Source organism: Taurulus bubalis, assembly GCF_910589615.1.
Source record: "Taurulus bubalis genome assembly, chromosome: 11".
Classification (NCBI taxonomy): domain Eukaryota; kingdom Metazoa; phylum Chordata; class Actinopteri; order Perciformes; family Cottidae; genus Taurulus; species Taurulus bubalis.
Window position 1 is genome coordinate 25,018,853 of NC_136599.1, and position 101,268 is coordinate 25,120,120.

Below are 101,268 nucleotides of genomic sequence, written 5' to 3' on the forward strand. Positions count from 1 at the left end.
GCATCTAGTCAGGATGCCTCCTGGACGCCTCCATTAGAGGTTTTCCAGGCACCTCCAACTGGTAGGAGACCCCGGGGAAGACCGAGGACACGCTGGAGGGATTATATCTCCCGGCTGGCCTTGGAACGCCTCGGGATCCCCCAGAATGAGCTGGAAAGTGTTGCGGGTGAGAGGGAAGCCTGGGTCGGCCTGCTGGACCTGCTGCCACCGCGACCCGACCCCGGATAAGCGGCTGATAATGGATGGATGGATGGATGGAACGAGAGGCCACGGCCTTCCCTGTGCAGTTCCTAACCGGACAGAACACATCAGATGAGGCCAAACTAATTAAACTATCCCCAAGCATGTACTTTAATGCAAGGCGGTACTCTGCAGATATCCCTTTTGCAAATGACCTGATTCCTATTCAGAAACACACGTCAACTGTGATGTAAACCGATCAGTGGAGATGACCACAACATTTTCAGCAAGATGCTGCAAGATAAACGAGAGGTGGAGAAGCTGATAAGAAATAAAGGCCCAACACACTTCATGCAACCTATGATCTAAGTGCTATGGTCAGGCAGGTAGACAACAGGTAATAACGGCTTAAAAACGAGACTATACTGGAATGCAAAATGTGACATTTCTCGCGATCCCCTGTAATGTGAATGTTAGAGAACAGATTTGATGTTCCAAGCTCGTGGAAGCACTTACTTTGAGTCAAAGATGCACCTGGGCTTTGAGGTGATCTGGAAGATCATGGGTCCAGGTGTATTGAATCAAACATGCCAGATGCCTGACATGACGTGGCCACTAAAAATGTGTTTGCTTAATTTGGTTTTCATGCAGACTGATGATGAAACACTTAAAATGAGCAGGTTACAGGCCAGGACGCAAGATATGTTGATGTCAGTATTACCAGAAAAATAAACAGAGAGGTCTGAAACACATAAAGTTCTATGTTTGGCTTAATGTGCTTCACAGTGCAGGACTCTCTGCCACACATTTCCCCATTTGTGACGTGAAAGAAAGAAGTGTGTAGGGAAACCTGCAATTATCAGGTATCAGAAAAGAGAAAAGTTCCAGACAGATCAAATGATGACCTGGAGAACAATAATTACCCAACATATGAGCAGTAGTACAAAATGGTAAGTAGGGCTTTGCAGTGCTAGCCATGGCTGAAGTTAACAGGAGAGGGTTTGAAGAACATGGCAAATAAATCCAGTTGGCCCTGGAACAGATTCAACAGCAATGCCCAATTCTCAATGTGTGGAACACTTTTGCAGCGGTAGTTGAAATGGATCGTTGTAAGTGCGTCACCCAGCAAAAGTCATAAAGCCCAACGAGTTGAACCTGGACTTTGTCAAAACGTTGTACCAAAGACGCAATAAAATGCAAGCTTACATATTTTACACTGAGCGTGAATTGGATTCATGGACGTGTCTGTTTGTTCGCAGACACGTCCATGCCCTGGTAAGACAGCTTTCAGCATGTCTGGATAAAACCTTGCTCTCCATTCTTAAACGTACCAGGAATATGAAACCACCAAATCAAGGACTTGTACCGGATGAGAGCAGCATCAAATCCTCGTAAAAACTGATGAAGCCGTTAGTCAGAATTTGTTCAAATGTTCGGAGCTTTGAGTAAAAACCACATAACCAACAATTAATTCATAGCATAATTTCAAAGGAAGGTTTCCATTCCATTTTCCGAACCGCTTGTTCTATTCAGGATCACGGGGAGCTGGAGCCGATCCCAGCTGACATTGGGTGAAGTCAGGGCTCACCTGGACAGTTTATCCAGTTTATCTCAGGGCTCATATAGAGACAGACAACCTTTCACGCTCACATTCACACCTATACGGGTCATTTAGAGTCCAATTAACCTGAGCTGCATGTCTGTGGACTGTGGGAGGAAGCCGGAGAACCAGGAGGGAACCCACGCTGCCACGGGGAGAACGAGAACACTCCACACAGAAGGACAGCCCGGGATTGGGCTGTGACGTGCAGCCCACGTGCAGCGCTGAAAAGCGAGCTTTTCAAATTGAATGGCTCCGGTGCACCAGGGGAGCATCAATTGACGGGCGTCAAATGAGGTCACAGCAGGTCAACAGGTTCTAAGTAGGGCAAACTCAAACATAAATCTTCAGTTCAAACGCATAACTCTTTCTCAACCTTTTCTTTTTCACAGTGCATTGCACACTGAAGGTAACCGAAGACAGTTCTCACTGTAGCTGTAATGACACAGGAGGTGAAATAGAGTAGTGTGTGTGTGTGTGTGTGTGTGTGTGTGTGTGTGTGTGTGTGAATGTAGACAGCCTGGGGCAGGGCGATAGAGTGGGTAAAGTGGGAGTATCACAAGGTCAACAGCTGCTGGTGTGACCAGTAACAGGTGCTCCAAGGTAAACCAGAGGTACACCCGTCAGACACACAGGCCATCGGAGTGACACACATTTAGTCAGATATCTCTTTGTTGATACTTTCACCTATATATATATATATATATATATATATATATATATATATATATATATATATATATATATATATATATACTTAAAATGAACTTTATCGCTGCAGTAGTTGTTTTGTAAGGACCTACAATATATATATATATATATATATATGGTCAAGTAGGAAAAAGTTTGGTTTATATCTTTGCATGAACTTGAAGTATTATTGACAATATATATATATGTATATATATATATATATATATATATATATATATACATATATTGTAGGTCGCTGCAGTTGTTGTTTTTATAATATATATATATATATATATATATATATTGTAGGTCCCTAAAAAATAACTACTGCAGCAATAAAGTTCATTTTAAGTTGGCGGTCTGTAAAGCATCAAACATTTTAACACCGGAAAGTATGCAGATAAATAAAAACGAATAGTCAGGGTGACGGGACAGATGTTTCCCAAGTAGACCGTCAGGTGGGGAGACAGAAACATAGAAGGGCCGACTGGCCAAAGGGCTACCATGATAGCGTGGCTGGCAACAGGGGACGGAGACATTTATTTATAGCAGCATTACAAGTTTCCGTGATAGTTTCCACCACGCAGGCCAGAGACCCTGGAAACACATCTATCGCAGCTGTCAACCGCTGCGCTTATCGTCACGCAAGTGCCAAAGCTGCCCTGTCTGCAGCAGCTTACGAAACACTGCATGGACCACCGCCCTCCATCACGCCTGACCTGGGACATTCACAAGGGGGCTGACCTCATTCTCCATCCTGAATACAAAGGCCAACACTTTAGGGGGATTATGCAATTCATGTAATGTACATTTAAATTACTGAGGGTAAATACATCAAAATCTTCCATATTCCCCCGATAGCTTTATTAACAGCTTGTGTGTTCCTGATGTCCCTCCCATGGCGTGCCGTAAACAGCATTGACATTGAGCCTATTTTAAAACTCTGTATAATATATTTATCGTGCTGGTGTGGAGCACTGGAGCAACAATCCACCAATGACACATTATTATGGAGTTGGACCCTGTATACGTTATTTCATATTTCATGAAGTTTGAAGTGCAATACATCTAACTTAAGGCTGAGATACCTCGGTTTTTGGTTTAAACATTCTTAAAACTCCACACTCCCAGTTTGTAAGGCAGGCTTTCTTTAAAAAAAAACGTTTTTAACTTAACTAAGCCCGAGCTGAGATAACCATGATGAGATCATCAGTTATTTAATCAAACTTGACAGAGCTGCTTTTAGAGCCAGAAACTATATTAAATAACTGTTTCCAGAGTGCAGTTCTTCTTGTGACGAAGTAAACTGCTCTATCCGTGAAAGTGGAGCGTCCCTTTGACATCCACTTTCCTTTTACAGTTATTTTATTGTGTTATTTAATGGTATAACCCGTATAAGGCATACATAAACTCCTAATCAGCTTGTTCCAGCTCTTTAAAGAAGCTAATTGATGGGTATGCAGACTGAAATACTCAAAAACCAGGCCCCGTGTTTACATTTCCACAAAATGTTCACCTGATTTAGAAACGTTGGGTCATGAACACAGTATTCTGTATAGTTTTGTGTTTTCTCACGAAAAAAAGGTGAAAATTCCGTTTGTGGGGTTATTTCCAGCTGTGGATAACATTTGGTGGTTTAAAGGTGGAACATTTTAAATTCTCAGCATCAATAGCAGCAAACAACTATTTGCTCTGTGAAGACGTAGCAAGGTAGATGATTGTGTCGTGGCCAAAGCGTAGAGCACCGTTAGCACTGTTTGCTGCCGGCTGTACCAGCGCCACGTTGAGAGCCATGTGGAGGCAATGCCTGAAATGCTCGGAATTTGGAATTTAGCACCTTTAAGGAGCGTTTGCAGCACCAAGATGGTGCACGCGTGGCTCAAAATAAACTACGGCGCCCACGGTGGAACAGTTCACCTCGTGTGACGATGTCGCTCATTGACGTGTTTAAGGTTATCACATTACAGTGGGGAAACGTTGTGTGGACGTTATCTCAGCCAAGCACATGCATTAGCGGGTGGTTGTACTGTGTATATATATATATGTGTATTACAGACCTGCAGTATTGCAGTCCATTTCAGACATGTACCAACAATCACTATATATATATCCATATGGATATCCATATATCCATGGCTGTGTGAGCCTTGGCATATTTAGCACCTCATTAATCCCTCCATTGCAGACATGTACCAACAATATATATATATATATATATATATATATATATATATATATATATATATATATATATATATATATCATAATCATATATATATATATTTATATATATATATATATATATATATATATATATATATTGTTGGTACATGTCTGTATCATAATCATATATATATATAATCATATATATATATATATATATATATATATACATATATATATATATATATATATATATATATATTGTTGGTACATGTCTGTATCATAATCATATATATATATAATCATATATATATATATATATATATATATATACATATATATATATATATATATATATATATATATATATATATTGTTGGTACATGTCTGCAATGGAGGGATTAATGAGGTGCTAAATATGCCAAGGCTCACACAGCCATGGAGCCAAAGAAACAGCACAAAACACATACTGTACACATTAAAACAAACTAAAGACAGAAATGTTTCGGACAAATAGGGAAAGACAATCTTCCTGCTTTCGATTAGAGTTATCACGAGTGGAAAATAAACAGTGAGGGGCTGTAAAGCAGATTTCCATAACCTCTCGGGGCTTCCGACCTCCGACTAGAAGGATGAAGGAATCCATAAGTATGACATGGATCATGTTTCTATGAAGTGAAATGAAGCCCGTTACAGACGGATGGTACTGACAGACCACCATGCCCGTTGATCACCACCACGACTCCCTGCTGCTCCACTTTCCAACTATAAAATCTTGAAAAATTGCTCCTCATACATGTCAACTCTAATATAATGAACATTTTCACAAGCCTCTTTTGTTGTGCTTGCTGCAGTCAGGAGCACGTCTAAACTGTCAAGTCTTAAAAAACCACACCTCTCCACCGGGGTCTGTTTGAGGCTTCAGTATAGTGTTGCAAGTAGTTAAGAATTGTGTAAGGCAATTATAATTTTTTGCTTTGTTTATGTTTTTTTAAAGCCCTAAAAGTAAGTAAGACATGAACTGGGACCTTTGTTTTGGTTCTGTCTCTTGAATCCATGCCTCCCCCTGGTGGAGGGGTTGTGAACTGTATAAATCAGTGTTGGTGACACGCCAGCCGCCCTCAAGGACGCTGTTGGGTAGATCTTCTGTGTTCCTGCAGCCTCGAGAGTAAAACTATCTTGATGTTTATTTGTCATTGTGTAGAATCAGTAAGATGTTTGGTTGTCTATTTAATGCATGTTGTACGGAGCTAACTTCCCTTCATCCTTGAGCGTACGGCATACCGACTTCCACTGCCTTGTGTTGCACCCGACAGCGATGACCTCATCAACACACTCCTGTCTGTACTGAGACAGGAGTGTGGCCAGGAAATGTATAGCAATGACTTGGAAGTCTGATTCCCCCACTCTCATGGACAGATGGTCTGTGGAAATGAACAGTTGTATTCCTTTTGAAAAGATCACATATAGTCTCAGAAAGAAATATAAGTTATTTTTGAAAATCTGGCAGCCATATTTGGAGTACATGGGTACATCACTAACAGTACCATAGAACTGTAACTATTTGGAGCTCTGAATAACATTATGCATTTGTGTCATTGGGGTATCTCTCTCTGTGCTGAGTCATCCTATGCACCATCCTTTTATTTATTTTTATTTGGGTGGGGGGAATTATCTATTTACTTTATTTAGTTAATTAGTTTTATTTCATCTACTTGTGTATTTTTTTGTAATTTTCTGTAATGTTTAATGTAGTGTGCTCTGCATGTTCTCTTGCAGTGTGAAAATATTTGGAAAAATAAAATATTCCCCCCAAAAAACAATTTAAAAAAACAATGTGTGTAGCAATTTCATTGTCCTCGTCCTAATTATTATTATTTTTCTTCTCTAAAACACATTTAGCTTGTGTTTGTTTCCGTTTCAGTACACCAGTTAGCATGATCAGGTTGGTCCAAACCCACTGTGTGTGACCTTTGTCTGTGAACAGTGCAATATAAATAAACTTGACTTACTTTATTATATATATATATATATATATATATATATACATATATATATATATATATATATATATATAACCAGGGTAAACTGCACAAGTATTAAATGCAGGCTTTTAAAAGTATTGCAAAGAAGAAAAGAAAAATGGCGGTGCAACATGGCGGAATCCGTGGAGAGGACCCTCTGGTAGATTTGAAGGCCTCATTCTCAGCTCATTAAATCACAAAACATGAAAACATAGTTATGAATATCATATTATTTAACCGCCTATATAGGTCCCCCTGAATCCTACACACTGGTACTTTAAAAGCAGAATATGCACCCACAATAAAACACCAAGGCATAATAAAAGAAAATAAATGTCATTGTGCACTGAACGTCTTCCCAATGGCGAGGCATCTGCCACTACAGTGCAACAGCAGACACAACACAGCACACATTACTGGTAGTTATGAGTTACAGCCAGCAGATAGAGCTGCTGCACATGTAAAGTCGAAGTAAACGGAGACATTCTCACTATGTCCCCCCATGAACGACACACGACAGTGAGGACTGTATTTAGACCACTAAAGTATTAACATGCCGGCGACACGACCGTTAAATATCGCAGAGTGGCGTCACTAACACGGTCATTAGTTTGAAAGAGCAATGTGTTGGTCATAAACCGTGACACGGCCTTGACCTGTCGTGATATATATTCTGTCCATTAATGAAAAAGTGAAGGCGTCGTCTCAGCCTGCTGCTGTCACGCTCTTCCAGAGATGGAAAGAGACAGGGCGAGGGGAGATATCAGTTGTCTGCCAATGCAGTGAAATATAAGACGGTGGTCCAAGACGGTGCCCCATGATGCATGCGCTCCAACAGTGCACACGCGCGCACACACTAATCTTTACGCACAGACGTGTGTTCAAAACTGCACGTGCAAACAGAAACATACACTGTAAAACATTTCGTTGAACCTGCAAGATCACCTGCTGCCTTGAGAATGCAAGTTGTCAGTTGAGTGAACTTCTTGTTCCTTTGTTGTTGAAACTTGATCCGCTGAGTTAAAACAAATAATTGTTTTACATTATCCATTCAACTTGAACTGATAAAACCTTACCTAGTTGAACAAACACACATTTCTGCTTTGTTGTAAGTTTTACCATGTGTGTACAACGACATTTATTTGAAGAAAATATACTCAGGCTGGAACATTGGCTAAGTACATCTCAACACACCCACGTAGATGTGTTTAATACATTGTACATTTAATACAAGCGGCGGCAATCTGACAGACACTGACTTGTTGTACACTGACAAATGAGAGATGATTACAACAGGTTCATAAGATCTGTCAGGAGAGCAGTAGATTGTGCATCAACTTGGCAAAGCCTGTGGGCTCGTCTCTGAGCTCATGTAGGATGATCTTCTCCTCTGCTGCACGGCCACGTCGAAGACTTCCTAAGGAAGTGAAACAGTCCAACCTGCATTCTCTTCATTATCACATCAAGGGTTTCTCCATGAACCTGAAGACATGCATCTTAACCGACATCTCCAACTTAAAACATAAATGCCATTCTAATAGAGACCATTCAATGAGACTTTTTTCCAGACTGAACCTATCAATTTGATTGTATTATCTCTCTCTCTCTCTCTCTCTCTCTCTCTCTCTCTCTCTCTCTCTCTCTCTCTCTCTCTCTCTGTACAATGTGTTGTTTTAGAGGTTTTGTGCACAAAAGTGAGAGGACGAACGGTTGAAACATGGTGTCATACCACAAGACAAATGTTCACATACACATATAGCCTTAATATAGACATACACACAGCATAGCAAGCATCCGCGCGGTTATTCTTGGGAGCTCGGGGTTCACCTCGGCTGTGCACGCGCTCACCCTCACAAGCTGCGGACATAATTAAGGTAAGGACGACACGGGCAGAAACTCCTCTCCGCTGTGCGTAACACGGGCTTTTATTCCGCGGGGAGGATTTCAGCACCGAAAGAGTGGACTGGGCGTGTGTCTTCATTGTCAGCAACACAACACGGGCTCTCCTTCTAACGGGGCCGCCGTGGGACGTCGTGAAGCGGCTTGAGCCAGACATGCCCGGGACTCTGGAGCCGGACAGCCGCTGACTTCACTCGGGGGTTTGCGCTCAGTTGCGACCCCGCAATGTCTGGGCACTGTTATTACGATGGTCTTTATTTTTTTTTTACGTTCTGCTTCAGTTTTTTTCCTCATTTTTCAATTTCACACAATCTGCAATACGGCAATTCTGCTGATATTGATATGACGGGTACATTCTGTTTGGGGGCGGGGCTTCTGAAAGGTTGAGGTTTGGACCGCTTCCCTCATGAATTCCTGACATGACAGTGAAACAAACGAATAACTCCCCAATATTATAATTATTATAATTATAATAAGGGTCGTAAAAATACACACACAAAAATACATTAAAAAAAACATAATAATAATAATAATAACATGTGTTAGTTTTTTTTACATTATTTCCAAATGTCTGCAGCTTCTCGCTTTCTCCACCAGGGGGCGGGGCTACTCCTTGTGTTTATCCAATTAGAACGCTTTATTTGTATAACCCTGGTTACCAGGGCCGTTGCATTATGGTATGTAGACATGGCAGCCTGCAGTGGAGGTATGGAAGTCAACAACGGCTTGTTGGTGGACACTGTATCGCTCTGACGCGGATCTAATGGAGCTGCGGACACGTTTGGATATTTCACCGGATTTTCAGGAGTCTGTCGTCGAAATGTGTGTATAAAGGTTTGCATGTTTTGCGGTTTGAAGCAGTTATTCCGGTCTCGCGGGGACGCATGAGAGTAACGGATGCTTTACAGCCACTCGAGGAACAGTTATTCATTTTGTTAGACTTCACAGTTACAACTCACATTCAAGCATTCAGAATGATGTAAATGGGCTCTTGTGATATTCCTCAATTATTCAATACTGCTATGTTGACAGTCATTAATACACATTGTACTTTATACGAACTGGTGATCCAGTGTTTCAATATATTCTCTTCAGACCCACAACGCTTGTGTTTAGCCCACACAAGAAACTAGACGTCAACTATTAGAAGTTAAACAGCCATATTAAAGGTTTGCCCAATGTGCCTAATATACATCCCCAACAATGAGAGCTGAGCATCTGGTAGGCAGTGTGTATTCACTCTCATTATATGAATACTTTCTGTCATATGCCTTGAATGTGTTATAACTCTGTTATGTTCATTCTGGTCACATGACATCTATTGTAGGCTGAAGATACCTGTCATGCCACACCTGTATGCTTCCTGTGCAGATAGGGTGTTGCAGAAAGGTGAACAACATTTGTTGTATGATTGCAAGCTAGTTACAAATATATCCTGATGGAGGGATCCTCCTCTGTTGCTCTCCCGAAGGTTTCTTCCCTTTTTCTCCCCGTTAACGGGTTTCTTAAGGGACTTTTTCCTGATCCGATGTGAGTTCCCAGGACAGAGGATGTTGTATGTGTACAGATTGTAAAGTCCTCCGAGGCCAATTTGGGATTTTGGGCTATACACAATTGAATTGCATTGACCTCCCACTGACAACAGGCAGTAAAATCAGAGGAAAATAAAACTGATTGGCTAAAATATGAAATAATGCAGATAAATAATTAACATTGAATATAAATGGTAATATAACATTTTCCTTTAACTTATTTCATCAACTTATAACTCAAGGTTATACCAACTCATTGGAGGTTCAAGGAAAACTGTACAACTTTATATTTCTTCCCACACTCCATTTGAACAATTTAACTGACCAAACTATTTATGCATACCAACATAACATGTTTGCGATCTCTTTACAACACCTGACCCTTTTAGTTCTGTACCCGCAGATTAGGCCAACACCACCCCACTCGTCACAACCACCACCGCCATCATGCCGGGTGAGGATAAACCACCAACACAACAGACCCGCCAGAGGAAAAAGAACAAAAAGTCCCGCTCCAAGGGGAAGAGCCCGAGTCTGAATGCCCCTCTGGGTGGTGCCGTAGACGGCCAAGATGACCTCCTCTTATCCCCGGCGTTCCAGCCTCCTAAAAAGCCGACGGAGGAGAAGCCGAAAGTATCCGTCGCCAAAGTGGAGGAGGAGTCGTCCATTGCTATTTGTCTGCAGGTGCTTTTCCCCTACCTGCTGGCTGGAATGGGCATGGTGATGGCCGGCATGGTGCTGGACGACGTACAGGTGAGTGAGGCCATGATTGTTGTTAGAATTCCTTCCCAACCACCAACGGCCTTTGGTAATTTGTTAGTTCATTGATATTATGTGGCAATTTCTTTGGTCAGTTTCTGCTGTTGTAATCTCTAAATCATCTGCAAAAAGCAGGCAACATTTTTCCAATTGTCTATTATCCAATTTTGGAAAACCCGTGTCGTTTGTAGCCTCAGTTTCCTGTTAAGTGGCACCCAAAAGCCCACTTTTATATATTAATTCATTAATTCATACATTGAGAATAGTTAATAACTGAGCTACAGTGTTTAAGAATTTTGATGACTGTATTTTAGGGGAAATAAATTAATCCAGTCTATAAAACATTCTCCCACCAGTGGCAACGTCACACTTTTCCATTACAAAAATTCTAAAATAGTGATTTGGATATTTCCATGTCTATGGAAAAATGCGGGATTAAACGGGTTACTGTTTTATGTTTGTTTGTAAAATTGGTCAAATATTTGCTAGAATGCAGCCACAAGTTGGTCACAAGCAGCAGAAGGTCGAGACACTTTTCCACTTCAAGGAACGCAGAGAGGAAGTGAAGGGGAATCGGAGACACCTGGCACCACTTTCTCTCTCTCCTCCTGTCCTCCACTGATAGACACACGTCTTATCCTCACACGGCTTATTCCCTTCGCTCCATCTCGTGCTCATCAGTATTTCCTCCACTCTCTCCCCCGACGGAATGTGTTACCCACCATGCATCTGGTTCGGAGGACAGTTAGTCAGGAGTTTTGGCTCGGTCCATTTGTCCCAAAGCACAGCGGACATGAAAGGACAAAGAGGGACGCCCGGACGTTATAAATGCTGCGACTGATGTGACAAATCATTATATTGCAAAACTGTTACAAGGAGTGTGGGAGGGTCAAATACTAATTCATTAAAACATTTTATGGAATGTACAGCTAACCTGAAGAGCCACTGCTGAGATCCGTCTCACCTGAACACCGGCTTTCTGCACTTTAAGCCCCGAGTGAACCTATAGAGGTCCTTTTTTAGAAATGTATTTAAACTGTGTAAAACATTACAATAATCATGAACAAATATATTGATGCTACACATCAAATTAAACAAGAGAACCTGGGCTACAATAATTAGTCAGCCATTTCAACACAACTCAAACACCAACTAAAATAATTATTAAAATAAAAAAGTTATAATAATGTCACAAGTCAGCCCACTCTGCATGTTTCCGTAACTAGCAGCCCGTAGCTTGGTGCTATCAGAAAAAGAGAAATAGCAAAAAGCAAGACAATGGCATCCTGAAAGTGCTTTTTTTTATAGGCTGACCTGAAACTTCTATTCTTTCTGTGTTTAAATCTTTATTTACTCTTAGCCAGCAACATATATACTAATATTTACACATCTGACCAAAAGCTCACAAGGGTTGCCTTTATTATAACACTAGAATTATTCAAATAGCCCTTGTGGTTGCAGAGATACACCCTTTTTAGTTTGGGTATGCTATTTCGAGCTAAATCCTAAAAAAATGCCATAGAGCTTAACGGGTTAAAGGCTGCGTGTGAAGTGTGAGTGTGTGTGTGTAGCAAATTAAATGACCTGTTGGCTTGCAATTATAAATTGATGTCAGATTCAATAGACTGTTTGATAAATTATTTGAAATGCATGAAATTGGAGATGTGGAATTTGGCCCAGGATAGTCTATGTTGAGCAGCCCAGCCCGGCTAGCAGCAGCTCTGTGGGCAGGCCCCGGTCTCAGCGCATCCTGGAAGATCCATCGGAACGGAAACGTGTTCAATGGAGTTCAATTTTCAGGGTAATCAATTTCATGTCGCAGAGGCTTCTGGATTTTATGTGTTTAGATTTCAGCTTGCTATTTCATTTGGTGCAATGCCAAATGGCTGGACTACCTCAGTGATTCTGAGAAGAGTGTTATATTTAAGCAATAAGGTACGAGAGGCAGTACTGTATCGTGCAATAATGTACTGTTCAAGGGAGTTGTTAGGCCCGACGCGCAGCGGAGGGCCTAACAACTCCCTTGAACTAATGGTCTCGCAATTTAAATCTACTTATTATTTTAAGTGCGCTGATATGGAATGCTCTAAATGTTAACAGGCTGTACAGTACTTTATGGCTGAATAAACTACACCTCGTGACTCTCTCTCAACCAATCAGAATGCTTTGATCTACCCGTATTATAAATATATATATATATATATGGAAATATAATTTCCTTGCCTTTTTTATCAAAACTCATCTTCATCAAACAGGATTTTCTTCAAATGGAAAATACACAATTCTGATGGTTTACAGAAAGTGACATGTTTAACTCTTAACAGTCCAGTGACAGAGTTTGAATCTTGATGTCTTTTTAAAGTGAAGTGAAAAAATGGAATCACTTAAAATGTAAATTAATGAATTGAATAACAACAAGGGAAATAATAACCATTCGAAAGAGAAAATCTGAGTTTTAGAAGCAATGTTGTAGTCACACTGGGCAGAACCTATTTGTTTGGGCTCACAAGTTGTTTTAAAGTAAAAGAAAGCTTCGGCACCAGGACCCTCTTATGACAGGACCACAACGCAAATATAGCAGGTGGAGGCGAGCTAGAGATGGATGGGATGGACGGAGAGAAAGAATGAGTCATGGTAGAGAGAGAGAGAGAGAGAGAGAGAGACACCGGCCGACGTGGAGAGAGGGATGTCACATGGAGGGAGAGCGAGTTAGGATGAGAGGCAGACACGCAGCAAGGAATAGAGGGAGGGAGTAAGCCGGTTGTTTCTCTCATGAGTTTGCATGTCGGGCCGCGCAGACAGCCCCGCCTCTTCCTCTGCTTCGTCACGACTGAGCAGAGGGATGGAGGGAAGGAGGGAGGGAGCAGGACTACCCTGACTGGAGGAAAGGAGCACTCCAGCACTGCCAGAAGCCGGCTGCTGCATCCTGTCAGTGGATCTCCTCGGATCTCTTATTGACATCACGAAACTCTTTTGTTGTTGTTTTTTTGCTCCTCACCCTCACTGTGAGCCCGCCACAACAGAAGAGCTGGATTGACAAAGACTCAAAGGAATCCCGCCGCTTCCAACTCTCCAGACCTTTCGGGTTGTTCTTCCTTGTCTTCTCGCCGCCGTCAATCATTCAGCTGTCACCGCGAGCGCTACTATCATATTCGAGATACAGCTGTGCATTCAGGCTGGAGGTCAAGCGGATTTCAGGCTGGATTTAAAAGATTTGAGGACTAGATCCTACAAACACTAAACTCCTCAAGGCTTTGAAACTCCATCAATTGGTTTGTGCAGTAGAGATGAACTGGACTTTTGAGAAAGGAACTCTCCACTGTTCGTTCCTCGGTGTTAACCTGTGTGGATATCGAAGCCATCTTACCAACCTTTACCTAAAAAGGCAGCTCGGTTAAAGACAGACTTTGACTCCAGATGTGGATGCATCTGCGCTTAGTGACGACGAGTAAGAAACCTCATCACTGCTGACTCACCACCGGGCCAAAGATGTCACGCTCCATTGCCCCCACATCAGCCTTTAACCTTGACGTTGTCTGGGGAAAAAGATAAGCAGTCATACAAATGGGAATTTAAGTAACAATCTTGGACTTGTTTTACTTACATCTGAGGACATGGCACCAGCTGATTACCTTTTATCCAATTTTCCTCAGAGGTAAAAGGGGCTCATTCGAGCTGTTTCATTTGTTCATTAGAGAAAGAAGGATCGAACAAAAGCCATTTCTTTGATAGCAGATCAACGGTGCATTCATAAATCACGTTCTTCTTTGCCGTTTTTCAACCAAAGACGACCACATTGATTGGTTTCTTCTTTTTTTGGACACATCCTAAGCACATTTTTTCCCTTTACACTTGGATCACATTTTGACTTACCATGGGATAACTACACGTTGAACTAAGTGCTCAAGTAACCCCACTTCCAACATGGTGGTGACTCGTCTGGAGCTGGAGCTGCGCTACCAGGGCAAGAAGTTACGTGGCGTGACATGGAAGTTGACTCGGTCAGAACACGGATTCATACCAGAGAGCTCCTGGCTCATTGCTGCCCAGGTTATAGTGCCGTACCTGGTGTCAGGGCTCGGACTGGTCTCCGCCGGTATTGTTATGGACCTCATACAAGTATGAAAATCTTGAGAAAAAGTATTTGTTGAATTGTTTTTCAGAGATTAATAGATGGATGAATAGGGCTGGGCACCATCTGAGATTCCAGATACTAGTGTGATAACAACGTTTCTAAAGGTTTTTGATACCTTACATTACCTTAACCTCAAATCGCCAGACTAAAATGTCGGGTAAACGCAAGCTTTGGGAAAGTTTCGGTTGCGGTTGATTAAAAGTCAAACATTGTTTGCAGGTCTGTAGCGAGATTTTATGACCATCCCCTGCCATGCCTCGTCTACATTCTGCCTCGCTACATATTGGTAGCACTGCACTCTGCATTGGGTCTGAAAGGCGCTCAACATCCAGCACTGGGCTGAAGTACAGTAGACCTACTGGACAAGGATTTGGACGATATAAAAAAAGCTTTAAAATGTTGCATTTTAATCCGTCTAATCAAAGTAGCTAAGTGAGTATGAATTTGAGATTTTATTTGATTGGCAATTTCTTTGGTGCTTTACAGTTTTTGCCACTCGGTCCGATGGACACATGTAGTCGGTAGCATAGGATTGTTGATATCCAGTTTGGACCTGACCAGCCCTGTGGTTGGATTGGTGAATGGCTTGATGGTCTGACAAACAGTTTAGCATAGTGTTATGGATTATTGAATAATGTAGAGAGATGGTTGCGCTGTGCACAAACTGTATACAGACGGATGTAGACCTTTCAATAAAAAGGCAAGAATTGACAAACAGTAGAGTGAAAGGCAGAGATGGACTTTGCCTGCTTCTTGGGTAATTTGACATTGTATTTATATGCATAGCACCAAGCGTCAGAAATACACAAGGGCAAAGGGCAAAACTGCCCCTAAGAAATATAAGTTTGCCCCTGATATCACTAGGAGCGGGGCAAAAAATGCCCCCAAAATGTCCTCTAATAATTATGATAATTTAATGAACTCGTCAAACACATAACATCGTAGCCTATAAGACCCGGTCCACTTGCCATAGAATGTTTTAGATTTTCGCCATGACTGATGTTACGTGTGCGAAGTTCGACTTCCCCCCCCGCTCCTCCCTAATATAATGGTAGGGGAAATACTGTGAGGCTAAATAAGTATATTCATTGTTTTGAACAAAGGTTAAATGTTATTTCACAAGTTTCAAAAATGCCCTCATTTTTTTTAAATGCCCCTGGATTTCAGTCAGTGGGGGCAAAAATTGACCCCTAAAAAATATGTAAATGTCCTACCCTGATAGCACCCACCCTCCGGTTCCCCTGCTAGCAATGCCAACAATCTCTTTGTGTTGTTAGCAGCGTTGGCTTCTTGCCACCTGCTCAGCCAATTCCATATTGAGAGCCGTGTGGAGGCAATAGATAGGGTCCGGATTTCTTATTGAGCACATTTGAACACCTTTTGTTTATGGGGACAGTTACAGGAAAACAAATGGTTAAATTGGTGGACAGAATATTTTTTTGAATAATTGCAAAGGTGAAGGGGAGAGGGTTGGCAACGTTTCTTTCCACACAAAAGGATAGATTGATGGATCGATGCAGCTCCTGCATTCGTAGTAGTTTGAACCGCCCTGTTTAACAGATGGAGCCCTGTAGTGTGTACCGTCCACCTCTCTGAGCTTTCCCAATCACATTTCGATGGGAAGGAGAGGAGAGCCCTGGGATGAAAGTGGACCCTTAATTTAATAAGTTGTTGGAGGATGGAGGAACAGAGGCCACAGAGAGGGTATAGAAACGTTGGAGCTTTGATTCACAGAGAAGAATATCTGCATTTATCTGTGTCAAAGAAAACCACACTGTTTGCAATATTTCTTAAAATATAACTTGACATGTTATAAGTGCACATGCTAATGATTCAATATTGACATCTGAATGATACATAGCTATATCAAGCAACAGCAAAAAATATGACAGACACTTTTATTTTCTCCTGAGTAATCTAGAGTAGGCTTTTTGTCGATCACATTTAAACAGCAGCAGCAGTATTACAGCAGAAGTGGGCCATGTCCCAAGATGGCCTCCCAACGTGACAGCTGTCAGCGAGACCAATCAGTTTGGAACCTGAGAACAATGGTATAAATAGACACACACACACACACACACACACACAAAACCCGTCAAACTTCAACGTTCCCTATGCTCTTCATCGCCCCTATGTTCTTTCTCATGGCCTTGTTTAACCCCCTTAAACCTCATCACCACAGTCGCTGCGATATTAACAATTCAGGAAGCAGGAACAATCGCATTGGTCGTGTTAAACCTTGGTGGGTGGAGCTATAAAGCACAAAGGCACAATAGACGCACGGTTAAGGAGGAGCTCAAGACAAAATCTTAAAATAATTTCAACAACATTGTTCTTTTTGTACGTATTTCTTGAACATGGCATTCGTGGCTTGGCCCCCATATTGATGCAGCTGTGCCCTTGTCTTCCCTTCACTCTGTGAAACATAATTCCTATGAGACGTGAAATCATCATTAGCATATTAATTCTCTGTTTTGTGAGGTCACAGTGACCTTCGGCCTCAAAATCAAATCTGTTCGTTGGCCGGAGCTGCTCGACGTCGGGTTGCGTTTCTCCAAAAGTTGCAGGTGTAAAAAAAAAGAAATGACATATTAATAAATAAGTCTTTTTGTTATCATGCATGCAATGGCATTCATAGTCTGATCTCTTTACCTGCTTCAATACAAAGGCTACTTGCTGCAGATTCATCTTGTCAAGTTCATACAAAGACACGTTTTCTTTTTTAAAGAGCAAACTATTTCCCTTCTTCATTACACCCATTTTGATTTAGTTTAACTTTGTGCTTCCAGGACATTTTTACCCCCGAGAAAATACATATTTATTTTTTATAACAAAACTTCTTATCTGACACTCTTTCCCTTCTTCCTTCCTCTATTTCCAGCCTACTCTTTCAATTCCTCCTCTCATCTTTAATTCCCTCGCTCCCTTGCTCCCTGCCTCTGCTCCACATCACTCTGCTCTTGGCAGCTTCGCTGTTCTTTTATATGTGCATCTATTTAGAGATCTAAACCATCTCGGACCTGCCAACTGGAGTTGTAGTGAGAAAATAGGAGGCAGACTCTGTGAACTGTGCGTCTTTTAAACCCAGTGAACCTCTGCAGAATGGCGATAGCCGATGCTCAGAGATGTGGAAAAAGAAAAAAGTAGCCGATGGGTTAGTCTAGAACAGTGGTTCTCAAACGGTGGGGCGGAGGTGTTACAGGTGAGGGAGGTGCAGATTATTATTTTATTTTTGTATAGATAATTTTTATAATCCTTTATTAATCCCACAGTGGGGGAATTATTCTCTGCATTTTACCCATCCTAAGTATTTAAGGAGCAGTGTGCTGCTGTGGCGCTCTGGGGCTTCAGTGTCTCGCTCAAGGACACTTCCACATGAAACTCTGGGGAGACCAGGGATGAACCGGCTACCTTGTGGTTTCAGGACGACCACTCCCCTTGAGCTACACGAGAACGTCACATATTACAAAAGTACAAAGTACACGAACATAAAACGTCATTAATAAAAACACTTTTGTGGAAATGTTTACGTTACGCCGTTAACAGGTTACGCTTGCATATACGCGACGTTTTTCCAAAAGCCAATCTCTGTTGCGTCTCTCAAAACAGAATAGAGCTAAGCTCAACATTGAGCATAGATCTATTCTACAAAAAGATTGGTAGAAAAAAGCAGGCTCATTGCAGCTACTAATACTGATAAAACATGATGACTCGCATATCTGCACTAATTCTGTTTTGTTTGGCTCAGGTTGAACATTTTTGTTATTATCTTAAAAAGATATTCAGTGCAAAACAGGTTAATTACAGCCACAATACAGGCAATTTGTTTGCGGTGGGGCATGAACATGTTTCTTCCTCCAAAGTGGGGCGTGACAAAAAAAGTTTGAGAACCACTGGTCTAGAATATGCAATGTGCTCATTTAACTGCATCAGTAAAGGACACGGTTCAGAAGGTCCATCTGTGGAGGTGGAGATGCTGCTTATGCCTTCATGCCGGAGTTAGCGTGGCCGATTTCGCCATCGCCATCTTGGGTTACGGCCGTCGCCATTGTGTTTTTTTTTACTATGGAACAGAAGTTACCATATTTGGTAAGTGTAAGAGTGACGTAGAGACGCCGTATATGTCTCTGGCAGCAGCAGCGACCTGTCAATCACAGTAAGCCCGCCCTAAAGCATCCCCCTGCTTTATGGTCTGTTTGACTCTAAATGACCATCATTTACTAAATGAACTTCATGCTGTATTGAAGAAGACTTGAAACTGGAGATTGAGACATAAACTCATGTTTACAATGTTTACTGAGTAATTTTCTCATAGACTTCTATACAACCAGAGGAGTCGCCCCCTGATGGTCAGGGGATAGAATACAAGTGTTAAGACTCCCGCATCGACTTCACTCAGCAGAACCGGACGTTGCCGCCTGGTTACGTCCGTCCGTTTATACATTCCGTCTGGAATTTCGTCAAATTTGTCCCACCTGGATTTACGGATCAACGGATTTAAATTTAGCTGGTTACGGTCAACATAATCTCTATAAATAGATTCTCCATTCATACACAATGGGACAATATTTTGGTATCAGAAGCATTCTGGTTTCCACTTTGTAGTCCGAGTAGTATTGACCAATTACGTTTGAGCAGGCTTTGGTCGAATGCAAGTAAACAGTTTGTGTTGAGAATAAAAGAGGCGCGTTGTGAGATTGAGGTCACTGGGACCTCATATCCACCTCATTATTATGACGATTTCACACAAATGTCACAAAAATGATGGAAGCGATGACATCTTGGACAGACATGGATGTGAACTGCAATGAGATGCAACCGCCAGGCGGTGATTCTAGTTTTCAAGCTGAATGAGTTGTAATTTAGTGTGAATTTATATTTGTGTGCAATGCTTATTATTCCAAATGTGTGTGTTTTTTCCAGCACTGGAAGGTGTTTAAGGTGATAACAGAGGTGTTTATCCTGGTGCCTGCGCTGGTTGGACTCAAAGGAAATCTGGAGATGACCCTGGCTGCTCGCCTCTCCACCGCGGTAAGACGACTTTCTTCCCTATATATTTCTAACTTCAGAGATCACTCCTTACGACTTATTGTTGCCAGCCTACATACAATAAATCACGCACAACTGATTCAGGACCAAGTCCTACTTATAGAAATGTCTCTTTTAAGCCTTTAGATATCACATGATACCAATGTGGTATCTTTGTTTCCCAGCTCGGTCGTCGGTCTACCAGATATACCGCAACAATAAGTGTCTTGGTGGTGGAGTAACCTGCTTCTGCTCGTCAACAGTTCCTTGAAGCATTAGGCATGATAATGCAGCGTGTTCAATTATTCAGAATGATATTGAGATCTTGCTTTAGAAGTTGGTCCTGAGCCAATTCATTTTCACAGTTTTGGAATGTCCTTCCTGTAAGTTCTAACATTTTACAGACCAATGTATTGCACTGTCAGCATATCTGGGGGCACGGTGACATTGTTCAATTCAGTTTATTTTATACAGCCCAACATCACAAATACAAGTTTGCCTCAGAGGGCTTTACAATCTGTACACATGACATCCCTGTCCCGGGACCTCACATCGGATCAGGAAAAACTCCCCCAATAAAGATAGTAAAAACCCTTTCACAGGGAAAAAAGGAAGAAACCTGAGGGAGAGCAACAGAGGAGGATCCCTCTCCCCGGATGGACAGAAGCAATAGATGTCATGTGTTGTGAGTCAGGAAGCACGAGCGGTCAGACCATCGGGAGCTTTTTAAAAAGAGCTCTTGCAACTCTTTTTTTTATTGAAGCCAGCATTTAACAGTATCATTATTTTGTCAATGTACTGTATATAAAAAATGTACTCACCGGGTCCCTATACCCATTTAATACTGTATGTAGGTACAAGGGAATAAAGTAGATAACAACCTTCAGTTCAGGCGCAACCTGGAAATCCATCTTTCTTTTCCTTCCTCAGCACCTACTCACATCAATATGTACATACAGCGTACAGTAAGAGTGGTGCTGTGTACCAAAACAGGACAAATGATGACAGCAGTGCAGATATTAGAGTAACAAAATATTAGGAAATATTATAGGCTAGCTCAAACAATAGTTATGGCTATGTTTTTCAAATTTGTGAAACTCGTAGTTTGCTGTTGTAAAAGGACATATAGACTAGGTAAGTTGGCCCCCTGTAATACTGGAATGCGTACTGGGTTATTAAAAAAGCACCTAAATGCAAATATGATACTGCCTTATTCCTTGTGCTTCTTCCTGTGTACATTCCATCGCTACCCCTGAACGCCTTTTAACGTGTTCCCCAAATAACACTGACACACCAACATATAATTGTAACACTCAATTTTGTGGAACAATTTAAATGACCTTTCCCTCCACATTCTCATTGCAATGCTGGCACCTCTCTTTGCTTGTAGGCCAACACAGGACAAATGGACGACCCCGGTAAACAGTGGACCATGGTGTGCAGCAATCTGGCACTGATACAGGTAGCACACTTCCTGAATACTCACATGTTGACCGGTTTAGACAAAAAAAAAAGATCCTTTGTCTCTGCGTGGTTCCCTGTGGTCTCATCTCTGATCTTGTACATGTTTAATCCACAAGATGATCAACCGGTGATGAAGATAACTGCTGGATGCAGTGAATGTCAGCGCTCTGGATGTCACATTTATCGTTGCACCTTCTGGTTTTTCCGCAGGTCCAGGCGACTGTGGTGGGTTTCCTCGCGGCCGTGGCAGCTGTGTGTCTGGGGTCGTTTTCCAGGGGGGGGATTGAACTGGACCAGGCCGCTGTCCTCTGTGCCAGCAGCATCACCACAGCCTTCTTTGCTGCCCTTTCCTTGGGTGAGTGACAAGGGATGCGTTCATTGTTCCAGTATTTCCCAATAGCTTTGGCTCAATTCTCACAGCTAAGATTCAATTGGAAACACTTGCTAGAACCCTACATTTTGTCTCAAAATTCCACAAAAAGTTTATTAGAACATCCAAATAAATTTAGAAATTGGATCGTCATTGTGATTTGAGGCATTGAAGAAGTCAAGTGAGTAAAAAACTTAACTGCTGACCTTTTGTGGGTCACGGTCATAGTTTGTCACAGTTTGTCTTTCCTCATTGAAACGCCAAAGCTATATGAAGCTAATCTTCTCGTCTCGCTCTCAACAAGGGAGCCAGTGAAAGTATATTTCGGTCCCTTGTAAGTTAAAGTAGCTTCTGTTAATTAATGCCTCTTTTTTTACTTTCATCATTGAGCCCTGTTCAGCGTCTTCACCTCTAGCAGCTTGTGCACCTATCCCCATAGCACCCTTTCCCCTCACGCCATCGCTGCATAATCCATAATTCATCCTCACCTCAAATGTTCTAGTGTTTAGCAGAAACTCGATGAGTTTCCTCTGGTGCTAATAAGCACAGCCTGTGTAAAAGGTTCTCTTTTCCAACAAGCCGTCGTTGCGTGAGGCTGGTTGGTTCTCTGGAAATAGAAAATTTAAAATTTGTATCCACCATCGGGTTTTCTGTTTCTGTCTGTTCACACACTCTCTCTCTCTCTCTCTCTCTCTCTCTCTCTCTCCCCCCCCCCCCCCCCCCCCCCCCCATAGGCCTGGTGATGATCGGAGTGATCCTCGGCTCCAGGAAGGTGGGCATCAACCCCGACAACGTGGCCACGCCCATCGCTGCCAGCCTGGGAGATTTGATCACCCTGTCCCTGCTGGCCGGGGTCAGCAGCACACTCTATGAATATATCGGTGAGGAGATACAGGAACCCAGAGGCATGATGGGAGATAAACCTTCTGCTCTGATTCATCTGCTTGTCTGTGCTGCTACACTTTCTGCCGTTGTAAATTTCGAATTTCTTATCGATGTTAAGTCCAATGAGAAGCAACATTTTGATGATTATAAAACGTCTTTTTATGAAGTTTTTCTCGCCGATATCTGAAACATTAGATGGCAGCAAAAGTTTATTTTCTCAAACGGCTCGACATGGAGGGGGGATTTTCAATAGCTAACCTGTGTCCTGGACTCCTTTCCTCCCCTCCTATCCTCCTTGCCTCCTCACCTCGCGTCTTAGTCCTGCCCACGAGAGATGCTAGCGGAGGAAGAGGCGAGGAAGAGGAGAGAGAGGCAACCAAAATGATACATCTTTTCATCAGAGCCGTCATTTTAAAGCGGCGTCAGTTAAATATGACGTCTGTCACAGCTGCGACAGCTGTTCACTGTTTTATATCACACACCTTTATTTTATGACTTCTGTCAGATGAGTGGAACTATGTTAATGGCAACTTATAAATGTACTATTACTTCAATTCACAACGTTGCACAATGATTATGAGAAATATATGTATATATATTGCTACACAAGAGCTGAGGGGTAGAAAGTTTGATCTCAAATAACTCGACTCGCTCCCCGCTCCTCCAGAAGCCTCCTCTCTCCTTCTGGACAGCACCTCCCTCTGTTTACCTTATAATTTTAAGATGCTTTATGTAATCAAAGGGGTGTTGATTAACATACATTTGGAGGCAATAACATGACTGTGCTTGTCAGTATCTTGTCAGGTATGTATTTTACTGTGTGTTAAGTGTCAACAATTGATGGAAGTACTAATAATAATTGCATAATTCCTTTTTTTTTAAATCTATTATTAATTTGTTTCTGCCATCAATAGACGTCGGGTATAAGAGGCCGTCTGTCCCTGTCCCACAGATATATGGTACCTGTCCCCCCTGGTGTGCCTGTGTTTCCTGGCTCTGATCCCTCTGTGGGTGGTGGTGGCCCGACGCAGCCCTCAGATCCGGGAGGTTCTCCGCTCGGGGTGGCAGCCTGTTCTAGTCGCCATGTCCATTAGCAGGTATTTACTTTACCTTATTTTTGTTCATTCATACATCATTGTATTTAGCACAATTTATAATTTGTGAACTTTTAACAGAAGAGTTGATAAAAACAGAAAAGGTATGTAGTTATATACGGTCTAGTGTCAATGACGTATGCAGGTTGATCTAAGCAGGTTGCAGTAGATGAGCGGTGAGCAAATACATGTCAGCCCTCTGACCTGTAATTAGGTCGCTGAGAACTCGATTGGCTTTCCTGCATCCTGGCATCGGGCTGAGGGGAAGAGAAGAACCTGCTAGCAGTGACTGCATGTGGGTCTGACCCCCCTCTGCGTTTGTGCTTCCCAGTTTCGGAGGCCTCATTCTGGACAGGACGGTGAGCGACCCCAACTTTAAGGGCATGGCTGTCTTCACGCCCGTCATCAACGGTAAGCTCTCTAAGTCACCAAACAGAGAGACACGTTCGCACTTTACCCATTATGTTTTATTGGTTGTTCCATCCAATTGGTTCGCTCATGGGCCGAAGCTTCATGGAGCTTTATTTGCTCTACTGCGCCACCAAGTGGACAATACATGTAAAACAGGCAGAGTGGCTTTGGTGTGTGAAGCTTTAAATGGAAATAATGATGTTTGTGACGCCAATACATCAATTATTAACTTTTTAATATTGTGTCTATCTTTATGATATAATGGCGGGGTCAAAAGTGAAATTGGAAACAAATTAGGGAGTGGATTGTGATGTGACTGTGGGTCAGTGGTTAGCATACCCGTCCCTCAGTCCGAGGCTCCGTGGTGCTGGGCTTTTTGAGACTATTTCGCCTGCTTTATAAAACACCCTTTCACAGGCACACATGAAGCTGGGTACAGAGAGGAGGAGGGGAATCCATTGAGTTTCTCTGCCTCTTATATTTCAAATCGCACGGCAAACCCACGAACCATGTTCTGAATCAGTCACATGGTACGGCCGGCTCAGAGGCTTCCAACGTCACCGCATACGTCATCGACACAAGCCTCGATACGCGCTTCACCAAAATCTACCTGATTACTCGACACGCAAATTTCCCATCTTCCCACTCTGGCTTGCATATAAAACACACACATTGCTTTTCTTATTAGTTTTACAAAAAAAAGTTCCCTCGAGCCTTTTCCAAATCATCAAAAATCAGTGTGGGTTTTTGGGTAACTGTGTTAGGCACAGGTGTTCTCATCAACTGCAACTTAGCAACATTACAATGAATTTTGGATTCAGAGGAAATGTGCTTTGAAGGAGCGAATAAAAAGACTTGAATCGCACCAGAATGAAAGTTTCCATCTTAACTCATGTTTAACTGAGCCTTGAAGAAATGTCACATCTGGGGCCCGTTTAAATATCTGCACACGACTCGACAAGCGCATCAGACACCTTGACACAAAGTAAGAAACCAGTCATTCATCGGAGTTCTAGGGTCCCATTTCACTGGTGGATACCCAACGCCTCTGAGGCTCTTTTATTTGTGTTGTTTTTCAGATTTTACCTGCTTGTCAACCTCGGCTCATTAAGATGGACTCTTGTGTCGTTACTTGGCTTAATTATGTACGCAGGTTGGGGTGAAGGAGATGAATTATTAAAACTACTTAACAAAGCTATGTTATATATTAAATTAAGATATAGCAAATGCAGTTGCAATAAGAAAATACAACTTTTGATTATAATTGTTTAATAAACAATCATAAACCAATATACCAGTAACACATATATTACCATATTATCTATGTTCCCAAGGATTTTCAGTATATTATACTTTTTTAAATTATTCAAATAGGCCTTGTGGTTGAGGAGATAATCATTCAGTGTGGGTATATTAACCATTCTGGTTTTCTGAAAACAGGACTTGGTGCCATAAGGTGGTTTTCTCCGGATTCTGACGCCAGTTCACTTCAGCTGATTTATGATACAAAATCAATATCGGCTCTTTTGAATTAATCCGTGTGGGAAAACAACGAGTCTTTGTCCGACATGGAAGGAAGTGGTTGCTCCTCATTGGTGTGTTGTCTCCGTCGCTCTCCGCTCAGTCTCCTGCCCCCTTGTCTCTCTTGTGTAGGAGTGGGCGGTAACCTGGTGGCCATCCAGGCCAGTCGCATCTCCACCTACCTGCACTTCTGGAGCATCCCGGGGGTGCTGCCCTACAAGATGAGGCAGCACTGGCCCAATCCCTGCATTACCTTCTTCTCCTCAGGTAACACGGCCAGGCTGAATGCACACATGGACATCCATGTACACGTTTTTTATATTTGGGATTTGGGGCTATACAAAATTAATTGAATTTAATATATACACAGCAGGGTTAGCTAACATTGGTAAGAAATGGCCCCCACGGGCCACTACTTATTACAGAAAAGGACATTTAAGGCAACGCTTTCCTCAACTGTGACATTTCAATAAAGGAGAAGACATTAAACAGGATGACTATGGGAGCAATGGATAACATTACATCTTTTAAAGATTTCTTATTGTTGATAAACCATATTTGCTTTCATAGATCGTTTTTTTGTTTTCGTTTTTTTTAATGGATGCTGGAATACAAGACCTTGTTCTATTCCATAGTTGTTATTTTCAAAATTACGTTTGAAGACATTTAAACGTAATAACTAACCTTCACCCGATGAAACTTGTTTATTGAATAGAGTACAAATGCTTGAGTACTATAATAATGTAACTCAATGGAACCTCCGTATGCTAGCTGTTAGCTTCAGGGTTAGCTCGCTCTCCGCGTGCCGGACTAGCGGTTCACTGCGTAGCATTATCAGGGATGGGATGGATGCCTGAGCCGTAGGACGGGATCAACCGTAGGGATCTCGGATCAACTAGGGCCAGTTAAACCACTAAGAATGAAAATATATACTTATTAATTTCATTTGAAAAACTCAAGTCATTTTTCACTGTCTCTTAGTTCAGTTTTTGCAACGGAGTAAGATGTTGAAATGTTGCTCCCATTCGTCGGTGGTCAAAACAGACCAACAAGTGTCAGCTGGATAGTAACTCGTCGACGGTCTGCTAACACATCTGCCAAAACAACTTTGACAATAACTTTAATAATCAACATAGTTGATAATATGACAGCTTGTTCCGCTTCCCACAAGTCACCAAAAATAAAGCAGATTTACTGTTAATATCTCTGATCATATGACATTAGTTAGTCAACACATTCATTTTCAGTGTCGTGGTTTAATCATCTGTTAAATATATAATTATTCTGTTTGTAGTCTGCTGTTTAAAGAACATTGGATATAATGTTTGATAACGAAAGAGACCTTTTTCTGGGGTCAATGTCCTTTTTAGGAACTGAATAGAGTAGCCCTATAATCCTACCTATTTTTTCGAGTTGTGTTTAGAGGTTGTACATTTCGGATTATATATTATTGTAGCCCTGATGTTTATGTTTAATTTGATACCTAACATGTTATTAATGTTTTTTCCTTGATTTGTACCTTGTGACCTGCTATAAAAGCTCAACGGGTTTTAAACCCGCAGTAGAATATCCTGAGCAGCTCGTTAAATGGGTGCCGGCTCTTTGGGTGAACACCAGGACAGCACTGGCTCAACAGTGAGGGAAACTCACTGCTTAAAGGGATCCCAGTGTTCAAATGAAGCGCTCACCCCTCCGTGTGTCCCAGGGCTGAACTCCAAGTCTGCGCGGGTGCTCCTGATGCTGGTGGTCCCCGGTCACCTGGTCTTCCTCTACGCCATCTCTCTGCTGCAGGGAGACGAGGCGCCCATCAGCGTAGCCTTCACCCTCTGCTACCTGTTTGCTGCTCTGCTTCAGGTAAACCCGCTTCTCTTATGTCAATGGACCTGAAGTTTCACAGGACTCTCGTTTAACACGTTTTTGTCCGTATTGTTAGTGTGATCGCACAAAATGAGATCTCACGTTTCACATCTGCCCGATGCCAGAAGAGCTGACTTAGACCTCCGAAGATCTCACCGCTTTGAGGATTCGTATTTGGACTGGATTTTATTTGTTGACACTGTTTCGGGTTGGTTTGGTCAAGTGTGTGTTACTCAGGCTGCTGGGGATTTAACTGTTAGGCCTATGCGGCCTCACCCATTACTATGTGGGCTACGGGTTTGCCATCAGAAGTGACACGAAAGGGTGGAGCCCATTTTTAGCCGATCAAAAAGGTGACAGTTCACATTGATGAAGTGAAAACACACCGTGAAAGGGTTAAAGTAAACACGGCCAAAGCCCAGGCCGGTCAATGCTGCGGTCCGTGTACTTTGCGGCCAACGGATTTCCGTTTAGAAATAGGAAAACTATTTTCTTTGATGTGCTTAAACATGGACATCGAGAGTTAAAATACTGCGCAAAGTACACAGACCTGCTGCCCGGCCCTAAAACACACCCTGTTCTATGTTCTGTTTGACTCTAAATGGAGCATAAATGTATTGAAGAAGACTTGAAACTAGAGGTTGAGACCATAAACTCATGTTTACTGAGGGAATGAATAATGTTCTCATACACAGAAGGAGTCGCCCCCCTGCTGGTCAGTAGAGATAATGCAAGTTTTAGGCTTCACTCTTCACACCCGGAGGTTGCCGCCTGCCTTGACCCCCCCCCCATTTCCTCTAATCGCAGACTTCTCAGCTCAGCTTGTTTTCCCCCAATAGGTGGCCATCCTCCTTTACTTTGCCGACCTCATCATCCGTATGATGTGGAGACGGCGCCTGGACCCTGACAACTTCTCCATCCCCTACCTGACCGCCCTGGGGGACCTGCTGGGCACCGGCTTCCTGGCCCTCTGCTTCCGCAGCGTCTCGCTGGTTCAGAGCCTGGGTCTCTGAACGTTTCTACCTTTTGCCCCCTGAACTCTTAGCCAGACACTTTTCTCATTGCACCCATTTTGTTACATCCACACGGAGATGCTTTTGATTTGACAGTAAAGCATTTTCTGATGGTTATCACTGGGCCAGTCCACACCGAGGCATCTGTTCTTTGTCACCAAATCAAACCTTTCCGATGACGGAGACACCCACTCATTTTACAGCGAAGGAACACACACCAATGTAGAAGTTCTCTGTTCGTCAATGAATTTAACTTTTATTTTTGAGTCATTCCACTTTATCTGTCGGCAAACCAACAAGATATGACGCGTCAATTGGAGAGCTTTAGAGACGGATTTCACCCGGATTCTGACGTGGCAAAATGGTCTCCCACTCATAATGCTAAGCTAAGTTAGCCGGCCACTGAGTAACGTGTACATTGGTGTCAACCCTGTAACCATTGAAAGGTGTTTCATCCTCTGCACTTTCTTCCAATTCAGTTGCAAGTCACCTAAATGGCAAATTTTTGCCCTGATAAAAAAAAACACAACTCAGATCACTCTGATGTGCCACAAACACTGACATGTCGTCAATATATTGCATTTCTTTGCACACACAGACAGAGAATGTAATGCATGTGGCACAGTGCTGCAGCAAAGTTCAAGAAAACGGGTTCAGAGTTCTCAGACTGGAAAACTGTTCTAACAGTCTAATTTCTGAAATAGAGAGGCTGTATTAATGCCATTGGATTATCTTCAACTGCAGCACAGCATCTACCAACGAAATGTTTTCTCTCCGCTTTCTTATCCATATGAACTAGTTGGTTTAAGAAAGTAAGATCATTCTTTGCAGTTAAACAAATTGCCTGGAAGTCACCGACAGATCATAACTAAATTGTGAGCATATGTGTCGTCATTGCACACTAATAATAATTCACAGGCCCAAACCCTCGTGTTCCAGAGAACTGTGAAGCCCTGAAGTCCTCTCACTATTTGCATCATCGTCTCGATATTCCACTCGATGTATAAAAAAAACAAAAAGCAGTGAATGTAGACGATTTCTATACATATTATGTTTTAACCCGACAGCTCAAGTAGCCGCGGAGAATCCTTCACTCCTTTAATGGAAGGTCCACGAAGCCTTACGCTCATTATGAAACCCTCCATAAAACCTCACATTACAGCAGTGAACATGTGTCCAGTCAGATATAGATATATACATATACATATAGATATATACTGTATATATATTTTTTGTTTTTTTGGGGGGGTTTGTTATATATATATTTATATATATTGCGTCATTCAGACTAGTGTGACCGCTGGGTTGAGAATTCAGAACTCATCTTTGTTTTCAGAGTTAAGTGAACTCTGTGCTCATATGTTTTTGTCCAAATTGAGACCGCTTTTCAACAACTCTCATTTCAAAAGCGTCTTGATTACCCAATTTTGCATTATTGCATCTTCTAGTTTCACACAGGTATAAAAACCCCAGTATTTAGAGATCGTCGTCTGAGGGCGACTGGGCTTCTCTCTTGCTGTCGTCACTTCATGTGTAGATGAGCTTCAACTCAAAAACCGAGTTCTCAAAATGTATGTTTGGTGCATTAATGACGTCACATGAACCAATGCCACTTGCTAAAAACGTCCCTTAAGGGACGAACTGCATCAACATTGAAATCTGAAGCTTTTTTAAAACGTGTTGTCCAAAATGAATCTTTATTGTCCGGTATATCCGTGTTAGTCGGGCTTTGGGGAAAGCGTTCATCGTGACACGGTTACACAGTACTTTCTAGTGACATAAAGATATGTACTATTTGAATCACAGTTAATATCACTGCAGCTGGCTGTGACACTTGGTTGTGTTTGTACCAGCGCATGAGCGTGTCCTCGTCAGTGGGATGAAGCATCAGATCATCTTCATCAGGCATCAGACAATAAGCCTATTGCCCAAAATGTCTATTAACTATTTCATTGTAAAATGTGGTTCATCATCCAGCCCTGATCATGTGACTTGTGTCACTTTTTCCTTTAATAGTCGTCTCCGGTGGCCTTGGTGTCTGATCTCCTCCTCTACTTCCTCTAGATGAATGGCCTCGTTTCAATGTTCCAACAGTCTTTTCTTTTTCTCTGTCTGTTCGGCAAAAACTTGTTCTGTACTTTCATGTTGCCACATAATGAGTTTAGGGGCTTTAAAAAAACAAAAACGTTATTTTGTAATTGGATGTGTTCACTCACCCGAGCTTCCAGCGAAGATGTGACAAATGTTTGGTGACTGTTTATGTGATTTCTGTGGCTATGAACAGTTATATTTTAATAAAAACATGAAGTGTAATGAAATACCTGCTCCTCTGGCACCTTAATCCACCAAGAATCTAGGGACTTCTTCCTGAGATGCCGGGTTTCCATCCAAATTTAGCACCCATTTTAACCAACACTCTGGAAAATGGACACATCGGGTGCTATTTAACCAGCGAGGTGGACGAGACCGTAACAAGATTCCGTAACAAGATTCCGTAACAAGATTCCGGGGAGCAGTTGGGGGTTGGGTGTCTTGCTCAGGGACACTTCGACATGTGAGCAGACATATTTAGCATTACGAAAATATGTTTAGTAATAGCTATAAAAAGTCGTAAAAAAAAAAATCATATATTATGTCAATAACAGTCACAAAAAAGTCATCTGTGTCTACACACACACACACACACACACACACACACACACACCCCAGTGGCGGGCCGTCAGGGCCTGCTAAGCCTTCTCTGCTGGCCTAAACAGAATCACAAATTCTAAATCTAAATCTATTAAATCTATTTTAAATCTATTTTATAATTTAATTTTGTAATTTTTAATTTCTTTGTAATTTTTTCTTTTTTTATAAAATTAAAAGTGATATCTATTTTGCGCCGAAGAGCATCCCGTCATGCGCGTATTTATGTATACGATATCAGACTGCAGGCCTAGGTATAACGTGCACGGCCCGCCACTGACACACACACGCACACACACACACACGCACACTAAAACATTTTAGTAAACTGAAACAAAAACAATATTATTCTTTAAGATAAACTAAGACTAAACTAAAACAATGACATGAAACAATATTGCCTGGGTGAAAAAAGACTAATAAAAATGATATCACTATAATATATCAAAAACATTCATGTCCGTCAACTCTCTCAGGTGGTCCACAGAAAACGTGACCCTCCAGTAGACGGAGCTGCGGCTCGATTGCCTCACAGCGGAATACAAAATGGCCATTCCCATGTAGTTTTCCATGTATTTTGTATGTATATGTATTTGTACATGGGCCATCTTTCTGAGATGCACTTCTCACTAAAATGTAGAATATTCACTAAATTCACATTTATTTTGAGAGATTAAATTCTGTAGTATATATATATACATATATATATATATATATTAGTACAAATATTAATGTTATAATGTAATTCTGTATTATATATACAAAAGTACATAATATTATATCTGCGTCTGTGTGTTATGCTAATATTCCTATTATTATAATTGTGTACTTTTGTATTTTTACATTACATTACATTTAATTTAGCTGATGCTTTTATCCAAAGCGACTTACAATGAGTGCATTCAGCCATGAGTACAAACTCAGAACAACAAGAATCAAGAAAGTACAATTTCTTCAATACAGTTAAACTAAGTGCTATCACTTTGTAGTTAAACTTTAAGTAAGTTTAACAGTAAGTGCTTTAGTGCTTCAGCAACATTAATAAAACATTTTTTTATCTTAACTCCAATAAAGTTTTATTGAATTGAACGAACTAAAACTCGGCACCACTGTCAACCTTTTCTGAAAAACTGAAACCAAACTGAAACGAGCAAAGCCGTTTGACGACCTAAGTGTAGAGAAACGCCACCCGCCAGCAGTTTCGACATCTGGCCGCTAGAGGGCGGTGTTCCACACATAAGGCCCCCCTCCCGACAAAGTCGTGTAGCTGCTTTGCTTTGTCCGAGAGCAGGGAGTCGGAGGCAGAGCTGGTGGCGGTTCTGCAGATGGAAGACTCTGAGGGACTCCTGAGGAGCTGGACTCGGGGTAACAGCGGGACGGCCCCGCAGCGCTCCTTCAGGCCCAGGGCGAGCGATCTGCAAGTGGCGGACACCTCGCTCTCTTTGGGGCCTTACGAAAGCCACCTGCAGGTCTTTGTGTGGAAGGAGATGCTGCAGGTGATCCAGCCCCGAGCAGAGCTGCTCTCACTCAAGAGCACCAGCGCAGATATAACCGTGTCGGATGATGGGCGGAGTTTGTTTTGCACGCCCGAGAGTGAACAAGCTCCATCAGGTTACTCATTCGGTTTTGGCTGCGCCCCAGCATCGGGCCTAAACACTGGCTCTGGCCTCCCAGCCTCCTCAATGAAGCGCCATGTAGTCAGTGTCAATGAGTTCACTTCAGGGCAACATTACTGGGAGACAGAGGTTGGACACAGGGACTATTGGGCACTCGGGATAAAGGATCACTTCCTAAAATACGACGGCCAGAAATATTCCGCCTGTAGTCCCAAAAAAAGCCACAGAGCTCGCACTGGGAACCCGACCTCAAAAGATTGGCATTTACCTAAACTGCTCCTCCAGGAAGCTCTCCTTCTACGATGCAGACAACAGGACACATATTCACACTGAGCTCTGGGCCCATGTCCACGCTGAGGGCGAGCTCAATACCACTACGAGTTTCAGCTTTTTAAGCAGCAGAAAATACCCAAAGTTTCACATGAAAGGAGATAGAGTAAATACATCACCAAATCTGACAAAGGGTCATCGTCTGCTGTGTTATACTTGCTTCTATTGGTCGGTCCGGCTTTCTAAGATTTCTATGGGCTTCATCATAGTTGTAGTTTTGGTGTCTTATGTATGAAGTACCACATGAACTCATGTGAATGTTGTTCTGTGTTTTCCATCAGATTGTGAATGTTATTAATTATTTTGCGATTGTGTTGTCTGAGGTTTCCTCGGCGTCTGTCTGACGTCATGCCTCTCTGCCACCACTGGAGGGCGGTGCCGTCACGTGACCTCCTCTGTATGAGGCCGGTGAACATCAGTCAGTCTCAGTTTGTAATGAATACAAAACTAACATGACCAAATATGCTCAATAAAACTTTATTGGCTCAAAAGATGTCAGATTTCATGTATTTTTTTAAAATCAAGAATAACGTAATTTGTGTTGTACATTTGAGAACTCTGCAACATCTATCCTCTCTTGTGCTGTCAAAGATCATATTCATCTTCATCCTCGTTTCTGCTGCAACATCAGCATCTGTTTTTTGTCAGTATTGCATTGTTCTAAAGTTATGGATGACAGACATAACTGTTAATTAGCCTGTGATTAGCCCAGATTATAATACATATAGCCAGTAAAAAAATGTAAGCACATCTCAAAGTCAAGCTTGGTGGAGAAATGTAAAAGTGAAAACAGTAGACTAAAACTCTTGAACTGTAGATTGGTTGTTTTTTAAACGTACCTTTTGTGAGGCTGTTAGAATTGTTTAATTTTATAAAAATGAAACTTATGGTTTTATGAAGTTCTCAGTATCTCACATATCTCAATCTGTCTCTGTAATTATATATTTTTTTAAAGTACGCAATTAAGTCATGAGTCTCCATTTTCTTTTAGTGTTTACAATGTTCTTGCTCATTGAAAATGTATGAACCTGTTGCAATGATCTGTCACTTGTCAGTGGACGACAGATGCATCTATTTGGTGTGGAGATGTACTTGTATAGCCAATGTTTCGGTCTGTGTATTTTCTCCTCCAATAACTGTTATATCTTTTGAACAGAAGAATTATTGATCATTTATTTTTTATAAAGCAAGCACACTTTCAATTATCAGTAAAAATAACATTCATATACAAGTTGAAACAAATTTGGAATGAAAGTCCTCTTAACTTGAAATGGCAAGTTGTACAAACACATGGTAAAGCTATTTTAACTTGGTGGCTAAAGATTCAACAACATGGGACAAAGAGTTCACTTAACTCTGACAACTCCACTCATAATGTTGAGACAACTGGCACCTCGTAGTCTCATCTTATGAACTTTCATTTCTCAGTTGAATCATAGGACATTTCAAGTTGAGTTAACTAGCTTCTTCAAAGCAGCAGGTGACCTTTTGTTTGCCAGTTGAACTGGCTTGAAATATCTTGGTGTTCTTATGTATAAATTGAAGCGTTCTCCCAACAAAACAAAAAAATCTACAGCCCATATTCCTTTTTTCCATCCATGTTCCTAATAGGAATTATTTCCAATTAGTCAGAATACAGCTGTTGCTGCACGAGGCTGTGTATGAAACAGAAGAGACGGGACACACCCTCGTTGTGACTGAATCTCTTTAATCATCCAAACAAACTAAACAAAAATCACATGGACGGACACACACACACACCTCATTTGGCTATTAAAAGTAAAAAAAAAAGTTGGTCTCAAAAAGTCTTAGATATGGAGTTTGGATCCAGTGATGTTGCTATGGGATACAGATGCACAGGTATTAAAATTCACATTTTCCTTTACCAAAAATTCCTATGAATGAGCCGAAAGGTGATGCTCAAGCTTGCTAAAAAAAGATCATGCGGCATCAAACAGAACGACGACGAGGCCGTATTCTAAACACCACGCTCGTGTTGGTGACGGGGGCGTTCAGGGGCCGTGGGAATATTGGACCGTGGCGCGAGGAGAGCTCCTCGCTCGGAAGCCGTCTGCACACAAACCGAAGACATGCAGCAGTCGAACCAAAGAAAGCCCGTACCTCGTGAACACAAAGACGGCGATGTACGGCACGGAAAAAATAAAACGATCATCTATTTTAAGGAAGAAAAAAAACGGAATAGAAAATGATATCTACATCTGTATATAAAAATGAAAGCTTATAAGTTAGTTTTGCTTTTCCCCCAATACACACATGTGTGTGTGTGTGTGTGTAAAAGTGACCGAGGATTGCCTGTCAGCAAGTGTAGAATCATCGTTACGCAGCTCAACCGGCGACACAGATTCTTCAGCTGGAAGTCTCCTGACAGGCGAGACGGCCGATGGCTCTTGAACACAATCCTCTCGCACGTTTGAGAGGATTTCTGTTGCCGTTTGACCCGGGGGGCCCGTTTGGAATGTCACGTGGGTGTAAAAACCCGACACGGTAAAGCGGTAGCAGCGAGCGGACAGCGTGGCCCGCGCCGTCCGGGGGGGAGGAGGGAGGGGGAACGAGAGCGCAGCAGAGAGGCTACGTCATCATTCATCTGGAACTGAACACACAAACAGAGGCGGTGGACTTCCTGTGGCCCTTAGAGAAAACCTGGAGTTGGTTGGATGCCGTGTCCAAACGCTCCGCCTCTCCGTTCAACGAGTGCACCCCATTCTGACGGGACTGGCTGGAATGAAGATTAAAGAACAACAAGGCCGAGAAGAATGTGTGTGCACACCTCGAATAAAAGAAGCAGAGTTTAAGGCACCTTGGAACCCTGATGAAGCCGAGGCACATTCCAGGACAGGAAATCTAAAGTGACCCGGTGGGGCGTGGTCGTCTCTGCAGTGTCCCGCCGCCGAGAACGTGTCCGTACTGTGTGTCCTTAGTGTGTGTGTGTGGCTCTCCATCTCCCGTGGGATGACAGCATCTGGTGATGGAGGAGCCTCTTTTTCTGGCCTGTGCGTTTACAATCATGCAGAGGGGGTAAAAAAAAAAAAAAAAAAGGACAACTTCCACATTTCAGGAAATGTGCTTATTCGTGGTCGGGGGCCGGGGGGGGGGGGGGGGGGGGTTGCTCTGTTCATCCAGCTACCAACGAGTAATCGAGCACGTTGGTTTCATCCAACGAGCGATGGGACAATGACATGCGGGACCCGTCCAGCTTCATAGTTTGAGATGCATACTCTCTCCCAAAAAATACATTTAAAAAAAGCTTATTTCCCAAAATGTTGAAGGATTCCTTTAAGACACAAAACAGCGAAGACCCCCTAAAGCCATTCCAACAGTATCAGAGGTCCAACAGTAGCCAGTCTACCGGCGCAGCGTGACGTAAAGACACACACACACACACATGCGTCAGCCCCCCACCACACTCACAGTAAGACAGGACGACAACTCCCAACACAGATCTGGGAAGATAGGATAGTGCATTGAGGATACTGCAGTCCATTGTTTTCTATACATTAAGAACATTGTGACTATATTTTATCGATATATATCTATCTATCTATACACTGCTGCTTAAATGTTTGGGATCGCCTGCCACAAAAAGCTTGATGTCGAGAGGACGACTCTGGATGTCTGCATCGTCTTTCATGATTTTAGGTTGTAAAATGTGATTTGTATGAAGAATTTGCAAATAAATAAATAAAGTTTTGTACATGGTGAACAACCAGCCTGAGAATTTTTAAGTGCACTATAATGCCTAGAACAAGCTGGAATATTACTAAGTAAAACGTTTTTGTATTTTTATACGTCCCAATAGAAATGGAAGGGTAGTGTAGTGTTGGCCCAATCCCAGAATATCAGCTGAACACACTGACCACTGAGCAGACTGCAGAGGGCCCAAAGAAAGACGCCTACCAAGAATATTTAAAGCCACAATGCCAGCATCAGAGTTCTCTTCTGCTTTTCTGGACCGGAAAACAGACTCTAAATCAAACGCTGTGTGTTGGGGAAATGGTTAGAGCAGCATTCGCCCCTTGAATGTAACACTGTGGAGGCTAAACGTACATTTTAAATCATTTAATTCTTCTTCTTTTGGGGTCTGGTCTATTTTCAATGTGAATAATACACCTACATCAGTGTAATAAGCGACTCCAAACCTTTCAGCAGCAGCACACACATCAGTGGCGTTGAGCCACTAGAGTAAGGTAACAGCAGTGTAGTGATGTGAGGCTTCATGCGTGGCTGCTGTCTTGGGGATGCACCGACTCACCCTCAACAGTGGCGTGGCAACAGTAAAAACCTACAAAAGCAGCATTAGTCTTAAAGTTGTTTTTTTCTGATGTTTGCAGAATCCAATATTCTGCAATCGTGACAACAAAAAAAACACAACGATGACGACTCAGACAAAACAAAGGAGACTCCCTTCTCTCAAAGTTGAGTCCCAAAGTGGAAAGGTGCAAAAGAGAGGTTGTGTTGGTGGTAGCAGTTGTAGAAGTCGTCACTTGGGCACTAGGCCGCGGGATTGTGGGTAGAGCGGGGATCCTGGACTCGAGGGGCTGAACGGAGACGTCGGGGTGCTCGACTTCTTGCCCGTTCTCGGTCGACTGGGAAGAGAGCAAAGACAAGAAGGTTAGACTGGCAGCAGAAGGCGAGGAGCCTAAACATGGCGGTTTTATTCACTCCTAACCAAATGCACATCACTGATCCATCGGTAAGCCCCGCCCCCCCACTGTCGGAGCCCACACGCTCACTAACTGCACTCCATAAAGAAACAGTTTACATTATCTTCTTTTTTTAATCTAATGTGTTTGAAGGGTATATCTAGAATGTCAAACTGATTCATTTTGTTTTCAGCTGTGAAAACAAGTTAAAAATAAATAAAAGATAGAATATAGACAGAAGTGCTAACGCTAGATAATGATGCGCTAACGTACTCCGCTAATGTTAGCTTCAGGTTTAACCATCGCTCTGTCCAAATCCACAAAACCAGCCTGAAAAGAGTCTGCTGAGCAGAAGAAGGATAGTTGGAGGACCGTGATCGCAGCCGGCCGATGCTACGCTATGATGGTCCAGTCTGCGTGCGAGGGGCGGGACTTAGGTAAGGGCAGAGGTGTCAAGTAACGAAGTACAAATACTTCGTTACCTTACTTAAGTAGAAATGTTGGGTATCTATACTTTACTGGAGTATTTATTTTTCAGACGACTTTTTACTTCTACTCCTTACATTTTCACACAAATATCTGTACTTTCTACTCCCTACATTTTAAAAATAGCCTCGTTACTATTTCATTTTGGTTTGTTTTCACTCTGGCTTGTCATCGTTCAAAAACACACAAAAAACCTCTCCGCCCCGTTGCCCACAGATACGTGCGCTCAGCGCACACAGGTGAGCGCTGAGCACACACACCAGGACAGAGAGCGTCGAAAAGTATGTCGCGTGAAAGCAGACCACTATATCTGCGTTTTAACCCGGAGCAGCTCTCTGAACCCAGGGCAGCTCTCTGAACCCGGAGCAGCTCTCTGAACCCGGAGCAGCTCTCTGAACCCAGAGCAGCTCTCCTGCTCCAGGTGAAACGAGCCACGGTGCTCGTGTCTTCTACCAATAATGAGCTGCTGGCTTCACATATTACAAAAGTACAAAGTACACGGATATAAAACTAAGTCATTAATAAATACATGGACAAATGCCTGTACTTTCGGGTAAATGTTACGGTACACTGTTAACAGGTTAGCTTGCGCATGCGCGATTTGACGCGACGGCGTGAGCTCCGTGAGCTCGTCTTTTCTTGCTGTTGCGTTTCTCAAAATAAAAAAACAGATCTAAGCTCAATATTGAGCATGAATTGAGAGAGGCCGTATCAAATCTACAACCCCGTTTATAACATGTGTGTCGAGGAAAGCAGGTCACTGCTCCACTAATACTGATACAACCTGATGGCTCACATATCTCCACTGATTCTGTTTTGTTTGGCAAAAAAAAATTAAAAGCTTATTGTTTTCCACAATGAGCTATTTAGTAGTAACTACATAGGAGTAATTTTTTGCACAGACAGAACTTACACAAAACATTGTCTGATGGGGCAATCTGATTTACTTGTAAGTGATTGCAATTTTCTTTATTCTGTTATTCATAAAAGCACAGATGAGTCACACAATTATGTTATTTACAGAAAAAGTTTGAGAACCACAGCTTTAAGTGTTTGTGTCGGAGTCGCCGCCGCCGCCTATTTTGCACTGTTACAATACTTATAGGCAACTCGTTATCATGTCTTCCGCTCCATGAAACGCATGTTAATGCTCAGTAGTACACATATGGTACTTTAATGTATTTGCATTGTAATAAAATGTGATCATTTTAAATGGGCATATATGCAGCTGAAACGGGTAGCCTAGTGCATCCCACATTTTTCAACATAACATTTTAAAATATTATAGTCATTATGGCCTTTATAAAAATGATTGTTTTGGGGGAGGTGGGGTAGTGCACTATAGGCCCCTGAGACGCGGCTTAAGAGTTTGTCCTTAATGGGAAAAAAACATTCCCCTTACATTACTTTTACTTTTATACTTTTAAGTAGTTTTTTAAACCAGTACTTTTACACTTTTACTTAAGTAAAAAGCTTGAGTTGATACTTCAACTTTTATTAAGTATTTTTAAACCCTAGTATCTATACTTCTACTTGAGTAATGAATGTGAATACTTTTGACACCTCTGGGTAAGGGTCAATTCGAGCACCAGCCTCACCCCGGTATATGCCACCTGACGGGAACAATTGGCCTTACCCAGACTTTGGTTTCTTGAGGCTGGAGCCTGCAGGCGGGGTGGATCCCAAGCTGCTGTGAAAGCCAGAGGCATCCACCTGGATCTCATCCTCATCCCGAAGAGCGCTCTCCAGAGCTGCCGCCACCTTAGGGGCGATAACCGGCTCCTGGTACTCTTTAGTGGTCCGAGCGGGCAGGTCCATGTCCAGCATCATGATGTTTTCAGCCTGAGGGGAACAGAGACACACAAGTCAATCCTGCTACGTTGTATGTGTAAACTCATGTTGTCAAAACGGCTGACAACAAGTGTGTAAACATCTTCGTTATGGATTCCCGGGGTCGACATTTAGGCCGACACCATCCTGCTTTTTTATAACCAGAAGTGACACCAGAGGATGAAGCCGAGCAGAACCGAACGTTGAATTGAACGTTGATATTTTTAAGGGTGACCAAAATGTTACTATTAACTTGAACCACAACGTGAAAACAAACTGTGAAAGGTTTTAACTTCTAAAACGAAAACACGGACAACTGGTAGCGACCTGTCAATCACTGTAAGCCCGCCCTAAATCATCCCCTGCTTTATTGTCTGTTTGACTCTAAATGACCACAATGTACTAAATGAACACCATGCTGTATTGAAGAAGACTTGAAACTAGAGATTGAGACATAAACTCATGTTTACTGAGGGAATAAATCAGAGAAGTCATTTATATAGAATTCTACAACCAGATTTATTTTTGCAACTGGAGTTGTCGCCCCCTGCTGGTCAGTAGAGAGAATGCATGTTTAGTGCACTTTCGTATTGGCTTCACTTTGCAGAGCAGGAGGCTTCCGCCTGACAAAAGTGCATACATTTAATTTTAAATAATTGAAAATATTTCATGGTATTATTATGGGGAAATGTTAAACATGATACCTACATGCATTCCTGTGCATGTCATAATCATCAGTGATTAAACATCCTTCCACTTATTGCTTTGTTTTGCATGAAGTCTCTTGATGAGTGAATACATGTAGCAACGTGCAGCTTACTTTGTATCTCATGTCAGGCCTCATCATCATGGCCATGCGAGCGTGGTGGCTGAGAGGCCTCCTGTAGCCGACCGCGGACGAAGGCCTGGTCATCATCTGATGGTCACTGGAGCGGAAACACACCGAGAATGAGACAGCGTGCACGGCATTGTGGGAGTATTACATCTTAATGCATCATAACGGTTCTGTCATTATAGAGGAAAAAAACATTGCATTTCAAGTTAAGAATTGGAACCCTTATATCTCTATAAACCGATCCACCCCAAAACCAAATGTTTGGTATTGCGGTGCTTTTCTGCAGATTTGTTTTCACAGATCAGATCAGCACCTAAGAAAATAATATGAATTTTTTAGCCACCGATACTAATTGCTGATCATTGATGCTCCATATTGGCAGATACAAATCCCTTTGCTGTTTGATTATATCAGCTAGTCTTCAAGGATCAAACAGTCACAAAAATCCTTTCAACTGCTCTGAAGAACATTCTAAATGTTATCTTTTTAACTTAGTCTTTTTTTTTTCTCATGAAAAAACAATTAAAATGATTAGGAAATAATAGATTGTATCAGCAGTAAAACTATATTTCTCCCTGTGATGGCTAACCTGACATTAATGAATCCTCGGTTCCCGTGTGCTGAACTGTGAGGGGTCAATACAGATCAGGATCAGTGGCATCTCTACAAAACAATGTAACGTGCAACGTCCCCCGTGGCCACGCCTACAAACGATGCAGGTTTAAATCCCCTGCTGGCTCTCAGCTATTTACCATTGCAAACACACGTCAAACACTGCCGACAAATCATACTACCCTTTACCGATAAATATTTCATTCCAAAGCCATGAAATATTCACCGATAACACAAGCTGGTCATCCTCTTTTTCAAAAGCTTCTACGCTCAAATTAGAGCACTTCTAACCAGATGCTAAATGTAAAATAACAAAAAGCTTGTTGTGACCATTGTGTTACTTACTCCTCCATACGTGTGATGGGCTTCATTTTCCAGTATTCGTCCTCCTCATCAAAGTAAGCCCTGTTGACTATTTTGTTCTTCTCCTCTGAGGGGATGAAGTTCTCGATGATCAAATGTCTGAAAGACAAACAAGTAGTCAGTCGTTTATTCTGATCTGAGGTCTCGGGACAGGGATGTCATGTGTACAGATTATAAAGCCCTCCGAGGCAAATTTGTGATTTTGGGCTATACAAAATAAACTGAATTGAATGCAGAATGAACAACATAATAAAATGACAACATAGTCAAACCATGACAGAAATTATACATATGACAGTTCACAAAAGTCACACAATAAGGCAGCGGTAGACCAGTAAGTCCTGTGTTCTGTGAAGTCAAAGGAGTCTTTGAAGAGAGCAGAGAAGGAAATAACGGCTTCAGTTCCTCATTTGAAAGAGCTGCCTCAAAGCAGTTGACATTATTTTTTGGACGGTTTGGATCTGTATCTTCCAATATGGATCATCAATTAGTATCGGCGGCATCAGGAATCTGTAAAAGTTATATTTGCTTCTTTTTTCTCCATTTTGTGCTGATCCGACCTGTGACTAATCTGAACTGAGTTTTTATAATCTGTTGCATCACTACCCACAACAGTAGAGCAACACCGACACAACTCTCTCCTCTTTTAAACATGAACTTGAATTAACTGATGAAAATTGATTCATCGCCCAGCTCTGACTGCGTATAAGAACCTCATACACGCACACTTGAAAAGAACTAAAACCCAGACTCTGCCTTTACGCCTGACAGCATGAGACCAGACGCAGCTCGTTACAGCCTCTGCAGCAGACTGAGCTCATGAGGGATAGAATACTGAGCAGAGTCTCGTGCAGGCTCCGTACTTCAGCTTGAGGTCCCTGGTGAGCTCGTTCTGGGTCTGCTCCAGCTCCTGGCGCTCGTTGATATGCGCCTCCTGGATGTCGTGGATTTCTGCCTTCACGGCCTGCAGCTTGGCAAACAGCTGGAGGACAGAGGGGAGAGAGGAAGCCACGGTTAGCGAAAGGACTTGAATATTCCGCCTTAAGACACCCGACTGATATCATGAGGAGTAATGGATTATCCAAATAGACAAAAACAAAGCAAATAGTGTATTCTTGTCTGATATTACCTGATGAAATAGTACCTGACCTACTTACAGACACATAAAGCCTCACAAGTACTGAACATCAGGCTTTTCAAAATAAAACAGGCCCATGCTGTACTGATGCCTTCCTAGACGATCAAATGCACAATAGTGCTAGCGGTGTATTTGTTATGTACTATGATGATGATATTCATTGACAGTGACTGAGTCGACCACGCGCTGGCCCCACCCACGGCCGCTACCTTTTTCAGCTTCTTGGTTTTGATGTCGACTTCCTGCTGCAGAGAGCTGTAGGTCTCCTTCAGCTCCAGAGTCTCTTCGTCACGACAGTCCATCTGCTGCTGCATCTCCCGCTCGCGTCGTTTCTGGAAACGCACGGACACATTCGGAAATTCCAATAAAGTTCAGACATCGCACCACATTATGACACATGAAAAAAAAAAAAAAATCAGCTGTCAATTAAATGAGTTGCGTTGCTTTTGTTGGAAGTCTAGCAAGCGCACACCAGATTTGAACCACAGAAAAATAACCAGGCAACCAAAGAGAAATCGAAATAAATAAAAAAGCAAAAGGGGCCGTGTTTCTGGGCGCATTTCTTCACAGAACAAATAGCCCGAGGTCTGGGCCTGGATGGAAATAGAGGCGATCACCTCGACAGCTGAAATGTTATTAAATGGCAGTAAAGGTAAGACAGAATTTGTCTGCCATTGCCGATGTATAACTTGGTGCTTTGTGTAGCTCTCTGCAACTTTCACTTCATTAATCTACCAGCCTCTCAGTGGAGCAGCTGATAGTTTGGGATACGCTTGTAGCCACTCGAACAACCGAATAAAGACTTTCTTGGCACGATTGATCTTGGACATGGACCCTGTTCTTTGTACGTGGACAACTGAGTTAGCTTGATTTGATTGTTCAAGATTTAACACAAGACTGGATTTTTTGGTTCTGAGGTGGATTGAAATGTATCCACACCTGTTGTCCTAAAACCCAGACCTGCACCTTATTAACAGTCAGCTGGATCATACATCCCTCTTTATCTCTCTCACCCCCACAGGTTGTGGCGGCCGTATATTTTGTGTCCGTCATGCGTCTTACTAAGCCCGTCCTTTTCCTTCTCATTTAATAATTCTTACCGCATTAACATGATTAGGGCCCGTCCTATTTTAACATGGCTCTGCCTTTGGACTACAACGAAATTAAACTCGTTTGAAATGTGGTTTATCATCTGGGAAAGCTCACGACAGGAAGAGAACACGTCTCCGAACCGCTCGAAAACTAGAGGACCCGTCGTGACGGGGACAAGAAAGAACTCCATGTTTTATATCTGAGAAACGTCTGCCTGGGAACCAGATGAATCTGCGAGCTCATGTTGACTAACTGGAACAGGGGCAGGCTGTAATTGCAGCGTTTGAATGTCAGTAAGAGTCCTGATGGTCAGGTGGCACTTTGCATGGGAGCTCCCCGTCATCAGTGTGTGAATGGGTGAATGATGACATGTAGTGTTAAAGCGCTAGTGGTTGGAAGACAAGAAAAGCGCTATACAAGAACAGTCCATTTACCATCCTACATACCGTCACACCCCGATTCAAAACAACTACCCTGTCATCACATATTTGTCGCCCGAATGACCAAAGTTCAGTTTTTCACATGTTTGGTTTACCTGCTCTGCGATTTCTTGCCTCCTCAGCTCCAGCATTTTCTGTTGCTCGTTAGTGTGATCCACAATGTTCTTCCCCCCGACGAGGAGCTTACTCTCCATCGCCTGGATTGAGGAGAAAAAAGAAAGAAAGATGCCAAAGAAACCACGATAGGGAAAAAAGCATTTGCAGCTGCTTGCATGTGTGCGGGTTTGTTTAATCCGATGAAAGCAAATCTGAAATTTGAGCCTGTGCTACAACCCTCAAATACAAACTCAAATCTGATGCATACTTTATGTACAGAAACGCACCCGCTGTGACAAAGTCTGCTTACCTTCACTTTGGCTGCAAGCATCTCTCCTGCGTCCCTCTCCTTCTTCAGGTCTTCCATTTTCTTCTCTTTCTCTTTCAGCAGCAGAACTTTCTCCTCTGCCACCAGACTGTGATCCTCCATTATTGCCTTCCGCTCCCTCTCCAGCTTCTCCTGCTGCTCCCGCCAGTAATCCCCTTTGTCGTCCCCATCTTCGTCGTCGTCGTCCTCTGTCTCTCCGTCCTCAACGTCGCTCCCGTCCCTCCTCCTCTGCCTCCTCTTTTTCTTCTTTCCCGAACGCTTCTGCAGCTGTTCCTTCAGCCGGGCGATCTCCTCCTGAAACTCCCGGAGCAGGGCGTCCTTGGGGTCCTCGTTGATGCGCGGCTTGTTCTTGATGTTCTTCGCCCGGTTGGAGTAGCGCAGCGTCGTTAAGGTCTCCTCCACGTTGTAGGATGCCGGGCCGATGTTGGCGACCATGACCGTGCGGGCGTTGCCCCCCAGAGAGTCCTGCAGCAAACGGGTGAGTTTGGAATCTCGGTAGGGGATGTGGCTGCTCCTTCCGTCCACCAGGGACGATATGACGTTCCCCAGGGCCGAAAGGGACAGATTGATCTTCGTGGCTTCTTTGAGCCTCTCCCCCTGAGCACCCGTCTTGGTCTGCCTTTCACTACCGGCTAAATCCACCAGGTTCAGTTTGCCCACCCGGATGTGGTTCTCTCCGTCAACATCCAGCTCGCTGCACTCCACAGTGATGACGAAGATGGCGTGAGAACGGGAGCTGTGCTCATTCATGTTCGTGGCGCCCACCGAGCGGTTCTGGTTGCCCACGTTCATGACATGTTCGATCTCCCGCACGCTCTTGGTGACAAACGATAAAAGCTCCTTGACGTACACGCCGGTGTCGGGCTTCTCCCTGAGCTCCAGGCGACGCGTCTGGTCTTTGGAGAGCAAGTCTTTGATCTCCTCTTGGTAAATTTCTAGATACGACGCTCTCACCAGGTACTGCTGATTCTGGGAGCGGGAAATGTGAGTGAAGATGTGCTCAAAGGAGTTGGGGATCACCCCTCTCCTCTCTGTATCATTTCTCACCCCCTCCATAGTATACGTCTTCCCTGTACCGGTCTGCCCATAGGCAAAAATGGTCCCGTTGAACCCAAGTAGAACTGAATCCACCAGGGGCCTGAAGGTTTCATCGTACAAATCTATTTGCTTGGAGTTCCAGTCGTAGACCGAATCAAAGGTGAAGACTTTGGGGTGGTCACTGGACGAGGCCTCCCTGGGGTTCCTGACCATGATCTGGCCCAATTTGACATCGACAGCGACCACCCTTTCGAACTTGGCCGCCCGCTCTTTCTCATTCATGGGGCGACAGCGGACCACCACCTTGACCGTCTCGGCACTCTTGCTCTTGGACATGTTGCAGAGCGGCTGCCGACCCACCGCCGCTCGGCCCTTTGCTTGCTCTGGCCTCCCAAGTGCAGCTTCAGGAGCGGTTCCCCAACACAAGTGCCCACATCAGACACTGTTGGGAGAAGACACGTTCAATGATTCGTACCAACCTGCAATGGCAATTGTTCTGGGGACTCAATACCTTGATGGTTAATGAAACACATTAGTACATACAAGGTGGAAGACTCATTTCAGCCCAATGTAATACAAAGCTATTGAGACTAGCTGGCCTGACTGACACCTGTCCCTCAGGTCCAGACTTCCTGGTAGTGACAACGTCTTTTTGTATTATTATTTTTTTTTAAGAGGCCAACACAACGACATGCCTCAGAGCTAATTAGTTGAAATGTAGTGGGTTCAAATGAATAATCTCTTCAAAACGGAACATGACGTGAACGTTACACACTGTTCTAGCCGAGTTCCTATTCCCGTTAAGCTAGCGTTAACCGAATAACGTTAGCTCCACGGAGCCCATGAACAGGCAACTATAAACTTCCTTATTCATCTCCGACAGTGAACGTTGGGATTCTAGGTAATTAGCGTTAAGTGACAGCCGCTGTGGGCGCTCTGTCAGCAGTGTCATGTTGAGAAACCATGATGGTTTCATAGCTGCTCAACCTACGGTAGAGTTCACGGGTCTTCAGAGTAGCGGCTCAGCTAAGAAACGCTAGCCCACAACGAGCCCACAAGCCCGGCCTAGCAACGACAAACACTGGGTAACCTATGCTACAAGGCGGCTAGCGTCACCTGGCTAACGCTAGCAGCCAGGTCCTAACTCAATGAAACATATCGCCATAGGAAGAAAAAAATACATATTAACGCTGGAGGCATAAAACCCATGCAGTACAAACACAGCGGTCCACCCGGCACAGACACGTCGTTAAGGATTTACCAGTGGCGACCGTTAGCTAATCCAGAACTCCCAGTCTGCCATTAGCCGCTGCTCGTCCCGACAACGGTCCCGGTTACTGAGTTGCCAGATTCGAGCGCTGCATCCCTCCTCCTCCCCCAGAGTGGTACGTGTGAAAACATATTAAGGCGTATCAATAGCGAGCGAGCGTCGGAGGAACCGTACGTATTACGGTTACGCACAAAGCGTACAACTTTAAACTGAATAACGATGCGGTAAAACCCAAATACATGAATTACGAAGAATACAAGCGCAAGGTATGCGGGCATATCTGGCAACCACGTCTCAGCGTGCCTCTCCAACGTAGCTTTGTACATCAGCTGATTCTACCGCACTCCTGGCTAAGCTTCCAGTAAACAGGCTGTTGGTTATTAAAAAAATAGTGTGCATCACTTTATTGGTGAAAAAAAACATTATACAAACCATTCAATCTCAAATGTTGTGCATTAACTGGTTTCACACAGAAGAACACAATTAGCTTGCCAAACATCCCCACTTGCATTTAAATCAACTGAGCCTGTGCAAATCAACTCTTTTTGTCTCTCCCAAAACATCCCATAAACATCCATTCACACTCACTGAATAACAACTCCCGCCCACCCCCGCCAACATTCAGTACACGGTTCTGCACATTTTTGTCAGATTATTGGTCGCGATAGGAATTGAGAGGTGCAGAGACGGTCTCCTTTTTCCTCCCTATAATTAGTATGTGCAGGAGGATCGGCTTACTGTGCTCCCCTTGGAATGGAGGGGCAGAGAGGAAAAGGAAAGGAGGGATGGAAAAGGACGGGGAGAGAAAGAGAGCACGGGGAGAACATGATCGCCGGCACTGCAGTTCTTCTCCAGGGTTCACCGGGGGTCACCGGAGCTCCTCCTACAATAATGGCACTTCAAAACACGGTTCGCGGCCACTGACTGCGGCGGAAGCTAAATGGGATTGGGAAAAGTTTACGTGACAGAAAGGAAAAAGAAACTGGCTTCAGTAGAGTGAACACAAGCAGGTGGAATTCAAGTCTTGGAAACACATACATACTGGATTTTCAAGCATGGTACAGACAAAAATAAAGTGTCCCGGTCACAGCATTGGCACCGCTGAATCATATTTCATAAGCCTTCCTCCTTTCCTCGCGGATTAAAACCCATTCGAAAATAGGACGGGCCTTCACGGACCGTCACGTCACGTATAAATGTCCTCTGCCTTCCACTTGCCCCCCCCCTTGTGTCCGAAGGTGGCGACCGCGTCACCCTCGTGCTCAGAGTTCTTCTTTGGGATTTAATTTCCCGGGCCTGTCCATGCCAAAGAAGGAGGACGGGAGGCGGCCGACGTCCCGCTCTCGCTTCACGAAGGCGGAGAAGGAGGAGACGCAGTTGCCGATGAAGTGGTCCGCCCGCCCCAAGATGTACAGGTCCGTTTGGGCCGAGTCCAGCTCGAGGCTCACCACTTTCACCTGAAAAGGCCAGGATGGAATAAACAGATGAGCAACCAGGCGGGGAGATACAATATTGAGGTGACTTTCCTGGCAGTAACAATTGAATTTCTGACATTGAGTTTCCAGGAAGGGCTGAATTCTGGCTTTGGCTCTTACGGGTTAACACATGTTAACCATTCAAATGCGTCTGCAAAGATTCTAAAGAAGCTGCTAATTGTGACAAAACCTGTTTTTCCAAATTGTGCAAGCCAGTTCAGGTTGCACTGCGTCGTGGAGATGTTTACAAACCCACCTTGCCCTTGAGGAGCTTTTCAATTTCCCTGCTGTGGGACTCAGAGTCGGTGGCGATGTACACGGAGCGGGCCGAGGTCCTCTTCGTCCACAGCTTGACGGCCCTGCGGATCTCCGCCAGGTCGGGGAGGCACATGTTCATGGTGAGAGGCAGGGCGGTCTGGCGGTTGTGGCCGACGCACTGCGGAGAGGCCATGAAGTGAGGCCCCGCCTCGCCGCTCTTCAGCATCTTGCAGGCATTTTGCTGTACGGGTGAAAAGGACAAATTAGAAGATTAGGACTGTGACTGAGCGGATTTACTGGTAAAAACAGAATTGCGACGTAGGGCTGCAACTAACGACAGGGTTCATATACATCTTGACCAATGGATTTCCATGACTTTTTAAACCAAATTTCCATGACGAAACATTTTGTGAAATATTGGTTTATACATGAAAAAGTAGTATTTAAACTAACAATGTGAATTCCAAAGCATACAGTAAACCTTAAATGACAAATGAATGAGACAATAGTTTGATTAAAAGAATAAACATGTATATAGATGCCTGTATGTATGCCTGCTTATATTTTGAGTGTCTTTCTTTTAAAAGCATATTAATTTTTTCAAACTCAACGTAAATGAACGTCATGAACACATGAATATAACAAATTTCCATGACTTTTGGGATTTTATTTTTTTCAAGGACTTTTCCAGGCCTGGAAATAACCATTTTAAAATGGCATGACCTTTCCAGGTTTTCCATGACCGTAAGGACCGTAAGAACCCTGCACATGCGCTCGCATATATGTGCATACACACACACACATGCACACACACGCGCGCGCGCACACACACACACACACACACAGCAGAGAGGACAACCCCGCATGTTCGAAACCCTTGCCTGCAAGCCACAAAGCGTATCTCACCCAGTCGACGCCAATCCTCAAGTGAATGCCAACGTACGGCCGGGTCAGCTGGGCGGCGATGTGCTTTTCTCCCTCCTCCACCATCTTGTCCGACCACACCACGTAGCGCTGCAGGCCCACGTGCTCCTCCATCACCGGGAACTGGGCGGGAGCCCCAGGCAGCGCCAGCACAGGGTGCTCCGAGGGGGGGAACCTGCTCCAACAGGGGAACGAACGCATTATGACCTCCGGGAGAGGAACAGACAGGAGCAGAGGGATGCACTGCTCTGGACATATTTTAGACACCTTAAACAAGTGTACGCTATATTTAGATTACTTCTACCGCGTTACCTTACCGCCAGATGGACCGTCCACTGGGAACATACGCTGTTGTCTATGCTCTCTTCAAAGCCACTAGACTCCGTTTTCAAAAACTAAATGTTCCCTCAACTTCGCTGAATCCGGACTGACCCTTTTAAAACCCAAACGTCACACAATAGCACAGATGAACCAACCGACTGAGGAAGCAGTGGACCAGCAATGGTCGTGTTCTGTTTTTTTATTTGTCAATGGAGTCTCATAGCTTTGAAGAGAGCATCAATCACTGCTTCAGGTCTGTTCAGAAATACTAAATATAGCGTACACTTGACCTGGCATTGATTTTTTTGGCATCGACCTGTGTCATTAAAAAAATAAAACCTAGAGGCAGTATTCTTAAGCCTTATGTCCTCTTCGATAATCTTGAATAGTAATCTTAAACAGTACGGTGGAGCTGCTCAAACAAGGACTCACTTCTTCATCCACTGAGGTTGGTGGTGGGCACTAAAGGAAATGCCAGAGAACAAGACCGACGCGTCAAAGTCCACACCGACGTATTCCCAGAACGGACCGAACGGGTTCCCATCCTGAAAACGAATCAGAACCACCCTTTTGTATCAGAGCATTGAGTCTGTAACAGTAGCCTCTGCATTATGAGGTGAGGGTTTATGGACCACCAGGGGGCAGCGTTTCACCCTCGCCACTTTCCTTTTTAAAACAAAGCTCATTTTACACTTCTTTGCGTTCACCTTCACTCACATATCTCAAATCTGTCGGGAAAGACTAAATCAGATCCACAGCCGGTTCAGGTGATCGGCTCCCCTGGGCTCTCACCTTCATGGGGCAGGACTTCTTGTCCGCGCTCCGCTGCGCGGCGGTCTCAAAGCAGTACGCTCTCCTCTGTCTCAAGGGCCAGTGTTCGGGCGCCAGCTTCTCCATGAAGTCCTCCAAACTGACCACGCGGTGGTAGGCGGACAGGGCCTCCAGCTGGAAGAACTCACCGTAGGGAACATGGACCTGAATATAGAGAAGCAAGGGAAAAGAATGGTGTGAAACCAGTCAGGCCAATTTTGGTTGAACGGGTCAGGGCCGGTGATTTCTCATAAGAAGACCAGAGCCAACAATGTGTCAGTCGGTCTCTTTATACTGCCCCACTTGTCTAACCAGTCTGGGCTCTTAAAATTAGGGCTCAGGGTATTTCTAAGGGACAATTGTTGTTGTTGTTTTGTTATTTGTTGCTCTTGTGAGTACTACCAGCAGCAGGGCGGCGTGTGTGGGATTGACTTGAAATGAACTACATTGTTTTCCTTGAGGGCTGCAACAGACGATTATATTCTTAACGGATTAATCTGCTCCCGTCCCAGTTTCTCAAAAGTCCAAAGTGATGTCTTTAAATGTCTCGCTTCGTCAGTAAAAAACAAACAAAAAAAAACTTTCATTTTAATGTGAAATGAAAAACAGCAGTTTCTGCCATCGTTTCTCAAAATAGTTGGCTCTTATTTTTCTGTGCAAAGACCAATCAATTATGCGCTTATCGTTGCAGCTCCACTTTAGATTATACTTTCCCTACACTTTCTTTCAATGATGCATACGACTTGGCTGCTGTAACATGTCCCTTTGGACTGAATGAAATACTCAGTCCATCTACCGTATAACCCCGCAGGGCAGTGGCAGCAGGTGACAGCTCGTCGGCGGCTCCCGGCTCACTGACGGTACTCACATTGGTGTAGGGGGGAGTGTGGTGGCGGTACACTATCCAGGGAGGGACCGCCAGGGTTCGGTTCAACATCTTCGCAAAGGCGAGAGATCCCAGGAAGTGATCTGCCTGGTTCCCAAAGCGACCTGAACAATGACAGCGGGCAACTTTATGCTCTCAGTGTCGACAGTATCCTCCTTCCTCACAAGAAAACAGGAGTGTCGGCCACCTCCGAGCTATAACTAAGGAGTCACTTCCTAAGACAGAAGGAGCAACAGCTGTAGTTATAACCACACACACACAACTGTAGCTATAACCACACTTTATTAGAGTTAACCCCTAGTTATCCTTCAGCTTGACTCGGTTAGCTGAGCTAGCTGCTAGCTAAAGCAGTTTCTCTGACGTAACGCTCAAATGTTCCCAAAGTAATTATTTTTATTTCTTTGACATACGGTCCTCTAGTGAACTCCATGCAGAGTTCAACGTAGGTCTGAGTTCATATTTACGCGATAAGAACCTAAACTAAGCCATAAAAAAACACTCAACTTATGAATGAGTGAAGTTTTGGATTCGCTAGCTTTGCTCCTCTGGTAGAACCGAACACAGACTCAGGGTCAGCCACAGATAATGAATTACCCATGCACGGGCAGTACAACACGTAGCCGTTCTGATCCCACGTCAGTTCTTCGGCAAAGGTCCGACATGGTTGGAGTAGAAACGCTAAAAGCAAACTCGTTAGTTTCAGGGCATGCCGTGCTTGTTGTTTAACCGCCATTGTGGGTAATTTTACGTCCCAGAATGCACCCGGTTCACTCCGCTTCTTCTGTGGGTTTAATGAGGAGGTCAAAACGTTCATCAAATACGTCTACTTCCGCCAAGCGCCGCGGAGGTGGTACGTCGCGTGAGTGTGGCGGGCTTATTTATGGCTGTTTCGTTTTTAGGTTTTTATTTAGCACAAGGAACATATTCAAAAACGACAGGGAATTGGTATAACAATGTGAAGGATAGGATTGTAACAATCTAGAGGTAGGCTACCACAATATAGTGCAGCGATAAAGAGAAAACTATGTATGTATGTATGTATGCAGGGCTCTCAAGTTTTTAAGACAGGTAAGAGTGACAAAAAGGTAAATGCTTTCATCCACTGAAAAGTAGTGATGGTGAGATGAAGCCTCATGAGGCATCGAACCACTTCAGCCAATTGGTTCGAGAAAGGGTTCATTTCTCGAAGCTTCATGTGCACACGAAACCACCTACTGGCCAAGTGTATAATCACAGGCAGCTGTATCTGAACCACATCATGTGATGCATTGCATTTTTGTGTCTGTTATGGCTGTTGGGAATTACTATGAATTACAAAAATGTATGACCAAATATATATATATATATGTGCATAATAAAATATTTTTTTAATATATTATATGTGTGTAATTTTTGCCAAAATGCTAGTATCATATGATATGGCAGGTTGTGTAATGTTATTATGTCACTTTAGGAAAATGGCATGGGCATCCTTCTCTCCTCACTCTCCTAACTCTCAACTGGGAGGGGTCTCTCTCTCTCTCTCTCTCTCTAAAAAAAAAGCACTAAAATGTAGCTGTCTTTATTATTATTATAATTATTATTATTATTATTACTACCTTGTATCACTACTTTGTTCAGCACTCTGCTGCTTTCCAATTTGATTTAATTGAATAATTAAATAACCATTAAGGAAATAACTTGGGATGCACAATATAGATTAGCTTCAGCCGTTTCAGAGACAGAGATAATGGCCTGCTTCTCATGGCCGATGCCGATACGATAACCGATAATTTCACATTTTCGTAATTTCCCATTATCGGTCGAATATTTATCGGGCCCTGAATCCATAAAAACAACTAACAATCTTAAGGTGTAGGGAAGCAATGCAAAACCAGCAGCAAGATGCTTAACATTCTACAGTAATACTATGTAGGAAATGAAAAATACAAAAGGACGATGCGAGAACAAACACCATTCTTTAACCCCTGACATAAGGTGTTAAGTTATTCTCTGCAACCGGACCGCAGAAAAGTGACACTTGACCCAGTCATCAGTGTTCCTGACAGTTGGCACGTCTGAAATCATTAAATGAAAGAATTGAAAGCCAGGAGTGTAGATACAGACAGTGAGCTGAATAGAGAGCAGGCCCTCCAGCAATGTGATGGGTGCAACACACCAGAACTCGATCAGGTCAGAGATGCATCTTCATTCTCAGAAGAACTCACATTGATTTCTTTGTCATGCCATTTGCAAAATATTCTCTGAAAAAGTCAAGCTCATCTCCATCATGGCTGTCTGTTAGCTGTTGTTTTTTCTTGGTTAGATATGCAGTTGCAATAACAAAATAAAAAGTGTATTCTCCATAAACTTTAAACACTAAATAACTAGATATTAAAATTATTCAATTAGGCTAAATTAGTAATTTCTTTGTTTTATTGTTTGTTTTGTTGGGGTATTTTGGTCAACAAGACCCTTTTACAGTTCGTAGTTCGTGAGAAATATTCTCATTCGTCTTTCTCCTCCACGGAAGCCATTTCCGTGAGTTACTTCGGGCAACCACTGACGCATTGGGCTGAATGTCACCAGTTAACACGGTCACTCTTTAACCTAAAGCACCTGCTGCTCTGAAACGGCCACGATCCCGTATTGTGAATCCTGTACAACTGGAGTCCGCCGTTGGAGCGTCGACTCTAATGCAGTGACTTTAATGCCGTTTTAATTCACTGTTTAAAGCTCGCTCACTTGGTCTGGAGGCAGAACATGTGCATGCATGTTTCGGCTTCGCGATACGACCAAAATCCTTTATCGCGACATAGGTGGTGTCATATGTAGCTTTGTGTACGATTGTCATCATGTTTGACTTGTTGTTTGTGTTGTTGTAATGGATGCCTCGCTTTCTACTGCAAACCAAGTCTACCTACAGGCACAAATAAAGTAACCTAACCTACTGTATGTCGGTACCGATATACATCACGATAATGCATGTTTTTCTGGAAATCCAATAAATAAATAGCTTGTGTGAAATAATCACATGGTAGAACTTGAGCGTAATCTGATTTTCGGAGAAAAGTCTCTGTGCTGCTCGTTATCGATTTGGACGACGTCCTTGTGTATCGCGATATCTCAATATGCGGATTCATCGCTATGACGACTGATATTCACACTGAATTATCGCCCGGCCCCCTGATAATACCTTTCCTCCGGGATCCCCCCCCCCCCCCGCCGGAGCCACCCTCCTCAGCGGGTTCCCCACGAAGACGCTCACACGCGTGCTCAACATGGCCGAACCCAGCGCTCAACACGCCGACTCTCCGCCAGTCTTGCCTCGTTCGTCTGGACCGAGCGATGATTGCTTAAACGTGTCACATTAAAGAGATCATTCATCTTCTAGGGAGGCGCCGGGCGACGCGGCCTGTCTGCCGATCTGCCGGCAATTTGTTGCTCATTATCGCTCCAAGGACAACCGAATGCGTGCAACTCGGCCTGTGATGAGAGAGCGTCGGGATCTAAAAAATAACACATGGGGAAAGTGAAAAGGGCGCTTCTGAAAGGGCCGTGGAGATCAATTTTCTCCATTCAAACCATAAACCATGACTTTTTTGTTGTCGTCGTCGGTGTTGCTAGTTCTTCACAAAGAGCAGTTGGAGACGTTTTCTACTCGGGCCTTTTGGCTTTGAAGGATTCCCTAATCCCTCCACATCCTCCGGTTCAGCCAACCCCGTCGGACGCATTCTCGCTCTTTGTGTTCGATCACTTTTTCTTTTCTCTCCGATGCTCGACAGCTGGCCTCTCTCTCTCTCTCTCTCTCTCTCTCTCTCTCTCTCTCTCTCTCTCTCTCTCTCTCTCTCTAACCCTTCTCTTCCTGTGCCGTTTCTCTGCTCCTCCCCCATTCCCTTGAACGCACACTGTTTCTCATTGTTGGAGATGACAGCGATGATAACAATGCAAAAGGAGCCACAACTCACACATGGCGGGGTCTAGGAGAAGAAGACCATGGTGGGGGAGGGGTGGTTGGGGTTCCTTCAGGTGAACAAATGACAAAGTGGACACCTCGCTTTACTTAATTCTCCTCATTTGTTATTGGATATTCACGCGTATAGTTATCTTATGTTACAGGATATGAAGTTGTCCTTTTTCTTTTTGCACATCTCTGATTCACAGTCCTGTGTTTTAGTAATCTCATTTCTCTTTTTCGATCTATAAGTTCCTCACACACATAACACTTTACTTAGGTAGCTGCAGAGGAAGTAGGTGACGTTTTCATTGACCTCCCCCCTTTCGGCCTACCAGCCTCAACCAACGCGCCTCCTGTTGACCTTTCTGTGTTGTTACTGACAACCTGGCTTTCAGCTGGTGTGATTTCCCAGAGCGTGCAAAGACCAAATTTATCTCATGTTGAATCCCCCTAAACTGCAATTTCTCCACCAAATAGACCTATAAAACGAAATAAACGTCAGTAGAGGCGCTTTTCCCGAAGGTGATAAAAACTCAATCCGTCATGACAACTCACAAAATCCTTGAAATGCATTAGAGATGTTGAGAAAACTGCCCCAAAACTCTGTTGACAAAATGCTTTTCTCTCTCAGTGATGATCAGGATGGAACAACAAAAAGTAACAAAACTATTTCAGCTGGAAAGTTTTATGAAGACAGTTAGAGCCAAAAGTAACAAAACTCAATTGTCAGAATGGCTATAAGTTCCAGTTTCACTCTCACCTATGCAGTGAGCTCCCCGACTGGATTCAAGGGGGGAAAGTGAGGATTGATTTGAATTACTTTGTCCGTCATTATCTGTATTATCTGTATTATTTTTCAGGTTTCCCCTTTGGCAGCGGTGTGACGCAGATAAACCCTGAATGTAAAAGCAACAGAAAGAAACTAAATCTAATTTGGCTCTAAATTACTTTACATTTAAGTTTTAAGAAAATAGCCAAAATTATCAAATAAATCTATTTTTATTTGTCCTCCCAGCTAAGATCTCTTGTTAAAAAAGTAAGAAATAATCTACAAAACTGTTGACAGAGAAAGATACAAAGAAACAAGGTTACAAAAAAGTGACAAAAAAGGACAATGAATTAGGTTCGTAAAATATATTTTGGCCTATATTGAACAGTGATGAGAAAACTAGTTAAAAAGAACCAAACACTGTTGACAAAATGTCCATTTTTAATTTGTCTTCTCAGGATACTCTTTTGGCTGCAGCATGGTGACAGAATAATACCAAAGAAAGACAAAAAATAAAATAATAATTGGGTTTCTAGATATATTTTGGCCTATATTTAAAAAAAACTAACCAAACTCAGTTTGCTTGCTTTCAACCTAACCCCTGTGTTCCGCCCATCTACCTTATCAACCTGCTGCACACCACCGGTGCCGGCTGTCTGCGCCCTGATACCCCACCTCCCGCTCTGGGCTACTCAGAAACCATCACACGCCAGAAGCTCAATGGTTACATCACACGTAGGGGTGTGTCATTCTCATGTTGTGTAACATTTGTATCTTTCAGCAGTAATCATACAAGTTACATGAGGTTTGATTCAAACCTCATGTAACGTGGATGTTGGCTGTGCTGAACTGGACATTTATGGTTGAATTATGACCAAAGTGTATCTCCAGTTTATCTCAGGACAACCATTCACACTCACATTCACACCTACAGGACATTTAGAGTCTCCAATTAACCTGAGCTGCATGTCTTTGGACTGTGGGGGGAAGCCGGAGAACCCAGAGGGAACCCACGCTGCCACGGGGAGAACATGCAAACTCCACACAGAAGCACCGGCTGGGATCAGGGGTTCGAACCCTGGCCCCTTTTGCTGTGAGGTGCCGTGCTGCCCACTACACCACGTGCAACCCCGGTTTAACTCCATTGAAGCAAATTGAAGTACTTGTAAAAACGGGAGTATTCCACCTAACGCATTGTTTGAGGGCCCCATACAGCGTCCACCGACAGGGCCCCTCTGCAACTACACTGCATCCACGACCGGCTCTCATTCCCGCGCCGCTTCGCCTCGCCGCTCGCTCTCTTACCAACGCACACGGCCCCCTTCAGCCTGTGTGAGAACCACAACGTTAACCAGTTGCCGTCATTATTAGACGACCAGAGGAAAAGCTGTGGCAGCAGGGTGACGTGGTCGTAAAGGCCGGGGGGAAAAGCCACATGGGGCGGATGGGTCATACAAACACAGGACTTTCCACCAGGAGACCGGTGTTGGTGTCCCAAAACGTTGTTGAGCTATTTTGAAGATACGCGAGTGATGTTTGTCTGTACTCTTGTGAGGTTTTACTTTTGTTACGACCCCAGACCTTACCTTAGGAATCCAACCAATGAACCCATTAATAAATAAAATAACCCTGACTTCAAGACGAGGAAACAGGAAGTGTAAAAATGAAAACTCAATGTTTGGAGATTTGGGACTCTTCGGCCTCCAGAAATACGCCATCCCTCTGTGCAACTGGGAGGGGTCTCTCTCTCTCTCTCTCTCTCTCTCTCTCTCTCTCTCTCTCTCTCCGATGTCCCGGAGGTCCTTTCTCAGCTGTTTATCGCCCATCTCCGCTAATGTAAACCACCCATCTGTTTCAAACAAAACACATAAAAACACACAGTCGTTTCCCACCCGAAAGAGGGGATCGCTGGGCATTCTGGTGGCGAGGAAATACACTCCAGATGTGAAACTAATTGTCCCTCTTACTAATTGCTATTGTGTTCACTGATGCTGATTCTGTTTTGTCGTGGATTGAGGGTGGAGGGCTTGCTTGTGCGCACGTTTGAAAGCTCGGGAGGGCGACTATGAGGCGGGAAAGAGGGTCACTGGGACACCGGGGGACAGACTACTGTTATGAACACGGGCAGATGTTTCGCCTCAGCTGCCCAATGAGGACTTTATTTAAGGGAGCCCTCTGTCCTGGCATCGGAACTTCTGAAAGGGTCTCTCTCTCTCTCTCTCTCTCTCTCTCTGTCTCTCTCTCTCTCTCTCCTGCACCGACCACGCCGTTGTCCAAATAAACTAACGGTGGCGAAATCAAAAGAGGTCCATCGGAGGTATTTCCCGTCCGATACATCTGCAACGCCAATGTTTGGAGGGATGGGACGCCAAATGGCACGCATCGGGGCGCCGGGGCCGATCCCAGCTGACATTGGGTGAAGGCAGGGTTCACCTGGACAGGTCAACACTCCACACAGAAGGACCGGCTGGGATCAGGGGTTCGAACCCCGGCCCCTCTTGCTGTGAGGCGACAGTGCTAGCCGCCTGTTGCTGTCGCGCGATTAAATCGTTTTGATAACGAGTCCCGATTGAGTGAGTTTAGATCAGCATAGTTGTCACGTGTGGTTTCACAAAGTTATGAAAGTCGGGGCCAGAGTTGTTTACTTCTTTTCACTTTTTAATCTTTTACCTTTTTAACCAGATAAGTCAATTGAGTACCATTTCCACACAGTGAGGCAGACAGCCTCATGGGATCGGATCGGCACGGTATCGGGACTGAGAAACGTGACATCGGCGCCTCTAATAACTACAGACAAACTCAAGAGGGAGGATCTCCCTGTAAAATGTATATATATATTTATTTTTTACATTTTTACATTCTTCACATATAGCATAGACATCATTCCGATACCCACAGGTCTCATAACGCAACACTGTTTGGATTGAACATAATAACACGCTGCTTTGTACTCCCAGTCGTTTTATTATCGGGCCGATGTAAAGTTTCATATAGACTGTGACGTTCCTTCCTGTACCACATGGCCGTTACTGTGGAGGGGAAAAAGAAGAAAAGAAATAAAACACAGACATCTGCCTTCATCTGATTTTTGCAGCATCATTTATTACAGGCACCTGTAAATAGTTAATGTATTAGCCTTTATAATAGTTTATGAAGTCAGAGCGTTACGAGTTTAAACGTATAATAGTTTTCCAGAGATGATTGGATTAAAACCAGAGAGATTTCACCAATAATCATGTGCTAAAACCAAATTATATAACCAAATGCAGCGAAACAATATAAATCTGTTCGTGTAATATGTAGACGTCTCACATTTAGATGTGATTTATTTTAATGTGCAATGATGGAAAGCTTTCACTAAAATCAACAATTTAACCCAAGTCTAATATTTCATCTGAACTTTCTCAGTTTTAATATTTCGTTTTTAGCACATCTTTGATTATCTTAGTGATGAATGAATCATGAAGGAAACATCATCTTTAAACTTTGCCTTTAAGGTTAACCATACATGAATGAGCCAGTACTTATGATCAATTACATTTTTATCCAAGTGGATTTAAATTGTATGTGTATTATTATTATTCTTCTTCTTATTATTATTATTTGGAAGCAAACAATTACTTCTGTGCAGGCAGGCTACACCAGCCTAAATTTGCTATATTTATCTCTCTCAGTTAAATACTCAATTATTGCCATTTTTCACACTTTTAGAAAATAATTGTTTGCCTGAAGGTAACAAGTTACGTGACTTTTAAAAAAAACATTTTTAAAGCGCGTTAGAAAGCTTCACGTGGACATGATGTGATTTTTTTTGTATATCGCTTTTTATAAATGTCCAAACATCTCCAGCACCACGACATCTAGTTGTTTTGGATCCAGTTTTTTCTTCTTTTCCCTCCCACTTATTCGAGCATTTAAACGGAACTAAGACTCGTCAGCGTCGCCATAGAAAACATCTAAACCATGTACCTGCGCCCGCGGGGTCCAAAAGGATGACCGTCTGCGCACCTCTCGCACTTTAACTCGTGAGAGAACAAAACATTGTTCACCTCGTCCTCCACTTATCTGACAGGTAGGCCTCGAGTCTGGGAGCTTTGGGACCCCCAAAAAACTACTGGCATGTTCCACCCCGCTCCCTGTATTGACACGGCAAAAGACTTTCTACTTTTTTGCTGCTTTCGTGTTCGGTCGGAAATGTTTTGAACGACCAACAGGCATACAAACATTAACCTTTTTTGCAGTGTTTATTAAACTATTATCTCCAATAACACACACAGACATTGGTGTATATATCATTTTTAATATAAATATATAATCTATTATATAAAGTTCATATATTGTTTTATATAGGTTATAGATGAGAGCAGTCGGGGCCAGCAGCACTTGAAAGCAGCATTATTGAAGAGTCCTCTGCTCCCCCAACGCTCCTCTCTCTCTCTCTCCTTCTGCACAACACGTTCACCCTGCGGGCTCGCGGGCTGCTGGAAGCCCGTGGAGGGGCTGCTGGGGGGGGATGATGAGGAGGAGGAAACGAGTTAATGTGCCCTGGAAGTAATTCTTTTCACCCCCACCACAACCCCCCCCCAAAAGAAAGACATCCCAACAGAAGGTGGGAGAAGCGGGGCCAGCACCCCAGTAGCCACTGGTCGCCACTGGTCGCCACTGGTCGCCCTCAGCACGTGGGGACCGAGGCGGCCGTCCACATTCCTGCTGAAGGCTGAACGGTCTCGTTTTCTTGCTCCGTGTTGACACTTGTTGACGCTTCAAGCAGGAAAACAGAGCAGAGTGATTCTAGTGTGAAGCTTTCGTTTTGTTTTGTTGTTGTCGAATTTGTCATTTATAAAAACAGTTGTATGTCTAGTGTGCTTAGAAGAAAAATGTTCTCTTCCGAATAACTGCGAAAACCTCACGTTTAAATTGATTTAAAAAAACAAACTTTGATGATGAGTGATGCTTTTCTGTTCTTAATACAAAAACACATTTTGTAGGCTGTAACTTTCATTCCCAATGGAATTAAACTTTTGTTATAACTGAGAAATAAACAAATATACGTTCTCTTAACAGGATAACATTTATTGGGATCCTGTCTACATGTTCACTCATTCTTAATGGTTTCAGGAGCAAAGGGGGTGACAAAGAATCCATCACAAAATAATTAAGGTTGACAAAAACATCATGTAGAGATTGGGAAGATATTGTTTGACAATAACTACTGATTGATTATAAACTTGAAAAACAGATACAAAACAGATACAAAACAGATAGACATTTATTGATACAAATCCTGCGATTTCTTTATATATCATATGTGTACAGGCCAAGTAGATAGAGGCCGAATGCTGTATTAAAATGTGACTATCAAAACGATGATATATAAATAGTACATGTCAATATGTCAAACCTTGCTTCCGTTACGGGCAATAATTAATTTCAATATTGCATGTTTTTCATAAACCGAATCTGAAGAATGTCTCCGTTGGACTGCAGGTGTATTAACTGAATTAATTGCTTGTTGACTGGGACGACTGGTCCGAAAAAAACAGTAAGCTGTCCCTGCTTGAAAAAAAAAAGTTTGTGAAAGTGGCCTGACGTCACACTCCCACAATGCTTACCGCCCCATAACTCCGCTGCAGCCTGAGGGGAGCCAGGCACACTCTCAGGCCCCGAATATAAGAACAATTATTTTAGGGGGGGGGGAGAGAGAAAAAACAATCGGGAAAATAAGAAGGAAACGACGGATCGAAGGGGGGGGGGGGGAGGAAGCAGAGCGGCGGCGCGGGGCTCTCCCGTTGGGTGTCTGGTCCGGTCCGAGATGGAAGGTTACCGGGGATCCGTGTGAAGCGGACTAATGCGGAGCTGGAAACGTTTCGGTGGGTACGAGCTGCTTTTCTGCCCCTGTGCCTCCCCGGCTCTGGGCCGGAGCCCTGGCCGCGGCTGCACGTTCTGCTGTTTGCATGCGTCGCCTTTGGAAAACAACTCTTTTTTTTTAGTTTTTTACCAACTTTTTTTTCTCCTTTTTTTTCTTTTTTCTAATACCAGCCTCGCGCTGACGTGCGCGACGCTGGTATTGTTGTGAACGCGTTTCTCGCTATCGCGTTGTCGGGACTACTTTTTTTTTTTTTTTTTGCGTAACCCTCACGTACTTTCGCGGCAGCGTGGAGAGGGACCTCCGGGTATTTAATTTGTAATGACGCGAAGCCTCCTCTGACCACCGAGGCTCCTTCTTCTTTTTTCTTTGTTTTTTTTTGAGTGGTGGTGTAAATATGTTGCAAATGCGGTCGAGTGAAGTTGTTGAAACGAGGTGCACTTTGTCCCCCCTCCTCCTCCTCCTCCTCCTCCTCCTCTCGCCGTTGACCGTCTGGTGTACATGTTTTAAGCACATTTTCTTTTTCTAAAGTGTGGTGGCACGCCGCTGCAGAGGGGAGGGAGTGTGTTCGCTTTGCGAGGGAGCGAGAAACAGTCTGATAAAAGCGGCTGTGTTTGTGCGTGTGTTTTTGTGTGTGCATCACGCTCTTACGTTCTCCAAATGAGTGTTTTGATATTTAAAACAAAAACCAAACCCCTCCACGCGGTCGCTGGCTGGATGCGTACCCAGGCCTCCTTCACCTGCATTGTGTCATGTTTGTTTCTGATCCTGCATGGGTCTTCTGTGAGGGAGAGTGTGCTTTTTGTTTGCCTCGGAAGCGGGTTAATAACAACCAAGACACCCCCCTCCCGTCCCTCTCTCCTCACTTTGATGGTGTGTGTGTGTGTGTGTGTGTGTGTGTGTGTGTGTGTGTCGGGGGGATTGGGGTCAGAATGTGGGGGTTCCTTCATGCACTTGTTATTGATGCCTGACTTGGCTGCTACTTTGGTCTTTATTGTCCAGTCAGGAGTGGAAATGTGCACAAACTATTGTTGAAGTACCATACAGTTGTTGTGCGCTGCTGTCACCGTGTTTATGTTGTTGGGGGGTTTAAGTGCAGAATGTGAAGAGACTATCCTACATTATTATCCTGTAATGTCCTTATTACATGGCTGCAACATTAATGCAATACATCTACACAAAAGAGTCTGACTTTAGCTGCGTTGTTTCCCTCCACTTGAAGAGACGAGCTGCCTTCCATCAAGGCCTCCAGCTACATAATAAGGAAATGGAAGTGGGTTTGTCACGAGACAATGGCTTTGTTGCTGCCAGTCGCCGTGCAGTGTGTGTTGGGATGTTGCCACTCTCTCGCTAGAACAACGGCGGTGGAGCTGCTCTCCTCCACACTTTTTTTTTTTTTTACCCCCCCATCGTTTTTAAGGACCGTATTGTTGGTATTCTGGTGCACCTGTTTATAGCTTGTGTAATTGGCAGTAATAGTTTCATAGAGGGCGGGGGGATTTGTAATATAAATGAACAGGCGTGTGTTTGTGGTGAGGAATCCAAGATTGAATGGAGAAAAAAATCAATAAAGTAGTTATTTTTGGTTTATAAACATTTGACTAAAGCGTTGTAAGAACTTCTTTTGATTATGGTTTAAAATCAAATGAGTTCCGGGCCAAATAAAGATGAATCAGCTATCCAAGTTTCTACACTGGAAAACACACACAATTCATTTTCTATCAGAATAATATGCAACACCACTAAACAGTTCACAGTCACTGGTGTGCCCACATATTACAAACATGAGTTCTGTATCTGCTTCATTTCAATTTAATCTGAATGAATTCAATACTTTCAAACTAGTACAGTGTATGGCCTAAAATGATAAGAAAAACAAATATTATGATATGTGTCAAATCTGTAGTAACGTGAGGTTAAATGAAAAAAAATCTCTTCAAATGTTACAAATGTTAACGTGAGATGTCAATCTGTAAGTTTAATATCAGGATGTAACAAACTGAAATGTTTTTTTAGGTGAAGACTTGAGAACATTCCCCTAAAAGTATTTCACATCTGTGTTTAAACTAGGATGTGCTCAAGCCCTATTCTAGTTTATTTCTTAAAAAAGTAATAATCCCGCTGTAAGTTGTAGCATGTCGCTAAACATTTCCCGCTTTTGATATTCAGTCTTCTTTCCGTCAGCGATCGTGCGCAGAAAATCAACTCCAGAACATTGTCCTTCGCAGCCCTAGAAATCCTGATGGTCGGCGCTGCTCCGAGCGTTCTCAGCCGCTCCGGCTCCCCAAAAATGGTTTTCTGCCGCGTCCGCCGGCTTCCTCTCATCCACCGGCGTCCGTTGCCTCCCGTTACTTCCGTGCCCCCGCGGTCGGAAGCAGCACGTTTCATGTTTGGCACTCATGTGATTGGGAGAGAGGGAGAGAGAGAGAGAGAGAGAGAGAGAGAGAGAGAGAGAGAGAGATGTTTTCGAGCCGGAGGGGAGGTCTCCTTCTCTGAAGATTCCCCCACAATCCCTTGTGCCTCTGTGGGCAGCAGTTGGTAGTGGCGGTGGAGCTGGCGGCACCGGCAACGGGCTGATTTCCATGAGAAAAGAGCATCAGTTGGGTTAATGGGAAGGACGGACCCTCCGAGGGGACAAATGGTAGTTAATAACCAGAGAAGAATCGGAAAAGCTCTGATCCCTCCCTTTGTACTTCTTCACCTTCCAGAGGCAGCGATGGGGGCAGAGGAGATGGGGACAAGGGAGACCGGGTTCACGCTGGACTGGATGTTGTTCACCGAGGGGCTGCAATAAGATTGCACTATTTGTTATTTTCTCTCGCAGAAAAGACACGAGGGGGGGCCCTGAGAACTTGAACATGACTGCAGAAGAACTGTGTGTGTGTGTGTGTGTGTGTGTGTGTGTGTGTGTTCGAGTGGCGTTGGCCGATTTATTTATTTGGGTGTTTCACGCAGTAGCTGCTGGTCGCTTTGAGGAGGGGTCCGGAGATACCGCGTGGATGATTTTAAGCATAATTTTCGGCGGTATCAGACTTTAATTTATTCAAGCAAAGTTCTTGGAAAGCTGCTTGTTTGAGAAATTCTTTCAATGGAAAAAAAGTTTTGTAGGGAATTGTTTTTTATATTTCTCCAGAGTAAGGAAAGTACGGTATTTAAAAAGTATTGCCAGTACCTGTATTGATGTGTACCCAAAACCCTGCTCCGTGTGCTGAAAGTACATGTGGATATTTATAACCCTGGAGCTAAGAATTATATTCCAAGCTATGTTTGCAGTAGTTTAAAAGTAAGATGTTGTGTATAAAATGGATGATTTGTAACTTGAAGTAGGGCTGATTCCCAAACAGTTTTTTGAGACACATTGCCGAAAAGTTAGTTAGATTCAAAGCATGACCAGAAAAACACATTTGTCTTCTTACTAATGAAAAGTGAATAATCGTCAGCAAAGAAACGCACCGTGACTCGATTTTTGACGTTAATCTGGAATGACCAGTACCTTACAGGTGTTAGCTAACGTTAGCAAGCGCTACACAGATATTGCTAGTGTTGCGCTATGTTTTTAGCATTTAGCATTATCTCAATGTTGCTGGTGGATTTGCTAACGTTGCCCTGTGTGGTCTGATAGCACCAACATGGTGGCTAGTGTTAGCCAAGGTCAGCAAACCTGTAATGCACACTGCTCTGTGACTGACACGATTACTCTGTTTGACTTCTCTACATGTCCTACGGAGTTACTTTGAATTGGAGTTCAAATCAAATATTCATGAACAAAAACATAACTTAAGTCACCAAATAACACTGAACACAGAACAAACACCACACCAAAGGCACAGTGAGACCGGCGAAAATCTAAAATCAAATTGATATATTCTAGTAAACACAAACAAACAACGTATTACAACATATATCAGCAGGTCTACCAACCTAAATAACATTAATTTAATAATGATAAAATATCATATATATATATATATATATAAATACATATAAATACATACACACATTAATTTAATTGTTATACAGAAAGCCCATCTCAGCAGCCTTCAGCTTCCATACGTTTTTCTTTTCCCAAATGTTTTGTAATCTCGACAGATTTTCACTTGCAATATGTCCTTCCACAAGAAAAATATGTTTGATTAACATTCTAAAGTTATTGATATTCAAAGAATTCACACCAGCGGCTTTAAAACGTAATAGCCAGGTCGACTATGCGACTGTCTATCTGTATAACATCAAATAATGAGAGGGTGGAGCTATGTACAAACGAATGCTGAATAAGACATTTTTAGGTTACAATTAACTTTCATGAAGGGAAATCAGATTGTGAAAGGTTAAAGTTGTACGACGAAAACACAGACAACTCCCAGACCGAACAACGCAGCCCCGCCCTAAAGTATACCCTGCTTTATGGTCTGTTGGACTCTAAATGGAGCTTTACTAAATGAACATCATGCTGTATTGAAGAAGACTTGAAACTAGAGATTGAGACATAAACTCATGTTTACAATGTTTACTGAGGGAATAAATCAAAAGAGAAGTAGATTAGTTTTCACATAGACTTCTATACAAGCAGAGGAGTCGCCCCCTGATGGACAGTAGAGAGAACGCATGTTTAAGGCACTTCAGCACCGGCTTCACTTTCCGGACCCAGAGGTTGCCGCCGTCGTCTCAGATTCCATAAAACTAGGGCTGCAACAACGAATCAATAAAATCGATAAAAAACGATTATCAAAAGTGTTGGCAACGAATTTCATCATCGATTCGTTGTGTCGCGCGATTATTACGCCAGTCAATAAGTCGCAGAGAAGAAAATAAAGAGCGGAGCAGAACAACTGGCCGCCAGCGTTTCTGAGATTGGAGTGAGACACGGAGAAAAGCTGAGGTCGTGATCTTTGCAATAGAACATCTTTGATGTGTCGAGTCTCGGCCAATCAGCGTTAAGATGTCTACAGCGTCTTCATTTCCCTCAAACTTGTTTTGAATGGAAGCTAGTCGGCTTGCTATCACGTTAGCTAACGTGTTTGGTTGTGTATTGTCGTTAAAGTTATGTTATGTTCCGTTACAGTTCAGTCTTGCTTGTAAAAAACCGTAACGTGATGAAACATGCCGTCACCCCCCGGTCTGGTTCAGTTCACGCTGTCACTCGCTAACGTTAAACCGGCGGATCTGGCTGCAGGTTGTTTTTTTACTCAAAGTAGAATGAAGCAAATCACGTAGTTGGGCTTAGCCAACAACGTGACGTCGTGGTCATAAGAGACCCAGATATTAATCAGATGATGTGAATGAAAGAGTTTAAGGAAGGTGGAGGTCCAAACAGACGTGAGAGGAGCAGTGCAGCTTCCCACTGTCCCAGTAGTTCATACATATTGATAAAGCAGTGTTTCATACATATTGATAAAGCAGTGTTTCATACATATTGATAAAGCAGTGTTTCATACATATTGATGAAGCAGTGTTTCATACATATTGATAAAGCAGTGTTTCATACATATTGATAAAGCAGGGTATGCTAAATGCAGCCTCTGCTCCAAGGAGATCAATTACAGTAAAAAGGACTCACATTTGGCAGATGTAAAGCATACATGTGTATGTTTTTAGTGTTAGTCCATTTTATTTTATTTTTTTAATTAACAGCTCAGGGATGTTCAAGGAGCAACCTGTTTGTGCTTTCTGAAGATGTTTTGCACTGTCACTTCTGTTTTTGAATAAAGGGTTGGAAATCAATGCTTTTTAGTTTTTTTACCTGATTCATCGAAAAAATAATCAACCGATGAATCTATTATTAAAATAATCGTTAGTTGCAGCCCTACATAAAACCAAAAACACATTAGTCTGTTTTTGATTCCATCTTTTACATTCAATTTGATCACCGTAGCAATTCATAAAACACACGCTCACGTTCGATAAACATTTTTATTTATTTTTTTACATTTGGGATAAAAACACGTATGAAATGCTCTTTACCTCGTTTATAGTGAATACAGCCCAATATACATTTACTGCATTTAGTTGGCAGCCGTGACAGAGAGCAGAATTATGCTTTGCTGTGTAATAGACTGATTGAAAACAGACGAATGTGCAGTGCAACACACACACACTTGTATGCATACAGATATTTACAGGGCTAATTAAAGTAAAAAAAAAGAGAACCTTTGCATTTTAATTTTTTATTGTGCATAGGCACAAAGTTAATAATACACGCAGGCACATGCCCTCGCGCTCTCGCGGAGGCCTTTCGGACCGGCGTGCATTCTGACGGGTCCTGCAGCAGCATGCCGGTCAGAAATAGTAAGAGGATGCTAGATGCTTGAACCGCATGCTGCCACTTTTCCTCGCTGATCTTTTTCTAGGAAGAGCGGGCCCAGCTGTGGCTTTTCAGAACCGAGATCCATCCATCCACCAGCACCCATGGTTTAGACCACACAACACACACACACACACACACGCGCACGCACACACACATGCACACACTCTTTTCCCTCTCGTTTTCCCATTTCCTCCATGTACCTTCGTTTCTTTCTCTTATTTTTCACCCCTCTTTTTTCTTCTCTCTCCGTCCCTCCATCCCTCTCTGTTTGGCCCCTCGTCCGTCCTTCTCTCGTACGCTGAGCTTACGGCCCCCGGGCCACTTCCGCCAGGCTGTCTGCAGCAGATTTATTAATAGGCTTTTCTCTCTCTGGAGTAAACACAGCGTTGGTTAAGGGGTCGTCTCTCAGACACTGATAGACTTGTACTTAACCTTAGGCACTGGTGGACTGGGGAATAGAGGGAAGTCTGTTCCAGGGATGAGCTGCTGCAGATGAAGTCACCGAGGGAGCGCAGGGAGATGAACACGAGCGGCCCACAGCTACGCGTTTGGGGATGTTTTTGATTTTTGGGCGAGATGACAGGGGCGTCATTTTTCTTAAAGGTAGCTGAGAACGCTGGGTAAGACCAGCCGGAACAAACGCAGGGCTTCCAACCGGCGACTCGTTTTCACCTGTAACTTCAGTTGCGTAACTATCAGTTATTTTGGACCCAAAGCAGGATCTTTTCCTCGACCTACCCAAGTGATTTTGTTGAATTTGCCCGATCCCTTTAATAAGAAGAGGTGGAGCGGTGCTGGTCGGGTATCTGCACACCTCAAACGAAACATGGATTTGTTTTGTATCGCTGTTTATTTTTATAAAATGATAAAAGGCTGCATTTCCTCACAACTGTAAAGCTGGAAACCCAAACGTTCGTGCTTTTGGTTTGATGAGTGACTTTAAATGTCTGTCAGTCACTGAATAGATGGGTTGTTTTCAGCTCTAGTATTATTAATGTATACGTATTTATAGTTTATTGAACATATAGTTTTTTTAAGTTTCAACGTTTTTTTACTGTTTATGCTTTTGTTTTTGATTGATCCATGCCACTGCATTAATAACACTGACCCATTAACCCAGAAGTAATTTGTCATGAACTGTCATAGAATTCCTTTTCTAAAAGAGCGCTTTGAAGCGCGCTCTTCTTACTTTTACGATTGTTTTCGTTATCGAGTAATCTGCTGATTATTCTCTTCATCAATTGATTAATGGTTTTGTTCATGAAATGTCAGAAAAAAGTAAAAAAAAGTAAACGATGCTCTCAAGTTTCCCAAGGCCTCAGTTGAAATAATCAAATATCTTGTTTTGGCTGAACAGTAGTACAATGATATTCCGCCTACTATTGATATAAAAAAACGTAGAAAGTTATGATGCCAGAAGCTGGGTTTTGTCGTTTTTCCTTACATGCTTTTTCATGTTCTGACCATGGACCATTAATCATTTTTGCTCAAATTGAGGCGAGAAATGAAAAAAGTTTGGCAACATATATTTAATTACTGAGGGCCGAAACAAATAAACAGAAACGACTAATAATAACCTGCTGAATTCATATAAATAAATTGTTGAATTCAGTCATCAGATATCAGATGTGGTAGTTTCCAACTTCTCAAATTTGAGGCTTTGCTTTGCCATCTTTACAGACATCACTAATTAAATACTTTTACAAATGTTTTTGCTTTAAAAAAATAAAAATAAAAAAAGCAATTAATGCAAACATTTAGACTATTAATTTTGAATCGAAATGTGTCTTTTTATACACTAAACAATTCATTAAAAAAGATTTTTTTAGGAGACGAATATGTATTAAAAACATATTTGTTTTCACTAATATAGCTGCCATATAGGATGGCAGAGGATGCATTTTCTTTAAATAAATGAATCTTAAAAAACAAAAGCCCAAATCCGACTGGACCCTAAACCTGCTCATACTCAACAGTGGACAGAGATGCGTTTCATGGAATATGATTTGTGCTTGGAAGAGATGCGCCACAACAGAGGCAGACCCCATCAGAACTATAATATCTATTTTATTCTTATTCATGATCATCAGTATTCCTGTCACCGTCTGTTCACATGGTGAGCGGCCATTGGAGCTGAAAGGGGAAGTAGAGCAGCGGACGGTCTGTTGAGGTTCACCACGTGACTCAGCACACAGTTATGATGTGTGTGTGTGTGTCAGTGTGTGGGTTTTAACAGTAAAATCTGGTGAGCCAGCCAATGAGATGAAACCTGATCCACGCGGAGAGAACGAGAGGGAGTGTGACTCCTCGCACGGCTACAGTCGCATTGACCACTGCTTCTGATTCACCCTGAGAAGAGGGGGGGGAGGGGGGGGGGGGGGGGGGGGGGGGTAACGGGAGAAAGCAGAATGCCAGCCACAGCGTCTGATGACACATCCCCCTCTCTTTCCTTCCTCCGAAAGTGATTTTTAACAACGCTGATTAAAGGCTTCCACCTGGGAGTTGTTTTTGAGGAATAAATAAGATGAGATCAAACTTTCTTGAGCCAGAGTTTGATCAAAGATTACAACAGTTAAATAATAAAAAACAATAGAATACAAATATATGAAAAATAATAGCAGCGCCTCAAACCTCCTCTCTTTGTCTAAGCTTTTGTGTTAGCTGAGAATGTATTCGAAAGAATAATAAATCAATCAAAAAGAATCCATAAGAGTATCGATAAGGAACCGAACCGATAAGCAGAATCGAATTAAAGAGTACTAGTATCAATTAAATCCTTACGATACCCATCCTTATTATAAGTGTAAAAATGGAATAGGGCAGAATGGAATAGCTACAAGAGTAATATATATATATATATATATATATATATATATATATATAGAAAACACAATTTAACTACAACAAAAAACAAGAGTAAAAGTGTATAAGAAGTAATACTAATGCCAGTGGGAACAGAGTAAAGGATATCGACAAGTCTTGGGCCCTTCAAGGAAGTCGTTGCTGAAGTGTCTTAAATCTGCATTCTCTCTACTGACCATCAGGGGGCGACGTCTGTGGTTGTATAGAAGTCTATGAGAAAATTACTCTCTTTTCTCTTGATTTATTCCCTCAGTAAACATTGTGAACATGAGTTTATGTCTCAATCTCTAGTTTCACGTCTTCTTCAATACAGCATGGTGTTCATTTAGTAAATGATGGTCATTTAGAGTCAAACAGACCATAAAGCAGGGTATGCTTTAGGGCGGGGCTACAAGTTGATTGACAGGTGGGTCGCTGCTACGACCAGAGATGTATAATGCGTCTCTACGTCACTCCTCCGCATTCCAAATAGGTAACTTCTGTTGATTGGCTGGGAAAAAAACAACATGGCGACGAGCGTAAGCCAAGATGGCGACGGCGAAATTGCAAACTCAAATCTTCAAAACGCAAGTCCACAAAGCAACGGGTGACGTCACCACTTCCTATAGTCGGTGGGGCGTCCGCCCCGTGCTCGTCTTGCTGCTTCTGCGGGACGGGCCTCCTGCGTCAGCTGTTCTCGTTCTCCGTTTGATTTTCCCTCTCAAAGATGGCCGGCCGCTTCGCCAATTCATTTGTTTTTCCCGTTCTGGCTCATCTTTTCTGTTTGCTGTCCCCACTTTTTTTCCTTAAAATGTGCGTCGCTATGGCCACGTTTTAGAGATGTGTTAGACATGCTATAATAAATGGCTACATTATCTGTCATATTCATTTTCCAATCCCATCCCAGGAAGGTTTCAAGTGCTTTACTTAACAAGGACCTGAGAAACCACCAGGATGCTCAAACTCTTCCTCCCTCCTTCGTCTCCTCCAACTTGTTTGTCAACCTGCTCTCTCCTCTCCTCTCCTCTCCTCTCCTCTCCTCTCCTCTCCTCTCCTCTCCTCTCCTCCCACTGTACATTTCCCCTTCTCCCCTCTTTCCTCAAGCGTACTTCTCCGTCTCATTATTTCTTTTGAGTATGCTCCTCTGTGCCATTCTCCTATCAGAGCTTTGAACCCCCCCATCCTTTCTCCTCCCTCTGTCTCTCTCTCTTTTTCTCCCTCCTCTTCTTCCCCCCATGACCACTTACCAAATTAAACCCCCCTTAGCTCACTCGAACGCATTCCATCTGCTTCATAAACACACACATGTTGCACCAAACACGTAGCGGTACTCGGAGGAGACTTCCTCACATCTCTCTCTCTCTCTCTCTCTCCGTCCGTTCTCTCCTTTTTTTTTCCGCTCAAAGTCTCGCGGGGGGAACAACAACAAGTTGGAAAAATGAAAGTGGGGGGACAACTGCGCGGCCCCCTCTCTGCGTCCCCTCCAGGACCAGTGTGAAGTTTTCAGTTTGATTGAAGGCCTCCTTTCTGTGGTGTGCGGTGTGAAAGCTGTCCTAATTGAATGATAAAGTGCCCCGAGATGGAGTCCAGTGAATAGCCAACAATGGCCAGCCTGTGTGTGGTAGAGGGATTTTGGTTCACATCCAGCCTCTGCCTCTCTGCTCCGAGAGGGGGGGCCTATTATAACGCTCTCTGCTGGACTCGGTCACGTGACACGCCTCCCCTCGCCTCTCCCCCACCTCTCCTGTCTCCCCCGCCCCCTCTGCCAATCCGGTCGCATTGTCGGCCTCCTCTTCGCTCCGCCGCTTTTGGTTGGATGCTCTCATTTTGCCAGCGAGTGACTTTCTGTGTGTGTGTGTGTGTGTGTGTGTGTGTGTGTCTCCAGTTGTCAAAGTACGCACCGTCCAACCGCTCCCAGGACACCAAGATGACACACAATTAATTTGAAATCACCAGATTTATAATGAAGTTTCTGGTTAAACTCTTTCACTTGTGATCCATTATTCACCCATCTACTTCACTCGAAGAGTGAGTTTAATCTTTGTCAGATTATTTGAGCGTTTATTTTTTTTGTGTGGTCTAAATGCTTCCCATATTTCATGAGATAAAAAAAAAAAACTGCTGTTGACTAATTCATCCAGACACGGGCAACGCGCATCAAAACAGCCCGGTAACAAACGTCAATGAGCAACTCTGCACGACCCCCCACCAAAATAAAATGTAAAAATAATTAAAAAAATGCAATAATGCAAAAGATTGCCCCAGCCAGGCTTCATAAATCACCCTCCAGCCCCATATGTTTTTTCCTGCTGTATTAACTTCATATATGAGGATTCATATGTTTGAGTGTGATGATGCATTAATCCACACAGTTTAATGTAAAACTTGAGCAGTATTTTATATTATTTCATTATATATATATATATATATATACATACTGGTTTGAACACTTGCTGCTTGGTGGTTGTTGTGAGACTCCTGACGGGGAGGGGCACCGAGGTGGGGGCGGGACAGGACGGGCACGTTTTGGTACGGGATGCCTGGCAATCTGTTAACTATTTTACCCTCCGACTGAAACCTAAACCTTTTCCTCAGAGCGAGAGAGACGGGGCTTCTAACAGAGCTCCTTACATTCCCCGGCACACAAACACACACACACACACACACACACACACACACACACACACACACACACACTCAAAGTGTTGGAGAGGCAGTGAGGTGGAAGACCACCCTCTGGCATCCCAGTCATTCAAATGAGTGTGTGTTTTTATCTCTGGGGGCTGGAAGAAAGGAGGAGGAACGTGCTGTGTTAAAACGCGTTAATGAATAACTCCTGAGCCCAACGCGCTTTCCTCCCTCCCTCCCAACACAACCCCTTTCTTTCTTTCTTTCTTTCTTTCTTTCTTTCTTTCTTTCTTTCTTTCTTTCTTCATTATATGCGCTACACCTCGCACATCCATATGTGTTTTCAGCGTTTAAATCTGGGCCGTTTCCTGAGAATTCACCTGGTTTTTGGGGGGGGATGTACTGTCAGAAATATAATATTATATTCATTAATAGGTCATTTATTCAGAGTTTGTTGCTGTATATGCCCGGGAATCTGTATGTTGATACTGTCCAATGTCAAGTCTCTTTGTGATCATGTGATGATGCAACACGGTGATGTGTGTGTTTGTAACTGGCGTGGCCGAGAGCCCGGCGTCACTGCCGTGATCGCTATCGGCGTTCGTGCAATTGTGCATTATGAACCACGGTGCGCTGGAAAATCGGTGCGTCCCGAAAACAATTGGTCGATTGAGTCGATTGAATGTTATTTGGCAGCTAGTCGCTTGAGCGAAAAACGCCAAACTTGGCGTTGATTGGCCGCTTCACTTTGTCATGAACTACATACTGATACATTGAAAGTCTTTGCTCGGACAAAACACGCTTTTTGAATTTGTAGCTCTGTGAAATTAAAAAAGTAAACTCTTCACAACTGAGATTATTATTTCAAGAGATTTATTGACAACAAAAGATATATCATTCGTTGCTGCCCTAGTAGATGTCCGTACAGTTGCTTCAGAGACGTCGTATCGGGCGCCTAACTGGAGGCCTTAGCCCTGTGGCTCCCCCCTTCTCTGGTGTCCCGTCTCTCATCTGTTACCCAATAGGTGCTGCTCTGCCTCCAACACAAAGACTCATCTGTGAGCTCTGACACTGGGGAGGAGACTCACCGCGGTTGGAGCTGTGCTTGTTTCCGATAGGATGGAGTCGGGCCCGTGAATCTGGCCTCGCCGCCCGAAAGCCGGCGTTCGGTTGATTCTCCGCGTCGGCTGCTGATTGCGAACATCTGCGTTATTGGCCCTCCTCCGTCCTTTCTCTCTCTCTCCCTCTCACTCTGTTCCCGTCAGCTGGCTGCTTTCTCTTCTCTTTTCATCTCGTTCTTGTTATGTTGTTACCCCCCCCCTCCCCTTCCTGCTTGTCACACGGCTGTCATCCGCCTCACGGGGCCTGCAGCCTCCGATTCTCAGAACGTGATCAAGTTTCAAAAAGAAATTCAAGGAATGCAAGCTGCCCACTGCCCTGTTTATGCAAGAATGTTGTTTTTACAAGTCTCTACCTTTTTACACCCCCTTCCTGCAACCGACAACCACACACACACACACTACTTTCCTCTTTTCCCCTTCCAATGCCCTGAGCTTTGTTTAAAAATACTCACTGAGAACAGATAGAGAGGCAAACAAGAAACGAAGCCGAGGGAAAGTTAGCGGTGGACGTAGAGGGGTAAGGAAAGAGGAAAAAGTGGGAAAAGGCTGTGGGATCCATTGGAACCTGCAGATTGCTGTAAACAAAAGCCCGTGGAACAATGCCTGTTGTTTTAAGCTGAGCTGACGTTGCCAAACTTAGAGATTGTTTGTTGCTGACCACATCTGAATCAGAGAGAGCCAGCGGCAGCCTGGGGAAACAAAAGTTTCAGAGTCCCGGCGGCTGGATGGACCGGCTGTGTGTTCCAATCAGAGCAGTTAAATGATCACTGTGTGTGTGTGTGTGTTGGTCTTTCATAGCTTCATTGTTGTGAAACGCTAAGCTAGTAACTTACAGCGGTTGTCTTTAGCGTAAATAATGCGGATGCTTGGTCGGTGGCCCCTCGGGGTCCGGTACCGACCCACCGGGGTCATCTTTAGCGTCCGTACAGGAATTGTAAACCATCGGCGTCCTCATTAGACAGTCAGACTTTCACCCAGGAGACAGCTGTTTGTGTCCCCTGTGTGTGAAACACAGCCCACGCTTTCTTATTTGAGTGTTGTAACAAACATAACTTATTTTAGCGCACTTTTTGTGGGGGGAAGGGGGAGGGGCTCTAAAGGGACCATCGTGCATGACCTTTGGGAGATTCCTTGAATATTGATTTTATAATTTTAGATAAACAATGGATCAAATGACTGTGATCACGGTGACAAAACCACAGATAATTATCACTCGACTAGTCTTTGTTGTTTGTTTTGGTCTATTCAGTCTCACGGCTCTCATCAGCGTCATTTCCAGCAACTTGTAAAGGTCAGAGCCAGGTGTGTCTGCAACGACCACTGCTGTAATGTTTGATAGAACTAATACAAACCACAATTGCCCCTCTTCCAGACTGCACGTGTATCAGATGTGTTTTGCACTCGCACGTCTCAACGCCCCAGATACGCAGCTGTCTGTGCAGCACAACTGCAGTTCACCGTGGAACGCTTCGTGTTGACTGTTTTAACGCTTCCTCTGGCGGTGATTCGTTCCGTTAGCCGTTATCTCTGTTAGCCGCATTGACCCCATCAGCTCCGCACCGCAGGACTCCCACCAGCTGCCAAGTAGCTCTCCTCCTGCCGACATGGGAAGACACGACCCGTTGGAGTCGGGCGCTCAGTTGAGTTTTTCATTTGCGAAGCTGTAGTTTGTAAGTATGCAGATGGAGAGAGGAACTATTCCTAATCCTGAGTGGAAACAGGAGTCCAAAAACTGATCGGTTGTTGATCACTTGCGAAGATGGTTGTCAATTAAAAGCGTATTTTTCAAAAAGTGTGAATGGATGCCATGGCTGGAGATGGTTGAGCACAAATGAGAAGATAAAACATGAGGCTGATAGTCTAGCAGTATGCCAGGGTGGCCGTGGACAGACGGACAGACACAGAGATGCACGCCACGCACCAAATACACATAATAAGAACATAGTATCATATCATCAAATTTAGCTGATGTACTTACTTACACACATATACATATATTATGTACAGATATGATGCACTATTGTATGATAGTTCTTAGGGGTCACATAGAATGTTGTTGCAGTTTTTAATGGTCTGGTAAATATATCCAATGTTCTTGAGAACAGCCATTCTCTCGTTGGACTCAATGTTATATCATATTCAATACGCTAAACGTTGTTTGGTTTCGTATGCATGTAAAGTGAGGAGGCCCGCAGCTGTAAAAGAAGTCTGCATGTTTGTTGTGTCTGCACGGGCTCTGCTCTTTAAACATGTCGAAGAGAGGAAAAAAAAGAGGGAGAGTGGGGGAAGGAGGGCCATTGGCATGACGCCCACTGGCACCGGGCCCACATCTCCGGCTGCTGTGGAGCTCCGTGTCACAGCCAGGACTCCCTGCCAGAAGGGCTTTCCCCAGAATCACCTCTGCACACACACACACACACACACACACACACACTGCCCATGTGTTTAGTGTCAACATTTTGATAAAGCTCTGCCAAGCAAACGGTGTATCCTGGCCTTTTTTTTTTTTTTTACTGCTTACCAATAAAGAGAACGAAGTAATGTAAACATCATGGATATCATCGTTGTACGTGAAAATGCTGATGGCCGATTTTCCAAAGTGCATTTACTGAGGTACTTCATTTCGGTAGCTGGGCATTTCTAGTGTATACGTGCACTCCTCCAGGGCTGGACTGTGCCACTCGCCCCGGAGCTCAGCGCTGGGCGAGTGGAACGCTGCCTGATGTCCGATCATGCAAGGGAAAAATGTATATACATTCAGTACAAGTATTTGTTTTAGTTGCAACTCCTCTGGTTGTATAGAAGTCTATAGGAACATGACTCTACTTCTCTCTTGATTTATTCCCTCGGTAAACATTGTAAAGATGAGTTTATGTCTTAATCTCTAGTTTCAAGTCTTTTTCAATACAGCAAGATTCATTTCGTAAATTATGCTCATTTAGAGTCAAACAGACCATAAAGCAGGGTACGCTTTAGGGCGGGACTACCTTATGATTGACAGGTCGCCACCTCTACCAGAGACGTATACGGCATCTCTTTGTCACTCCTTCCAAATATGGTAACTTATATTTATTGGTTGTAAAAAAAACAGGGCGGCGGCCGTAATCCAAGATGGCGGCGACAATATCGCTGAATTTGAGGCTAGAAAATGGCAGTCAAGAAACCAATGGGTGACGTCACCATGACTACGTCCACTTCTTATGGACAATCTATGGTTTTAGACTGAAACAATAAGTCTGTTCGGACTGCTTTGAAGAATGGCAATGTGGTGATGGAGAATTATTTATTACTTAGTACAACCACCCACATCTGCTTTCTTTACAAATTAGCGTAGAGAGAGCGAGATGCCATGTTGGTCTTCGTTTGTGGAGCCAGTTAATCTTGTAATTAGTCTCCGCCGTACCCCCAATCATCGTTAAAGGAAGCATGTGTGTTCCCCAGATGTCTCGCTCCATCCAACGTTAGCAGCCGGGGCCCAGAGAGGCAAATGACTACGATATGGATGAGAATAAAGACAGTCGTAGCTTTGATGATGATAATGATGATGATGCTGCTATTTCACGTCTCCATCACGGCATGTTTGATGTGGTTTATGTTGGCAAGTTTTTTACTCACATACACACAGATCAGGACTTCGAACGAGATTGCTTGTTTTGATTGGTGCCTCGAACGCGCGCCGTCTGCGGCGACCGCAGCGGGAGGACGGAGGAAGGGAGGCAACAAGAGAAGAAGAAGAGGGGGAAGACGAGGCTCCTAATTTCTGGGTGTTTGAGTTGGCATGTGGAGCAGAATGGACGAGAAGGAGTGAGGGATGGAGAGTCGGAAGGAGATGAAGGAAGAGCGCAAGCACTGGCAGGGAGGCGGAGGAGGTCGATGGTGGGAGGAAAAAACAAAAGCAGAATGAAAGGGGAAAAATGAGTCGGCAACACGAAAGGGAAGTTGGTGCATGTGCCTCCGCGTAGTTGTCGCTCCTTATGATTTATTTTATGTATTTTAGACAGCCGGCACCCTCTGGTTCTGCAGAGTGAAGCCGACACGGAGGCGTCTTAAAACTTGCATTCTCTCCACTGACCAGTAGGGGCAACTCAGATTGTATAGAAGTCTATGAGAAAATGAAGTTGACTGACACTTGTTGAATGTCTAGCTTCTGTTCTGCTAGCTTCTGGGGTGAGTCCACACTGCCTATTAGACACTGGTAGTGAGTTTGTTAGTGAGACTGCAGGATTACACAATATTGGTGTACCTTGCATAACTGCATGAACCCTTATGACACAATACAATTCTGTACATTTTTGGTCATTACATTTTGCTCTGATGACTTCACTGCATGGAACCAGCAGGGTTGCACAGTCCGGACAGTAGCTGCTGGTAGTCAGCGTCAGGCAGACCAAATGGTCATCAGTCATGGTGGAACGCTGTTTGGACTTAATCTTTTTCATGTGGGAAAAGGCTAACTCTAGGGCTGCAACGAACGATTATTTTCATAAACGACTAATCTATCGACTATTTTTTCGATTAATCGACTAATCTAATGACTATTTCCCGTAGCAAATTAAGAATAGTAACTCAAAATGTTGGAATTTGAACTTCAAATGTATTTGAGTAACAAGATCTGAACATCATCATAACAAATAAATTAAATAGTAATACAAATTAAAGTGCAAATATGCTTTAAAAGTAAAGAAAAAGTACAAATAAAGCTTTAAAGGTAACTCAACATAGCAATCAAGCCTCTGAAAGTGCAAAATAACTAAAGAATAACTGGGCTGCAAGTGCCATTCAAAGTCCAAAAGTTTAAAAAAATTGTCCATCCTACCCGATGATTAAAGCGCAAGGGTTTAAAAGTAAATCAAAATGACTCATTACAGTCCCACGTCTTGCTGCTCCCTCCTTCAGGGGAACACACAATTGACACACGTTTTAAATTGTAATTCAGAAACGTGAGCATATTGACATGCTCTTAGTTGGTTGTATTCTGCATGTTTAACAACATGGAGAAACTCCTGTATCTCCGGACAGAGCTCTATAAGCCGTCTCACATCAGTGTGCAGCAGGAGGTCAGAGTGGCTGCAGTCCTTCTCCAGATGCGCACAGAACATCCGTCTTTGAAGAGCTCTCGCTCGATTAGACGATCTTCTTTGCCACATCCGTGATCTCTTTCATGTTTAGCGTTGTAGCGCATAATGCTTGTTGGTGTATTATGCAGTGGTAATTAAGGAAGTCGTGGAAAACATCTCCCTGTACTTGGCAATACATCCATTCAAGCGGCCAACCATTGCGGGCGCAGCGTCCGTAGTGATTGACATTAATTTGCACACTGGGAGCTGGGTTTTGTCGCTAAAGTTTTTTTCAATTTTTTTAATTATTATTATTTTTTAAATGGCATGCGATCTACCCGCACTACCTCCGCGATCGACGTATTGGGCACCCCTGATGTAGAGTGTAATGCAAACAGTTCAGTTTGTTAGGTGCAACATTTATGACAGTGTTGGTCAGTTTGTCTGCTTGACAATCACATTTTGCTGCAATAAAAATTATTATAATTATAAATCAATACTCAATATATCGCAGTATCGTGATAGTATTGCAGTATCGTGATCGTACCGAATCAGGACTCGAGTAACGTGATATAATCGAATGTCTCTTTAAGCAGGTTGGTTGTTCCTATTGTTCGCTCAGCTGCTGTGTCTCCACCCAGTTATTGTTATGTATGTTATTTATTGTGTCGTGGACATACAGGTGGTGAGCCCACGTGGATTTGTCAGACGCCAGAAATTCTTTGCAGTAGTGAAACGATGCAAACACAGACCGTGAGTCTCCTCTGCTAATACATTCTGCCACTACAGCGTTTCTGTGCAGAAACAAGACTCCAGCTGTAGGAACGGATATGTCGCCGGGTCGGTTTGGGCTTTTTGGTCCAGACCTAAATATTTCTGAAGCTCCTGAATTTTACCCAGGAAATGTGCTGCAGACATTCCTGGTCCCCAGGCGATGAATCCTACTGACTTTCCCAGATAGCACCATCATGCATCTGGTCAAAAGTTTTTAATTGGTCCAAAACCATCCAAAAACTACCGACATTTCCATCAGCCTCAGCTGTACTTTGTGTTTACGGCTAATTAGCAACCATTAGCATACTAACAGGTGCTAAATGGGTGCTGTCTAAGTCACCAGCCTTTTCTTCTCCTCGGGTAACACTGTTGAATCCACCTGTTTCCTGAACGTAACTGTGACTTCTGGTTCAATTGGTGGTCCAAAGTCTGTGTGATGTTTCGGAGGTTACCGTGCTGTTCAGAATAGCTCTGTCCTCACATTGCCCTTCAAATGCCAGATGCATTTCCTATTCTCTTATTTATTCCAAACAAAACTCAGAGTGGAGTATCAGTGGTGGATCGCGATGGTGTTAGTTTACCCTTTTCAAATTGGACACAAATTGAGCACTTGAAGGTGAGCCTTTTTGAACGAGTGCAAAACCTGCAACGCTTCAGGGGAGTTTACGTCGTCTTGTCACTTTCACCTCAGAGCGGGGGGAAGTCAGGAGAAGCAGCGAGCGCAGTAGTGAAGGTGCTCCTTGGTGACAGTTAGATGAGCCCTCCACCCCCCCACACCACCACCCCAAGCCAGACCACAGCCTGGGCTATCTTTAGCCAGGAACACCGCTGGTTTTATGGCCACATCCCGGCTCAATGTGGCCAGGACTAACTGTCGGGACGGGTGAGGGTTTGGCATGGCAGAGCGGTGTGTGTTTGTGAGTTTGGAGGGGTGGGGGGTGTTCCTCTCACCCTCCACACCCTCCATTGCCCCTTCCTCCATGTGTAGAGCTTCTCCCTGGGTCACAAGCAGGAGAGGAACTGAAACCTGGGGGGCGGAGGGAGGGAGGGAGGGAACGCCGTTGAAATAGATTAAACTCGTCTAACTAGTTTAATGAACTAGTTTAATTCCCTGCCTAGTCCTTTTTTTAAGGGTAAGAGCAGCGCCTGCACGCTTGATCCCCGATGACAATTCTTCAGCTCATTGTTCATGATTTTCATCCGTCTCTGGGAACAAATTAGTTTTTTACACTAAAATGTGTTGCATTGCATAAAAAAAAAAAAAAAAACTGAAAACGTTATCAAGAAAATACAAATGCAAGCAATACGAAGATGTCTGGGAAAATGTGATGGTCATTTTATTTCATTTGTTGGTCATGAAAACACATTAACAGAGTATTTGCAGACTGTAAATAATAACAGCAAGCGTACCATTAAAGCGCTTTGATATCTTCATTTTGATAATAATACTCACCTTTATTTGTATTGCATTTTTTAAGTAAGAAATGTAGCGCAGGGTGCTTTACGATGAGGGAAAAAAACATGGAATGAAGATAAAGACAGAGAGACAATGCCATAATACTGAAAAATAAAAGAATTTTTAATGGAATATCTAGAATGCATACTATAAGATGGAAAACCACACTGACTGAACAATGCTAATACTAGTATTTCCATCAGCATGCACATATCCATGAACATGCTTTAAAGCACAGCTTGTTTTGTGTGACATCACTGAGCTGATGGCGGCCATACTGCCTTCATCCTCCCTGGCCTCCAGTTCCCGGTCAAAGCGCTTAGTAAAGCATGACCTGCCCCCCCCATTTCTCTTTGGAGTCACTTGACTGGTGCAGAGACCCCTGACTCCGCCATTGCAAGTGACTCCAGTTTTTTCCCTCTCTTTCTTTTTGTATGTTGTCATCCTTCATCCCTCCCTCATTCACCCGTCTTCTGACCCCCAAAGAAACACTCAGAGGCAGAGAGGCGTGACTTTCAAACCCCTTTTTAAGATTTCGTCCTGAAAACAACACAAATGGCACCTTAAAGACAGAGCTGCTAAAACTATGAACATGATAACACGTAAATACGCTGGATTGTAAAAGTTTTAGAACTGAGAAACAATCGCCACGCTTGGAGGCACCGGCCATTTTGCTTCACAACAACACGTGACCGCACATGTTGACACGGTTTTCAAATCAAGCAACAAGTTTACTCTTGGAAAGTCTACTTCTTGTCATCTGAATTCAGAGGCATTGTACCATAAGTTATATTTTTCTATGTTTTAGATCGAATGTTTGTGCAACATGCCCCCCCCACCCCCTCCCAACCACACTTCCCCACCCCCCGCTTCCCTCTCGAGTGCGGCTGTTGTCACCTAAGCTCCGGGCGGTGAACTCACTTTCTATATTTAGTTTGTTTGTACTGTACTGTGCAGCGTCCTGCTATGTGCACCGGGGTTCTGCAGAGGCCACCAGCCCGCTCTGGTCCAGGACCGGTCCGGCTCTGCATCGTAGCCTGCCAGCGCCACAAAAGAATCCCCCCCCCAAAAAAAAAACAGAAACCAACGTTGCTAGATTGTGACTACGGCAGGCAGTGAAGGGGTTAACAGCACTCACTCAGCATGCGGGAGCCGTGGCGGGCGGGCAGGCAGTGCAGAGGCTGACCTCTGACCCCTCAGGAAAGGAATGTGGAAGCTCTTTCATCCAGGACAGAAACCAAAGACAACCAGGCGGTTGGAAAGTGGCGGTTCAATTCTGCCCTCCAAATGTTTTTTGATGAGGAGAAGTGCGCAGTGGTTTCCGTGTGAATGTGCTGCGGAGGGCTCGTTGCAGCCATTTTGAAATGAAGTTCCATCCCGCAGCTCGCTGCTCTCGGATCAGCGCGGTGACGGCCGAGTGTGATAAGTGGTTGGAAATGGCTGCAGTTGCTCTGTGTGTGCTGGCGGAAAAGCCTGGTTATGAAGCACTGTGTGCTCTGACCTCTGACCTACTACATGTGTGCTGTGTTTTAAGTTACGCAACAAACAACACGGTCATGACATGGTACGGACATCTCAGGCTTTTTTCGCCATTGATTAATCCGGTCTGTTCTTCAATTATCAAAATGTTGTTTAGTTTTTTTGTCGATTGACAGGTCTACTGGCATTACCTTTCCCCATCATCAATGAGTATAACGTGCTGACTGTTAGATGATATTTCATATTATTTTATTATTTCACATAAGAAGTGGACGTAATCATTGTGACTTCCCACATTGCTTTGTGGACTGCGGTGTTGAAGCCTTGATTCTAAGCGTATTTGCCGTCACCATCTTGGTTTTTTTGCAACCAGAAGTTTTCAATTAACTTTCATGAAGTGAAAACTTACTGTGAAAGGGTTGAAGCTGCAAGATGAAAAAAAATGGACAACTCCCAGATCAGACAACAGTGTGTTAGCAACCTGTCAATCACAAGGTAGCCCCGCCCTAAAGCATCCTCTGCTTTATGGTCTATTTGACTCTAAGTTAACCATAATTACTTTGAGCATAACTTCAAATGAAAGGACTACTAAAGACCTGTAGAATCAGAGTACAATGAAGTAGCATTACTAGTACTTTCTTTTTACCAGGAAGGCTCATTGACCCCATCAGCCTCTGGCTCCATGGTCAGTAAACAGTAGAACCCTGTAATCTAATCACATGCTGCTACTTTGATGATATTTTTAGTTCTCTGATTTTGTCCCAAGTTTAACAGATTGTATTTTATCCAATAGAATTGAGCAACACAATCACTGATACAAACATCAAGTCTTTGTCAAGTGTGTCATTAGCAGCCAATCGCTGTCCTTCCTCTATAATAACGTGCTTACTGATGACGAGGAAGCACTCGATGGAAAGAGTTCATTCTCTCTTTCAAAGATGCACATAAACCCTGCATGAAACCTGAGAAATAGTTTGAATCATATTTATCGTAACTTATCCATTCTTAACAGCATACATTCTTAACAGCATACACGACTCTGCTGTGAGATCTACAAATGGCCCTTGAAACAGAAATAGACACACATGATTCATTTTAGTAAAACGCATAAAACGCGTTTTCAGTTCTATGTTTCTAACTCTTAACCGTTTTTAGCGGTGATACATGTCTAGAAAACCTTCATCAGAAGGGTAAATAACACCCCTAATGTATCTGCGTGTAAGAAAAAAAAGAAAAGAAGAAGAATCCAATGCATGTACAATGGCCCGTCATGTAAGAGGTTCTTATTTCCTTCTTGCTTGTGTTGAGAGCATCTGGAGCTCGTGCTGCACTTCGCATGGATGTTCCTTCGTTGATGGAAATGAAATGAGGTGCGATTAAAAACCTCCACCGTTGACACTGAGACCTTATAGTAGAAACAGGAGAGCGGTTGATTTAAATCAGTCTTTCCTACAAACAGAAGGTTTCAGGCTGGTTAGCAAAACAACAGGAAGCCTAAATGACACGGCTCTGGTGCATCAGCTATTAGAATTTTGACAAAAAAATCTATACAGAAATTAAACTATGATTTAATGCATTCTAATATCCGGTTGAAAAGTCATTTAACCACACCAGATAGACACCTACCTATTTCCAGTGGAGCCAAAAGCAGAGGGGATTGTTAAGGCTACTCTGCTAAGCTAGGCTAACGCTAGTTCACTATTAGCGGGGCTCGTGTAGCTGTATGAAACTAGAGCTTGAGATCATACATTCATGTTTACAATGTTTACTGAGGGAATAAATCAAGAGAGAAGTAGGAGGTTGCCGCCTAACTGGAGTCCACCTTTTAGCTTCGTGGTGGCGACGTCAAGTGACTACGGTGTAGTTTGCTGAAAGCCTAACCGTAGCTTCTTACTTCTGGCGATTGCATTTCCGCTTGCTTAAAAAAAATCAGAAACGTGGTGTCCTTTGGCGAAGATTATCCTGCTGAACAAAAAGTGTCATATGTGTGTGTTTGCCAAAGAGCTTATTTTATATATGGTAAACCAGAATGCAACGGAAGTTTGTCTCTTTGTCAAACAAAACAAGGCAACGCTAACGCTAACTCGGGTTGGCCTCCAATAACACATCACACACTCTATTGCATGTGTATCTAGGTGCTTTCCTCAGACGACACTTTGACATGTCACAGAAGGAAAAAGCATAAGTGTAAATAACACAAATAATGGAGCCTGAACTCCATTTCACTGCGTTCAGGCTGCTGGTATTAGTAAGACCTGTGCTTTTCCTACTGTAACGAGACAAAATGTCTTATTTTGAATAGGGGTCACATTTTGAAACAAAACCTTTTTTCGTAAACATGAACTTCTACCTTCTCTTTTTTTGTAAGAGATTAGTTCCCGTTTGCTTTTTCTGATCAAATCAAGTGCATATCCATGTAATAAAGTGTTTCACCAAAATAAAGTTCAAGTGAAAGACATTAGATGAAATCGTCCCAGTCTTGCTCTCCAGCATACAACATGAGTGCATGACGTGGTGTTGGTGACCACGTTGAATGATAAGTAGTTTGGTACCAACGGTAAGACGTGTCCGGGGACCAAAACATTTTAGTTGAAGACCGAGGTTTTAATGTTACGCGATCCAATCATAACTTGTGGCATAGGTCAGTCGTTGGGGTGCGTTGGGGTGCGTGGGGGTCCCGTGGGGGTCCCGTGGGGCGTCCATGTGCGAACCTGCCGCTCCACATGGCCTGTCATGGTGTGGCCTTTGTGTTCAAGCTCTATTAGGTTTATTTCTGTAACTTGACGGTGTGGATTCACCTCATTGTACTGTATCTGCCCGCCTTTGTGAGAGGCGTTTGAGCACGCCGGCTGGGGGGTATTGGAGGTGGGGGTAGGCGGGGTACATGATGTTGCTTTCGGCGTGACCAGAACTCTGTGTGTGTGTGTTGTATGTGCCGTTGTGTGCGGAGGAGAGGGGCAGGGAGACGCGGCATGGTTCAGGCCAGGAATGTGCCATGTGGGTAGGCTGTACAATGGAGCCGGGCTCCCTGCGGGCGGTCAATGGGGCGGGGTGTCACCCCCCTGCACCCGCCCCGCTGGGTGATGACCACCGCACAACGCCACAGCTGTCAGGTCCTCTTAACCACCGCGTACGTTAGTGAGAAGCAAACACACGTGTGCACGCTGGAGACACGCGGGAGCACACAGGCCATGCTGTTGGCGCGTAGGAGCGGTGACGCGCACGTGACCCTCGTGCGCGCGCCCTTGAGCCGCCGACCTTTGGACACTCGCTCGTGCATTTCCATGTAAACACCTGCAAAAGCACTCAAAGCAGATTCCCACGTATTTGCTGCGTCTTTCTTAACTCATTGACCTCTCACACAGAAAGGATGCCATTACATTCGGAGGTGTGTGTGTGTGTGTGTGTGTGTGTGTGTTCTGTCACACATGCCCACATGTGTTGACGGTACTGACACGGGCTCGCGTGACCGCCGCTCGGACCAGAGCGCACGCTAACACTGCGAGCAGCGTTTCGTGTGTCCGCTCAACCTTGGACCCAGCTGGTGTGCTAGCAAGCGAGGGGTCACAGAGGTCACAGAGGGTAAATAAGGGAAGGCAGGGATGGCGGGGTAGGGGGAGTCCAGCGGTCTCTCTGGAACACAAGTTAATGTGGTTTATTTTTAATAAACAACCAAGGGTCAGTAGGGACATTTTCGTGGTATAAACATCCCCCTCCCCCCAATACAAGCTCCTCCCACAAACTCCCCAGGCCTCTCTCTGTCACGGAGGGGGTGTGTGTGTTTCTCATAGGATTACAGGAGCCTTATCCAGTTACATTACACACACAAAGCTGGCTCGGTGCTCCCGTCTGTCAACTGTAGACACACGTGTCATTTAATTCACATACTAATAAAGACATTATGCTGCGACAGTGACAGAGTCATCAATACTTTTTCCTTGCTAACCCTCTGCGGCTCCCTGTCATGTCGGTCAGACTTGTCGTTCAGCTCCCCCTAGTGGGCTTCAGAGGAACACTTGCTTTTGAAGTGGACTTTGCAGATAACAATCAAGTTAAGCCTGTTGAGTTGAATTATCGCACAACTTGCAACTTGCTCAGCAGCCTTTCGAGTTGGGGCAACGGTGGCTCAGTGTTAGAGCAGGGTCGTCCTTCAGTCAGAGGGTCAGCGGTTCAATTCTCGGCTCTGCCAGTCAACACTTAACCCCAATATTACATTTCATTTAGCTGACGCTTTTATCCAAAGCAACTTCCATTTTTGCTCTGTAGACCGTAGACACAGTAACGGGGTTGCTGTGTCTACGGTCTATGGTCTAAGTGTCTTGCTCAAGGACACATCGACTTGGACTAGATGAGCCGGGGCTCGAACCAATCCTCTGTTTGTAAGACGGACATGCTAAGCACTAAGCCACAGTCGCCCATTCATGCATATAAATATGTATGAATGTTAGCTAGTCCTGATGCACAGTGATGACAGGTCATGTGAAAGCGTTTTGAGTGGTCGGAAGACTAGAAAAGTCCATTTTTCCAGCTTTATCAATGTATTTTGATAATTTTTTTGGCAAAGGCTTAAAATCTAAAATAATTTCTCCTTGCAGGACGATAACAATGCAGAGCATTCTTTCCCACTCACCGCCAACCATAGCTGTTGGGACCGGGTGAGGAGGAGAGGAGAAGAGAACGAAGGAGAGGAGCGACTGAATCAGAGAGAGAGAAAGAGAGACAGAAAGTTCAGGGACAAAAAGGACGAGTAGTATTTCAACAGGTTAGTTTGCTCGGAGGATAAAATGTGCTTGATGTCGCCACACACTTTGAATCGGTTCTCTTCAAAGCATACACTTTCTGTCTCACCGCAGATTTCGGCGTATCCTGTGAGCTGCCGAGCGCCGTCTCGTCCCACCGCCCCGGACTCCCCCACGCGCACACACAACTTCCCACGTTGAGCCCGACAGGCCGGGGAGCCACGGGTGAACTTTCATGGCAGCGGCACTCTAGGGCTGCCATGGCAGCTGCTGCCGCCGATGCCTCACACCGTATTACCGCACTGACGCCGGAGGAAGAGGGACGACGGACCGCCGCCAAGCTGTTCGGGAGCGCCGCCCCGCTGCCACGGATTGAGCGAGAGAGAGAGAGAGAGAGGGGGAAAGAGAGAGAGTGGGAGAGGGGGGACGAAGGAGAAGGGGTAGGGAAAGTAAGAGGGAGCGAGTGTTTGGTGTGCGGGGCCCTGTTCGCCTCCCAGGAGAAGCTCCGGCTCCACGCCTTGGGTCACGCAGGAGAGAAACCCTTCCACTGCTCACAGCCACACTGTCTCAAGGCCTTCAGCTCCAAATACAAACTCTTAAGGTACCCAGAGTCAATTCACATCCTCTTAATTGCAATACGATGCATGGCTTTTGTATATTTCTCGGAATCCAAGGAGCAAAAAGCTATCATTTTTTACTTCAATATATGCAACTTGCTAACCGGAGCTTCAGAAAGCAATAACTGACTCACTTCTATCTTTTCTATCAGTATTTTCATATGAACAATGGATCACATGACTGCTTTAATGTGAAAGGCATCACTTATAATCCTCACCAAACTTAGTTCCCCTCAGCTTTACTAAGAGGTTCAGCTTCTCTCAGCTCAGTTGTTTTGGTTTCACGGCTCCAGACTTTACTGTTTTGGTTGAGTCTCACAGCTCTCATGAGCGTCATTCTCAGACGCAGCCGTCAGCTGTTTCCAGTGAGCTCCAGACCCACTGCTCACGACTGGCCTTGCTCCAAACAGCAGGCAGACAAAGAGCTGGCTATGTCCCTCAGCTGGTGGAGACCAAAGGCAGAGCTAAAAGAAGAGTTATTATTGGACGTACATTCATCAATTGGCCAAGAACCCGGCTCCAAATGAATGATGATGATGTTGCTCTGTAGCTTCTGGATGTTTCAATAGGCTGTTAGCTTAGTAAACGGTTAGCTTTATAAGGTGTTGAAATACCAATGCTGTGTTTACAGCTATGTTTTTTTCCCACCAAGTGGCCAAAACAATCAATCAATGCAGGTTTAAGAGACTAATACCTCATTTCCACTGAATGTTCAGCTCGACATGACTCGCTCCCTTTGAAACTCGACGGATGGTACCCAAAAAAGTAGCCAGTACGATCCACAACTTTTGCTCATGGAAAACTAAAAAAGAGCGAGTCGAGTACCATGCAGTGGAAACAGTCTCATAAACTCATCAACACACTAAGATGTTTGGAATCCTGTGAATCACAGGAAGTGGTTTAAACCCTCTTTGGGTGCTTGCTTTGAACCACTGTGACTCATTTATGTTTATAGACACAAGGGGTTTGGCTGAGAGGAATTCATGCCTCACTCTAGCTTTCTGACAGACTGCATAAGAAATGTGACAATAAGACAAGGATTGCTTAACATCCCCTTTCCCTGTGCTCCTTTGCAGGCATATGGCCACACATTCTCCACAGAAGACCCACCAGTGTTCGTTCTGTGAGAAAATGTTCCACCGCAAAGACCACCTGAAGAACCACCTGCAGACCCACGACCCCAACAAGGAGGCCTTCAAGTGTGAGGAGTGTGGGAAGCACTACAACACCAAGCTGGGATACAAGCGCCATGTGGCCATGCACTCGGCCACGTCCGGGGATCTCACTTGCAAAGTGTGCATGCAGAGCTACGAGAGCACGCCGGTGCTCCTGGAGCACCTCAAGACCCACTCCGGGAAGTCTTCGGGCGGCGCCAAGGAGAAAAAGCACCCGTGCGACCACTGTGACCGCCGCTTCTACACGCGCAAGGATGTGAGACGGCACATGGTGGTCCACACGGGTCGCAAGGACTTCCTGTGCCAGTACTGTGCCCAGCGCTTTGGCAGGAAGGACCACCTGACACGTCACGTGAAGAAGAGCCACTCGCAGGAGCTGCTGAGGATCAAGACGGAGCCTCCCGATATGTTGGGTCTTTTAGCGTCCGGGTCACCACCTTGCTCTGTGAAGGAGGAGCTCAGCCCCATGATGTGCGGCATGGGTCCCAACAAAGACCCCATGATGGGCAAATCGTTCCCCGGCGGGGCCCCTTTTCCGATGGGCATGTACAACCCCCACCATCTCCAGGCCATGTCTAATTCTGGGGTGGGTCACCCGCACCCGTCCCTGATGCCCAGCCCCTTGTCTGCAGCTATGGGCATGGGCTGCCACATGGAATCCTCTGGACCTCTTCACCCACGCTCCCATCACCACCACCACCACCACCACCATCACCACCACCACCATTCCCCTCCGCTGCCCACCCACCACCAGTCTCCGGCTCACCAGCAGCAGCACCAGCCCCAGCCAGCCCACAAGTACCAGCTGGGATCTACCTCATACCTGCTGGACAAGCCCTTGAAAGTGGAGATGGAGAGCTTCCTCATGGATCTGCAGAGTGGCTCGCCAGGCCCGATTCCCTCTGCAGACCCACATGCTGCTGCCTCACCCACCAAGGACGGACTGGAGCCCACCTCGGGCCTGGTGGACGAGCTTTGTGGGGATCACCTCCTGTCCAAGAGCCCTGCGGTGATCGCGGAGTCTCTGTGTGCTGCTAACATGGACTTCTCCCACCTGCTGAGCTTCCTGCCCCTCAACCTGCCCCCCTACAGTGCGCCCATGAGCACGGGAGGGCTGGTGATGGGCTACACCTCATCTGCGACCCCAACCTCTTCCTCCTCCTCCTCTTCTTCATCTCTGCACGCCGTCGAGCCCCACGCCGCGGCAGTCGCCACGGCACCTTGTACCTCTTTGCAACCGCAACCTCAGGAGCAGCAGTGCTCCAGCGGGGGTCTGGGTCTCGGACCCCTGCACCCCCACCCACCAGTGTTCAGCTCCAGCCTTAGCACCACCACGCTGCCTCGCTTCCACCAGGCCTTCCAGTGAGAGAGCCGGTCCTCGGCCCCGCCGGGACGGCCTCCACACCAGCCTCAGCTCGGTGTGGATATTTGGGGCTGGGGTTCTTTAGGGCCTGTTGAAGAAGTTAGAGAATTAACACAAAAGAACACGTAGGAGCCTTAAATGAAAGTGCACAAAAGCTTTTTATTTAGCCTTAAAAGGTAGTTAAACCTCTGAGAGCAAAAATGGACAAGGTGAGAAAAGAAGTTGAAGCAGCTTTTATTTGGGCTCCCCGCCCCCTTATCCTATAGTTATAACAATGTATTAACCCATCCTTTTTTATTTCCATTTACTCCCCCCTTTCATCCCATATTTAGTAGTATAGAGGGCAGGATCAGTAAGCCAAAAGGTGTGGTACTGCATACTTTAAGTAATAATATAAAAATCTAAGATAGTTTTTAGTGAAGATTATCTGTCTTGTTGTGACCCAGAGAAAAAAAATAGTTTGAAGTGGATATTTTGTTTTACTTTATTTTTATTTTCCAAATGTAAGAACATGGTAGAACGTGTCTCATCTTTGAGTTTTGAACCCCCTACTCTAATAACCCGATCAGTGAAGGGCCAGTGAAGGAACCGAGAGATATAGACATCGAGTCAACGATTGAACCGTAGCTCTTTAAAACCCTCTTGATTTGCTAGACAACAGCCACAAAAGCCCCTCTGCCTCTGATGAGAAACATACAAAAGTGCTCTTTAAACTTAAAAGATTAGACGGATGCCCCCATCATTTTTCTTTGAACTGTAGCTGATGTGCTCCTAGAGTCAGGTCAGCTAGAATGAAAATAGCTCACTTAAATGAAAAACAGACTCTTGATAAGAGTCCCGTTTGCTGCCTAAGAGACCCGTCACACACATGGACACCCACTTTTCAGGAATAGGAAAAAGAAAAGTGAGTGAAAGTGTGTGAGTTGGTTGAAAATTATGTAATATCAGGCTGGCTTTCAGTGTTCCGAAAGAGAAGCACTTTTTTTTTACTTTTTCTTTTTTTAGCAGAAGGCACTTGACCTTTTATAATTCTCTTTTGGAAACCTTTCGTCTCCTTCCTTGTTCTCAGAGATGTTCTCCTCACTCTACTTCCTTCACCTGTACCCCTCTAACAGTTATCTTTTAAAGTTCCAACGACAATTGTACAATGATAATTGGTGCCGTTACTTTGCTGCCCAACATACCTAAAATATATATATATTTTTTGGGAACAAACATCTTTAGGCAGTCTTTAAATAAAAGATGCATCATCATGGTAAGGATGAACCCTGACATATGTGAATGGCACGAAAATAACAAAACAAAAGATTTCAATGAGAGATGAGTAAAAATGTGTTAAAGAATGTTATTGCAGTGTACGAAATATCTCAAAAATGAATATTATTATTGCTTTTTATCTCAGTAAGGTGTATTTTAGGTAGACGTATTAAAACTTAAGTGATGATGTTTTTGTTTGATGTCTGGCAGGTTTACATTTGTGTGTATCTTGCATTTTTAATCAAACAAACGGATGAAGTATTAGCTTTTTCCCCTCAAGCTTTTTTCTGTCCTATCCGATCTTTACCTTTACATGTGGTTGAGTTAGTATTGCGGAATCAGAACTGTGGATGGGAAGTGTCTGTAGAAGGCCGTTAGTGCCTTAATAATCAATTAGGATTTGAACTAGATAGATTGTTGGGATGCTGGCGTGGACGGCCTACAAATCTATGTCCGTTGGGCGTCGTCCGGTGGGTTACGTAACCCCTGTGCTGTGATGAAAAATTACAGCAATCAGAGTTTTGGATCCTTTCTAACCAATTCACCACCAGCCTATTACAAACCTGAGCCCAAAAAGTTAACCGAAGTGAAACAGCTGCTCTCCAGCTAACGTTCTGTCCGTGGCACGACCAACGCAACCGGCCGATCCGTGACTTCACGCGGACTCGAGCCCCGCCGACTCGTTTTGTGTCGTGCGGCGGCGCCGTCGTGCCACCGGCGAGCCCACCGGCGAGCCCACCGGCGAGCCCACCCCACCCCCAATCACCATTCAGTGTTGAGTGCAAACGAAGAAGAAAAAACGGAGCACATAAAAAACGAAAAACATAATACATGTTGCTGCTTTTAGCTACGGTTGCTGATGGACGACAACTGTAGACCACTAGAACATTTCAATTGGTTTCTTTTTCTTTTCTTGCAAGATGGACAGCGAGCTGAAAACATGCACAAACCGAACCGACAGTGTTCTTCATCCCCGGGCCCCATCCCCTCTGTACTCATTCTCCTCCTCTTGCTCCTCTTCCTCCTCCTCCTCCTCTTCCTCCTCCTCCTCCTCCTCCTCCTCCTCTCTCAGCTGCTTTGTAGAGTCAAAGGTAAAGGGTCTGAAAAACATGGCGGTATCCGGGAGAACGCAGTCACCGAATTCCCAGGCTTTGACATTCAAAGCACAGGGGGGGAGGGACACATGACTGACTGCACAACTTGGAGGTATCGCTCATAGTCATATATTTGTTTTGTTTGTTGTCATATGATATATTATTTTCTGTTTGTATAAAACAGGACCTCGAAAAACAACACAACACATCACCTCATTTTTTTTTTTTTCTTTTTTTTTCTTACCAAAACCTGGGGAGAAGAAACTACATTTTTGCACAATTGCTCTTGACAAAATGCTACAAGTGTTACCTGATTCAGCGACACCGTAGGATACGGACCCCCGGTCTGGATATTGACGCAAGAAAAAGCTTCCCCACAATCTGACTGTTAAATCACAACTCTACCACTAAAATCCTAGATTTTATTATCCAAGTTCTGAACTAATTTAAAACTAATTTGATGAGTCTCCCCCCTGGAAAGTCGTTTTTTTTTTTTATAATGGCTCTGTAAAAAAAAATGTTTTATCCTAAACGAATTACCTGTCGGCACCTTTCTGAGATTTAAAATAAAAATAAATAAAAAAAGGTTTTTAAGAAAAACCCTCTTGGCTTAACCCTCTGGGCATTTTCTTGATTTGCCACATTTGTAGCAATCAAATTGAGCATTTAAATAAAAAGCTTTTGGCATGTATTAAGTTTATCCTCCCTGGGTTTCTGTGAGTTAATCTGAATTCTAGCACTTTCAACCTTTAAAAAAAAAAAAAAAAAAAAAAAAAGGATTTTTTTCTTTTAAAATTTCACCTTGTATGTTCATATGTTTTAATTGTGTATTGATCCTGTATATGTACGTGCCATTAGTTTGATGTGTAGACTTTAGCAACCTTTGTGTATTTCTCTTCTCCAAAAGAATAACAGTATTTTTGATAGACTTTTCACTAATATCCTTCTAAATAGAAGCCCGCTGCCCCTCCTCCTTTTATTTCTTCTTCTTTTGGGGAAAACTTGGCCCTCTCTCTCCCATGAATCTATCTAATCTAATCTAATCTACAGCTGAGCGCTTGAAGAGAACAGCAACAACAGATCTGTCATTCTGAGGCCGTTGTCAGTCGAGTGTCACAACCTGACCACAGCCTGCCATTGAAACGCCGTTGCAACAGAGAACCATCTGGAGCCCATATTTAGACCATGTAACTGGAAAAGAAAGTCAGGGTGACCCCAAAACTTAGCACTTAAAGCTTAAAGCCCCTGAACTGCTTGACCCGGTCAAAAGGAACGACTTCATGCTGATGATATGTCGTTTTACTAGAAGCACAGTTAGGTTTCCATAACGAAGTTAGTTATTGACTATCAAACGTGGCTTCAAAATAGATAAAAGTCAAAAATAGATGTCACTTTTTTTCAAAAGTAGATGAACAGTATGTGAGGACAGAAGTGAAAAACATGGAGGTCGTACTTGTAGCTGTTAAACAGTGCTGCCTGAGCTCATATCAGTGTCTTTTCTTCATCGTGGGATCATTCTGGGGAAAATTTTGATTAATACACCGATCTGTACGGAGGCCCATAACCGCAAAGAAAAAAAAATCTACTCAGGGTTCATTAAATGTTATCTGAAATGAAATCTAAATAACGTAAGTCCAAAATGCTTATTATTATTATTATTATTATTATTATTATTATTATTATATGTCAACATTATAAGATACTAAGGCTACATCCACACCACTACACTTTCATTTTTAAAGTTGCTCTACAGTCAACACTGCTCCGGCGTTTTAGAATCCGTAAAACGGAGACGTCTATTTTTTAAAGTGCGCTTAAAATCGCTTGTCTAAAACTGTGATCGTCTTTTTCTAAAAACACTGTTTAAAAGAAAAAGTCAAATTGCGAATCACTCTAAATGTTGCCTTTAAAAAAAAAAAAAAAAAGATTTAATTAGTGAAAATGTAGACTTCTACTTCTTAACTACTACTACTGCACCGTGGACATTAATACAAAATGATCATGTGACTCGGTAAATCAAAATTGTATTTACCGTCTTTTAATTCTGACTTCCTATCGGGCTTCCGTAGGGTTAACGGACACAAAAAGGTGACTCCAAACCAGTGCGGCACTAGATGGCCCGACCTCTGCCGGCGATGCTCTTCTGTTCCTTGGCTCGGCTGTAGCTCCATTACCTCGACCTGCACCTATAGGGATGCACTTATCCTCACCTTTTCCTCTTTACTACTCGGTGCAGCACACAAACCTTTTAAGGGAATTTGTTCATCAGTTAAACTGATTAGATTTTAATAATGCTCTCTTTTCCTCCCCCTCTTTTTTTTTGCTTTTAGTAAAGAAACTGGGTACTGCCTGATGCAGGCGACATCCACATGTAGTTTTATATATTTCTAGCTTAATGTAAGTCTTGCATTCCAACCTCTTTGTGTATCTCGTTTAGTGACATAGCCCATTTTATTTTTATCACTTGCTATTACAGCCACCTCTGGAATAAAAAGGGTGAAAAAAAAAGGTGAACGAAAATAGAATATTTGCATTCACTTACACTATTTTATATAGCATGGAGTTTATCAACTACAGGGAGAATTATATAAATGATGTGCTTCGGAGAAAGAAAGAAAATGAGAAGTCTTGCTTTTTTGTTACATATCTCACATGCAATCAGTTGCTGCAATGTAGAAGTGACAGATTTGTATATTGGTTGATCCAAAGAGATGATGAACACAACAACAGAACTATTGACTTATTGTACAGTACAGTGTATCTTTGAGTTGTCATGTGTTATGTTGAAATGATTAAAAGACAAACCAGCGGTTTCATACCCTCTTTGCGTTCCATTTTCATTTTTTACTTTGAAGGGTTTCTTCACCATTTTCGTTTTTGAACTGTAAGACACGATTAGTCATAATTTAATTAGTTTCATAATTTAATAGTTTCATAATTGAATAATAATTGAATAATATTTAATAGTTTCATAGTTTAATAGTACATTATTTTAACAGTATATAAATCAATAGTGAGCCTGAGTTTCATGTGTTGTGTCAAGAGTGTGTGAATGAAGCATTAAGTTGTTCCATTTTAACCATTTAGTGTTAGCTAACTAGCTAGCTTTCTATTTCCACCGTGATTTTATGCCACTGGCTAACGGAACATAAAAAGCACCACAAAAACTGCTGGGCCTGGTTACAATACTTTAAAACAGAGCCGGACTTTTAAATTACCGTTCATAATAGCTTATGCTTATCGTTAATGCTAGCATGCTGACCATATTGCCATATATGACCATATTGCGGTGATTATGGTTAGAATAGAGTCCTATAAAGGGACTGTTATGGTAGAAAAAATATGATATGAATTAAAACATTTGTGATTTTGATGTGTGTATGTTAGCGGTTAGCATTAGCGATTAGATTAGAAGAAGCATTTTGCAGGAGAGTGGCCCTTAGAGAAAGGGTAAGGGCCACTCTCCACTAAATACTAACGCGTAATTTTGAATCCTAACTTCCAAACACATTACCACTGAAATGGCTCTTTTCTTTTTTTGACAAATCTGATATAGAAAGGGTGTATCATTACCAAATCTCTATGGTTCACGTATTTTAATTGAAATGAAGAAAATATAGAAAGTAATACAATTTAAAGTGAATCACCATATAATGATTCAATTAAATCCCAGAATATCAGCAGCAGACTAATGGCTTTTCTCCCTTGTGTGTCTAATGCTGCGTTCAAACCGCAACGCTTTTTCACCTGAGTTTACTCGCTTGACTTTATGTGGTAAATTCGCTTCATTCGCTTTTTCGCAGCGGAAAGGGGGCGCGGCTTTTCTGTGAAAACGGTTACCATTTCCGCCATCCACCATTGAAATAACCACTAGTTCTGCTTGACACTTGTTGTGGAAGTCCCACAAACATCGGAATCAAACGCTTTTTTCGCAACCATTCGCGTCTGTGCATTGACTTTACATGTAATCTACTCGCGCGAATAATTCTCAACTCTTTTGGTGTGAACGAAGCATAACCCTTGTACCGGACCAGGGTCTGGATTATGTCTCAGAGACCTGCACCAGTAAGCCTGCGTCGCATAGTGTCAAGACTACCCTAATTACAGCACTATGAAGCTAACCTATACTTACATCCACTGAGCTGACTCTCACACGTACACTTATGGGAAGCCAACAGTGCCATAACTCAAGAATAGAAACTCTTTTGGTTTTGTAGAATTATTTTTAGGAGGAACCTGGAGAGCCCGTAAAAAAAAACAAATTAAATAAAAGGGGTGGACTGAGATGCCACAACACATACCTAATCATTTGATTACACCCTCCTAGACTCAGGGAGACACAGAGGGACAAACCACACACACACAACAGACATCGCATTTAAAGCGAGTGGGATTTGTGGGAATCTAGTGCAACCGACTGAACCCCTACGCTCAATCATCCCCATTCCAAATGCCAGTTGCCTCCCCAGAGGCCATGCTGACCCCAACAGCACTAACAAAGGAAGTCAGACGGCGGCTGGCAAAACACGGTTTTGCACTTTTTCTGGCTCACGTTACCGCAGTTTCACAAGCGTGTCGGAGAGTTAGGGCGGCCTTCAGATCACGGCGGAACGCGAAAAAAAGGCTCCCTCTAGAGTTTGGTTTGTCCATTCTGGACTACCGTGAAAAACGTGGCGGTGCAACACGGTCGACTACGTGAAGAGAATTAATTCTGAGCTAACGAAAACACGACCATCTTAGTTTCTGGTGATTATACACCAATGAAAACGTAGTTCTGAATATTCCATTTCTTTTAATGGTTCCCCAGAAATGCTACACATTGGCCTTTTAAAGGGGGACTCCAGCGGTTTTAGTCCAGGACATCCATAATAATCCATACTACCTGGTAACTGTCCATGTTTGCAATGCAACAAGACCCAAGGTGCTTTCAACCAGTGAGCGATGATCGCTGTGGAAGTGCTCCAGCCTGAGACTGAGCTGCAAGTAGAAAAGTGTATCGAGACTAAATGAAAAGAGATTTTATACGCAGATTTGTGCTGGGCGACGCAAATACGCGCGTTGAAATGTTTTAACTTCTTAGCCGCCGTCATTGGGCACCCGGAGATCTGAGACTCAACGTCATGACTGTACATAGACGGAAGAAAAACTGAGAGGGTTTGGCAGAACAGCCATAGGACTACATGATGAAGTTCTGAAAATATGTATTCATTACTTGAAATAAATTGTGCTCAGGTATGTGGTAGCTAATTATTTTTCGACCAGTGCTACCATTGGTAGGTAAGGGCAAAATGTAATTGCACGAGTAACACTCAAATTTGCGTTTGGTCGGAATTTTCTTTTTTCACCCTCCCGTTGTCTTGGGGTCAAAATGACCCGTGTACGAGTGTATATGTATGTGTGTTGATGGGTCAAAATGACCCATCAACACACATACACCCATCAACCAGAGCTACCAACTCTCACGGTTTCGCCGTGTGACACACGCTTTTGCATGTTTTCACACGCACTCACGCCACACAACCAATTTCTCACGGCAAAAAAAAATAATCAGATTTTGGGCCGAGGCGCGTTCGTTCCTTTTCAAACTCCCCGATGATAGATGGGGCAAAGTAGCGCATCTGTAAACCTATTTCGCTGCTGAGACATCCTATTTACCCCAAAGAGTCCCGAAGTTAGCAACAGAAGACGATTTTCAAACATCTTACGGCCCGCGGCTCTCCCAGTCTGGCCCGCGTGAGGTCAATCAGAAATGAAAAATAAATAAATAAGGTGCACGCCATGAGTGCAATACAAACGGCACTGCTTTTACTTTGAAGGCGATTTATTTATGTGTGTGCGCGCGCGCTTACGCAGCCTCACTACGGGCAGTGTTGCCGACTTGGAGACTGAAGTGAAAGCGTATTGTTATGCAGTTTCTGTCTTGAGACCCCCGCCTCCCAAGGAGCCTCGCGCTGCAGTCTCCGCCTCCAGATTGAAAATTAATCGCTCACCGAGTAAGAACAACTGAACTGGAAAACATCAAAAGCACTTATTGCTTTTGTTTAAAGTTAATAAATTGCTGGTCTTTAACATACATATTTAAGGTACGGTTTACATTTTTTTTAACTTATTTTCATAGCCTTATTGTAACATGTATTCTTACCAGTAGCAGCTCAAAACCATATAATTTACAGTTTTTTAATAAAGTAATAACATTCATATTGAGTTAATTGAATTAAGTTCAGACTATTGGTTCGGCCCTCCACAACGGTCCAAATTTCTCATGTGGCCCCTTGGGAAAATGAATTGCCCACCCCTGGACTAAGGTATGTTAATGACATGTTCCCAAGCGCTCTTTGGTGACGTGGTTGATTACGTTACTGTCATCTGTCCATCATCGTATAAAGCCCGCCCTGACAATTTGATTGGTCCGAACAATTTTTTATTTTGGATAATTTCTCCCCAATAACTTCCAGACCTCAAATGTTGTGGGCGGGGCTAATTTTGGCTGGTACCAGGCTACATCTTTAGCATACCACCCAAAAATCCACTAGAATGCATGAAATAACATTTACTTAAACCAAAATGTCCTGGGGGTGGACCATCAGCTATGTCTTTGCTTCACAGAATGTAACCAATGTTGTCCATCTCCAGTAGGCCGCCCCTATCAACCACTTTGGGCCCCAC

At 43.6% G+C, this 101,268-nt stretch overlaps 4 protein-coding genes and 1 pseudogene across 5 annotated transcripts; 3 read left to right on the top strand and 2 right to left on the bottom strand.

Annotated features, from left to right (window-relative positions):
• Nucleotides 1-9,351: 9,351 nt before the first annotated feature.
• Nucleotides 9,352-28,628, top strand: LOC306743450 (solute carrier family 41 member 1; the record flags this gene model as incomplete). Its single annotated transcript, XM_079225960.1, has 11 exons — nucleotides 9,352-9,381; nucleotides 10,495-10,844; nucleotides 19,909-20,016; nucleotides 21,404-21,475; nucleotides 21,688-21,832; nucleotides 22,582-22,728; nucleotides 23,685-23,829; nucleotides 24,158-24,237; nucleotides 25,891-26,025; nucleotides 27,464-27,612; nucleotides 28,455-28,628. The coding sequence occupies exons 2-11, from the start codon at nucleotides 10,539-10,541 to the stop codon at nucleotides 28,626-28,628; spliced, it is 1,461 nt and encodes a 486-aa protein (XP_079082086.1). The 5' UTR covers nucleotides 9,352-9,381; nucleotides 10,495-10,538.
• Nucleotides 28,629-32,641: 4,013 nt separating this feature from the next.
• On the top strand, nucleotides 32,642-33,550 carry LOC306743383 (zinc-binding protein A33-like; annotated as a pseudogene). Its single transcript has 2 exons — nucleotides 32,642-33,346; nucleotides 33,544-33,550. The product of its transcript is annotated as a zinc-binding protein A33-like (transcript).
• Nucleotides 33,551-37,760: 4,210 nt separating this feature from the next.
• On the bottom strand, nucleotides 37,761-46,517 carry kif3b (kinesin family member 3B; the record flags this gene model as incomplete). Its single annotated transcript, XM_079225686.1, has 8 exons — nucleotides 37,761-37,866; nucleotides 40,046-40,251; nucleotides 41,060-41,165; nucleotides 42,032-42,148; nucleotides 42,913-43,031; nucleotides 43,397-43,519; nucleotides 44,815-44,916; nucleotides 45,126-46,517. The coding sequence occupies 8 exons, from the start codon at nucleotides 46,515-46,517 to the stop codon at nucleotides 37,761-37,763; spliced, it is 2,271 nt and encodes a 756-aa protein (XP_079081812.1).
• Nucleotides 46,518-48,083: 1,566 nt separating this feature from the next.
• On the bottom strand, nucleotides 48,084-52,858 carry pofut1 (protein O-fucosyltransferase 1; the record flags this gene model as incomplete). Its single annotated transcript, XM_079226405.1, has 7 exons — nucleotides 48,084-48,908; nucleotides 49,183-49,425; nucleotides 50,091-50,283; nucleotides 50,862-50,974; nucleotides 51,222-51,404; nucleotides 52,108-52,229; nucleotides 52,720-52,858. The coding sequence occupies 7 exons, from the start codon at nucleotides 52,856-52,858 to the stop codon at nucleotides 48,714-48,716; spliced, it is 1,188 nt and encodes a 395-aa protein (XP_079082531.1). The 3' UTR covers nucleotides 48,084-48,713.
• Nucleotides 52,859-89,356: 36,498 nt separating this feature from the next.
• On the top strand, nucleotides 89,357-92,254 carry plagl2 (pleiomorphic adenoma gene-like 2; the record flags this gene model as incomplete). Its single annotated transcript, XM_079225708.1, has 2 exons — nucleotides 89,357-89,697; nucleotides 90,790-92,254. 2 exons carry the CDS (start codon nucleotides 89,357-89,359, stop codon nucleotides 92,252-92,254), a joined length of 1,806 nt encoding a protein of 601 aa, XP_079081834.1.
• Between the last annotated feature and the right edge of the window lie 9,014 nt (nucleotides 92,255-101,268).